Below are 106,703 nucleotides of genomic sequence, written 5' to 3' on the forward strand. Positions count from 1 at the left end.
ACATCAGGGTAACTGGCACTATTTGCAACATTGGCTGGCGGGAGAAAATGGGCAGACTTTCTATTGTTGGAGATGGATTTTTGGAACTTAAGTCACTTCCACAATTGAGGAAAAATGAAATGCTTTTAGACACTTTGCCCTTTCAGACCAATCAACGTAGGCAGTTTGGTTAGAATCACCACTTGCTTTCTCCAAAATTCTGGAGAAGCCTAACAACTTCAATGTGGAAGTTACACAAAAGAATAGATCTTGCCAATTCAACATAACTAGCCATAAACCCAACTTGTGCTAGGATGTATTTTCGGGTCTCCATAAGAGTCAGTTTTTAAGTTGTGCTATGACTGCTCTTTCAAAATTTGATTCCCTAATTGTAAGCAGATCAGAGAAAATTTTGCAGTTGAAAATAGAGATTCAGTGGCATTTCTTAAATATTTGAAGCTTCCAAGACTGTTTCAAAATATTTTTCAGAAATTCAACCTATTCTTAAACCAAGCAACAAATAATGCATCGGACAAAAACTGAAGTCAGACCACCTGTCACTTAAATAGTGCAAGAGTAGAAATGGTCAGATAAGGCAAGGGTGTCCAAAATATTCTTGCCAATTCGCTCTTGAATCAGTCAACTCAGCCTTATTTGGATTAATCTGTTTGTTTGGCCCGTTTGAATTTTGTAGGCCTGAAGGTTTGGAAACAGCTGATTTTATCAGATCTTATTGATAGATAATTAATGGTTCATAGTTCTGATTTAGGACTTATCAGCAACTCAGATGTATGCCACTTTATAGCAACATGGATTTAAAAGTTTATCTGGACCGTAAAACTCATAGTGCACACCTTGTGCAACCTATCAAAACAAAAGCTTGGACACCTCAGACAAAAGTAATGGTATAGGCAACATTCTCAAAATACAACTCTTTCTCCAGTGGCATTTGTGGGAGCTATTAAGTGGTAGGAGAAAAGTAAATCTACTGCACTTGTCAAAGTAGAAAGTAACTTGGTGCACTGGATTTGTGCATGTGGATCAGAGGGGCATTGTAAATTTTATGTATTCTCAAAACATTAATTACATAAAAACTGGTGGAAAAATACATCTATGACACCTATGTATACAAGTCACATGATTTGTCATGTGTACAAGTGTTGCTCTAATGTATTTACAAATGTATACATTTTTAGCTTTAACTGATTAGAGGTACATGCTTACTTTGATAAATTTATCAAGGTACCACAATTTAAAACTGTTGAAAGACTCTGAATAATTTTTTGCCAGGTTGTGTACACTCTTCTTCCACCTCTGATCTTTACATCGAAATACCAGAAATCACAAGATATACACAATTCATGTGATATTTGGAACCAAAAATTACACAAAAAGAATTATACCACATAGTTACCCTGTCCTGTACAGTTATGAAGGATGACTAACATTAACATGTTTCAATTTCTATAAATGCAGAAATTTGAGATGTTGCTGTAGTTTTTCAAATTGCACATACTGAGCAGAAAGAGAAGTTTTTGAAACCTACATCTTTAAGTGACTGTGAAGATCTGGTTAGCACAGCAGTAAAGGCCAGACACTTCCCCACAAAGAAACAAAAAAATCAGAAACCAAAGTACACAGTCACATTTTCCATACCTACCAGTGTCTAGCTCAAAAGCAACTTTGGCAGAAGCCTAGGAAACAGATCACTTGAACAGTAGACCAAAAACAAGTGACAATATTAAAATAAATTCAAATACATAAAGTGGTACATGCATTTCAGAATTTTAAAACGTGGCATACAATAGCCATCATAGTGACAGAGTCAAGTTCTCCCCTCTCATCAAAATTAGTCTCCAAAGAATCACAGTGCAACCAGTTACATTTTCTGATTGATTTTGTATGTTTTTATATGCATTTTTATAAAAGTTGAGAAGATTGCCACAAATTACACACGCTAATGCTAGATGTGCACACTTATTTCATTAGATGAAAAAATTAGGGTAAATATTCTAAACTGATTACTTTAAATGGTATATACAATCTTTCATCCAAGTATTTTACAATTGTTTCGTTCAGTTGGGTTTAAGCCTGGATTATACATTAAGGTACGATATGAATGTTATTTCAGCAAATTAAATCATGTACAGCTGCAACATATTTATAATGGTAGTTATGTGGATTCCACACTGCTACTGTTCATTCTAGCCCTCTGATTACCAGCAGTAATTCATGTTTACTACCCAGACTTTCCTACCACACATTCAAGTCTGAACAGATAGGAAGACCAATAGATTGTTTTCACTGGTTGCATTAGGATGCTACTCTTAATAGCATATATTTAAATATAATAAATGCGTCTGATTTTGAAGTTTTTCCAGTAATTTTCACAGATGTGAATACAACCTTTCAAAATAAACCAGCAACCCACCCACCTTTTGCGAAGTATAATTTAAAATAAATGACACTGTCTTAATAATTCCCAAGAGCAAAATTAAACAAAATCACTTCAGCAAATGAGCACTTAAGTTTTTTTGTAAATTTTCCACAAAAAATTAACATTTTACAACAATATAATGGCATTAAAATATTACAAATCAATTTGTGCTTTACTGAAAGCACACTATAAGCATAAAATAATGAAACAAAACCAGACCCCCCCCCCACCCAGTACCTCCTGAAGTGAGAATAATTTGTTATTTTATCTTTACCTGCATAACAAGATGCAGATGATTTAAGCAGTGCAAGATATTAGTGATTCAGAAGACCATTTTTAAAAAGCTGCACAATCTTCTTCAGTTTTACTTTCATTCAAGCCCAAACCATACCATCTATGCGAGTCATTCTGTAACAATCTCCACTAAATTGTCAATAACTAAGTAACCAACTGCTTTAAACCTAAAACACTCTGCATCCAGGATGATGCACAACCATTTTCGACACACTTTGTTAATTAAATTATTCATTCAATTATGTTGCAACCTTGGTTATACCATCTTGGATGTAATAGTTTTCCTTTCCAGATTTTATTCTCTCCCTACCCAAGTAATTTCAATTGTACACTTCCCAGAAATAAATTTATGCACTCTGATATAGGTATATATAATTAATAATTAACAATAGGAGGAACTGGCTGCCAAAGCACTATGGTAATGGACTAAAAAATAAATTTTCTTCTTTAAGAAGTATGAGAAATCCTCATTGAAATGTAAGGCATCCCAAATTCAAATGTGTAATTTTTGCATATTGTGCAGGAATGCGTTTCTGTAAACAGTAGCTCAAGGTAATCTTGAAAATCAAAATGAGGGGTGTGACAAATTGATTAGATTCCAAGCTCCCCTCCTCCAAAACAGCTGGCTGAAAGCTCAAAACTTGGACTTAGTAGGTTTTCCCACCCCCCAAACTGAAAGTAAAAGAATATTTTCAAGTTTTTTTCTTTCATTGAGGCAGTGTCTAAAAACTGGACAAGGTCCTTGAGCTTAAAATACTGATGCGATTTGTATAAGCAGGGAGACGTGATGCAGAAAGTCTACTTCTCAGGTGTTTCAGGTTCAGTGGTAGTCATGGCAGCAGTATTCGGGCTCCTGTTCTCCTCAGATTTCCCAGATGATGCATCCCATTTGGAAGGATTTGTTGAGACCTGAGGCTTATTGGTGAGTAAGGGCTTAGCAGCATTTACTGGTTTACCAGTAGAGGAGTTTGATAGATGTCTTCTACGACCACTGTCATCAGCTCCAGAAGAACGTCTCTTTCGACCAACCTCGTCACCAAATGGGGGCTAAGAAATAATAAGTATTATGAAAACATTTCAACAAACAAGAGAATCAGAAGCATAATTACAAGTACACTGTAAGGTAGAGCAGAGAACATTTGTGACAACACATAATTATCTTTAAAATGCTGAAGCATGCAAGCAGACTATTTGACTAGATCAGAAAAATATAAAATTAATTAATAGCTTCAAGATAGTAGTGGATATGTATCAACCAGACTCTTGTACAAAATATAGCAAGATAATTATCTGGCTGGAATCAGGCTTAAAAAGATCAGACGAGCATAAGTAGTTTACAGGCTATATTATTTTTGTGTTTCTGTGACAGTTTCAGGGTCAGGTCTGAATAGCAAATATGTAAAACTACTCTAAGCTTTGCTTGACTATGCTGGAGAATTAATTGCAGGGTTTAGCGGCCATCTTCTAGATTGGACAAATGACTTGAATGGTCATCACCTACTCATTGACAGTGCTCAAAGACAACGATGGACCACAGTCAAAAGATCCTGCAGTATTGATAAAAACTATTGATACAAAATTCTGATTCATCTATATTTATACTTATTTCATTGTTATTGTGCCTTGTAAAAAATATGCATGATTTTTCTTATTCACCAACATTTGTTATCTTTGTAAGGAGCATGGATAGAGGAGGAGAAATCCTTCAGACTGGTCTGTAAGGAATCCTACATAGGCAGATGATCGTTCTTCATTACGCTGTGTACAAGAGACCATGTTCTGTATTTAAAATAGTTCAGAACAAGAGCCCAGAAACTGGCCTGCTGGAAGGGGTGGGTCCCATTGTGTCTATTATTTAAGAAGTTGGGGGTCTTTAATAAACTGGTATTTTCTGCATAGTGTAGAATTTCTATGAGATTAGCTAACCAGCATTGATTCTCTCTCTGGAAAGGCAATTTCCAAACAGGCAACAATTCTAAACAATCCTGAGAAACATCAGAGTTACTTAGTTCAGAATGCCTCGTTCACATTCCTAAGTTGGTACGATGGCATTCGTGTCTCCCCTTATTGCCAGAAAATGACCCACAACATGACTTAATCTAAAAAGCTGACCTCAAGCTTGGTGACAAAGGGAGGAGGTAGCCACCCTGACATTTTGGGTACCTGTTCTGTATTCACAGGTCAGAAGGGTTTGAATAAGTGATTGACACTGGGTAAGCTACCAACTCCCAGAAAAAGGACATATTAACAGGTGCTCGGGAACAGGGGGCAGTCCTGGGAGGTGGCAGTGCTCGACAGGCAGCTTCCTCTTCCATCTGAAGACAAAGAAGAGGACAGCTGAGGGAAAAGTTCCCTAACAATTCAGCTAGAGAGCAGAATGCTGTTATCATAAGCTGCTGAGATCAACACACTGTGCCAACCGTCCGTTTGTCCTCTGGGATCAGTAAACTGCTCTCAAACTGTCACGGGTTGTATACTTTTATCTGTCTAATTAATTAATGCATTGCATCTAAACTGTTTCTTCTTAAACTTAATAAACTATCTTAAAATTACTTTTGAATAGCTGACTGCCTATCTTAGGTATCTGTGGTCCCCCAATCCAAAATCCTACAATTATACCAGACTGGCAAAACTGTTTCAACTTCAGGCCACTACATTTTCTGCCATTGGCCCTGAGGCATTGGGAGAGCCAAAAGGGAGATTGAGCCAGCGTAGATGGGAAAGTGGTGGCCAGCAACAGCAAGTGGCATTAACGTGGAACCCAAGGAGAACACTGCTGTATCTGGGCCGGATCCACATTAAGCAAAGTTCTTTTTAAAGACTTACCTATTTGGTGGCGACCCCTTTAAAGTCTGCTGCTTTTGCTACATGTAGACTTTCAGGGCAAACAAATTTGGTAAATTTGTTAAAGGAGGCAACAAATGTTGCACCCTTTATTTCCATATGCAAAGACTTTTCAGTGTGGAGCTTAAACAACTTTTTTATACCAAACCAATATGACGCTAAGTACATTTCTGGTTTGGAATGTTTGCATGCATGCAGCTCGCCGTTTTGAATGCTTTGGCACCATAGGCCAAGGTCTTACATATAGTAGGAATGGAATAGGATCATGACCAAAATGGGCAAACATTCCAACCAAAATAATGTTCCTAGGCAATTCATCTCCTTTCCAATTTGATGGCTACAACTGTTATTTGTGTATACATGCCGACCAAGTGATGAATAAATTAGCCGATTACAATTATAGATGGAGTAAACTTTTTAAACCATTCCCAAGTACCTGAAGAAATGCCCTTCTGTAATGAAGAACAAAATGCTAAATGTACTCACATCAACTCTGAAGTCCTCAAGACGCTTGAACTTGCTAAGGTATTCTTGTAGTTTGGGGTCAATTGGTAAATTCTTGGTTTGAGTGTACTTGAGAAAAGCCCAGAATTTTTCCAAACCATAGAGTTGGCCTGAAATGAAGGCACTCAAAAGTCAGTATTTTAAATCTAAAATAACTCAATTTACTAGTACACGATTGCTGTAATTTCTTTATAAGAGTTTAGAATCTGAAGGCTGAATACTTCTTATGCCATCAATGTATCTTCTATTCCTGTTACCATGCACATATGAAATGATTTCTAAAAGTAATAATTTTTCCCTGTAATATACCTGCAGACTGTTAATCTCATACAGAATACTACCTAATTAGCTGGTGTTTATTGCTTTGGAATGAAGGTTACCCGCTTCGTAGTCTTTTACGGTTTCCTCTTGGAAGTCCTTGAATATGTCATGACGAAATCTTCTCTCTAATCCATAACTGTAAAATCTAAACAGGCACTCCAACCCATATCTGGAAAAAAAAACAATGTGGAAAAATAAAGAGGAAAAAAAAATCAAATATTTTCAACTTAATGCAAACAAAAAATAAAGTTAGAATTTAAACAGTAGTGCTGTGTAACTCAAGTTGCTGCACTCATTCTGGCAGTAACTGTTTAAAGTATGAGACTTGTATGAGCCAAATATGCAACTGTACATAATACAATTAAGTTTAACATGCAATTGACCTAGTGGGAACCTATTAAATAAAAGTTGTGCACAGAGTAATAGAAAATAGGATAGAAGACAAATTACTTGGTACTACCACAATTTCCTGACAATAATGGTGTCACCTCTAAGTCTGAACTGTACGCTGGAAAGCTCCACATTACAATTAGTGTGGATCTGCTACCTGAAACAAATTTTTTTCTGATGGATTCAGTAAGCCAGCCAGTTAGTAACCTCAGCATTCCTTTTGCACAAGAATCAGTTGTAAATGTGTGCAACTTGCTTAGATTTTTCAACCTGAATGGTTTAAAACTTTTCTAGACACCTATTCAGATTTTACCCAGACAATTAATTCTAATTTTAGTATCCTTCTCCTGAAAAACATTGAAGGAAAAAATACAAAATGCTTCTCACTGCTAATTAATTTTCTACATTGAATTCAAAGTCCAATGTAGTTTGAGCCTGATGCATCATTTTCCAGCAAGACAGACAGACTTCAGGGTGTGCCAAAGCACTTTATAGCCAATGAAGTACTTTTGAAATGTAGTCACTCTTGTCATGTTTGAAATGCAGCAATTTGCACAGAGCAAGGTCAAACAAACAGCAGTGTGATAATTTTTTGAAAGAAGGTCAGCATTCACATATAATGCGATCATCCCAAGGGAGGGATATCTAGGTCAGTGGCAGTCAGGTAATATTTTATCAGTTTGCCTTTCACTATTTGCCCAGGGCAGCAGTAAAACATAAGGAACCAGCACAAACATTGCAATTCTTCGCAAAACTGTTGTCTTAAACTATTTGGTCTAGAAGCAGCAAAATCTCTAAAATACACCATACAAAACAGATCAAGTCAGCAAGGAAGGAGCTTTGTTTGAGGAGGTTGAACCTTTCAAGTAGAAGATGGCTTTGCCTATGGTAAGATGGTTAGCAATTCCCTTGGTTAAGATCACATGCAAACAGCAGCATACCAGAAGAGTCCAAAATAAAAGTGACATGCTGATGGGGAAGGTGGTTCAAAGGGCCTGCACCTTCAGATGCTTCAAGAATAGAGCCAAAACTGGCCATCCTAACCTCAAATCAGCATAGCTCGGTCATAGTGCTCTTACACTGGTTCAATTATTTGAGCACGTAATCTAGGGGAAGGGTTGAGAGCAGAAGTGTGTGAAATGGGTCAGACATGATTGAAGGCCCTGTCAACCATGGTGAGGAAAAAGGAAGCCATATCAGAGGAGCTGGTGTGGAAGATTGCATCATCAGAACAGAAGTGATGGAGATGGAGAAACTGGGAGAATGGGATGGAATCCTTACAGAAAGCAAGGTGTGAGGAAGAAGCAGCTGTGGGAATCAGTGTGCTTATAATGAATATTCGTTAATAGCCTGATTGCCAAAAATGGGTACAGAGAAGTCAAGGATGAGAAGAGAGAATTCAGAGATGGACCTTGTGAAGGAAAGAAAAAGGCAGAAATTGGTGATGACGAGTTGAGAGAGCAGGAACTGGCACGTACCCCACAAAAAGGCAGACATAGCTCGGACGTATACAGACACCCATAGCAACACCTTTAATTTGCAGGAAGTGAGGGGACTCAAAACGATTAGCTGTTCAACGTGAGAACAAGTTCAGCCAGGTGGAGGGTGGTGGTAGTGATGGATTAAAACTGATAGGGCCTCTGTTTAAGAAAGGTAGGGAATGGGGGTGTAGAGAGATTGGACATCCACGGTAAAGAAAGAAGTTACGGCTAGGAAATCAGAAACTGTTGAAGTGATGGAGGGCATCAGAAGAGTCACGGATTTGGGTAGCGAGAGGCAGAGATATAACTTTCCCTGATGGGTATGGCTGAACCAAGGTGTTTAAACTCCACTACCCTAGTTATAAAAAGAGATCACAAAATCAATTAGCTAAAATCTGCTTTCCAAAGGAAACAATGTTTGAATTAACGAAGATTAAGCACTCTGTTCACATCAGTGGATGAAATGAAATATAGTTAATAAAAACTTTTGCACATTGTTTTAACAAATTAGGTGAAACTCAAACTTGAGGTACAAAGGAAAATTTAAGATGGTATACAGAGGATATTAAGAAGCGTAGAGGAACTTGAGAATGCACATCCACAAATCCCTGAAGGTTACAGGGCTGGTTGATAAAGATAGTTAGGAAGGCATACAGGACACTTTTCTTTGAAGAGTATTGAGCAGGGAGATAACACCAGAATTGTATAAAACACCAGTTAGACCACAGCATTGAGTTCTGGTCACCCACTGCACTACAAGGACCAGAGAGGATACACAGGAAATGTTGTAAGAACGTTGCAGGAACATAAGAATGTAAGAAATAGGAACAGGAGTAGACCATTCAGCCCCTCGAGCTGTTCCGCCATTCAATAAGATCATAGCTGATCTTGAGTTTCGATTTCCACATTCCCATTTAACCCGGATAACCTTTGATTCCCTTGCCTAACAAGAATTTATCTACCTCTGCCTTAAAAATATTCAATGAATCCGTCTCTACCACCTTCTCAGGCAGAGAGTTCCAAAGTTACACGGCCCTCAGAAAAAAATTCTCCTCATCTCTGTCCTAAAAGGGCGATCCCCAATTTTAAAACAGTGCTCCTTAGTTCTGGACTCACAAGAGGAAGCATCCTTTTGATGTCTACCTTGTCAAGGCCGTTCAGGATCTTGTATACTTCAATCAAGTCACCCCTCACTCTTCTAAACTCCACTGGAAACAAGCCAATCTGTCCAACCTTTCCTCATAAGACAACCCACTCATTCCAGGTATCAATCTAGTAAACCTCCTTTGAACCACCTCCAATGCATTTACATCCTTCCTTAAATAAGGAGACCAAAACTGCACACTATTTAAGGTATGACCAATGCCCTGTATAACTGAAGCATAACATCCATACTTTTATGTTCAATCTCTCTCATAATAAAGGATAGCATTCCATTAGCCTTCTTAATTACTTGCTGTACCTGCATACAAACCACCAAGGTCGTTAGGAAGGCTTTCCTACTAATTGTGTGTTCCTTTTGAGTACACCCAACTCTCTTAAGATCAACATTTAAACGTTTCAAAAACAAAAATAGCTGGAAAAACTCAGCAGGTCTGACAGCATCTGTGGAGAGGAAGACACCTAACGTTTTGAGTCCGTATGACTCTTCATCAGAACTGAAGAGAAATAGAAATGATGTGAAATATAAGCTGTTTAAGGGGGGTGGGACAGGTGGAGCTGGATAGAGGGCCAGTGATATGTGGAGGCAAAGAGAGATTGCCAAAGATGTCATAGACAAAAGGACAAAGAGGTATTGACAGTGATATTAGCCAAAGGCTGTGCTAATGGTGACATTAAGGGTAGAAAGCAGGATGAGCAAGTGACAGATGGCCCTAGTGGGGTGGGGGGGAGGGATGGATCGAAATAGGCTAAAAGGTGGAGATAAAACAATGGATGGAAATAAAATAGAAATAGGTGGGGAAAAGAAAAATATATAAAAAATATATATATAATTGGGGATCGGAAGGGGGTGGGGATGGAAGAGAGAGTTCATGATCTGGAGTTGTTGAACTCAATGTTAAGTCCAGCCTTAAGTCCAGAAGGCTGTAAAGTGCCTAATCGAAAGATGAGGTGCTGTTCCTCCCAGTTTGCGTTGAGCTTCACTGGAACATTGCAGCAGGCCAAGGACGGACATGTGGGCATGAAAGCAGGGTGGTGTGTTGAAATGGCAAGTGACAGGAGGGTCTGGGTCATGCTTGCGGACAGACCGAAGCTATTCTGCATAGCGGTCACCAAGTCTACGTTTGGTCTCTCCAACGTCGAGGAGACTGCATTAGGAGCCGCGAATGCAGTCGCCTAAATTGAGGGAAGTGCAAGTGAAGTGCTGCTTCACTTGAAAGGAGTATTTGGGCCCTTGGACGGCGAGGAGGGGGGAAGTAAAGGGGCAGGTGTTGCATCTTCTGCAGTTGCATGGGAAGGTGCCGTGAGAGGGGGTAGAGCTGCAGGGGGCAATGGAGGAGTGGACCAGGGTGTCCCGGAGGGAACGGTCCCTACGGAATGCCGACGGGGGTGGGGGGGGTGGGGGTGAATGTGTTTGGTGGTGGCATCATGCTGGAGCCGGCGGAAATGGCGGAGGATGATCCTTTGAATGCGGAGGCTGGTGGGGTGATAAGTGAGGACAAGGGGGACTGGGAGGGAGAGGAAGGTGCGAGGGTGGATGCGCGGGAGATGGGCCGGACACAGTTGAGGGCCCTGTCAACCATCGTGGGTGGAAAACCTTGGTTAAGGAAGACATGTCAGAAGAACTGTTTTGGAAAGTGGCATCATCGGAACATTTCATGCCATTTAAAAAGTATTCTACTTTTCTGCTCTTACACCAAAGTGAATAGTCTCATGTTTCCCTCATAATAGTCCATCTGCCACATTGTTGCCCAGTCACTCAAGTGTCTATTCTTTGCAGCCTGTGTTTGTCCTCCTCACAGCTTATTTTCTCACCTGAATCTGTAGCGTCAGCAGACTTGGTTACATTATTCTTGGTCTCCTCATCTAAGTCATTACTATAGATTGCAAATAGCGGAGGCTCCATCTTGGATTCTTGCAGCACTCCAGTAGTTACAGCCTGCCATCTTGAAAATGCCCCGTTTAGCCCTACTATCTGCTTCCTGTCTGTTAACCAGTCCTCCATCCACGTTAATATATTAGCCCAGCTCCATGAGCCCTTATCTTACCTATTAATTTTATCTGCTGCACCTTATTAAATGCCTTTTGGAAATGCAAGGACACTACTTACTCGCTTTTGTCTACTCTATTAGTTACATCCACAAAAAGATTCCAATAAATTTGTCAATCATGATTTTCCTTTCATAAAACCAAGTTGACTTTGTCTTATTATATTATATTGTCTTATTATACTATGATTTTCTAAGTGCATTGTTAAGACTTCCACGCTAATGAATTCCAACATTTTCCCAATGACTGATGTCAGGCTAATAAGCCTGTAGTTCTTGGTTTTCTCTCTCCTTCCTTTCTTAAATGGTGGTGTTACAGTTGCTAACTTCCAATCTTCTGCGACAGTTCCAGAATCCAGGGAATTTTGGAAAATCATAACCAGTGCATTAACTAGCTCTGCAGCTACCTTTTTTAGAACCCTAGGATGTAGGCTACCAGGTCCCAGGGATTTTTCTGTGTTTAGTCCCTTAAGTTTCTCCTAAACTTTTTTGTCCACTAATGTTAATTACCTTAAGTTCCTCACTCTTATTAACCCTTTTCAGGTTCATTTCTTCTACTGTGGAGACAGACAAAATATTAGTTCAAAGTCTCAGTCATTTCCTCATTTCCCATGATAATTTCTCCTGTCTCTGCCTCTAAGGGACCAACATTTACTTTAGCTACCATCATCCTTTCATATACTTGTAAAAGCTCTTACAATTTACTTTTATATTCCTGGCTAGTTAACTCTTATTCTATTCTTTTCCTTTTTTCCTTACATACCAACATTTCAGTTATCCTTTGCTGGTTTCTAAAACACTCCCAAATATAGGCTTACTACTATTCTTTTGCAACATTATAAGCCTCTTCTTTTAATCTAATACTATCCTTAACTTTCCTAGTAAGCTATGGATGGATCTTTCTTGCTTAGTTTTTTGGTTTTCAATTAAAAGTTTTTTTTTGAAAATGTAATTTATTCTTTACATGTTTCTCACTGTTTATTTGCTACCATACCTTTTAGTATATTTACCCAATCAACCATAGCCAGCTCTCTTCTTAAATTTAACATGGAATTCAATTGTGATGAAAGGTTGAGCAGGTTGAGTCTATTCTCATTGGAGTATTTAGGGGAGTCGATGGCATAGTAGTAATGTCACTGGACTAGTAATCCAGAGGCCCGGGCTAATGCTCTGGGGACACAGGTTCAAATCCCACTTAAGCAGCTGGTGGAATTTAAATTCAAATTAAAAGCTAGTCTCAGGTCCATTAATGTGGTCTGGTCTACATGTGACTCTAGATGCATCAAACCACTGCAGTCTAACAGGAATGAAACCAGACAGACCACCAGCTCTTGACCTAGGCACCAAAAACAACTTCGACAAACCCAGCACTGTCGATGCTGCAACATCCTCCTTACTAATCTTTCTTACTATCTGTGGGCTTGTGCCAAATTAGGGAGAGTTGTCCCAGAGACTAATCGAACAAAAGCCTGACCTAGTTATTCTCACCAAATCTTACCTTGCAGACAGTGTCCCAGTCACCACCTTATATGACCTTGTCCTTACCAATCTACCCGTTGCAGAAGCATCTGTCCATGACAGTATTGGTATGGGTGGCCACCGCACAGTCCTTGTGGAGACAAAGTCCTGCATTCACATTGAGGATTTAAAAAAATTCTTTCACGGGATGTGGGTGTGGCTGGCAAGGCCAGCAATTTTACTGCCTATTCCAAATTGCCCTCTAGATGATGATGGTGAGCCGCCTTCTTGAACTGCTGCAGTCCAGGTGGTGTAGGTACACCCATAGCGCTGTTAGGGAGGATGTTCCAAGATTTTGACCCAGCAACAATGAAGGAATACCGATATAGTTCCAAGTCAATAGTGCATGGCTCGGAGGGAAACTTGCAGATGGTGGTATTCTCACGCATCTGCTGCCCCCATTCCTCTGGATATCATCCATCGTGTTGTATGGCACCACCACAGTGCTAAATGGGATAGATTTCAAACATGTCTAGCAACTCAAAACTGGGCATAATGAGGTACTGTGGGCCATAAGTGGCAGCATTGTATTCAATCACATCTGTAACCTCATGGCACAGCATATCCCCCACTCTACCCCTGCCATCAAACCGGGGGATCAACCCTGGTTCAATTAAGTGTGCAGGAGGGCATGCAAGGGGCAGCACCAGACATACCTAAAAATGACACGTCAACCTGGTGAAGCTACAACACAGGACTATTTGCATGCTAAACAGCAGAAGCAGCATGCGATAGACAGAGCTAAGCGATCCCACAACCTACAGATCAGATCCAAGCTCTGCAGTCCTGCCACATTCAGTCATGGATGGTGGAGGACAATTAAACAACAGGAGGCTGCAGCTTCAAATATATCCCCATCCTCAATGATGCCCAGCACATCAAGGCTAAAGCACCTACCCGCAACCACCTTTAGCCAGAAGTGCCAAGTGGATGATCCATCTTGTCCTCCTCCTGAGGTCCCCGGCATCACAATTGCCAGTCTTCAGGCAATTTGATTCACTTCGTGTGATATCAAGAAACGGCTGAAGGCACTGGATACTGCAAAGGCTATGGGCCCCAACAACATTCCTGCAATAATACTGAAGACTTGTGCTATAGAACTAGCCCCGCCCTTGGCCAAGCATTGGCACCTGCATCTTGTCTATTGTTGTAAAAACCCATCTGGTTCACTAATGTCTTTTAGGGAAGGAAACCCGCCATCCTTACCTGGTCTGGCCGACTTGACTCCAGAACCACAGCAACGTGGTTGACTCTTAACTGTCCCGTGAAATGGCCTAGCAAGCTACTCAGTTCTAGGTCAATTAAGGATGGGCAACAAATGCTGGTCTTGCCAGCAATGCCGATGTCGCTTGAAAGAATAAAGGATCCACCCGGAAATGTGAAAAACTGCCCAAGTATGTCCTGTACACAAAAAGCAGGACAAGCCCAACCTGGGCAATTACTACTCTCGATCATCAAAGTGACGGAAAAGGTTATCGACAGTGCTATAAAGCAGCACTTACTCAGCAATAACCTGCTCACTGACACTCAGTTTGGGTTCTGCCAGGGCCACTCAGCTCCTGACCTCATTACAGCCACGGTCCAAACATGGACTGAAGTGCTGAACTCAACAGGTGAGGCAAGAGTGACCGCCTTGACATCAAGGCAACATTTGACCAAGTGTGGCATCAAGGAGCCCCTAGCAAAACTGAAGTCAATGGGAACCAGGGAAAAACTCTCCACTGGTTGGAGTCATGCCTAGCACAAAGGAAGATGGCTGTGGTTGTTAGTAGTCAGTCAATCACCTCAGTCCCAGGACATCACTGCAGGAATTCCTCAGGGTAGTGTCCTAGACCCAACCATCTTCAGCTGCTTCTTCAAAAGACCATCACTTCATCATAAGTCAGAAGTGGGGATGTTCGCTAGTGATTGCACAATATTGAGCACCATTTGCAACTCCTCAGATACTGAAGCAGTCCGTTTCCATCTGCAGCAAGACCAACATTCAGGCTTGAGATAAGTGGCAAGAAACATTCACGCCACATAAGTGCCAGGCAATGACCATCTCCAAAAAAAGAGCATCTAACCACCGCTCCCCGACATTCGATGGCATTACCATCACCCAATGCCTCACCAGCCATATAAATACAATGACTACAAGAGCAGGTCAGAGACTGGGAAGCCTGTCCACCATCTACAAGGCACAAATCAGTAGTGTGATGGAATACCCTCCACCTGCCTGGATGAACACAGCTCCAACAACACTCAAGAAGCTCAACACCATACAGGACAAAGCAGCCCGCTTGACTGGCACTTCATGCACCACCGAGGCTCAGTGGCAGCAGTGTGTACCATATACAAGACACACTGCAGCTACTCACCAAGGCTCCTTTAACAGCACCTTCCAAACCCGTGACCACTACCACCTAGAAGAACAAGGGCAGCAGATACATGGGAACACCACCACCTGCAAGTTCCCCTTCAAGCTACGCACCATCCTGATTTGGGACTATAAGCGCCCTTCCTTCACTGTTGCTGGGTCCAAATCCTGGAACTCCTTTCCTAACAGCACTGTGGGGGTATACCTAGGCCATTTAGACTGCAGCAGTTCAAGAAGGCACCTCACCACTACCTTCTCAAGGGTAATTAGGGATGGGCAATAAATGCTGGTCTAGCCAGCGATGCCCTCATCCCCTGAACAAATAAATAAGTTTAGGAGAATGAGAGGTGAAAACATTGAAACATAGATTCTGAGGAGGGCTTGATGCTGGGAGGATTTTCCTCTTGTGGGGCAATCTAGAATTAGGGGGCAGAGTTTTCAGGGGTCTCTTACTCAAGACAGGGATGGAGGAAGAATTTCTTCCCTCAGAGGGTTGTTTGTCTTTGGAATTCTCTTCTCCAGTGAGGAGTGGAAACTGGATCATTGAATATATTCAAGGCTGAGTTTGACATATTTTTGACTGACAGGGAAGTCAAGGGTTTGTGGGGACAGGTAGGAAAGCAGAGTGTAAGCCACAATCAGATCAGCCATGATCTTACTGAATGGTGGAACAGGTTCGAGGGGCTGAATGGGCTACACCTGTCCTGTTTCTCATGTTATGTTCTTATGCATTGTGATCAATTCCCCAGCCCCCACCAAAGAGGATATTATCTACGAAATTACTAATTAACCTTGCCTCATTGCACAATACCAGATCTAAGCTAACTTTATCCTTAATTGATTCAACCAAACTTTTCTTGAGAACTATCGCAAAAGCATTCTACAAATTCACCTTACAGACCATCTTTACCAATTTGATTGGTCCTGTCTGTAAGAAGATTAAAGTCCCAACAATTATTACAAGCTTCAATTATTTCTAGCTTAATGCTCTGTCCAACGGTATAACTGTTAGGCAGACTATAAAAAAGTGTTCCCACCCGTGTTTACTTTTTTTTTTCTAATCTCCACCCAAATTGATTCTACTTTCTGATCTTTTAAGCCACAATCCTTCATTACAAATGTCACCCTTTACGATCAGGGCTACTCTTCTTCCTTTACCAGTCTACCCATCTTTTCAAAATGTGTATCCTGGAATATTTACTTACCAACCTTGGTCACCTTATAACCATATTGTCATTTCCTTAGATTTCCAAATCTCCCTTCACCTGAACCCCCCTGAACTGTTCAGTTTAAAGCCCTATCCACATCCCTGGTTAGATGATTTGCCAGGGCACTGATCTCAGGCAGGTTTCAGTGGAGCCCATCCAAATGGAAATCCCCTTTTCCCCAGTAATGCTGCCAATACCCCATGAATCAAAATTCCTTCCCACACTACTCTGAGTCACATGTTTAAATTCTCTAATCTGCTTGACCCTATGCCAAATGGTGTGTAACTCAGGTAATCCAGAGATTATTATCTTTGAGGTTCTACTTTTAATTTAGATTCTAGCTTCTCAAACTCTCTTAGCAGATCATTCTTAGTTCCTACATGAACCAGGACAACTGAATCAAACTCCTCCTCACGCCAGGTTCTTCTCCAGCCATGAGGAGATGTCTCTAACCCTGACACCAGGCAGGCAACACAAACTTCAGAACTCCCAATCTCAGCAGCAAAAAACAGTATCTATCCCCCTGACTATACTGTCCTTATATCACTACCTCATTTCTTCTTCTCACTCTCCCCACTTGAATGGCTTTCTGCAGTTTACCATCCATACAGGTAACAAGTATCTTGTATCTGACTGTCAAAGCAAGGGCCAAGGTTCCTCCATCACTAAACCTTGGGCCCCCAAACTTGCCTGACTCTCAGTCATAGCCTCCAGTCATGATCACTGACGAACTCTAAAGTTCGACATAACCGAAGGGATTTGAATGCCTCCTGGAACAAGTGTTCAGGTAGCTCTCCTCCTCCTCAGTGCCCTGCAATGTCTGCAGCTTGTACTCCAGCTCTCTGCCAAAGTTGAGCTGCAGGCCCTTACCACAGATGTGGTCGTCCAGGATCGCAATGCTTTCCACAAACTCCTAGAAGTCACAGCCCTCTACCTTTCCTGACAAATCTGTCTATCCTTACTTATTTGTTAACTAGTTAATCACTAAAGTAATAGTGCATCCGATTTTCACCACTCCATCATATTGCCTTCAGCTACCAATTCCTTCAGCCTTACTTCCTCCCTAAACTCTCCCCACTTTTCCTCCTCAAAATGTCTCTGATCGAGCTTCTGAATACCTGTTCTAATATCATATTACGATGTCAAATTCTGTTTTATGAAGCACCTACGATATGCCTTGGAATGTTTTATTACATTAAACATGTTATATAAACACAAGTTTCTGCTATGTGAGGACCAAAATCTTTCATTTGATCTGCATCAGGGATTGCTCTTTCTTTTTCTATACTTTGTTATTGCATCTTCCACTGTAAATTATTACTGATCATTATACCTGTAATTGTCTTTTGCATCCTCAAGAGACAGCTGTTTAAACTCTTCATACATCTTCCTGTTGAAGTGATCTCTGAGGAAGAAGGACCAGAAACGGAACAGCGTGTTCATTTCCTGGGACTGCCCAATTCCTAACCTCTTCCTCTCTGAAAAGAAAAGATTATGCAATGAAATCTGTGGCATTCCCAATGTCCCTTTAAAGTGAGCTTGAAAGAACCTGCAAAACAGATGCCAGAACCAGAGCAGTGTAATATTTTGGAACGTGATTTTAAGTGGAGAGTAAAATACATTAAAAACTGCACTTAAATTGGCTGAGATATGGTGCGGCTGTGATTTAGGATTATAGCCAGTACACAAAACTGGTTACAGCCATCCACATTTGTATGTTTCCGAGCTGCCTTACCTTCTTTGACGTTGCCTGTATTCCGTAGTTAATTGTATCTGCTGATCATGATATCGATTGTCATTACCACTAATCTGACTCATCAGGGAATATTTTGAACATACAAATGAGGAGTAGGAGTAGGCCATGAGGCTCCTCGAGCCTGCTCTGATATACAATATCATGGCTGATATGACTATAGCTTCAATTCCACATTCCCACCTACCCCTGATAACCTTCCAGCCCACATCAAGAACCTACCTACCTCGGCCTTAATAATATTCGAAGATTGTGCTTCCAAATCTTCTGAGGAAAATTTCCAAAGATTCAAGACCCTCAGAAAGTATTTCTCTTCGTCTGTCTTAAATGGACAACCCCTTATTATTAAGCAATGACTCCTAGTTCAAAACTCTCCCTCAAGAGGAAACATCCTTTCCACATCTACTCTGTCAAGACCCCATAAGATCTTACATGGTTCTTACTCTTCTAAACTCCAGCGGATACAAGCCGAAGCTATCCAACCTTTCCTCGCAAGACAACCTTCCCATTCCAGGTATTAGTCTAATAAACCTTCTCCAAACTGCTTCCATTGCACTTACATCCTTCCTTAAATAAGACGACCAATGCTGTACACAGCACTCCAGGTGTGATCGCACAAATGCCCTGTATAACTGAAGCATAACCTCTCTACTTTTGTATTCAATTCCCCTAGCTATAAATGATAACATTCTATTAGCTTTCCTAATTACTTGCTATACCTGCATACTACCCGTTTGCAATTCATGCTCTAGGTCACCCAGATCCCTCCATATCTCGGAGTTTTGCAATCTCTCACCATTTAGATTTTTAAAAATTCATTCACGGGATGTGGGCTTCGCTGGCTGGGCCAGCATTTATTACCCATCTCTAGCTGCTCTTGAGAAAGTGGTGGTGAGCTGCCTTCTTGAACCGCTGCAGTCGATGTGGTGTAGGCATACCCACAGTGCTGCTAGGAAGGGAGTTCCAGGATTTTGACTCAGCAATAGTGAAGGAACGGTGATATATTTCAAAGTGGTGGCATTCCCATCTATCTGCTGCCCTTGTCTGGTCGTGGGTTTGGAAGGTGCTGTCAAAAGAGCCTTGGTGAATTCCTGCAGTACATCTTCTAGATGGTACACACTGCTGCTGTGCGTCGGTGGTGGAGGGAGTGAATGTTTGTGGATGTGGTTCCAATCAAGCGGGCTGCTTTGTCCTGGACAATGTCAAGCTTCTTGAGTGTTGTGGGAGCTGCACTCATCCAGGCAAGTGGGTAGTATTCCATCACATTCCTGACTTGTGCCTTGTAGATTGTGGACAGGCTTTGGAGAATCAGGAGGTGAGTTACTCGTCACACGATTCCTAGCCTCTGACCTGCTCTTGTAGCCACAGTATTTATATGGCTAGTCCAGTTCAGTTTCTGAATACTCTTCTTTTTTATTCTTCCTGCCAAAGTGGACAATTTCACATTTTCCCACGTTAAACTCCATTTGCCAGACCTTTGCCTACTCACTTAACCTATCTATATCCCTTTGTAGCTTTATGTCCTCTTAACAACTTACTTTCCTATCCATTTTTGTGTCGTCAGCAAATTAAGCAACCATATCTTTGGTCTCTTCATCCGTGCCCTTGATATAAATTGTAAAAAGTTGAGGCCCCAGCACAGATCCCTGTGGCAAACCATTCTCCTCTACGTCTTCCAAACAGAAAATGACCCATTTATATCTACTTTCAGTTTCATGTTAGCTAGCCAATCTTCTATCTATGCCAATACATTACCTCCTACACCATGAGCTTTTATCTTCTGCAATAATGTTTGATGTGATACCTTATCAAATGCCTTCTAGAAATCGAAGTACAGCACGTCCACCAGTTCCCCTTTATCCACAGCACATCTTACTTCTTCAAAGAACTCCAATAAAATTGGTTAAACATGGTTCCCCTCCCACAAAACCATGTTGACTCTGCCTGATTACCTTGAAGTTTTCTAAGTTTTCTGCTATAATATCTGTAATAATACCTTCTAACATTTTCCCCATGACAGATGTTAAGCTATCTGGCCTGGAGTTTCCCGCTTTCTCTCTCCCTCCCTCCCTTTTTAAATAAACATGCACTATTTTCCAATCTAATGGAAACTTCCCTGAATCTCATTAGCCTGCAGCTCCAACAATTTGCTCAGTACCACTACACTGATGATTGTAATTTTCCAGAGTTCCTCCCTCCCTTCCATTTCCTGATTTACAGCTATTTCTGGGATGTTAGTTGTATAGTTTATAGTGAGGACCGATGCAAAATACCTGTTCAATTCATCTGCCATCTCCTTATTTTACATTATTAATTCCCCAGACTCACTTTCTATAGGACCAATGCTCACTTTGTTAACTCTTTTCTTTAAATATCTATAGAAACTCTTAGTGTCTGTTTTTATATTTCTAGTTAGCTTTCACTTGTACTCTAAATTTTCCCTCCTTATTAATCTTTATCATTCTTTGCTGTTTTGAATATTCTGTCCAATCTTCTGACCAAACATTCATCCTTGTGCAATTATATGCTTTTTCTTTAAGTGCGATACTATCTTTAACTTTTTTAACTTTAACTTTAGTTAACCACAGATGACTGGTGCTCTCCCTTGGAGTTTTTCTTTCTCATTGGAATGTATCTATTCTGTGTATTCTGAAATATCCCTTTAAATGTCTGCAACTACATCTCTATTGGCTTATCCCTTAACCCAATTTGCCAGCTCACTTTAGCTAGTTCCTGCTTTCGTGCCCTCATAATTGCCCTTACTCAAGTTTAAAATACTGGTCTTGGGCCCACTCTTCTCTCTCACACAATGTAAAATTCAATCATATTATGATCACTGCTACCTAGGGGCACCTTCACCATGAGGTCGTTAATTAATCCTATCTTGTTGCACAATACCAGGTCTGCTATAGCCTGCTCTGGTTGACTCCAGAACGTGTTGTTCTAAGAAATATCCTGAGAACATTTAATGAACTGCTCATCTAGGCGACCTTTGCCCATCTGATTTTTCCAGTCTAAATGTAGATTAAACTCCCCTGTGATTATTGCCGTACATTTCTGATAAGCTTGCACTATGTCTTCCTTTATACTCCATCCTACCGCATGGGAAAACAAGGCGGTTGACAAAAGTGCAACAATCTTCATTGTCTGGCCCACTGAAAATACTCCATTTGATATTCAGGTGCCACCTCTCTTTGAAGTCCCAGAAAAAAAGATGTCTTTTTCTGTAATCTATAGATTTTGGTTTCACATGATGCAGCTAAGTGCAGTGGATGCCAGTACGCTGAATAAATTTAAGGAGATAGACAGATTTTTAATTCGTAATGGGTTGAAAGGTTATGGGGGAAGGGCGGGAAATTGGAGTTGAGGCCAAAATGAGACCAGCCATGATCGTAATGAATGGCGGGGCAGGCTCGAGGGGCTGAATTGCCTACTCCTGCTCCTAGTTCTTATGTTCGAAGAGGAGCTTTGTGACATTTCCATATAGCATTTCAGAGAAACTCAAGAGCTACAAGGTTTATGTATGGCAGAAATCAAGTATTGTGCAGTTTGTCCATTTCAGTATTCTTCTGCATTCATTTTTTGTTTATAAATAAATTTGATTAGCTTGGGCCTGAAGAGCATACTACATCTATGATATTTCACACGAATAGACATGTGTCTGAGATGAGCAGGCCAAGCATTCTTCTGGTGTATAATCCTTTGAAAAAGTATAACCTAATCCTATACAATGCTCTTTTATTCATGACATGCAAAAACACTGTAGGTCTCAATTCACTCAAGTTCATACAAACTTCCTTTTGCACCGCGTACAAGTCAAATGCAGGAGAACACCAGAACTATAACAATGAGGTTCTATGGAGCTACTAGAAACTTAATATTTAACACAGGACCCTTAAGCAAAGAAAAACAGAGTCTGTTCTGGATTAAAACGCAGGTGCCAAAAGTGTCAGTGGCATTTGTAATTACTTGCTACACTACCCAAAAATACCCTTTTTGTGACAACTTACCAGATTAAAGTATTTTCCTTTCTTCACTTTGCACATTAGAAAAACATTCAAGTACGATAATGTATTTTAAAGCGGCAAAGATATCTTCAAATGAAAAACATTGCACAAACTGTAGTAGAACTGCTACTATTTTTGATGAATGACATCCGTTGTGTGCACTGTGCTCAGATTATCCAACCTCAACTTAAAACCAAATACAGGAAACAGGCTCACCATTTAAACACCTCCGACGATATTTGTGGTAAACTTGTTGGGTGAAGCCATTTTCTCTTAAAAGCTCATGGGAAGGATGCTGGAACTTGGGTAGAGAGTTTGGTGTACAGCCGTAACTTCCAACAAATGTTGTGCCTTCCGAAGGACTGGCATTTGAACTACTAAACAGACAAAATAAAAATGTCAGAGCTAGGAATTTTATTTTATTTTCTTCACTACATTGTCTCCCATCATATTTCTTGTGAATCCAATGTTGAAGCTGGCCTGTAATTTCTGCACTTTTCAGGTAGGAGTTTTGTTAGTCTGTGCTGGTTACCTCAGCAAAATTAGCCAGAAATCATCCAAACCGACATGGAGAAGTGCAGAATTTTATGTGCAAGTACATTCAATACCATCTTGTGCGCCAGATTAAAAAACATTTAATCAGAAGTTGGTCCTGCCCACAAAACTGGCCAACCCCCAGATCAAAATGATCACTATTGAGTTTCCACTAATTGCAACCATTTGTAGGCCTTCAAGCAGGCTTAAAATTAAACTTTAAAAAAATGGCAGACTGCCACCAAGACAGTTTAAAAGTCTTTGAACCGTTTTTATATTTATCAAGAAACCGACTACTGTGCACAAATCTAACTTGTAAATGGTTGTGTATAGTTTTTAAAAAAATCAGTTTCAGTTAATTAAAATTAGGTTAATCATTGGTGGTGGACTATACACTGATTAAAAATTCTGATTTTAGAAACATAGGAATGGGTGGTCATTTAGCCCCTCAAGCCTGTTCTGGTTTTCAATGAGATCATGGCTGATCTGCAACCAACTCCGTGCACCCCATCTTTGCCATATATTCCTTAATAACTTTGGTTAACAAAAACTTATCAATCCACAGATTTGAAATCAACAACTGATCTAGCTTCAACTATTGAATGCAGAAGAGTTTTAAACTTCTACCACTTTGTGTGTGTAGAAGGGCTAACCAGCAGAAATAGTTTCTCTCATCTATCCCATTTGTTTTCTGTAATATTGTGAAAACTTACATCGCTTGCACGGTGTTCCATGCCCAGAACTGCTCACAATACTCCAGGTGTGATCTATCCAAGGCTTTGTAACTGGAGCATAACTTCTAGCCCCTTGTATTCTAGTCCTTTAGATATGAAGGCCAGTAATCCATTAGCCCTTTTGCTTATTTTCAATATCTGTTCAAGATATTTTTATGATCCACATACCTGGCTGCCACTCCGCAGCCCCCACCAAATCTCTTTGTAAATGGTGAGAAGTTAGGAACTGTTCTATCCTTCTTAGCTCCAAAGTGATTGCCTCTCATTTGCCGACATTGAAATCTATTTGCTACGATTTTACCCATCCTTGTAATCTATCAATATCGCTTCATAATTTCATGCTTCTAAAATACATTTCTTAGAATGCCGGCCATTTTTGTGTCATCAGCAAACCCAAATATGTGGTTATCTCACCACCTAAGCTGTTAATAAACAGTGTTTAGTAAGGGTGCTAAACAAAGATCCTTGTGGGACACCCTTGTGAATCATATTTTGTCCATTATCTCTACTTTGTCAATTCTACTCTTCCAATTTTTTAACGAGGTCAATAAGTTGCCTTCAATTGCATGAGCTTCAACAGTAGCTGTCTCTTATGAGGAGCTTTTGATACCTTCTGGAAGTCCATATAACTAACATTCATAGCCACTCCCCCATCCACTATTTAGTTAACTCACCCAAAAAATTCAAAAGCAGGTTAGTCAATTATGAACAAATTCTTGCTCTGGCCCTCTCTGATCAGCTGAAAAATTTCAAGGTGTTCAGTCACCCTATCTTTAGTTATAGACTCTAGTAATTGTCCTGTCAACAGGTTAGGCTAACCGATCTATAATTCACTGATGTCTCTCTATTTAAGAAAGGGAGAGAGGGACACGCATAATTTTCCAGTCTAAAGGAATGGCTCTTGAATCAAGAATTTGTGATTAATCCAATTTCAATTAATTAATAAAAAGCTGCGCCCAGGTTACACCTCAAATATAATCAGGGAACTATTTTACTGTAAATTTTTAATGTTATGTTCTAAACGCAGCCCAATTATGCTGGTTCATGGCAATATGCCAATTAGTCTGAGCAGAAACCTAAAGGGAAAAACATTTCTCACAACTAGCACAATTTGTACTCCAATCATGCCCAAAATGGAAACTTCAGACCGTTATACCATGGGTTGCCCTCTGTCTGTTTGGGCCGGTGGGCATGTCTGATCCTGCTCTATTTCTTCTGCTGCCATGGCTTTCATATTCTCCCTGTATAGGTGTATAATTGCTGCTTTGTGTTGGTGTCAATGGCAGCAAAAATATTTTTACGGTTTAGGATTAACTGCCAGGAGAGCAGTGTAATTTGGGTGTTACAAAATAGGCAAGCAATTAATTTAAATTGAATGCCAACATTTCCAACAAACCCCAGCTTCAAAGAAGGATCCATTAATTACTTTTCTGCGAAGCTTCTGAGAAATGGAGTTGAGAAGTAATATCAATAACCAAGCATATGTCTCAAAAGTGGTCAGAGATTCTTAACTTGGAATATTCCAGACTAACATTTGTTTTTAGCTCTCATGAATATAGTCATATGCAAGTAACTACTGAGCTTTGCTGATACAGAGTAAATCTGGAATACTACTGCTGCATGAAAAAAAATTTGCTTAGTATGTTTTCTACTGCTAAGGAAGTCTTTGTTAGTTTAGAATGGCATTTCTGGCATTTGCAAGTTAGATGCTGATCTTCCACAAACTTCAATAACTATTTCACTGTAGGGCTAGATTTTTCACATAGCTAAAGGCTAGATTCCTACCCAATCACCAACAAATAGTAATACACTTGGGTTAAATAGATCTGTGCACATGTGAATTGCACATTCCTGTAGCATAAATAACTGAATGTTTCCGAATTCAGCATAAATGAATGAAGGAACCCCCTAAGATTTAATACCTTAATAATGATATTTTCTGTGAAGAGGCAAGTGAACATATGCAGTCTATTGATCATGCCATAACAGATGTCAAGGATACAATTATTGTACGTGTGGTTGCATTTTCTATTTTTGTGGAGGACTAAGGAAATTGCTACTTATGCATTTGATATATATCAACAAAGCATTTTTGTAAAATTGATGCAATAATGCAAGTATCATGATATTGGTTTATAATTGCATTGGGTTTCCTATTTTTCTAGATAAAAATAATGTGATCAGATTATTAACAAATGCTATAAACAAAAGCATTCACCTAACAGACGATGTTCTTGGTCTGTGTTCTTTCGAATCCATAACCCAGCCAATATGACACTCAAGTGGTGGATTTGAACTGTGCCTTGTTTTTCTTTTCCTTGGTGTCTGCAATAACAATTACCTTGGAGTTAAAAACTACCAATAACTTAGCTTCTGCCTCAGTAAGTTAACTTTACCCTCAGTGCACACATTCACACCATGCATTTGGGCCAAGTCACTGTGAGGTCAGAAAGGGCCTGAGGTAAAGAGATTATGATGTTAAATAGGGATGTATTGCAAGACTAGTACTGTATAAAATGAATAAAATGGTAATGAAACATATCCTGCTTTAAATTCATTTGAGTTTACAACATAAATTGAGATAACAAAACAGCCTGAAAATGTTAAATGGCTTATTACTGATAATTCAGGTTCTAAAGCTTTCATTCTATTTTATGGAAATCTTCAAATCACTAATTGAACGAGGATTATCTTTTCTGAATTTCCTTGAAAGCTAACTCACTTTCTGAGAGAGAAAATAATGTTTGATAAAATAATGCTATAGGAGGCCATAAATTATGTTATACCTATAATTTGTTGAGAGAAAAAATGAGACAGAAGGAGAGGGAGACACAAGGAAAAAAATGGCAATCACAGCTAAAGGATAACATCCAAATTGAGATATCTTGTAACCAGACTTGTACCATCCTATACACCTGAGTAACGATATAGACGGACGCTACATAAGGAGAACCTACAGAAAAATCCGACCAAAAAACTTTTATATTTATGATTTTTAAAAATCATACGACAAATAAGACTGGACTAATAAAGATAGTGATAATTTTAAAATTTCAAATGAGCATTAAACTGACGCATATCTTGCAAAGCATAGTTCTCATTGGCTGCCTATTCCCAGCTGTGACATGGCATCACTGTGTATGGCCTAAGTGCATTCCGAACTGGGCCAAAATAATGCCATGTAAGATCTTTACTTTTTATCTTTATTTTAAGAGAAATAGCATAAACATTTATTATACCTCAATGTCTATGGGTCGTCCTTCTTTGACAACAGGATAGAACCGTGGTGTTTTATTGGGATCCTGTAGCCTAGGTGTACGTGGAGTCCTTGGGGTTCTGGCAGGACATACTGGAGATTCTGGTACAGTTGTAGGCAAAGAACGGGCTATGTTTGATGGTGGGGCCTCAGCAACACCAAACAGCTTGTTGGCTAACTCTTCAGCATAATCTGTCAGACACAAGCAATTCAAGATTTGTTTTTGTTTTAAATAGTAGCCAAGTTTCTCTACCACCACAGAAGTAATTTACCATTTAAGTACCAGTCTTCGCTAGCATTTGGATTCAGCTCTTCTCAGGTTAATGCCCTTTAATTCTCAGCCAGGTACTCCAAAAATGCAAAAGTAGTAGTTGAACAATATTTTAAAAGCCATGGGCTAAAAAGAGGATGGCAAGCATGCAGGCAAAGGTTGCAAGCATTAACCATATTCTTTTTTGTTTTAAGGTTACTGTACACTCATAATTCTACACCCCTAAGCAGTAAACGATGTCTTAGTCATTTAGATTTTACTTGTGGTAAAATAGAGGGTAGAAAGGTAACAGGAACCCATGTGACAAGCATCAGTTGCTAATAGGATTGATTGAAGCCTGTCTATGCCTTGATTTGCATCGCCAATTTTTGAAGGTGACAGGAAAATTTGAGGAAGCAATTTTTAAAAATCATACAGGATCCATAGCTTTATAAATAGAGTCATGAAGTAGAAAAGTAAGGAAGTTATGCTAAATCATTATTATCATGGGTTAGACCTCACCTGGAGCCTCTAATTATAAACACCTACTTTGAGGATGCCAAAGCTTTGGAGAAAGTACAGAGGATGTTTATTAGAATGACACAGGGACAAAGGACCAATTATAGGGAAAGAGTGGAGAAGTTAAATGGAGATTTATCAAAGAATTATAGAATAATTAGTGGTATTGGCAGAACACAAACCAGCCATTGGTGAACAAGTAATGCTTGATAGTAGTGTTAATGACTCCTTCCATCTTTTTGACGATTGAGAGCAGGCTGAGGGAACAGTAATTCATTGGGTTGGATTTGTCTTGCCTTTTGAGGACAAGACATACCTGCACAATTTGCCACATTTTTGGGTAGCGTTGAAGTTGTTCTAGAGCAGCTAGGTTGGAGGCATGGTGAATCCCAAAGCACAAGTCTTCAGCAGCACAACTGGGATGTTGCCAGTACCCATCTGTAGTAAATGCTGTATGCAATGCATTCAGTCACTTTTTGATATCACTTAAGTGAATTGAATTGGCTGAAGACAGGTTAGGAGATTGGGCAAAGAAGTGGCACATGGAAAACAACGTGGGGAAGTGTGATGTCATGCACTTTGGTAGGAAGAATAGAGGCATATACTATTTTCTAAATGGGGAGAGAATTCAGAAATCTGGAGTGCAAAGGGACTTGGAAGTCCTAGTCCAGGATTCTCTTAAGGTTAACTTGCAGGTTGAGTCAGTAGTTAGGAAAGCAAATACAATGTTGGCATTTATTTCGAGAGGGCTAGAATATAAAAGCAGGGATGTGCTGCTGAGGCTTGGTCAGACCACATTTAGAATATTGTGAGCAATTTTGGGCCCCGTATCTCAGGAAGGATGTTCTGGCCCTGGAGAGGGTCCAGAGGAGGTTCACGAGAACGATCCCGGGAATGAAAGGCTTAACATATGAGGAACGTTTGAGGACTCTGGGGTCTATACTCGATGGAGTTTAGAAGGATATGGGGGGATCTGATTGAAACTTACAGAATACTGAAAGGCCTGGATAGAGTGGACGTGGGGAAGATGTTTCCATTAGTAGGAGAGAGTAGGACCCGAGGGCACAGCCTCAGAGTAAAGGGTAGACCTTTTAGAAAAGAGATGAGGAGAAACTTCTTTAGCCAGAGAGTGGTGAATCTATGGAATTCATTGCCACAGAAGGCTGTGGAGGCCAGGTCACTGAGTGTATTTAAGACCAAGATAGATCGGTTCTTGATTGGTAAGGGGGTCAAAGGTTACGGGGAGATGGCGGGAGAATGGGGTTGAGAAACTTATCAGCCATGAGTGAATGGCGGAGCAGACTCGATGGGCCGAATGGCCTAATTTCTGCTCCTATGTCTTATGTCTAAGACTGGAATCTATGACGGTGGGTCCATGTTCCCTCCAAGCTGCAGGGTCACAAAGGAACCCAAAGCTTCCCGTACACAAGCCAGTCCCTGAGAGTTATTGCACATGTACGGCCACACAAAATAATATAAAGGGTCCATGTACTTAAACAAAATCAACCATGCACTACATTGAAGTCCCCCACCCAGGGTATATTCTTTGCTTTTGCTACCCTCAGTACATCCCCCATGTCGTGTTCAACATGAAGGAGTACTGGTTGAGTGGCTGACAGAGAGCGATAAATGCTAATCAAGAGATTGCCATATAAATGGTTTACCTGAAGCCTTGAGGGGTTCCGAGTATCAAGGACTCCCAGGGCCGCTCCCACCTGACTGTGTTCACACCACTGATATGTCAGTCCTGACATTGGGCAGGGAATACTGGGGATGTTAATGGCAGAGCCAGAGGCATTGGCTGACAGTCATACTTAGAAAATCATACCTATGTCAGCCTGTTGCTTGACCAGTCTGTGGGCAACTGTCCCCACATCAGCACCAGACTCCAAGATGTTGGTGAGGATAGCTTGGCAGGATTGTTGTGTCTAAATTTTGATGCCTAGCTTACTGCCAAGTGACCAAACCAGTGGGCTTTTTATGGATACCAAACTTTTATTCCAAACTCATTTAGTTTTTATTTAAAATAAATTCAAACTTATAAGCTGCCATGGCGGAATTTTAATAGTGTTCTCTGAATCATTAGCTCAGTGGCTTAACAGTAACACTACAGCACCCCTGTGCTGTCTTATTGCTTCATAGATCCATACACAAACATAAATGGGGTTTCTTATTTTCTGCAAGCATGTCAAATAGAAACATTGATAAAATCTGGTACAAATATTTGATCCACTTTGGCTAAAGCCATAAAAACAAAATGGATCAATTTGCATTACAGATATAATACAGTAACTGTGATCTAGTCTATTTCAATTCGCAAATAGAATTTACTTCAGAAGTAAAAGCAAATGTCACCCATCACTTTTTATGCATTAACTTCAGCTAATGAACTTGCTCTTGAAATCACAAAGAGGAAACTGGAATGAGGCATTCTTAAAGATACTCTAATGGAAGGGGTCATCAACAGTGCTATCAAGAGGCACTTGCTTAACAATAACCTGTTCATTGATGCCCAGTTTGGGTTCTGCCAGGGCCACTCAGCTCCTGACCTCATTATAGCCTTGGTTCAAACATGGATAAAGGAGCTGAACTCCCAAGGTTAGGTGAGAGTGACTATCCTTGGCATCAAAGCCACATTTGACCGAGTGTGGCATCAAGGAGCCCTAGCAAAATTGGAGTCAATGGGAATCAGAGGGTCATACCTAGCACAAAGGAAGATGGTTGTGGTTGTTCGAGGTCAGTCATCTCAGCTCCAGGACATCACTACAGGTGTTCCTCAGGGTAATGTCCTCAGCCCAACCATCTTCAGCTGCTTCATCAATGACCTTCCTTCGATCAGAAGTGAGGATTGTTCGCTGAAGATTGTTCAAGTTTCAGCACCATTCATGACTCCTCAGATACTGAAGCAGTCCATGTCCAAATGCAGCAAGACCTGGACAATATCCAGGCTTGGGCTGACAAGTGGCAAGTAACATCCATGCCAGACAATGACCATCTCCAACAAGAGAGAACCCGACCATTGCCTCTTGATGTTCAATGGCATTACCATCACTAAATCCCCACTATCAACATCCTGGGGGTTACCATTAATCAGAAACTGAATTGGACTAGCCATATAAATACTGTGGCTACAAGAGCATGTCAGAGGCTAGGAACCCTGCAGCGAGTAACTCACCTCCTGACTCCCCAAAGTCTGTCCACCATCTACAAGGCACAAGTCAGGAGTGTGATGGAATACTCCCCACTTGCCTGGATGAGTGCAGCCACAACATTCAAGAAGCTTGACACCGTGCAGGACAAAGCAGCCCGCTTGATTGGCATCACATCCACAAACATTCACTCCCTCCACCACTAGCAACAGCATGTACCACCTACACGATGCAGTGCAGGAATTCACCAAGACTCCTTCGAGAGCACCTTCCAAACCTATGACCACTACCATCTAGAAGGACATGGGCAGCAGACAGATGGGAACACCACCACCTGCAAGTTCCCCTCCAAGTCACTCGCCATCCTGACTTGGAAATATATCGCCATTCCTTCACTGTCGCTGGGTCAAAATCCTGGAACCCACTTCCTAACAGCACTGTGGGTGTACTTACACTTCATGGACTGCAGCAGCTCAAGGCGGCAGCTCACTACCACCTTCTCAAGGACAACTAGGGATGGACAATAAATGCTGGCCCAGCCAGAGAAGCCCACATCCCATGAATGAATATATTTTTAAAAAAATCAAGAATTAGGTGTTTGGTGTAGACGATACTGGTCTTACCTTGGTGGGCCTTTGGTGGTGCAGGAGGCACCTCCTGGTTTGGATCAACAGGTGGTTCAGGTGCGAGCGTATCAAAATGCTCTTTACTGATCACATTCAACTTCTTAAAATTCTCAATTTCTTGCTATATTGTTGGTAGAAAAGCAAAAAGAATGTTATTTTGGGATAATTTTCACTTGAACAGGTGGCTTATTTGTTTACATGGAGGTTAAAAGCCCACCAAGACTAAATGGGCCAAATGGCCAGTCTCCAGGTTGTAATTTATGTATTTATGCATACTGATCAGGTTAGTCCATAGCAACCTTGTGACCCACGTTCAAAACTATCATCTGTTTAGTCCAAGAGAACCACAAAACCAACAAGTAAAATACCATTTTTTTTCTTTTTAACAGTTGTGGCACCACCTGCATCTCATCTTCTGAGCCTCCCTCTTGTTTCAACTTAACTGGCTACGGGCTTAAGTCTTATTCTCCCTGGTTTCCATGCTCTGTAGGATTTGGCTTCAATCAAATAGTGAGCTGCAAAGGGGCTGTAATGCTGACTATCTCTGCTCTTCACCTATTGCTCGCATCCAGGCTAACTCCTTCCCACTCTTGGCTTCCTGCTCCAGAAGCTGAAGTGAGGAAGTGTTTGGGGGCAGGAATCGAGTGACTGAAATACTCTAATTCCACCCTGCGATTTAAAACATCAATCACAATTCAAATCTTAGAAAGGGGTGAGAAAGTCATGTTTGATGTTCATAAACAAAAAAAAAATCACAAACAGCTCATTAAAAAAATTAGACTTCCAAACTGTTGCCTTAGGATAGACCTACAACTTCATCTCATCTTCCCAAGGAGCTGATTCAGTATCAGAGGGGGGGTGGGGGGGCGGTGACCATGCTGGAGTTACTCAAATCATTTTATTGCATATATTTAAGTGCAGATCACAACTTTGGGACTGATATAGGAGCTAATCCAGAGCCATCCCATTCAAACAAAGCATGCTACTGACTGGGATGATGCCACATACTCAACTTTTTCGTATGGAAAATATTAATGATTAAATGCACATCCTATTTCAGAAGAACTAAAGGAGTTCATAAAACATGCAATGACACTGCAGCACTAATACTCATTTTCCAATTTTGATTCACATCTCCAGAAAGTAGACGAGAAGAAACTATTTATATAGCACTTCATCACATCTCAAACATTCCAAAATGCTTTACTTGAAATTACTTTTTAGTGGAATAACTATTAATAGGCAAATATGGTAGCCATTGATACAGCAACTAGATGAATAATCACTTAATATGTTTTTGGTGGTATTGACCGAGGGAAAAAAATATTAGTTAAGGCATTTGGACGCTCCCTGCTTCAGACGAGGCCTTGCTTCAACCTCAAAATCTAACAAAGCAGCAATTCCCATACGAAGAGACACCCATTGAACAGACAGCATATTATAACTGCCAAGTTCAAATTGAGAATCCAGTTCAGTATGTTTCTCTAGTCCCTAACACCTATCCCCATCAGCTGCAAGTAAGTGCCATGTGGAGAATGGCAAGATAGAGGCTCAATATTGCTCAAAACTTTGCAGCACTGATACTCATTTTTTCCTAATTCTTATGCCTCATCTTCCCATTCAAATGTCAAGTATTTCTTCTGAATTGGTTTTGGATGAGTAAAAGGCTAACATATTTCAGCATTTTTTTCATACCTTTACATGTTCTAAATATAAGTACTATATAGTATATATAAATATATACATATATTAGGGGGTTTTAGTGGCACATCCCACTGGACAAGTTTCAAACCGTGAGATACATATGTCTTCGCTCCAGGAGTCTGCATTTAATTCCAACAGAATAGACAGTGCATAGTTTTCAAATGTAGGTCAATATACCATACATCACTATGTAAGGTGATAGCTTTTTATTAAATCCATGTTATAGTGTGCACAGCATGTTATCACTAATTAGGACCTAACAGAATATTTGATTTAAGGTGTAATAAAAATGGGGGCACATTAATTTGATGGTCCCTTTAACAGAGACATCTTAACACACAATACGATTACATTTGATAGAGCTACAGACTCAAGCCACTAACCAAACCTAAAAGATTAGCAAAATGTAGCCAGTCTGGAATTCACCTTTATTGTTGAATATTCTGGCCCATTTTCTTCCATCCAAAGATCTTGTTCATAGTAATACAAGCCGTCATTGATGGCCTTTGCCAGCTCTGTTGTGATTTTTGCTCGTGAAACATGATTTCCTGTACGGTCGCCACCTGGGTGTTTGCGCATATGAGGAGGAGTCTGAGTCACAATCAAGATCTTGTTCACATCGCGATCATCAATTTCATAGTCCGAGTCATCATCTGACCAATCGGTGAAGGTATTCTTGCGTCCTTCTATCTGTTCCATTTCTTCATCAAACATGAAATCCAATTCCTCCTGCTCTTCTTGCTCCTGTTTGTGAGCTTGTTGAGGTTTGGGTGACTCATTTTCCTACAAATCAGCAAAATTAGATAATTTAATTTTCATTATTTTATACAAACATATGAACATAAAAATTCAGAGCAGGAGAAGGCCATTCAACCCCTCCAGCCTGTTCCGCCATTCAATAAGATCATAGCTAATCTGATTGCAGCCTCAACTCCACATTCTGCCTACTCCTGGTAACCTTTGACTCCTTTGTTAGAATTACCTACCTTTGCCTTAAAAATATTCAATGACCTGGCCTCCCCGACTCTCTGGGGAAGACAGTGCCTCAGAGAAAAAATTTCTCCTGACCTCCGTATCAAATGGGAGACCCCTTATTTTTAAACTGTGTTCCCTAGTTCTAGTCTCACCCACAAGGGGAAACATCCTTTCAACATCCACCCTGTCAAGTCCCCTCAGGGTCTTATGTTTCAATCAGATTGCCCCTCATTCTTCTGAACTCCAATGGATATAGTCCAATCCCTAACCTTTCCTCTTAAGATAACTTCCCCATCCCAGGTATCAGTAGAGTGAATCTGCTCTCAACTGCTTCTAAAGGATTTATATCCTTTGTTGAACAAGGAGACCAAAACTGTACACAGTACTCCAGATGTGGTCTCATTAATATTGTACAGCTGTAGCAAAACATCCCTACTTTTATATTCCATTCCCTTGCAATAAACAACAACATTCTATCAACATCCTGGAGGGTTACCATTGACCAGAAGCTGCACTGGGCTAACCATATAAATACTGTGGTTACAAGAGCAGGTCAGAGGCTAGGGATCCTGCAGCGACATAACTCACCTCCTGACTCCCCAAAGCCTGCACACTATCTACAAGGCACAAGTCAGGAGTGTGATGGAATACTCTCCACCTGCCTGGATAAGTGCAGCTCCAACAACAACATTCAAGAAGCTTGGCACCATCTAGGACAAAGCAGCCCACTTCTTATTTGTGGATGGAGTGCCACTCAGTTCCTCCACCACCAACGCATAGTGGCAGTAGTGTGTACCATCTACAAGATGCACTGCAGGAACTCACCAAGGCTCCTCAGACAGAACATTCCAAACCCACAGCTACTATCTAGAAGGACAAGAGCAGCAGATGCATGGGAACACCACCAAACCTGCAAGTTCCCCTCCAAGCCATACACCATCCTGACTTGGAAATATATCGCCATTCTTTCACTGCCGCTGGGTCAAAATCCTGGAACTCCTTTCCTAACAGCACTGTGGGTGTACCTTCACCACATGGACTGCAGCGGTTCAAGGCAGCAGCTCACCACCATCTTCTCAAGGACAATTAGGGATGGGCAATAAATGTTGGCCTAGCCAGTGATGCCCACATCCCATGAGTGAATTAAAAAAATCCACTTGTTTTTCTAATTACTGCTGTACCTGTCTACTAACCTTTTGCGATTCATGTACCAGGACACCCAGATCCTTCTGTACAGTAGGGTTCTGCAATCTCCCACCATTTAATTAATATGCTGCTTTTCTATTCTTCCTGCCAAAGTGGACAAGTTACATTTTCCCACCTTATACTCCATCTGACAAATTTTTGCCCACTCACTCAACCTGTCTATATCCCTTTGCAGGTTCCTTATGCCCACTTCACAACTTAATTTCCTACCTATCTTTTTGTGTCATCTGCAAATTTAGCAGCCATACATTTGGTGCCTCAATCCAAATCATCTATATATATTGGAAATAGTTGAGGCCACAGCACTGATCCCTGTGCCACTCCATTTGTCACACTCTTACCAACTGGAAAACTCATTTTATGCCTACTCTCCATTTCCTGTTAGCTAACCAATCTTCGATCCATGAGCTCTTATTTTGCGCAGTAACCTTTGATGTAGCATGTGATGTGGTTATAAGCTATGAAGTTACCTTTTGGTACAGCAACAAGGAGCAGAGTTGGTTTATCTTGATAAGTACTAGTCTTAAATGTTTTTGTCAGGGCTCATTATTTAAATGTTTCAGAAATGAGACTTACCATAAAATTTCTTGTGAATCATCATTACATGTCTTTTGCAGAGGGATACAAGGGTTGAGCGACTTGAGCTAAATGGGGAGAACCTGGGGTTGTTCTCCTCACACCAGAGAAGATTTAAGCCAGCTATAATAGAGGTGACCAAAATCACAAAGGGTTTGTTCCCATTGACAGAAGGATTGTCAACCAGAGGAGCTGTTTGTTAAAGTAATAGCAAAAGAGGCGAAATGGTGAAAATTTTTGATGCAGGGAATTACGACCTGGAATGCACTCTGAAACAGTGGTGCAAGCAGATTTAATAGTAATTTTCAAAAGAAACTTGGACAAATACTTGAAGGTGACAAATGCAGGGCTAGGAGGAAGGAGCTGGGACTAATTGGATAGTTTTTCCAAGAGTCAGCATAGACATGATGGGTTGAAAGGCTCTGTGACAACATGTTTCTATGGTGGACAATCACCATTAAATTACAATATGGCAACTGCAACAGGCTCCCATCAGGTTTCTCCAGGATATATCGTGCTTAGATGACATATTGCAAGCATACAGACTTTTAATGTAGAATAATTACACAAGACATTTCATAGAAAAAGAAGAAAGCTTATGTGGATGTGTAAAGGTTTCGTCACAGAGCTGATTTGAAATGTCTTTCAAAAGCATGGAAAAGTGTCAGTGAGGCTGAAGAGTTTAAGGACCGTATTTCAGAGAGGAGGGAAAAATGGCTGAAAGCTTCACCATGAAAGATGGAGCAAGGAATAGAGTTAAATGAGCAAAAGATGCTGGCAGTGGAGTTTTGGATGATTTAAAATTTATGGAAGATAAGCCTAGCTTGAAGACAACATAGAAAGCAGTGGGATCCATTATCTGACAGAAGCTAGTCTGTATTTTGAGTAATCTGTAATGAAAAGTGGCTCAAGGCCAGGCATAAAAAATCTACTTTATTGCGATTGGTGGGTAAAACGGGCACTTCAAAACTTGCCCTAGACCCTACAATAAAGAGAAATGTCACACAAACTACTGCCATGTGTGTCAATAAGAGGTTAAAATAAGTGTGTTAAAAAGGAAATGGTCACAATTACCTTCCCCACAACCATAGGAATGTGTACCCATTTAGCCTACTCCTGTAATGTTTGGAGTTGTCAAAGTCTATTTAAGACAAAATAAAAAAACTAGGATCCGAGTAAAAGAAAAGACAACTCCTTTGAAAGCTTAAGACAAAACATTATAGAATTACATAACCATTTTCCCTGTATTCTCCTATTATATATTATGGGCTAAAAAGACTTTTAAAATTTTCTTTGATGGGAAGGAGGAGAAAAGGAGGAATTAAGAAATCATTCTAAATTAGGCATTGTCATGACTATAACTGTCCATTTTGCATTGCAAGCTATACATTTTAAGTCATGAGAGCTGCAGAGATTGAAAATAATTAGCAAGACTCCAAGAAGTGTATTAATCTGAAAAATCATTAGCCAACAATTTTGAATGGAAACATTCAAATTCAAGCTTTAGTTTTGAAGAGTGCAAACATGATTTGTTTTAATCCTTGCATAACAGGATTTTCTTTTTTAAAAACTAGTGTAGAGGTTGTACCAAAAAATAATTTACTAAATGCGGCTGTGACTATGACAACTTGGAGAAATAACATTAAGAATCTACAGTCTAAGGCAAGGGACACTTCAATGGCTGCATGCACTTGCCCCTCACAAAGGCTACTTTCTCTTAGATATTAATGCTGAATGCAGATCTTTTAAAGGTTACAAGAACTTGTGGATATACATTAAAACTGGTGAAAAGAAAGTTCAGCGCAGTTGGCAAAACATTTTTATGCAAACAGTAAAGATAAGGTAGCATTAATGATAAGGTGAAGGTAAGATCGTGATGGCAAAAACCTTTGATTAACTTAGACAATCAGATCTTGTGATGGGGAATTCTGGGTTTTATGCTGGATGGACGAGCTAAGATGGGCCAAGTGATCTCTCTCACCTGTTTACAAATTTTTGGGCGAATTCAGCGAATACTGTATATAGCACAAACAGAAATGAAATTTTAGTAATCTTTATACAAATGGAATTTTTAAATATGTGCACTGTGACAGAAAACTATGAAGCACATCCCCAGTCTACAAACTTCAAAAATCTTTATTTGTCCAATGTGTCTCTATTCTTTCCTCTAAAGTTTATTTCCTGCATGTTTCAGTTACCTGGGTGGGAGGGGGTAAGGGAGCAGAGGTGGAAGGAGTCTGCTGATTGTTTTACACATTTTGAACATTTTTATCTCCTAAACAAAAACAGAATTACCTGGAAAAACTCAGCAGGTCTGGCAGCATCGGTGCCTACATCCGTGATTCCTCTGACACCTTACGTCACATCAACAATTTCCAGTTCCCTGGCCCCAACCGCTTCCTCTTCACCATGGATGTCCAATCCCTCTACACCTCCATCCCCCACCAGGATGGTCTGAGGGCCCTTAGCTTCTTCCTTGAACAGAGGCCCCAACAATCCCCATCCACCACTACTCTCCTCCGTCTGGCTGAACTTGTTCTCACACTGAACGATTTCTCCTTTAACTCCTCTCACTTCCTCCAAATAAAAGGTGTGGCTATGGGTACCCGCATGGGCCCCAGCTATGCCTGTCTCTTTATGGGGTATGTGGAACATTTCTTGTTCTAGTCTTAGTCCGGCCCCCTCCCACAACTCTTTCTCCGGTACATCGATGATTACTTCGGTGCTGCTTCATGCTCTCGTCGGGACCTGGAAAAATTTATTAATTTTGCTTCCAATCTCCACCCCTCCATCATTTTCACATGGTCCATCTCTGACACTTCTCTTCCCTTCCTTGACCTCTCTGTCTCAATTTCTGATGATAGACTGTCCACCAATATCCATTACAAGCCTACCGACTCCCACAGCTACCTCGACTACACCCCGCTTCTTGTAAAGACTCCATCCCATTCTCTCAGTTCCTTCGCCTCCGTCGCATCTGTCCTGATGACGCTACCTTCAAAAACAGCTCCTCTGACATGTCCTCCTTCTTCCTTAACCGAGGTTTTCCATCCACGGTCGTTGACAGGGCCCTCAACCGTGTCCGGCCCATATCCCGCGCATCCTCCCTCACGCCTTCTCCTCCTTCCCAGAAACATGACAGGGTCCCCCTTGTCCTCACTTATCACCCCACCAGCCTCCGCATTCAAAGGATCATCCTCCGCCATTTCCGCCAACTCCAGCATGATGCCACCACCAAACATATCTTCCCTTCACCCCCCCTGACGGCATTCCGTAGGGATCGTTCCCTCCGGGACACCCTGGTCCACTCCTCCATCACCCCCTACTCCTCAATCCCCACTTATGGCACCTCCCCATGCCCACGCAGAAGATGCAACACCTGCCCCTTCACTTCCTCTCTCCTCACCGTCCAAGGGCCCAAACACTCCTTTCAAGTGAAGCAGCATTTCACTTGCATTTCCCCTAACTTAGTCTACTGCATTCGTTGCTCCCAATGCGGTCTCCTCTACATTGGAGAGACCAAACGCAAACTGGGCGACCGTTTTGCGGAACACCTGCGGTCTGTCCGCAAGAAAGACCCAAACCTCCCTGTCGCTTGCCATTTTAACACTCCACCCTGTTCTCTTGCCCACATGTCTGTCCTTGGCTTGCTGCATTGTTCCAGTGAAGCCCAACGCAAACTGGAGGAACAGCACCTCATCTTCCGACTAGGCACTTTACAGCCTTCCGGGCTCAATATTGAATTCAACAACTTTAGATCTTAAACTCCCCCTCCCCCCATTCCCACCCCGTTTCTCCCCCCCCCTCCCTTTTTTTTTCAATAATTTATATAGATTCTTCTTTCCCCACCTATTTCCATTATTTTTAAATCTAAAACTAAAACCTTGTTAGTCTGTCCACCCCACCCCCACTAGAGCTGTACTTTGAGTATCCTGTCTTCCATTCTTAATTAGCACTTTTCTTAGACAAATATCACCACCTTCAACACCTCTTTGACCCTTTTGTCTGTGACATCTTTTGATTATCTGCTCCTATCACTGCTTATCTCCACAATCACCACACCCTCAACGACTCTCTTCACCCCCCCCCCACCCCCACCCCACCTTAAACCAGTTTATATTTCTCCCTTCTCCTAACTATGCTTCAGTTCTGCCGAAGGGCCATGAAGGCTCGAAACGTTAACTGATTTCTTCTCAGCCGATGCTGCCAGACCTGCTGAGTTTTTCCAAGTAATTCTGTTTTTGTTTTGGATTTCCAGCATCCGCAGTAGCTTTTAGCTTTTTGTTTTTATTTTTATCTCCTAGTCTATCTGGTGCCTCACTTTTAATAGTCTTCTTGTTTTGCTATTTTTTATTTCTCTACCACAGTAGCAGGTTTTAAATCTTAAGCTGATCGGTGTTTTTATATTTCACATATTGGAAATTAAATTTTGAAAGCAAATCCATGATCTTCAACTTTAACTGGGTTAATGCAAGGACAATATTGGGTATCACTGGACAAGGGTTTCAAGTTCCATTGGAGGGTGGGGCCAATTCTTTCAAAGACCTTGAAGGGGAAAAAAAAGAGGTTAGATTTGAGTCCCAGCATTTTTCTTTGTGCTCCGCCAGGACTACGGCATAAAAGATCAAAACGCTACTCAATTATCTTTTACATTACAATCAGGAGGGGCGGGGAGAGGGAAAGTAAGTAAGGGGAGAGTTCGAAAGAGAGAAAACACAGGAGGACAGGATAAAGAGAGAAGAAGCAAGAGGGCAGGAAAGAGGTGGCGAGAAAATCAGATGAGCAGGAAAGATGAATTATTTTACCAAAAAAGGGAAAGGAGGTTGCATTTTGAAAGGAAAGGAACAGAGAAAGCAAGCACATGTTAGTAAAATAACGACAAAGGAGAGCAAGAGAGAGCGCGAAAAAACACAGAAGATGGAAATGGTGCACACCAATGACACCATAAAGATTGGGACATTCTTACAGCTCATTCAGGGTCCACTATTTGTGACACACTCTTCTGGTTCATTGTTTCAACCAAGATTGGCACCCTTACACTATAACAAATTGTTTTTTTGAAACTCTAAACCTATGCTCCATTTAACTGACAAATTTTATCAAGTTGATTAAGTGATGCGCTATAAACTATAGTTAAACATTACAGAATTGCTAAACTAAAAAAAAGCTCGAGATTAAAAGGAAATTTACTTAAAATTCAAGAGGAAACTATGTGGCTAATAGGCTATCATACTATCATTTAACCGCTGAAGCCCTAGGTTTGTGTGCAATAAACGTGTGTTAGGATGAAAAGTCTCCTCTTTAAAAAAATATTAAGGATTCCTACTTGAAAAGAGTTTGGATAGTTTCCATGTTAACTAACCCAAAATACATATCGCCAGCAACTGTGCACCATTTGACAAAATTGAGTGTGGTAAATACAAAATATTATACTGGGTACATAAGTGTATTCGATACTGACAAAATTGGAAAAGCTATCCCCAAATATTCATTATGGGTTCTACTACTGGACAAATTAGCTTCCATTAAGTGAATTTCTGGTTACACTCTAAACCTTACACATGCAAGAGTCTCCTCAATACACATTGCACCCTTATCGCAGACATTAGTTTGGGCAGCTAACCAAACAAAAACATGCATTTGTTAAGTCTCAAAGGTTGCTTAGTAGAAGAAAGACATGAAGTTAAAGGTATACTGTAGTACAGCTTACTTTGTCTAAGGAATAAGTTTACAATTCAGTATAGACCCTACATCACTCTAGTTTCAATTACAATATATAATTTAATACATGATGATGTCAGAACACTTTCGGCACTAAGGGATCTGGCATTAAATTAACTTGCTTCATAATGAAGTACATATTTCATAGATGAGGATAAATTCATGTATACCTTTGGACTGAGTTGCGATGGACGGTGTCTCTTTTTCACTTCTATCCAAGGATCAGATTCCAGATCAGGCAAACTTGTAGAAAGTCCCTTAGACATTGTCTGGAGGTTATTGGTTTCAACATTTTTCTTTGCGTCAACAGGACTTCCCACCCTAGGAGAGCTAGGAGCAGATTCTGAAAGTCACAAAAGACAAAATACTTTACAATAACATTTCTTGCCACATTGCATAGGATTAATTACTTACAAATACACAATCTACAGGCTACAAGCAGGCCATTTGGCACAAGTCGTCTATGGCAGTGTTATACTCCACATTAGTCTCCTCTAATTGTAATTACCTCTACACACTGTCCATATCTTTCTGTTCCTGCTCCCTCAAGTATGCAATAAGCCTCAACTGTGTCAATGCAACCTACTTCAGCCTTTTCTTGTGGCAAGTTTTACATTCTTACCATTCCATCAAAAAATATCAAATCCTTTTAGGTGTTTTGCTAGATCAATTAGTGGCTGTTCTATATTTATGCCCCCTTGTTCAATACTCACCAACAAGTGGAGACCCTTTCTCTATGTCAAAAACCTATATTGATATAACATCTTTAACATGATAAAATCTCAAAGCGCTTCACAAGAGCATTATCAAACAAAATTTGACATCTGCATAAGGAAATATTAGGGCAGCTGACCAAAAATTTGGTCTAGCTGTTAGATTTTAAGGAATTTCTTGAGAAGAGGAAGAAAGGCAGGGAGGTTTAGGAGGGTATTCCAGAGCTAAGGGCATTGGCAACTTAAGACACACTCAAGAGGTGAGAGCAATTAAAATTGGCCAGCATTGGATGAGCACAGATAGCTGGGGGTAGAAGGGCAAGAGGAAATTAGAGAGCTAGGAAGGAGCAAGCTCATGGAGGGATTTGAAAACAAGGGTGAGAATTTTTAAACTGAGGTGTTGCTTAACTAAGAACCAGTGTAGACTAGGGAGCACAGGAGTGGTGGGTGAAAAGGATTTGGTGAGAGTTAGGACATGACCAGCAGCTTTGGATAACCATAAGTTCATGGAGGGTAAAACATGGGAGACCAGCCAGGCATACACTGCAAGGTTTGGATCTAAAGGCAACTGGAGGCGAGGGTGGAGGAGACAGCAGAAAAATTTAAGATGACGGTTTGGAGCAAAGAAGGGGCTCTTACAGGTTTTTGAACATCAGCCCGATAGAACATAAATTTTAAAGAGATCTCTTATTCTCTTTTCCAGAGAAAAGAGCCCCAGAGCTAAAGCAGCATGTAACCAAAAGAGTGCAACATTAACTGAATGCATCTATAACATCATGGGAAGTTTGGAATTTGGAGAGAGTAGAAATTTGGTGAAGGGGAACTGCTTCTTTTTGCCTTTAACATTGGGGTTTGTGTAAGCTTAAGGCATAGAGTTGCAGAGTTAAACAGCATATGAGAGCCAGCAGCAGCAAGGCCTATTAGAATCAGAGGCACAGACACCAAACAGGGAAAAAAAAACTTGAGAAGTTGCATCATAATCAGCACTGAGTTTGCAACAGTGCAAGTATCTTACAATTAATAATTATTATTGATAAGTGCTTTTAGTGGTTAATGTTTGATTTACTAAACAGTTAAATAGCCTTAAAGCTAACAAAAATCTGTAAATAAATATAGACTAAGATGTGGCAGGACAGGTCGTGTTTCTAGACTGCAGTACGTGGGAGTTGGTGGATCACAGCGAGACTATCCTACTATAACAAATCTGGAGACAATGTCTTTCAGGTTTATATTCATTTAGCTGGAGCGCAGATTAGTTGCAGATACTCTGACATAAGAGGTGGGGTAGGAGCGTCTGGAAAGTTTGCTCCAGACAACGATAACACCCCTGAGAAAGGTACAAGATCAGAACTCCAATGTGCTACTGATAACATGCAGAGTAAAGGTAACCTAGATGAGATGATTCACAAAAACAGATCCTATCAATAGGTACAGTGTACTTGCTACCCACGAGGATAAGGATGAAGACCGCTGAAGGGCAGCCAGAATGCTGACCATGGCACCTTGGAGTTAAGAGGTTGTCCAAAGGGAAGAGCAGATGAAAACCTAATGTGATAGTCATAAGGATTCAATAATTAGGGATACAGACAGCATCTTTTGTAAGTAGGATCAAATGATATGGTATAATGCCTGAGTGTGCGGCAGAGCCAAATTCAAGCACGGCTTTCAAAGGAGAACTGGATCATTTTCAGAAGAGGAAAATGTTGCAAGTATACTAGGAAAAGGCAAAGGAGTGGCATTGTTTTTGCAGAGAGCAGTACAGACACGACAGGCTGAATGGCCTCCTGTGTTGTAACCATTCTACGATTCTATGTCCACTAATTCCTTATTTTAATTTATAACATCATGATGGTCAGTTTTTGAGGGCCCACATTACTCTTAAACAACCTCCCCTTTTCTTCCTGGACAACTTTAAAAGTTGTGCTGATTTTGATACCCTTGCAAGTTTCTTTTCAGGCTTCCTTTCCATAGCTCTGCTTTGACTCTAATCATCTAAAAGTTTGATTTTGGCAAGCAGAACTCTTTCTCCTTAGGAGGATAAGCTAGTTCTGTATAATGTTAAAATTTTGTTTCGAACACCTCCCAGTGTTTTTTTTTGTCATTTATACCGATAACAGATTTGCCCAATTAAGTTGGCCTTGCCTAAATCTAGAATCTTAGTAGCTGTCCGATGTTTCTCTCTTTTAAACACTGAAATGCCAATCATATTATGGTGACTTTCAGATAAATGTCCGGCACTGTTAGGCTGTTGGCTAAATCTAGCTCATTACTCATTATTAAATCTAATATGACCACCCCCCTCATTAATTCTAGGAAATATTGGTCCGGATTTCACATGAAGATGTTGGCCCTGCCCACCGGCCAGAAAGTCAGGGCAAGCCTGGAAGCCATGACTCAAATTGATGAGGTTCAGGTAATTAGTTGCTAAAAGTCATAGCTTCCGCCCCGCTGAGGTGGAAATGTCCTGCCTCCAAAGTTGCCTGCCAATTAGAGGACCGACAGCTCCTCAGTCCTGGGATGCCAGAGGAGCGGTGGTCAGGGCTGAGGCTGCAGCAGGCCCAGAAGAGAGCCAACTATGATTGGGGACTGCCTGGGCCGATCGGGCAGGCCCCAGTGAAGTGTAGGGGGACAGTAGGGAAAGAGGATGGCATGCCAGACACCCTAAAGAAACCAATATTGAATCAAGGACGGGGACTGACCAAAGTTAACTTAAGCAAATTAATAGCAATGAAAAAAATGGCACAAAAGTGTCTCAAATCCCCAGGACCACTTTTTAAAATCACAATGTTTTAAAGGAAAAAAAAGTGGGAGCATTTTAGGTGCCTGAACTATGATTTTCAAAAATAACAGAAAATACCGGAAATACTTAGGTCAGGCAGCACCTGTGGAGACAGAAATAAAATTAATGTTTCAAGTTGATTAACCTTTGTCACAACGCCCAATGACCCCAACATTAACACTGTTTCTCTCTCCATCGGGATTGCCTGACCAGAATGTTTCCTACATTTCTTGTTTTATTTCAAATTCTCAGCACCTACAATTATTCTGCATTTTCATGGTCTTCTAAAATTCTCAATTCAGGAACCATTCCTTTAGATTGGAAAATTATATGACACACTGCTATTTAAAAGACGACGAGAGAAAGATACCAGGTTCCTAACATCTATTTTCAGGGAATTACTAGAGTCATAATTAAGTATGGAGTAACTGAATACCTGGAAAATTTTCAACTGATAAGAGAAGAACCAGCATCATGAATTTTTTTGAAGAGATGGCTAAAGTAACGGACAGAGGAATGTCTATGGGTGTTATTTACAGCAAGTTTTTTTTACATTGCATTGCCTTTACATTGCCTTGTTTCACTTTAACACCTGTCACTAAATGGGGCCTGTATTCTCGTTTAGAGCTGCAAATTTTGTTCTAAAGGCATTTTACACCAGTCTGAAGGAGGGCACGTGACCCGATTGGCACCATTTTGGAATGGCCTTTCATACTCCCTGCTGACCCTCCGGTTCACGACCCCCCCGGCTCCCTGACCCACTAGTGGTAAGGATGATAGGCAGATACTCTAACTGACAGGGTGTGACGAGTGGCATCCCGCAAGAATCCATGTTGGGGCCTCAACTATTCACTGTATTCATTTAACGACTAGGTGACGGAATAGAAAGCTACGTATCCAAGTTTGCACATGACACAAAAATAAGCATCGTTGTAAGTAGTATAGATGGAACCATAAAATTACTAATTGACATTAATAGATTAAGTTAACTGGACAGAATTGTGGCAAATAGATTTCCATATAGCCAAGTGCGAGATCATCCACTTTGGACCTGAAAAGGATAAAAGAGTACTTTCTAAATGGTAAAAAGCTAGAAGCTGTGAAAGTCCAGAGAAACTTATAGGGGCATATACATAGATCATTAAAATGTCATGCAAAGATCCAAAAAAAAATCAAACAAGTGAATCTAATGTCAACCTTTATTTCTAGAGGATTGGAATATCAAGGCTCAGAAGTCCTGCTGCTATTCAAAGCCCTCGTTAGACCATGCTAGTTAGTTCTATCTCAGGAAAGATATATTGGTTTTGAGGAGAGTGCAGCCAGGTTCACTTGAATGATACCTGGACTCCAAGGGTTAAATTACAAGGACAGTACACAAACTAGGTTTGCATTCCTTGTAACTTAGAGATTAAAGGGTGATTTGATTCAAGTTTTCAAAATATTAAAAGGGAACAGATATGGTAGGTATGAGAAAAACAATTTTGCTGGTTAGGGAGTCTCAGACTAGGGAACATAGCAAAAATTAGAGGCAGGACTCTCAGGAGTGAACTTGATGCTGGGTCAATTAAACCACACCCCCCCCACCCAAAACCCCGAGATTGATAGATTTCTGTTAACCAAAAGTATTGAGGGATATGGAAACGCACATACATGGAGTTAGCTCACAAATCAGCCATAAGCCCATTAAATGGTGGAATAGGCTCACGAGTTTAAATTTTAAAGTTTAACTCCTGTTCCCATGTTCCTATCCATTTTTTTTCCATGTTCCTTTCCATATTTTTTTTCCCTATCAGTCAAATCCCCATGTAAATCTTGCCTGCACTTTCTCCAGTGCTTCAATATCCTTTTAGTAAAAATCCCAGAGCACGCAAATATTTAAGAATTGATCAGTTTTAAACTTCCAAAACACAATGGTGCAAGTAGTGAAGTCTGTCTTACATACAACTACAAAGAGATCAAGCGTCTAGTGTCTGAGATAGTCCTGAAGCTGATCAGCAGAAAGTCATAGTTTTTTTTAAAACCGCTGAAATTGGCACCTCCAGTGCTGCAATTACCCCAAAGAATTTGATTCAGTTACTGTACTTCTCTAATTGAACTATTTCATCAGCCTTTTTGATTAGACCATGAAAAAGCATCAAAAAGCCAGCAAGACCAGTCTGACAGAGTTGCACTTTTGTTTCAGACCATCTCCTTCTCCCAGCTGAGGGAGGAAGCACAATGCTGGTACACAGCAGCAAGGGAGGGGAAGAGAGAGTTTAAAAAAAAAATGCATAAACTAGTTGAGAAATTCGCCAAAACTTTTTGAATATAAAAATGAAAATATTAGGAATGTTTGTTAACCACACTCTTGTGACAAACATATAAAGGAAGAATGTCCAATACTGAACTACTATTTTCCTTCTTCAATATTTGCCCTGTCACCATGGCCACTTGCCTCCATATATTCTTTTTCAGCAGTAAGGGAAGGCGACTTCCAAGGCCAATGCCTGTCCTTCCTTAGCCTATAGCAAGCATACGTGCTGTAGGGTAAAGACAGATAAAGTGTCAGTTTACACTAAATTGAGGCATGTTACTTTGCTGGTTCATGTCCAATAGCCTTGCTGTGGACTGCGATATTTGGGGCTGCAAGTTGAGACACTAATGCAAGCACTCAAACCAGAGGTGACAACATAAAGGCACAGCAGCAGTCAACTGCCTGATACTCAAGTTGCGTGCATTACCAATTTGGATATTGGACTAGTATTTGAACTAAAAGATTTACAGTATGCTTACCAGTTTGAGAGCCATACATCTGTCCAGGTACAAATTCTGGACAGTTAATTAAACGGGAGAAGTCAGTTCTTGGAATGTCAGAAACAGGTGGGCCTGGAATAGGCCATTTTTCAGGACTCTCTTTTTTCCTCATTTTCTGGTCCACGATTTGTACCTCCGTACTCCCTTTTAAAGCCTAATTGATTTTGAAAATACAGCAATAGCATTGGTAAAGAGACTAGAAGATTTTTATAACATACCACCTTAGTTAATACATAATAAATGCAAAAGTTCAGAATAATCTATCAGGCAGTAGGTGGAAAAGGCCTGGAATTATTCAAAATACAATTAGATAATATGATGAGTTAAATGTACCAGAAAAACAAGTTTCCAGATGCATGCTCTTATTTCTGATTTTTGTTATTTGTCTGCTCTGAAGCATATTTCAGTGCTATGCTATTTTTCTTCATTTTTTCTGATGCATTGTGCCATACAACTTCTTAACTATAATTAGAGAATTTAAACCCCTCCTCCTCCAAAACATGAATTACAAGAAATCACATTCACATGTCTTGAAGACTCCTTTCTCTGCTTTAAATTCATAAAGTAAATAAATTGGACAAGGTGTTTGTTATTGCAAGAGTCTAATTTTTGACACTGACTTTATCCAATGAGCTTTCAGAATAATCTTTTCAGAAATACATTCTAGAATTTATCCTGCAATTCTGTAAACTCCATCTCTTAACATTTTACATTACTATTACAAATATGGTCTGCTTTCTTCTTTGAAATGAGTTTAACCTCCATATACAAACTAAGATAGCCTAAAAAAGCCTCCCAACAATTTCAATCAGTCAATGTACTTCAGTTGCACAGAAGTCCTGATTGTAAACTATGCCCATGATTCTCTATTTGGAAGTGAAAGAATCTAAAGCTGCAAAATCACTGAAAGCTAATGGGGGAGAAGCTCCAAGTAACTCAAAATCAGAAACAAAGGACAAGGCTGTAGCAAGAGCTTGTTATATGGAAATCAAAACTTATCAAAAAATGAGGAGGGCTATGGTAAGCAATCAAAATCCTTCAACTTGAACTGTCATAATTAGGAGCTCACAATGTTATGAGAAAAAATTAGTAAGGCATGACAGACCCTATATGCTTAGGCCAATGGGCACCATTTGTACTGGTCCTGCAGTTAAATTGAAACAGTGCTGCTCCAGACAGCTATCCTGTAAGCTTCTAAAAAGCCTGCACACGTTTGCCCAAGAAGCATCATATACTTAAGTAGAGGTGTCCTGCTAGGTTTAACTATTTTTTTATTCCATGGGGAGATTGTGGGTTTTCACTAATCCTAAGTAAGTATAGGATTTTGAACGCTGTTAGTCAACCCCCTACACACATAGAAGTCTCATGCTTTGTACAACTTAAATACTGAAATCCCTTACTCCAAACATGCAGAAAACCTAAAATTCAGCATAAAACAGGGTGGGAATCGATTGATGTCAGGGAGTTGAGCATAAGCTACCCTCTGCAGGACAAGAATGAAACAAATATTGGATCTCCTCGTAGATGAAATCCATGAAGTTTGTTTTAAGTTGATTTTGTAAAACAAAGTGCTTATTGCTTTTGTTGTGTTTTGGGGACAGTGTCACCATTTCCTACTGAAAGCCACCACTTTAAACTAATCTTCTCAAGGGTAAAGTATTTAGTGGACACTTTTGAGGCTACCAAGTGAGTCAGCAGGTCAGGAATGCTAAAATAGTCTAATAATCACACCCACCTCAGCCAATCTGGGACCACTGATATCACAAATATAGATTTATTTCCTCTCATTTGTTGTGCTCTGATGCTGTTTAAGCTCTCTTCAGACAGATTTCTCCCATCTTCAAGATCAAACACCAATTTATTCTGAAAGCTCGACCAGGGTATCAGAACATCACATTAAGAGGTAAGGCTAAATCTATATGAAGCACTGGTTAGGCCACTGTTGTTATGTGCAGTCTTGGGTGCAATGTTATAGAAATGAAAATAAAGTCAAACACAAATAAGATTCACCAAGATGAAAAATTATGAGAAAAGGCTTAAGACACACGTGTTCAATACCAAGTCATTTCCAGTTTAATAGAGGCTTTTAAAATTCTAAAGTTTTGATAGGATGAATAGGGAGCAATTATTTCCTCTGGCTTAGATGACAATCTAAAATTTGTCACTGTGTGAAGGGAGTTGAGACAAATTTGTTAAAGCAGAGAACGCAGTTAAAACGTGGAATGCCATCACAGGGAGTAGATGAGGCAGAGTTCATGAGAAACATAGGGCTGTAACCTCTGAGCTCCCCAGCATCAGATTTGGGAGGTACCGTGAAGATGTGCTGGGGAATCCCTCTGAAAAGGTTCCCAGCTAAGGGTTTGCATGGCAATTGCCCAGAAGGGCACACTTCCTCTGGGCAATTGCGCTGTGCTGGGAACCATCAGAAAATGGGGTTTAAATCACAAATGTCCGATGGTTTCGCCAGGGTTATACCAATAGTTACCTAGAAAATGTTAGAAGAATTAAAAGCTCTAACTTCCGAGTAGCTATTGTAAAGACGCCCCCCGCACGACTCCCGACCCCCCAGGGGACTCGCAACCCCCCAGACTAACCACCTCCTCCCCCACAGAATTCCCTGTTCCCTACCTGCCGATCCCCCGGCCATGGGATTCCCCTCACCTAACACACCTCCTGCCCCTGTGGGGCCAACTCTTACACCCCACCCCGCCCCTAATGTCTGATCCCCACTCCATGAAATTACAACCCCCCAGGCCCCCCAAATGTCCCTCCAACATCCTGACTTCCTTCCCCCTCCCCCACCTCCTTGAAGACAGAACCAAAGTGGTTGCTTTTAATTGCCCTAACATTTCCTTGTTCTCTATTATACATTCCCCCGTTTCAGGCTGTAAGGGACCTACATTTGTCTTCACTAATCTTTTTCTTTTTACATACTCGGAGAAGCTTTTACAGTCCGCTTTTATGTTCTTTGCAAGTTTATTCTATTTTCCCCCTCTTTTGGTCCTCCTTTGTTGAATTCTAAACTGCTCCCAATCCTCAGGCTTGCTACTTTTTCTAGCAACTTTATATGACTCCTCGTTGGATTTAATACTATCCTTAATTTCTTGTGTTAGCCACAGTTGGGCTGCTTTTCCTGTTTACATCTCTTGAAGAAAAAGTGAAGAAATATTTGAAGCACAGGAAGACATGTGTATTGAAGAGAACAAGGCAGTTGAACGATGGCCCTAATTAAGAGTTGGTACAGTCAAAGGACAGAATAGCTTCCTTCTGTACTGTAATTTATCATTCTAAGAAAGAAATTCATTTAAATTATTTGTACCTCAGTGAGAATAACTTTATTATACAATGGAACACTATTTGCAAGCTTTTGGACAAAAATCTTCTCTACTAAATTCTTGCATGCATACAGAAAGCTGCAGGTCAATTGCTTAGCAGCACGACACCATTGGGCTTCCCATCTCCCACCACCTCCCTCATCCCCTTTTCAGGGAATCAAGATTGGCCAGGATAGCTTTTGCCAAATCTGAAGGCGGCTTTAGAGTTCTGCATATTGAATAAGGTATGAGTTATAAGTATTGAATGCACATCTCTATCAGTCTTTTCCATGATGCTATGGTATTACAATGGGACAAGAAATTGAGGCAGGCCTTAAGAACTACCTCAGCTGACTGAAGCTGCATGGGTGCTCTTAAGCACCACACTACTATCTAAGCTAATTGGCCCTTCTAAAATGGCAATTACTAAGAAAATCTAGCTTTGTCAAACTTCTGAAAATAAATTTCAAAAACTATCATAAAACTCTAAGGAACTAAACTGACTTTTAAGAAAGGCAACGAGCCAAAATGGCGAACCAAAACAGACATGAGTTAATAGTGCCACTCGAGAGTAAAAAAAGTTTGAAGTGCAATTCAGAACAAACCCTAATGTTCAGCCAAGTAAGGGGAAATTACAGATAGTAAAAGGCTGCAAATGAAATTCAAAGGATAGTCTCCTTGGTGGTACTTCAATTCATGAAGAAAAATAAGATTCATATCTGTACATGGCAGGCAGAAGAACTTGTATATCATTGTGATTTAACATATTGTTTCATAAACAAGGGCGCTGCATGCCATATATGTACAGAATGTCAATTTCTTTAGACATATTCAAGTTTCAAGATTTTAAAAACATATCGTTTTAACAGTGCATATACAAAACATTGTCTTTTAGTTGGGCCACGTCAACGTGTCAAGCATATTGGAAATAGCATGCATTTTCAAGTAGCAGTTCAACACTGTGGGAACTTTAACACTACTATATGCTACAATTTTGCATTTGTGGTGTCATTACATTATAGTTTCAAGATCACTGGATTTGTGGCCATTAGTTGTCACCCTCTCCTCTCTGAGCCTCACAACAAGATTTGATCAATAACTTAAGCTGAGACTCCAGTGCAGTAATTCAGGTAGATGCTACATTATCAGAATACTGTCTTCATAGGAAATATTAAACCATGCCTACCTGTTCAGATGATCATTTAAGATTCCATGACACTATTCAAACAGCAGGAAATTCTCCCAGTGTCCTGGCCAACATTTCCACCCACTTCCTCCCCCATCTCCAACCACCCCATAACAAACACCAAAAAAGATCAACTAGTAAATCAATCTCATTGATGGTTGTGAGGCATTGCTGCCATTTCCCACTATATTTCATTTTTTAAAAATCACATTACTCGTGGGAAACTCAAGATAAATCATTTTTCTCAATACGATTAGAAAGGGAGTTACTGTCATTTAAAAAAAGCTAGCATTAACCTGTTAGTTTACAGCAAAACTTAAATTTATTTAGCACCTTTAACATTGTCAAATGTTCCAAGGCACTTGACAGTTGCATTATCAACCAACTATGTAATTTGGGAATGCACAATAGGCCAAAATTGAAGGAGCAGCATATCTTGGAATGTTGCAGGGCTGGAGGTGGTATAGGGATGGGGAAGAGTGAGGATATGAAGAGATTTGAAAACAAGGACGAGAATTTTAAAATTGAGGTATTGTTAAACAGGAATCAATGTAGGTCAGGGACCTTAGAGGTGATGGGTGTGCAGATCTCAATTGTTAGGATATGCTCAGAGTTTTGGGTGAACTCAAGTTCTCACAAGGAGAGAGGCTGTGAAGTGTAAACTCTAACAATAGCTACTGAGCATCTAAGTAAGGAGGTATGTAACAATGATGTCACACAGAAGAGAATGAGGAGAATCTGAGAGATGAGCAGAGGCTCATGCCCTAGTTCTTCGTTATCATCTACATAGTTGAGTGCGTAAATGAAGGTTATTTTGAAAAAGGATCTTTGCCTCCAGCCAGATCTCCGAGATTGAGACACCCAACATCCTCCAAGACAACCCAAAGACAACGATAGGTTGTGAGCAATGGGGGCTCCAACAAGAGAGACCAGCCAAGAAAACAAATGCAATGACCAAGTTCAGCCCCATATCCTGCATTTCACATTAGGCAAACATTAAGACATTACCTCCAAAATGAGATTTACATCTGTGGTCAGAGCCTGTACCCGGTGGAAACTAGCAATCAGGGAAATGGGTAGAAAACCTTGTTCATCCATCTTTCGCCGTAGAAAAAAATCTCTTTCCAGGTTCTCTGTACTGAAGTAATATTCGCTAAAAAAAAATTACTGATGTTAAAATACTTCCCAGCTGTCTTCATTAGGAAAGCATTGCTACAGGAACACAAGAAATGCTCACATACATTTGCCGTTTTATGTACTCCTTCAGTAAGGTTTCATCCACTGTGTACATCTGTGCTCCACTTCCATCATCATAATAGTACATCATGTTAGTGTTGTACTCTGGTATATATTGGTCAGAGGTGTCATATGAATGCTTGTACCCATATGGGTAATCGTAATTCACTGAGGAAAGAGTAATCTAAATCAGTTGTGTTAATGAAATTTACATTCATACTTTAAAGTTACATCATATAGTGCCCAACATCAACTTCCATAATTGCGCTGAGTACAGTTATTTCACGGGACTGTTTGAATTTGCGTACAACACACATTAATGAAATATAAGGCTGGAAAAGAGTATATTATTCACTTGCTCTAACAAAGCTTATTTCGCCAAACTGCTACTGTAATTTCAATTTCTTGGAGCAGAAGTATTACAGCAGACTTTGATGGAAACCCCAATTTCCTTCAAGAAAGGGGAATTTCCTTCGAGAAACACTGATGAAACATGATGTGATATCGTAAAAGTACCTCCTTCTGGAATTTAAAAATATTTCAGAGAAAAGTGTCAAAAAATCTATTCATCAATGAAGTTTACCTATGCGGATCCTTCTTGACTGGAATAATTAAAACAATGAATGGAAATACAGGATGTGATAAAACACTGGAAAATCCTGTAATCTCATGTGACAAAAAAATGTTACCTTTTCACCCAACACAAACCAGTATTTTTGTCATGAGTCATTCATCATTCCTGTTGCGCATCGTCTGGTAATCTGCTCTTAAGCCAAAAGACAAACCCTTAAACTCTAGAAAATTGACCTTAGGGCTTAATGTTTGTGGAATTCAGCCAGATCAAGCAGCAGATCCGAGACATCAATTATCTGTTCAGTTTTAGGAGGGTGGCTGCACATCCATATAGAAACATGCGAGGTCAGAATTAAGTTCAACTTTGGTATGTTCTATAGAGAGCCAGTTAATTGTTAACTGTTGAGGCCTCTACATGAATGAACCAAGCCAAGGCACCGCTACCAGGTTTCCTTAAATATTATTGTGTATTTGAATTTGTAGATGTTTTTTTAAAAATGGTTATCGTCTGTACAGGGCAATGGATTAGCCAAATATCCTGGGATGATGTGCATCTCCGACACATTCCTTCTTTACCTGCTGATGCCATGTGCTTACCTGGGTGTCCAGTATTTTAAGTTGTAAATGGACTTACTGTCGATGGGATTGGTAAACCAATACTGTTCACTTACCTCGCGAGTTTCCCCTGCCACGTCCTCTTCCGCGACCCCGACCTCTACCTCGGCCTCTGAAACTTCCTCGCACGCCGCTGCCTTCACTTCTAACACTGCCAACTTCATCGGCATCATCTCTTCTGTCTCTATCACGCTTGTCATCTCGGCGCCAACCTTTACAAAAATGAGTCTCTGTGTTATTCAAGTGCAGTTCCTAAGAAAAGTGCTCTGAAATTTTGTCCACTTGTAACCGGGCGCAATGCAGACCCACCAGCAGAGGTGAATACTGCTGAAGCACACAGGGGAGTGCGACGGTGTCTCAGAAACCTCAGAGCCATCAGGGTGGAAATGAAACCTCTCCAGAGTGAGGCTTATGGGTGCAATTGTTTTCTTTTGTTTAATTTTATAGCCCTCCAGGGATCAGAGGAGGTTTCAATGCCCCTCCCATCTGCCACTGGAAAGCTGCCTATTGCTGCTGCTAACCTCCCAGCTCTTCAGAATCTGGGAAAAACCTGACAACTTCACCAATTTGCTCCCAGGTGAGCACTTAGTTGCTGCTTGGGGGTAGATGGTGGCTAGTTTGACTGTGCCTCAGGCAAGATCACTAGGAGACAGGAATGTGTTAAGGAGCTGATCCTACATTTTCACATTTTACTTCCGGTCCCACCAAAGATATCTCCACGGGACTAGGAATGTTCTGTCCATTTTGTCTGTACTTTGTCAGTCTGGTTGCTGAAAATCTGCTCAAACGCAAATTATCAGGTCTAGATACAATCCAGTGAAACTCTTACATGGGTAATTTGCTTTAATCAAAATTGCTATATAAACATTTCCAATAGAAGCGCCAATGTAAAAGAGGTCCACACATTGCTATTCAGTTTTTATGTTGAGTCATGTAGTTTCCACTCTAATGCTGCCAACGATCACCTGATCACCAGCCTGTAACATTTCCCTGCAATACCACATGATGCTGTATAATCTTATTTCTCAATAAATTACTCAGCAAATTCTCTGGGAAAAAAAAGTATTTTGGAAAAATTGTTTTCCTCTCTAAATGTTCTTAATGTCCATGGTAACAATTTGAACAAAAGCACAAAATTTAACTATATTTTTCATAATAGAAAGTGACCATTGAATTTAATGTATTTTAGTATCTTCATACAAGTTTTTAAAGCCTTAATCTCTCCAACAAGGTGCAATGTTATTAAGAAGGACTGTCATTATTAGCTGAATGGAGATTGTACATATGCTCAAACTGCACAATTTCCCAGGACAAATCAATACCAGTTAACTGAACTGCTGGATATTTTTCTTCAGCTTCTAGTGATTCTGCTCAGCTGTTCTTCAGAATTCTTTGAAGAAAAAAGAGAATAAATTCCAGATGCTTTACTGAAGCAAAATTTATAGCGGATTTTTTAAGAAGTGCGTAGAATGAATAAATTAGTTTGTATAGATAACAACAGTAATACTGTTGCACTGTGCTTTAAACTCCAAAAAGGTGCTGTGCATTTTTACTTATCCATATCTGAGCCCATGTTATAAAGACAAGTTGAATATTGAGACGAAGTATTACCTGTGCTTTGCCGACAATTAGAAAATGCACATCTTCTAATTGCTGATATCCAAGAGACAAGGAAAGCAAAGATATGCACTCATGTCCTTCGCAATCAGCTGATTGTCAAGGTTCTATATAAAACAATCCTGGGTATATTTAAGCAAGCATCAAAAACTGCATTGTGCTTAAAAAAAATATTTAGGTCACTTACTTCTTGAATAATCATTTCTTTTGTTGTTTTGTAGCGATCGTGTCGTATCGGACTGAGATCGTGAACTGTTACGTGAGCTAGGCCTTTCTTGACCATCTTGTTTCACGTCTTCTAGGTGTAATGGAACCCATTTATGCTTGTTCGCTAAAATGTTTTTAAAACAAAATAGAAGTAATTGTGTGTGCTTACATTGGAATATCCTTCAATGTGATTTTATAGGAGCCAAACGTTCTAAAACGGGGAAATTATTTAAAAAAGTCTTTTGATCTGAACATCTAAACCAAAATATTTTCTCCCAAACATAACTAATGGTTTTCTACTTGAGCCACGATCTCTGAAAAGGAATTAGACTCAAAAATATGAAAACCATGAACAGAAATAGGTACACGAATAGCAAGAAGTTGAATTATTTGACTTCCCAAGTCACAAAGAAATGCAAAAGGAGTTTAAAAAATGATCCATTGATCATTATTTTATACCAGTGGACTATCAGCGAAGTACCACCACTTTCTACAAATGAATCACTTAAAAAAAAAAAATTATAGCCCACTGACAGCAGGCCATTGTACAGCTCTGAACTGTACAACTACGTTTTTTATAAGATCAGAGACACAAAGAAAAATAGTTTCTGTTAATCTACTGGTCATTTTAGCTTTATCCATGAAGCATAGTTTGTTTTATTTCAAATGACACACAATAGGTTCTAAATTAGATAACAAGCAAGGCAGAGAATACTTATTCTTATAATGGATTTATAGTCATTTGCTGGCAGTACAAAAAAAATTATGCATCTTGGATCAACTGTAAAAGAATTAACTGCACAAAACAGTCCATCCCAGTGTTCGTGGTCCATGTTCCTCCCACCCTATTCGTCTCACCCCATCAGCATATTTGCTTCTTTCTCATGACTGTACATAGTTTCCTAAAACACTGAAGTGCAACTTTGAACAAGGGCACTGAGAGTTGGATGAACGAGGGAATCTTAATCTCTTTCTAAAAATCTAATTTTGTTTGTATTTAATGTTTAACTTCGAACTGAAATTTACTATTTAAAAATTCTAAACTTCATCCAGGCTTAAGCAGCGATATAGAGGAAACTAGCTTAAACTGGTTTTTCTGTACCTGGTGCTGAGCTAACTCTTTAGTTTCAGGGCATATAAATAGGATGACTTTTAATGCGACCTTGAACAGAAGTGCTGGGAGTTGGGTCATAAAGGGAGTTAGGTGAAGAAGTAGGGAAGGAGGTGCTCCTTTCCTTTTTCTAACTTTGTCACGCTGTAGGAATTGGCTCTTACTATACTACAGAGGAAGAAGCTAGCTGTTTGGCAAGTATCTGGCACGTGGTTAAGGTTTATTCTATTCCTAAGGTTTAAAATAGAATACAAACTGGTAAAGTTAATAAAATACATAAAATGGAAAGTAATTAATTGACTAAAATAATTAAGTAGTTCATCAAAACACATCAAGATGGCGGGACAGGTGATGTGTCGTGGTTGCAGCATGTGGGTATTCCTGGATGCCTGTGATCAAAGGCAAACACGTCTGCAGTGTTTGGAGTTGGAGGAGCTTTGGCTCAGAGTCATTGAGCTGAAGGCCGAGCTGCAGACACTGCGCTGCATCAGGGGAGGGTAAGTTACCTGGATACTTTGTACCAGGAGGCAATCACACCCCTTAGGATTGGGTCTTCTGATTTAGTCAGCAGTCAGGGAGAGGAGAGTGTGACTGAGAGTGAGGCAGGTAAGGGGCACAGAGGTTATGAGGGCAGGAAATTAATCCATGGATCAAAAGATTAGTGTGGTAGAAGTGGGTTCAGGTACATGATCCAGTACTTTGCATCAGTCTTCACTACAGGGGATGCAAGTAATATCCCAGAAATAGCTGTAAATGGCGGGGGGGGAGAAATTATCACCAGGGAAGTGGTACTGAGAAAATTGTTGGAGCTGCAGGCTGACAAGTCCCTGGTCCTGATGAGCTTCATCTTAAGGTCTTAGAAGTGGTTGGTGAGATAGTTGATGCGTTGGTTTTAATTTTCTAAAATTCCTTAGATTGGGAGAATGTTCCATTAAATTGGAAAATAGCAAATGTAACTCCTTTATTCAAAAAAAGTGAGGGAGACAGAAAGCGGGAAGCTACAGGTCAGTTAGCTTAACATCTGTCATAGGGAAAATGTTAGAATCTATTATTATAGATGTTATAGCAGGGCTCTTAGAACAATTCAAGGTAATCAAGGAGAGTCAACTTGGTTTTGAGAGAGGGAAATCATATTTAATCTAATTTAATTTATTGGAGTTCTTTGAAGTAGTAACATGTGCTCTGGACAAAGATGAAATTGGTGGATGTATTGTACTTAGATTTCCAGAAGACATTTAATAAGGTGCCACATCTAAGGTTATTGTGGAATATTTTAACAAGTGATGTGCCACAGGAATCAGTGCTGGGGCCTCAACTTTTTGCAATTTATATGAATGACTTGGATGAAGGGACCAAAGTAATGGTTGCTAAATTTGCTGACAACACAAAGATAGGTAGGAAAGTAATTTGCGAAGAGAATATAAGGAGGTTACAAAGGAATATAGGTAGGTTAAGTGAGTAGGCAAACGAACATACAAAGTAGGAGCAGGAGTAGACTATTCAGCCCCATGAGCTGCTCAGCCATTGAACAAGGTCGATCCGATTGTAACCTCAACTCCACATTCCTGCCCAACTTCGATAACCTTTCACCCCTCTGCTTATCAAGAATCCATCTACCTCTGCCTCAAAAACATCCAAAGACTCCGCCTCCACCACCCTTTGAGGAAGAGAATTCCAAAGACCCACGATCTTCTGAGAGAAAATATTTCTCCTCATCTTGGCCTCAATGGGCGACCCCTTATTTTTAAACACTGAAATCGTCCATTTTGTCAGGAAGAATTAAAAAATTAACTAATTGGTGAGAGATTGCAGAGCTTCGAGATAGAGCGTTCTGGGTGTCCTAGTGCATGAAATGCAAAAGGTTATTATGCAGGTACAGCAAATAATTAGGAAAGCTAATCGAATGTTATCATTCATTGCGAGGGAAATTAAATACAAAAGTAGGGAAGTTATGCTTCAGTTATACAGGGCATTAGGCGACTTGATTGAAACATATAAAGATCCTGAGGGGTCTTGACAGGATGGATGTGGAGAGGATGTTTCCTCTTGTGGGAGAATCTAGAACTAAGGGTCACTGTTTAAAAATAAGGGGCTGCCCATTTAAGACAGAGGTGAGGAGAATTTTTTTCTCGGAAGGTCATGAGTCTTTGGAGAACTCTTCCTCAAAAAGCAGCGGAAGCAGAGTCTTTGAATATTTTTAAGGCAGAGCTCGGATTATTGATAAGCAAGGGGGTGAAAGGTTATTGGGGGGGCGGGGTTAGTTGGAAATGTGCAATTGAGGTTACAATCAGATCAGCCATGATCTAATTGAATGGCAGAGCAGGCTCGAGAGGCAGAGTGGCCTTCTCTTGCTCCTAATTTGTATTTTTGTTTTAAATGCACCTATGCCATTTGCCTCAATCTATCCATTCTTACCACTCTGGGTAAAGGAGGGGAATCAGAATAATCTCCATGACGGAACTGTTGACTAAAACAGATTATCAACAAATATAGAATGAGTTATTATCGCATGAAATAATCTAAGCTCAGCATGGTTTAGAAGAGGGCTTTATTTTGAAGTTTATGGTGTGCCAAGTAGTAAATAATGCAAAGTAATATTTGTGTCATCCACTACAGGTTGGATGAATCACCCAGATCCCAATAAAAGCCATTACAATGGGCTGCATAACTTCAATGCAATTTATGTTCACACAGCTTTCAGAATCTTGGAAATTCTGTTTCAGCAGGAGGCTATAGCAGAATGTACCTGGAGAGAAGTGTATGACACCAACTGGAAGGCTAAATGGTGAGAGAGAAAAAAAAATCTCTTTCCAGAAAGCACGAATGTCTATCTGCAATTTGTTACTGATTTTTTTAAACTTGGTGAACTTTGGCTGGAAAGCCATTTTTCCAGAAATATTGATTGCTGCAATGATTAGAACAAAACATTAAAATAAAACTATGAAATAATAATGATTGTGCAATTAACAACAATGAATAAAGATACACGATAGGCACTGATTTGCGTGTGTTTTATTCCTATGCCGAATATCTTATCATGGTTGTATATGGATGTTACTACATACAGACTTCCAGAAGGCACTTGATAAAGTCTCAAAGCCTCTCATAAGAAACTAAAGTTGAAGCTCATGGAAGGGAAGGGAAATTATTAACCTGGTTAGGAAACTGGCTGAACAGAAGGTGACACAGTAGTAACATTTCATCTTTTCATAGAAGAAACAGAAAAATTCCTCACCAGCTGTCAGGCTGAGCATGTCCCGATTCACTATTTACCAATCATCTTGAATTTAAACCTAGATCCCCTCCTTCCCCTGCTCTCCAAAACTTCACCTGTAAATAAGGTGCAAAAGTGATTCCAATGGTATTTAGTCTGGGAAGAAGGGGAGAGCAATTTGAATTTCATTTGTCTGATTTGTCATCTGCAAAAAAATTTGAACGTGTTCTGTTTATTCATAATGGCCAAGTTCATATCCCTGTCTGCTAGAGGTGCCAGCAGCTCCACAGCAAAATTTCTGCAAAAGAAACCATGACCGCCATAACCAGCCTACGACAACTAGTCTTCCTTTATTTGCTTTGACCGTTGCAAATTAGAAAGTAGAAATTTTGAAAAATTTTTGTGAGTGCACAGTACCCTCTCTTAACATTGGTTTTTGTTACTCCCATTGCTAGATGGCTCAGTAGGTAAATGCATCATATAGTGTGATACTAACCATACATAATATGCTAATTCCATGTCTAGCCCCTAGCCTCTGCTTGTCAGATATCACCAGGGAAGTAAAAATTTGTTAACGCTGCCTCAAATTCTCACTTAGGAGTAAAGATGGGGCTACACCTGAATATCCTATTTCTGATTCCTAATAAGTAATCCTTGCAGGAATACAAGCACATGCAAGAGGGAGTGGAGGAATTAAGTGCAAGAACAAGAGGAAACAGAGGGGGATGGTGGGCAGCAGTAAAACCAAGAAAGATTCTTTTAAATACATTTTTGGGTGTGGTGTTGATCCCCATTTTATTGCCTAGGGGGATCAGGGCAAATGTAGTTACCAAGCAAGCTCAGGGCCAGGTCAGCACGTCAGCAAACAGTTACAATCTCGGCAAGGGAAGGAGGGTTGTTTGCTATGTGAAAGTGTGAGTCATCTATCTGATGCTAATTTTCCAGATCTACTCACTATCAATATTTCCTCCAATTTGGGCAACATGTTTTCAATTTATACTTCAGCAATAAAAAATGTAAAATCTTGATCTGAAAAAACCCAAATTGAGCTACTAGATTGATCATAAGAATCTTCCCAAGGAAGACGACGTCTCATTCAGATCTTGTCAACAAGCTTAAAACAACTGGATTGGAGAGCTTTCACTTTGAAAGAAGCTGAAAGCTGTGTCTGTTACTTGAAATTCAGCCTGAGTTTTGCAACATGACCAAAGCAAGTACTAGAAGGAAATTTCTATCCTAAGCTCTTCAATTTGCTCAGTTACAGAGAACTGTAAATGGCTCCTGAGGATAAAATTCAACCTTCTGCATTTGGAGTGAAGACCAGTCACCTCCAAAATAAAAAGTTGAAAAACAAAAGAAAAACGTTGCATCCTTGTTCAAAAAAAAGGGAGTCAAATAAACCTGTTAACTACAGACCAGTCAGGCTAATGTGGCAATGGGGAAATATCTAGAGACAATAAGAGGACAACATTGTCACTTGAAGGTTAATAAATGAGAGCCAACATGGATTTGTTAAAGGCAAATCATGTCAGTCAAACCTGCTCGAGTTCTCCGATTAAGTAAAGAAAAAGGTTAATAAAGAATCTGTATGTGGGTTTTCAAAGGTGTTTAAGTGCTACAATATAAATTTGTCAGTGAAAATCAAGCCCATGGGATTAAAAGGGTGGCGGCAGCGTAGCTACAAAATTGGCTATGAGATAGAAAGCAGGTGGTAGTGATGGATGTGTGTTTCAGATTGGAGAGGAGTATACAGTGGTGTCTCCCGGGGGTCAGTATTTGGACCATCCTTCTTTTCAATACATATTAAAGGACTAGGGCTTGGGTATTAGTGACATAATTTCAAAATTTTTTTGCAGATGACATGAAACTTGGAAATGTAGTAAACAGCAAGGAGGACTGTCGCAAGCTTCAAGAACACACACCTGGCAGATTAAATTTAAGGCTGCGTTTGCTGACAACGCTGTGCATGCGCAATTCAACTGTTTCTCTGCCATGCTTGCTGTTTTGCAGACACATGCAGCCATGAGCACATTGTTATCAGACTGACAGCAGAACAGGACTTCATAGATCTGACACTGCTAGACTGAAATTAATTCAGTGTCAAAGAAAACAAACGTTTTGCACCATTTTAATGCAGAAGTGGATAATTTAAAGCAGCAAACTAATGAACAGAAAATCTTGGAGACACTCAGGCAGCATCTTGCGTTGAATGCCTCTAGAGTTTTCTGTTTCCAAGTTGCAGCATCGGCAATATTTTGCTGGTCTCTTTTGTGAATTATTAATGATGGTTCTTTGACAATCATGCAATATTAGGAGGGGGAGCTGGTCCTGAAGATGTTAAGATGCATACATTTCCTGCCTAAAAAACCCATGTTTTGAATGCAGCAGAGTGACATCTGCCTGGACCAGTGTGCATGTGCAGATGGCAATTTTGCATTGGCAGGAGACACTAAATTTAATGCCATGAAGTGTGGAGTGGTGTATTGTAGAAGGGCGCTAAAACAGAGAGACCTGGAGGTTTAGGTTTGTTGGTGGCAGGTCAAATTAATGAGGCCATTGAAGTATAGAGGACTCTGTGCTTTATAAATAAGAGGCTTAGAGTGCAAATGCAAAGAAATTTGTAAATCAATTGTTAGGCCTCAGGTGGAATAATGTTTCCAAGGCTTTGGAGACTCTGCAGAGAGAATTAACTAGAATGGTATAGGGATGGGGGTCTCCAGTTATGTGCAGAGACTAGAGAAACTGAGGTTGTGGTCCTTAGAATTGAAATGTTAAGGGGAGATTTAATTTAGGTGATGAAAATGTATAAAGGTTTTTATAGAGTTGGACAATTTATCTTGCAGGAAATGTCAGCAACCACAGGGAAGATGAGGAGAGTTTTCTTTTTATTCAGGCCGCTGCATCTGAAATGCATTGCCTGAAAGGGAGGTAGAAGCAGTTTCAAAAATAACTTTTGAATGTATATCCAAGGAATTAGATACACATTAAAAAAATAACTACTTGCAGGGCTATGGGGAAAGAGCAGGAGAGTGGGACTAATTGGAAAATCCCAAGAGCTGGCACAGGTACCTCCTACTCTGCTGTAAGGTTCTGATGTTAAGTCTGTTGAATTATTGAATGACATGACAGGCCTTCTGTATTGCATGATTCCACAAAGACTGACTCTGATTAATCCGTTGAGGTTGAAGGCCCAACTCCCCAGCTGCTGTCTAACCTACCCTTCAGGCAACATGGAGCGTTTGTTAAGTTGAACTTTGTGAGTAGGAGCATGCCCCCGGAAATTGCTATCTATTCAGTGACTTTAAAACGTAATACCACCAAGCAATCTCCGTTTGATGCCGTGTTTGTCAGTGCCAGCACATTTTAACCCAAACTTGACAATGAATTCCAGTAGAACCTTGAAAACCAACAGATGACTAACTGCAGCATAAGAAGTTCTACCTATCAATAGGGTTGCTTGCACAAACATACAAAGTGATGCTTTGATTTCAGGCACTGCAAAGCACATAATACTGTGGATAAAACTTTGAATATTCTAAAAGGATGTGAAAAAAATAATTTTGTCTAAAAAAAAGTACAATCAGAAAGAACAGCAAGCAAGGAGAACAAAACCCCCACAATACAGAAATGATGCATCAAACCAGGAAAGGCAGCCTTTGTCTCTCAACATTAAACACTTGTACTGGGAATATACCCGCAATGATTCTAAAGCTTGCTTCCTCAGCATTCTTAATGTACTGAAGTTCTCAAAAGGTATGCAAGTACTCAAGTTCTCAAAAGGGCTGTGGGTGGCGAGGGAGGGGGGAGGGGGAAGGTGCAGTTGCTCAAGCCCCATTCTAGAGAATTAAGCCTGTAATCTAGGGCAACACTTCAGTGCAATAGCGCGAGGGTGCTAGAGTTGAAAGTACTGTCTTTCGGATGAAATATTAAACCAAGGCTTTGCCTACTCTCTCAAATAGATGTAAACGATCCTATGGCACGATCTGAGAAGGAGTGGGGGTTGCAGGTGGTGCCTTGGAAAACATTTAACCCTTAAATCAACACTGAGAAACAAGATTATCTCACTGCTACTTGTGGGACCTTGCTGTGTGCAAGCTGGCTGCCATGTTCTCCTACATTAAAATAATAACTACATTTCATAGTACTTCACTGGCTGTGAAGCACTTTTGAGGCATCCCGAGGCCACAAATAAAACTACAAAGTGCAAGTTCTATTACTGGCCATCATTGGAGAAAAAAAAATTTAAGTCTATATTTCAGAAAAACCATTTTTTAAGTAGTACTGTAAATACATGACTTGTGGATTTGTTTAAACATCCAACCCCGGTAGCAATATCATAATGGTCTCCATTTTGTTTTCATTTAAAATTTTAGGAAATCAGTTAAATAACAGCACTATGCAAATACATAAGCCATTAAAGTATTATCAAGATTATTAAAAAATGCCTACCAGCAAGAAGAATTTGGTCAATTTGTAGTTACTTGCATCTGAAGAAAACACTTGCCCGGAAATAAGAGCTGCTTATAAGAAACCCAGCCATCAACCATATTGGGGGGGGGAAACATATGAAGAAAATGTATTTATGCCTCAGTTACCATTATGGGCAAGATCATGAGTTTGTAGTGTAAATTGTGACCTTACTGTTTGGCTGGTTTACTTATGGAAATGAACTGAAAGAAACTAAACTGAAAACTGCTATCTGAATGCAGACTGGAATGATGCAGAAACTCTTAATTTATCCATATGCACTGCTAAACTTTTCACAGGGATTAGAGACAAGGTGATTTTGTTAAGGTTCTCCTATCAAGCTAAGTCACACCTTTGATGGTTTAAAAATATAACAATTAACTTTTAAAGCCCCATTTAAGTCTGCTTTCACATTTCTTCTAAGGACCCACAGCAATGTCTGTAAGGTGCAAGTGTGATCACAACACTGTTGGAGCTATTTGACTCCAAGTTGAATATTATATGAAGTAATAAAAAAGCAAAATACTGCCAAAGGTGGAAATCTGAAACAAATGAAATGCTGAAAATACTCAGGCCAGGAATGTAACCTCTCCTGCCTTCCACTCTGTCAGACATTCCCTTTTGTTCTTTCTGCCTTTTCCCTGTCTCTATACTTGCTAAAAACATGTTACATCTTTAACTTTTAAAGTTCTGACGAAAAGTCATAGATTTGAAATGCTAACTTTTTCTCTTTCCATAGATGTTGCCTGTCATGGAATATTTCCAACTTTTTTTCATTTAAATGTATTTGTTTTTCTGCATTATCATGCTTGTGAACCTCAGATTTGGAGAAGGTTAGCTAGGATGCAGGAAAGGATCACAATATAACCCTTAGGAGTTTCTGTACAAAGCATGCTACCTTTCTTCCCCTTTTGTGAAGATCCCTGGGATTCATCTTCAATGGTTGACTTTTCCTCGTCATCATTTTGCTGTGTTTCTCGGTTTTCTTTGCTTTCACTGTTGTCTTTCTTTTCAGTCTTGTCTTTTTTCTTATTTTTATTCAGAGGCTTTTTGTTTGGTTGGTTCATGATGTTATGGTGCTATAAAAATGAAAGAGATTCAAAAACTAATATTCAGAATTGCACATTTCAATACAGTATAACCTTTCAAATCAACTATCCAAAAATCCAGTGATTATCCCATGTATTCTAAGTTAAAACCATCTAAAAGCAGCTATGTAGCAAGGGTATACTGGTAAATTCAATCTTTGGGCCAAATTCAGCCAGAGAAATTCAAACTTGAATAGCACAATATGTAGAATAGAGAGAGAAACTAATTACCAATTCCTCTGGTGTGGGAGTCAAGCATTAGCATTAAAATTATAGCTCGGTCATGGTGGCTTTGCACAAAGGATAATGCGAATCTGGAACTCTCTTCAAAGTTATTGATGTTAGTCAATTGAAAGTTTAAATTCTTATGGCAAAGGGCTCAGGCACAAGATAACAAGGCGGAAGTTAAGTTTTACAAAAAGACAAGAGTTTAAAACAAAGTTCCACTTAATATGCTGGAGTAGATGGGGGAAATAGATCAGTGTTTTCCCCATGGTATATATTTGTGGGTCACAGAAGAAACTCCTTCAGACATTCTGAGCTAGTGATCAACATGTTGAAACTTCTTCTATATAGAAAACAAGCCTTTGCCATCAATGACAGGTGGAAAAATATGATCAGAATGTTGTTATAAACCTTTAGTGGAAAGGAAAAGATAGTGGTCAGTGCACAGAGTAGGTGTATCTTAAAGGACTGCATTCCAAAGCACTCCTGGCTGGTCTCCCACATTCTATGCTCCATAAACTTGAGGTCATCCAAAACTCTGATGCCCCTGTCTTAGCTCGCACCAAGTCCCGTTCCCCTATCCTGCGCTCGCTGATCTACAAGCAATGTCTTGATTTTAAAATTCTCATTCTCATTTTCAAGTCCCTCCCCATCTCTGCAATCTCCTTCGACCCAATGCCTCAGAAATATCTGTGAGCCTCTAATTCTGGCCTCTTATGCACTTCCAATCATAATTGTTCCACCATTTGTGGCTGTGCCTTCAACTGCCTTAGCCAAAACTCTTGAACTCCCACTCTACACCTCCCTGCCTCGCTTTCCTCCTTTAAGACAATTCTTAAAACCTACCTCTTTGACCAAGCTTTTAGTCATCTGACCAAATATCTCCTTGTGTAGTTTGGTGTCATACATTGATTTATAATGCCCGTGGTGCGCCTGAGGGCTCATTACATTAAAGGTGCTACATAAATATTTATTGTTGTTACATGACAAGGTAATTTCCCCTATTGGATAACAAGTGTGCTTTTGGGGAAATAGTTTGAATGCAAACAGAGAAACCTTTTATAATCTCAGATACAGATTGAATTAAAAGATTAATTCTTCACTAGAGAAACCATTTAAAAGGCAGTGTTGCACCTCGTTTCATATTGGGGGAATCATTTCAATATAAAAGCAAGTGCACTGCATAGTAACATACCTCTTTATTAGCGATTTCCCCTGGAGTAGGCCAGTTTGTGATGTCACTAAAGTCACTTGCCTAAAATAGGAAGAAAAAGTATATCATTCAAAAATTCAACAGACTTAACACACAATCTTACAGCACAGAAGATGCCATTGGACCTGTTCTGGCTCTCTGAAAGAGCCATCTGATTAAACCCAGGCCCCTGTTCATTTACCACAAAAAAATCTGCATTCCAAGCATATATCCAATTCTCTTTGACAAGTTACTATTGAACCTACCTTTTCCACCCCCTTTTTCCAGATCATCACTTGCAAAAAATTTTTTCCAGATCATCACTCGTAAAAAAATTCTCATCTCCCCTGTGATTATCGAACCTCCTGGAAAGAGTTTATCTTTAATTTACTCTGTCAAAACCCTTCATGATTTTGAACACTCCTTAAATTTCCCCTCAACATTTTCAGCTCTAAGCAGAACAATCCCATCTTTCCATATAACTGAAATCCCTCAGCCCCTGTATCATTTTGGTAATCTCCTCTGCGCCACCCTAACTATATGCAAATGAGATGAGGCATTTAATGATCGTTTCATGACAAGGTGTAAAATAAATCACAGGTTTAAAAGTTGCTGATATTTATTAACTTCAAGAACTTAGGTAACTTGAAGAGCATGCAGTTGCAACATCAGGCTCCTTTTATAAAAAACTGACATATTATGGGGGTACCTCCTAAAATGTCATTCCAGCAATGGCAGCTGATGGATAAAACTGCAACAGTGTGGATTCTCAACATTAAATCCCTAATTGCATCCATTCATCAATACCTCTGTGACTGTCCTCGCATTCCAAGGTGCTTTACTGGATCATTACAAAGCAAAATTGGACACCAAGTTGCATAGAGAGATATTGGGGCAGCTGGCCAAAAGCTTGGTCGCAGATTCAGTGTCTTCAAGGAGGAAAGCGAAGTAGAGAGGTAGAGGAAAGGAATTCCAGGGCATATGGGCCTAGGCATCTGAACGTGCGGCCACCAAAGGTGGAGCAATTAAAATCAAGGATGCTCAAGAGGCCAGAATTAGAGGTGGTGCAGATATCCTGATGGTAGAAATTACTGACATAGAGAGAGGTAAGGCCATGGAGGGATATGGAAACATAAAATGAGAATTTTAAAATCCAGACATTGCTTAACAGGAGCCAACATAGATTAGTGGGCACAGGGGTGATGGGTGAACTGGACTTGGTGTAAATGACAACATAGGAAGAAGTTAGGAAGACTTCAAGGCAACTCTGGCACATGTATTATAACACACACTAAGTTTTGCTTATCCATCACCCTGTGCTTACTGACCTACACAGGATCCTGATTCACCAACAGCCTGATTTTCAAGTTCTCGTCCTTGATCATATATAGATTTTTTTTTTACATTGTTCCATGGTCTCACCCATCTCTATTTCTGTAACCTCCTACAGCCTTACATACTCCAAGAACTATGTTCCTCCAACTCTGGCCTCTTGTGCAATCCCCGCTCCTTTCACTGCACCATTTGTGTATTCAGTCATCTTGGCTCTAAACTCTGAAATCCCTTTCCTAAACCTCTCCACCTCCCTCTCTCCTCCTAGACAATTATTAAAAGAGATAGATTTTAACAAAGCTTTTGGCAATCTATCCCAATATCTCCTCCTTCAGCTCAGTGTCAAATTTTGGTTGTGCTCGTCTGAAACAGGGAGAAATGTTTTTAAGTTAAAGGCGCAATATAAATATTAGTTGCTTCTGTTGATCGAATAGGTTTTGTGAATATGATAAAATTGCAAACAGGTCACTGCTGAATAGAATCAAGTGTGCATATGCTGCACAAAGTCCCCCATGCTCATCACCCCAGTGTCCCTGTGGTTGCCTTTAAAAATCTCTCATCTAAAAGCCCTCCAAGGCTTCACTACATTAGCTTTGCAATCTTAAACACTATTTCTTAAAATACATCCTCCAATTGTGGTTTATGCCTGCCACCTTTTCCATTCTACCGATGACAAATCCTTCAGCCACTAACCCTTCACATTATGGGGTTCCCATCGAAAATCTCTAAATTACCCCCTCCTTTCAAACGTTTTGTCCAAACTTATTTCTTTAAGCAGTGTCCTTCAACAACTTCTTTCCTATTTCTTGATCAGTGTTCATTAGTTTTTCAAGGCAAGCAGTACATAAATTTATGTGCTAGCAGCAACAAATGCACAAATTGCTTCCGTTTGTTGTTGTAAGCCTTCAAAGTCAAGGATTCTTGGGATGCCAGAAACCTGATGACTCATCGAAAAGTGACTCAGGGCTTGAATAAGATAGCACTGTCACAATTATCCTGCAGCTCACTGTAATCGGCTATTCTTATAGTGAGGACCCAGACAGCAGACAATAGCACACAGAGTTTCCTTTGAAGAGAGGGGTGGGAGAATAACATCAAGCCAAAATCCATGGATACTTTCCACAAATAATAGCTTTAGGTGACTTTTTTCATTTGGTTCTAAAGCTCAGCAGCTTTCGCCCGAAAGCCTCTGATCTATGTGCTATGCAGAGCAGAGGCCTGTAAGAGATGGGAGAGGAGCAAAGTGTGCAATTCAGACCAAGTATTATACATAAACTAGTAAGAGGAAATATTACAAGCTCACAGGGTACAAATTTCATCAAAAGAGCGGTGTTCACAGGTAGTTCAGATTTTTTCTCCTCCCTTTTACCAACCCCTCAATGAGATACCGTTTGGTGGTGGAGGGTGAATATTTGTGGAAAGGGTGCCATTCAAGCGGGTTTTGTCCTGGATGGTGTTGCACTTCTTGAGTGTTGTTGCAGCTGCACCCATCCAGGCAAGTGGAGTATTTCATCACACTCCTGACTTGTGCCTTGTAAATGGGGAAAGGTTTTGGGGAGTTAGGTGGTGCATTACTCTCTGCAGAATTCCTAGTCTCTGACCTGCTCTTGTAGTCACAGTGTTTATATGGTTAGCTCAGTTCAATTTCTGGTCAATGGTAACCCCCACGATGTTAATATTGGGGCAGTGATGGTAATGCCATTGAACATCAAGGAGCGATGGTTGGATTCTCTCTTATTGGAGATGGTCATTGCCTGACACTTGTGGTGCGAATGTTACTTGGCAGCCCATGCCTGGATATTGTCCAGTTCTTGCTGCATTTGGGCATGGACTGCTTCGGTATCTGAGGAGTCACGAATGGTGCTCAACATTGCACAAATGGTGCTCAACATTGCACAATCAGCAGCAAACACCCCACTTCTGACCTTATGATGGAAGGTCGGTCATTGATGATGCAGCTGAAAATGGTTGGGCCGGCCTGGGACACTACCCTGAGGAACTCCTGCAGTGATGTCCTGGGACTGAGATGACTGACCTCCAACAACCACAACCATCTTCCTTTGGTTGGAGTCATACCTAGCACAGTGGAGATTTTTCCACGATTCCCATTGACTCCAGTTTTGCTAGGGCTCCTTGATTCCACACTCAGTCAAGTGCGGCCTTGATGTCAAGGACAGTCATTCTCATCTCACCTCGGGAGTTCAGCTCTTTTGTCCATGTTTGAGCCAAGGCTGCAATGAGGTCAGGAGCTGAGTGGCCCTGGCAGAACCCAAACTGGGCATCAGTGAGCAGGTGATTACTAAGCAAGTGCTGCTTGATAGCACTGTTGATGACCCCTTCCATTGCTTTACTGATGATCAAGAGTAGACTGATGGGGCGGTAATTGGCCAGGTTGGATTTGTCCTTTGTGTGTAGAGGACATGCCTGGGCAATTTTCCACATAGCCGGGTAGATGCCCGTGATGTAGCTGTACTGGAACAGATTGGCTAGGGGGCACAGCAAGTTCTGGACTAGTACTATTGTCAGGGTCCATAGCCTTTGCAGTGTCCAGTGCCTTCAGCCATTTCTTGACATCACGTGGAGTGAATTGAATTGGCTGAAGACTGGCATCTGTGATGCTGGGGACCTCCGGAGGAGGAGGTAGAGATGGATCATCCACTTGGCACTTCTGGCTGAAAATTGTAGCAAATGCTTCAGCCTCATCTTTTGCACTGATGTGCTGAGATCCTCCTTCATTGAGGATGGGGATATTTGTGGAGCCTCCTCCAGTGAGTTGTTTAATTGTCCACCAACATTCACGACTGGATGTGCTTCACAGCTAAATTTGATCCGTTGATTGTGGGATGGCTTAGCTCTGTCTATCACTTGCTGCTTATGCCGTTTGGCACACAAGTAGGCCTGTGTTATAGCTTCACCAGGTTGATGCCTCATTTTTAGGTATTCCTGATGCTGCTCCTGGCATACCTTCCTACACTCTTCATTGAACTAGGGCTGATCCCCTGGCTTGATAGCAATGGTAGAGTGGGGGATATGCTGGGCCATGAGGTTACAGTTTGTGCTCAAGTACAATTCTCCTGCTGCTGATGGCCCACAGCACCTCATGGATGCCCAGTCTCAAATGGCTAAATCTGTTCGAAATCTATCCCATTTAGCACAATGGTAATGGCACACAACACAATGGAGGTCATCCTCAATGTGAAGGCAAGACTTTGTCTCCACAGCAACTGTGCAGTGGTCATTTCTACCGATACTGTTATGGACAGATGCATCTGCAGCAGGCAGAGTGGTGAGGATGAGGTCAAGTATGTTTTCCCCTCTTGTTGGTTCCCTCACCAACTGCCACAGACCTTGTCTAGCAGCTGTGTCATTTAGGACTCGGCCAGCTCAGTCAGTAGTGTTGCTACTGAGCCACCTCTTGGTGATGGACATTGAAACCCCCACCCAGAGCACATTCTGTGCCCTTGCCACCCTCAGTGCTTCCTCCAAATGGTTTTCAACATGGAGGAGCATGGAATCATCAGCTGGAGGAGGTTGGTACAAGGTAATCAGCAGCAGGTTTCCTTGCTCATGTTTCACCTGATGCCATGATACTTCATGGGGCCTGCAGTCGATGTTAAGGAGTCCCAGGGCAACTCTCTCCTGACTGTATATCACTGTGCCATCACTTCTGGATTACCAGCGACAATACCATTCCGCCATCGCCTCCCCTTATGGGAGAAACATGGAACTTTCTTGGTCTGTCTAGATGGACTACTTTACTTTTGCTTCTTTGGTCATTGTTACTTTCAGAGTAATTTAACGATCATTAATGTGGGCATCAAGCTCACAACCTGCTCAGCAACAATCAATGCCAAACACAGTGCTATGTTTATTTCACATAATACTTAGGCAGTAACTTGTTTAATCTTTTTTGAACTGATGTTCTTGTAGAAGATTCAAATGGAAAGGCTGCAGCAGCAAAATCAGTAGAGTTAATAAATCTGGGCTCTGCCTCTTGCAGTATGAATCTTAATAAAGGAAACTACGATAGTATGAGGCGCGAGTTGCTATGAAGGATTGGGAAACGTTACTTGAAGGGATGATGGTGGATAGGCAATGGCAAACATTCAAAGAGCACATGGGTGAACTGCAACAATTGTTTATTCCTGTCTGGTGCAAAAGTAAAACAGGAAAGGTGGCCAAACCATGGCTTACGAGGGAAATTAGAGATAGTATTAGGTCCAAGGAAGAGGCATACAAATTGGCTAAAAAGAAACAAACCTGGGGATTGGGAGTTTAGAATTCAGCAAAGGAGGACCGAGGGATTGATTAAGAAGGGGAAAATAGAGTACCAGAGTAAGCTTGCAAGGAACAAAAAAGCTGACTGTAAAAGTTTCTATAGGTATGTAAAGACAAATGTAGGTCCCTTACAGTCAGAAACAGGGGAATTTATAATGGGGAACAAAGAAATGGCTGACCAATAAATACATACTTTGGTTCTGTCTTCACAAAGGAGGACACAAATAACATACCAGAAATGTTGGGGAACACAGGGTTTAGTAAGAGGGAGGAACTGAAAGAAATCAGTATTAGTAAGGAAATGGTGTTGGGGAAATTGGTGGGATTGCAGGCAGATAAATCCCCAGAGCCTGATAATCTACATCCCAGAGTACTTAAAAGAAGTGGCCCTAGAAATAGTGGATGCATTGGTGGTCATCTTCTGAGATTCTATAGACTCTGGAACAGTTCCTACAGATTGGAGGGTAGCCAATGTAACCCCACTATTTAAAAAGGGAAGTAGAGATAAAACAGGGAATTACAGACCAGTCAGCCTGACATTGGTAGTGGGAAAAATTCTAGAGTCTATTATAAAAGATGTAATAGCTGAGCACTTGGAAAACAGTGGAAGAATTGGACAGAGTCAGCATGGATTTAGGAAAGGGAAATTATGCTTGACAAATCTACTGGAATTTTTTGAGGATGTAACTAGTAGAGTTGATGAGGGGGAGCCAGTAGATGTGGTTGATTTGGACTTTCAGAAGGCTTTCGACAAAGTCCCACATAAGAGATTAGCGTGTAAAATTAAAGTGCATGGGATTGGGGGTAGTGTATTGGGATGGATAGAAAACTGATTGGCAGGCAGGAAACCAAAAGTAGGAATAAACAGGTCTTTTTCCGAATGGCAGGCCTTGACTAGTGGGGTACCGCAGGGATCGGTGCTGGGACCCCAGCTATTCTTAATATATATTAATGATTTAGATGAGGGAACTAAATATATCTTCAAATTTGCAGATGACACAAAGCTGGGTGGGAGGGGAAGTTGTGAGGAGGGTGCAGAGATGCTTCAGTGTGATTTGGACAAGCTGAGTGGGCAAATGCATGGCAGATGCAGTATAATGTGTATAAATGTGAGTTATCCACTTTGGTAGCAAAAAACAGGAAGGCAGGTTATTATCTGAATGGCTATAAATTGAGAGAGGGGAATGTGCAACAAGACCTGGGTGTCCTCGTACACCAGTCGCTGAAGGTAAGCATGCAGGTGCAGCAGGCGGTAAAGGCGGCAAATAGTATGTTGGCCTTCATAGCAAGAGGATTCGAGTACATGAGCAGGGATGTCTTTCTGCAATTATACAGGGCCTTGGTGAGACCACACATGGAATATTGTGTGCAGTTTTGGTCTCCTTATCTGAGGAAGGATGTTCTTGCTATAGAGGGAGTGCAACGAAGGTTTACCAGGCCGATTCCTGGGATAGCGGGACTGACATATGGGGAGAGATTGAGTCGGTTAGGATTATATTCACTGGAGTTCAGAAGAATGAGGGGGGAAATCTCATAGAAACCGATAAAAATCTAACAGAATTAGACAGGGCAGATACAGGATGGATGTTCCCGATGGTGGGGGAGTCCAGAACCAGGAGTCACAGTCTGAGGATAACGGATAGACCATTTAGGACTGAGATGAGGAGAAATTTCTCCAACCAGAGAGTGGTGAACCTGTGGAATTCACTACCACGGAAAGTGAGGCCAAAACATTGTATGTTTTCAAGGAGGAGTTAGCTCTTGGGGCAAAAGGGATCAAAGGATATGGGGAGAAAGCGGGAGCAGGCTATTGAGTTGGGTGATCAACCATGATCATGGTGAATGGCAGAGCAGGCTCAAAGGTCCGAATGGCCTACTCCTGCTCCTATTTTCTACGTTTCCCCACCACCCCACCCCACCTTCTGACAATGGTAAATCTTGCTGGCATATAACTTGATAGGTGCTGCAAGTGGTCCATGGTAGAGGTACCATGGTTGAGTGTTCATTCTTCGCAGGCAAATGAGGTTGTGGAAGTTACCAAAAAAGATGTACACTTTCTATCAGGTATCACTATGGTCAGAAGCAGAAACTCTGGCTTATTTTGTTCCCTCCTAAGGTAACAAAGTAACTCAACAAAAAAAAAACTAATTTTCAACCTTTTGTAATGCTTGTATTTGCAGGATTCAGGTTAACCAACTCTATTGACTTGCCGATGCTTCCTGACCATTTGAATCTGCTACAAGTAAACAATGCAAGAAACAACCAAAAAAAATTCACTGACCCAAATGCTGCTGTGAAGAAAATGTCATTGTATTTAGCACTGATTCACACACACAAGATCCTGCATGACAGTTTAAAAAAAAGCAGGACAGTAGGTGGAAAAGGGTCAGTTGAGAGGTAAAGAAAAATGTGACAGAGGAACTGAAGTGTGGATGAAGTGCAAGAAAAACCCAGCAAACTAGCAGGAGCTGGTGAGGCAATAAAATCAGGGGACAAATATTGCAAACAAGCAGTTAGAAATCATATGGAAAAAATGAGTCAGATTCACATTTCGGGTTTTGCCTTTGTCAGAACTGGTGAAGGATCCATACTCAAAACGTTAACCTGTTCCTTGTAACTCTTTCCAGATAGAGTAACCTGAACAAGAATACCTAAAAAAAGCATACAACTATTTATATTTACAGCACATCTCTAACATAATTAAACATTCCAATGCTCTCCTCAGAGCATTATAAAACAAAGTATGGCAGCTGAGCTACATAAGGACATATTAGGTCAGATGACCAAAAGCTTGGTCAAAGAACTAGTTTTTAAGAAGTGACTTAAAAAGAAGCAAGTGTGGTAGAGAGGTGTAGGGAGGGAATTCCAAAGCTTGAGGTCTAGGCAACTGAAGGCGCAGCTAAAGGTGGAGCAATTAAAACAAGGGGTGTTCAAGTGGCCAGAATTAGAGGACAGCAGATGACATGGAGGTTTGTGGGGCTGGAGGAGATTAGAGGATAAGGAAGGCTGAGGTGAAAGGGATGTGAAAGCATGAAAATTTTAAAATCAAGACATTTATTGATCGGGAGTGAATACTAGTGGCTGAGCACAGGAATGACGTGAATGGGTGCAAGTTAGGCATGGGCAGTGGGGTTTTGGTAGCCTCAAGTTGTTTACGGACAGTAGAATGTGAAGGCACCAGCAGGAGTCAAAGTCATGAATGTAGATCAGCCTAAGACAGAGGTAAAGTCGGGTGATGTTACGAGTGGAAATAGGCAGTCTTAAGTTATGGCACAAATGAGGTCAGAGCTCATCTCAGAGCCAAATATGACACCAAGGTTGCAAACAGGTTGGCTTATCTCAGACTGTTGCCAGAGAGGGGGATAGGGTCAATATCTAGGAAATAGAGAATGGTGTAATACCCTTCAGAAATAAAGAAAATTAGAAAAGTAGAAAGAAATTGGAATTTGGAAAAATAAGTCAAGGCGGAATATACAATTTGACACAAAATTTACATTTCCAGTGTGCATTACCAGTACAAATTTGATTTATCATTTTATCAACTCTGAAATGCATGGTGTCAAAACATTTTCCGGGTGGTGTTGGGAGTGCAGGAGGAAGAAGAACAGAGAGAAAAAGGTAAAGGAGAAAACGTTATTTCAAGGGTGGCAGGGGGGGGGGGGGTTTGGCCTATACAACTAAAAGTACAGCAGATTACACAACTATTTTTTGGCCACACCCAAAGTTTAAGAAACACTTTGCTGGGCAATTCATCAACAAAACTTTCTAATATAACCATCTAGTTTATTGGTTTCTATGTATGGTATAGCTTCATTATATAGCCTCACTAATACCAAACAAGGACAATCCTTTAAAAAGGATATGATGGATTATTTTACATACCTTTCCAGTTTTCTTTGTTTTGGGCTTGCCTGCCTTGATTACTTTGGTTGAACTTTGTTGCTCTGAAAATTAAAGTGCTCAGTTAAGTCTTTTGTACACAACTGAAAATTCAAGAATTCAATCAAAATAAAATACATTACAGCAAGGATGAGATACTGCATGTGGATTTAGCCAACAACAGAAAGCCCACAAAATGCACTCCTTTTAAAGGTGAGACTCCTATAAAGGAAAATGTTTCCTTCTTTGTGCCTTGTAATGATTTCTCTGTACTCTATACACAAAATCAAGTGAGCTGTTGGTTTTCACCCCATCACTCTGAAGCCTGCACAAGAGTAGCCAGGGAACACACTCCCACTGATACTTCCCCTTGATTTCCTAGTCCTGGGAAACAAAAAGATTTGGCATGTCAATGGAGCAAATCCATACCTCGTTAGTTCATGATGCAAGATATTAAGGTTCCATTGAATAAGACATTAACCTTCCATTGAAATTCACCTCATATTTCCATCATAAGGTTCTAAATTCACTTACCCTTGTACAAGAGCATTTTCAAAAATTAGAGAATCAGACATTTCTGTCTTCATGGTTGACAACACAAAAAATTCTGGAAATTATGGGAAACAAAAGGTACAGTGGAAGTGAGGAACTTAAAGTTAATTAGTGGGACAAAGTGTTGACAAATCTCCAGGGATATTGGCCTGCATCTGTTGGTTTTAAAAGAGGTAGCTACAGAGACAGTTAATGCATTGGCTTTGATCTTCCAGAATTCCCTGGTTACTAGAACTGTTTACATGGATTAGATAGTAGCTAATGTAACCCCACTACTCAAGAAAGGAGGGAGATAACGTGGAACTATAGGCCAGTTAGCCTGGCATCAATAGCAGAAAAAATGTGAAAATCTATTATTTAGGGGCATGAAAACTGAACACTTCAAGAATCATAACATGATTTAGGCAGTCAATTATGAATTATGAAAAAGAAATAGTGTTGAAAAATCTGTTAAGAGTTGTTTGAGGTTATAGATAGCAAGGTGGGTATGATCAGGGGAAAAACCAGTGGACATGACTTATTTGGATTTTCAAAAAGCATGAGATAAAAGTACCGCACAACCGCACTAAGTTACGGCTTGTGGGATTGGGGGCGATACATTAACATGAATTGAAGATTGCCAATGGATAGAAAAGAGGGGGAAAACTGGTCATTTTCAGGTTAGCAAGCTGTAACTATTGGGGTACCGTAAAGATCAGTGCTTGGTGCTCAGCTACTTAAAATCTATATCAATGACTTAGAAGAGAAGAGGAGACCAATTGTAATGTGTCCAAGTTTGCTGATGTTACAGTTAGGTGGGAAAGTAAGTTGTGAGGACAATACAATAGCAGATGGAATGTCATGTGGATAAGTGTGAAGTTATCAACTTTGGAAGGAGATAGAGAAACAGCAAATTTTTTTTTTATAAATAGTGAGACTGGAAAATGTTGGTGTGCAAAGGGGCACGTGTGTCCTTATACATGAATCATAAAGGTTAACATGCAGGTACAGCAAGCAATTCAAAAAGCAAAGAGTAAGCTAGCCTTTATTACAAAAGGGTTATAGAGTATCAGTGTGAAGAAATCTCACTGGAATTGTATATAGCCTTGGTGAGAACACACTTGGAATATTGTGTGCAGTTTTGTTTTTTTTTAACTTAAGTATGATATACTAGCTTTGGAGGTAGTGCCATAAAAAAATTCACTAGGCTGATCCCTGGGATAAGAGGACTATTCTATGAGCAGAGATCATTTGGTCCAGGAATATATTTCCTAGAATTTAGAGGAGAGGTGATCTCATTGAAAGATATATATTTTTTTAAAAAGGCATTATAGGGTCGACGCTAGAAGGATGTTTCCCCTCGCTAGGGAATCTGGAACTTGGGATTGCAGTCCCAGAGTAAGGGTCATTGAACATATTCAAGTCCGATTATCAATAGATCGTTGGATATTAAACGGGTTGGAACATAGGGATAGTGCAAGAAGGTGGAATTGAGGTAGAAGATCAGCTGTAATCACATTGAATGGTAGAGCAGGCGCATAAGGGATGAATGGTCAACTCCTGTTCCTATTTCTTTAGGCTATTTTCTTACAATTCTCTAACGATTGAAATGTAACTATTAATACATTCAGACATGCAGAACAAGTCATTGGTCTAGAGATATGACTGCATACCACAAAGCCATGAAGCAAAATAAGTGCAAAGAAATCATTTTCATTTTTAATGAATTAAGCTATACACAAAGTGGTGTTCTACAAGGATTGGTGCCAGGACCACTGCTGCTCACCACTTATATAAACAATTTGGACTTGGAAATTGAAGTATGTCAAAATTTGTGGATGACACCAACTTTGGTTAAGGACTTAGTTAAGTGTTGCGAACTGGCACAAAATACAGAAACAGATTAATAAACTTCCAGGATGGGTACGTAATTGCCAAATGAACTTAAATATAGGCAAGTGTGATATGGTACATTTTGGTAGGAAGGAAAAGGAGACCACCTACTCCTTCGAAAATAAAAGTGTCTCAATGGGGCACAGGAGCAGAGCGATCGGGGGTACAAATGCATAAATCACAACATATCAATGCAGATTAATCAGGCTACAAAACTTACGTGCAGAGGTTTATTTCTAGAGAATAGAATTGAAAAGGAGAGCATTTACATTAAACTTGTACAGTTACAGAGGCACTGGAGAAGGTGCAAAAATGATTTACTAGAACAATACCAGAACTCGGAGGCTATACCTATTAAGGAGGATTTTACTGGCAAAGATTCCATTCTCTGGAAAAAGACGGAGGTGTGACCTGGTAGATATTGAAGATTGGGTTTTTTAAAAAAAAAGGTTTCTCCTGACTTCCCCAGAGTGCAGAACTTGCTACCGCAATTAACAGTTGAGGTGACTAGCAAAGATGCAAGTAAGGGGACACTAGTTAAACACATGCAAAAGTGAATAGAAGGATATGTTCCTAGGGTTAGGTTAGAAAACTGGAAGGAGGCTCATGTGGAACACAACACCGGCATGGATCCAATAAGTAGAATGGCCTGTTTCTGTGCTGTAAATACTATGTAATACCAAGTGTACAATGCTCACAATGCTGGTCCTTCCCAATGTCCATAAAGAGAGATAACTTGATAACAAAACGTACAAACAATGCATTCTTTTAAAATACATTCACGGGATATGGGCATCAGTGGCAAAAACTGGCATTTGCTGCCCATCTCGAAGTGCCCTTGAGAGGTAATGATGAGCCTGCTTGAACCACCATGCCAGCATGTTGTGAAGGAAATGTTAGGGAGGGAGTTCCAGAAATTGACCCATCAACAATGAAGGAATGGCATTGTATTCCCAAGTCAGAATGGTATACCTGATTTGAAGGTGATGGTATTTCCATGCACCTCTAAAGGAGCGGTAGAGCAAGCGTGGGTGGGGATGGATGAAAAAGAGCCAGGGCAGAGACAGAGCACGTGGGATGGTCAGAAGAATAGTTACATCACGAATCCCATTAAAATTAAAAAGATTGCACACACACTAGAGAATTTTCCCCAAAACATTAAAAACATTTAAGACAACTGCATAAGTATATTATCTTTCCCTCTCCTCAGGTACCATGCCCCAAGAGGGCATTAGCAACCATGGACTTCCATGTGTTGGTCCATGGTTATGCTTGGCAAGGTAGGGCAGTTTTCCATTCCTTCTGCAGGCTGTAGCTGATCAGGAGACTCTCACTCTTACCGCATGCCACAGGATCACTGGAAGGATTTGCGGGTTGATAATCTACCTGTTTGGCCACGTTGTGAATGCACCTTCTGTGGCCATCAAGTCCCAGAGTTGGGGACTCACACTCTGAGCTTCTGGCTCAGAGGTAAGGACGTACAACTTTCAAAATAAGACTTAAAAACACAAAAAGATCCTTTACAGGAGGTCAAAGCCAGAACTATTCTTTTTAGTACTTCTACATAGCTTTCCAGATGCTCCAAAACTACAGTTTTAAAACAGCAGCTGACTTGACATCATTGTACTTTAAGCAAGGGAAATGGTACACAAAATGTAAACTGTTTGAAAATGTGATTACATGCAATAACCAAGGTCCAGCAGTCAGGTCTTAAACATTTTTAAATTTCACTTTAACAACAACTGTTTCTGGGAAACCTCATCTGCTAAAGTAGAAGAAAAATTCACATGGACTGCAGTTCTCTGAAATTCTTTGAAGAATTTTACAACCTTCACGACTACTAATCTGGTCATTCAGAAATCTATATTACATCGTTTCAACCTTTTCAGTCTTGTTCAAAAAGAACTGTTGCCACAAAAGTAGCTTTCTATCACACCAACCTTCAAGCAAATGGAGCTGGGGCAGGGACAAGCCAGTTTTTAAAAAACAACAGTGTGTAACTGGTTGGCCAATGTTCCAAGAAACTCTCTAAACATTCTATGTTGATTATTTAGGTAATAAGCATTCTATCATTTATTTTAATAGAATGCACAATTATGGATGATCGAAAGCAAACACACTTCCTTCATATAACGTGATATGCATCTTCAAGCTGCCTGGAACACAAAATATGGACAGCTATCATACAAGCTGAGATAAGTAAAAATGCTCTCTTCCACAAACTGACATTTATACACAGTCAAGACCAAACATGATCAAATGCATGTACATTATGGAGCCCTGCAATTTACCCAGGAATTACATCCCAAACCACTGCATTCAATACATGTAAATGCAATCCCTAACAAGCAAGTTACAACTTTTTTTAAAAAAAAGTACTTTGATTTAAATTAACACACTAAAACGCTTTGTTCCCAAAACTAAATTTGGATTGGCTACTTGGTTTCAGGAGAAATTGCAGGAGAGCGAATCACTAAAACTTTAGGCGAGCTAACCAGAACTATTCTCAAAATTTACTTTCCTGCAGCTCTTTCAGCATGAAGGGCCTTTATTAATATGTAGTGCCTTTCCTCTTTTGAGCATTTGCACATTTTCCCACAGATAGCATTCAGTGAAAATACTTGTGGTTTTGATTCCTTATTCCACAGCAGAGGCCAAAAATGTAGAATTTTACAATTTAAGTTGACAAGTCAATACTCATCTACAATGCATAGACCCATGGGGAAAAATAATTCCTAAGACACTGAAGCAGTGTGTGCCCATATGCAGCGTGATCTGGATAACACATTCAAGCTTGGTCTGTTAAGTGGCAAGTATCATTCTTGCCACACAAGTTCCAGGCAATGCCCATCGCCAACACAGAGAATCTAATCATCGCCCCATGACATTCAATGGCACTACCATCGCAAAGGGTCACCATCAACCAGAAATGGAACTGGATCAGCTATATAAATACTGTGATTACAAGAGCAGCTCAAGGACCTGGATCACTGGCCTATCATCATCTACAAGACACAAGTCAGGAATATGATGGAATACTCTCCAATTGCCTGGATAAGTGCAGCTCCAACAACACTCAGGAAGCTCAACACCATCCAAAACAAAGCAGTTCACTTGATCGGCACCCCACCCACAACCTGAAGTATCCCACCACCAAAGCACGGTGGCAGCAGTGTGTACCATATACAAGATGCACTGTAGCAACTCACCAAGGTTCCTTCGACAGCATCTTCCAAACCCGCGACTTCTGCCACCTAGAAGGAAAGGGGCAGCAGATACATGGGAACACAGCCGGCTACAAGTTCCTTTTTAAGCCACATATCATCCCTGACTTAGAAATATATCGATGTTTCTTCACTGTCGCTGGATCAAAATCCTGGAACTCCCTTCTTAACAGAACTGTGGGAGTACCAACATAAGATAAACTGCAGTGCTGCAGCACTCTGATCTTGACTCATTCTTTCCCAGAACACCCAAGTGTGGAGCTTATCTTTTTCCCTTTGCAACTTTTAAGCATTTAAAACACAATTTTACTGATTTTTCATACCCTTCAATATTCAGGAAGAGGTGAAGGACCTATGTGACACTTAGAAAGGGCAGGAAGATAGGAAAAGGTGGAGGGGTGGCTTTGTTAATTAATGATGGTATTAGCAGATTAGAGAGAGACTACCTTTGTTCAATAAACCAGGATGTGGAAGTGGTTTGGGTTGAGATGAGGAATGATAAAGGCAAGAAGTCACTTGTGGAAGTGGTGTACAGGCCCCCTAATTGTAACTACACTGTAGGGCAGAGTATAAAAGAAGAGATAGTGGGAGCTTGCCAGAAAGGTACAGCAATAACATGGGGGATTTTGATTTAAATATAGACTGGAAAAGTCAGATGGGCAAAAGGTTGCATAAATGTTCATCGAATGTTTTCAGGATAGTTTCTTAGAACAGCACGTTCTGGAACCAACCTGAGAGCAGGCTGTACTAGACCTGGTATTGAGCAACGGGAATTGATAGCCTCCTAGTGAAGGCACCCCTAGGTGGCAACGATCATAATATGATTGAATTTTACATTCATTTTGAGGGGGAAACGAGTGCATACAAGGCTAGTATTTTAAACTTAAATAAGGGCAATTATGAGGGCTTGAACTGGCAAATGAGATTATGGGATAGGTCAATAGAAGTTCAGTGGCAGACATTTAAAGGGATATTTCAGAATATGTACATTCCAATGAGAAAGTAAAATTCCAAGGGGAGGGCCTACCATCCGTGGTTAACTAAAAAAAAGTTAAAGACAGGATAACACTTAAAGAAAAAGCCAAAGACGGGTGGCAGGTCAGAAGATTGAAAAGGATGTAAAGAACAGCAAAGAATGACAAAAAGATTAATAGGGAAGGAAAAATCAGAGTATGAGAGAAAGCTAGCTAGTAATATAAAGACAGATAGTAAGAGTTTCTATTGATATTTAAATATGAGTTAACAAAGTGAATGTTGATGCTATAGGAAGTGCGTCTGGAGAATTAATAATGGAAAATAGGGAGATGGCAGATGAATTAAACAAGTATTTTGCTTCAGCCTTCGCTATAGAAGACACAAGTAACATCCTAGAAATAGCTGTAAATCAGGAAATGGAAGAGAGGGAGGAACTCTGGAAAATTACAATCACCAGGAAAGTGGTATTGAGCAAACCATTGGGGCTGCGGGCTGACAAATCCCTAGGTCCGGATGGACTTCACCCTAAGGTCCTGAAACAAGTGGCTAGTGAGATAGTTGATGCACTGGTTTTAACTTTCCAAAATTCCCTAGATTCGAGGGAGGTTCCATTAGATTGGAAAACAACAAATATAACTCCTTCATTCAAAAAAGCAGGGAGATAGAAAGCAGGAAACTATAGGCCAGTTAGCCTAACAGCTATCATAGGGAAAATGTTAGAAGCTGTTATTAAAGATGTTATAACAGGGCACTTAGAGTCAACATGGTTTTGTAAAAGGGAAATCATGTTAAACCAATTTATTGGAGTTCTCTGAAGGAGTCACATGTGCTTTGGATAAAGGGAAACTGATGGCTGTACCGTACTTAGATTTCCAGAAGGCATTTGATAAAGTGCCACATCAAAGGTTATTGTAGAAAATAAAAGCTCATGGTGTAGGGAGCAATATATTGGCATGGATAGAAGATTGGCTAGCTAACAGGAAGCAGAGAGTTGGCACAAATGGGTCTTTTTCTGGTTGGCAGGATGTGATGAGTGGTGTGCCATAGGGATCAGTGCTGGGCCTCAATTTTTACAATTTATACAAATGACTTGGATGAAGGGACTGAAGGAATGGTGGCTAAATTTGCTGATGACATAAAGATAGGTAGGAAAGTAAATTAAGAGGACATAAGGAGACTACAAAGTGACAGACTGATTAAGCGAGTGGGCAAAGATCTGGCAAATGGAGTATAATGTGGGCAAATATGAAATGGTTCAATTTGGCAGGAAGAATAAAAAGATTATCTAAATGGTGAGAGATTGCAGAGCTCAGATTCAGAGGGATCTGGGTGTCCTAGTGCACGAATCACAAAAGGTTAGCATGCAGGTACAGCAAGTAATTAGGAAAGCTAATAGAATATCATTTTTTGTGAGGGGAATTGATTACAAAAGTAGGGAGGTTAAGCTTCAGTTGTACAGTGCATTGGTGAGGCCATATCTGGAGTATTGTGTACAGTATTGGTCTCCTTATTTAAAGACGGAGATGTGTTAGCAGTTCAGATAAAGTTTCCTATGCTAATATAGGAATGGACGGGTTACCTTATGAGGAAAGGCGGGACAGGTTAGGCTCGTGTCCAATGGAATTTAGAAGAGTAAGAGGCGACTTAATTGAGACCTTTAAGATCCTGAGGTGTCTTGACAGGGTGGATGTGGAGGGGAAGTTTCCTCCTGCGGGAGAATCTAGAACTAGGGGTCACTGTTTAAAAATAAGGTACACTCATTTAAGACAGAGATGAGGAGAAATATTTCTCCGAGGGATTCTCTGCCTCAAAGGTGGTGGAAGCACCTGTCTTTGAATATTTTTAAGACACAGCTAGATAGATTCTTCATTAACAAGGGGGTGAAAGGTTATCAGGGGTGGGCAGGAATGTGGGGTTGAGGTTACATTCAGATCAGCCATGATCTTACTGAATGGTGGAGCAGGCTCGAGGGGCCTAATCCTCCTCAGAATTCATATGTTCTTCCCTTTCAATCTTGATGGTGCCCTTAGAGACATTAGCCTGGTTTCTCAACTAAAACATCCAGTAGAAGAAAAATCAAGGATTTTCACTGCCTCTTTCAAAATAATCCGACTATCTTCTTACACTTATATATCAAATCATAATTAACTATAACTGCTATTTTTGTGTATTATACTTACAATCATCACTTGCAATGTTGGTTTCAAAGCTACAGTTTAACTGACATTCTGTGAAACAAACTGGGCAATTCAAAACACAGAAATCCAACTTCCTACATCAAAAATCATCCCCAGTTCCAATAATGATTCAAAGTAACCTTCCTGCAGTTTATAAGATAAACTATTTTACTGCTCAATGCCATATTCAATTGCACCTTGCATAAATGCTTGTCAAATTTACTAAAAGCGAAAATTCACCTCAATCGCAGATAGTTTGATATTATAATAGGGGTGTGATGTCATATTAGATTCAGCCACAAGCAGGCAAGTAGAGGGGGTTTTGTATAATGGCAGGGCAGCCTGGTAATACGTTACATTGATGCATGAACATACTGCATCATAAAGTCAGTCTTAGCTGCACAATGCAATTTCCCGAACTGCTACTTATGTGTTCAGTTAGGCCACTGGGAGCCAATATCTGAGGGAACTGACATCTTATTATTTACTTTATTTATAGGCACATTCTTTAAGTGCAGCCTTCATACAAAATAAGCAATTTGCCAACACACACCTTTTTTGATCGTGGGGTGAGCAAAACTGGAGAACTACCTCAAAAATAAACTATTTTAAAATTATCTTAGGTAATCGCTCTGTTACGCGACAGTCTCTTTGTTTGGCAAATATACAAAGCTTTTGCCTGCAGAGGGCAGGCTTGTCAATTCAGTAACAAATCAGTAACAAGGGCAGCTGTTCAGCACTGGGCAATAAATTACCAGATACAGTACATAAGATCATAAGAAATGGGAGTAGGCCATTTGGCCCATCGTGCCTGCTCTGCCATTCAATAAGATCATGGCTGATCTTGATTGTGGCCTTAACTTCACTTTCCTGCCTGCCCTCCATAAATCTATAACTCCCTTGTCAATCAAAAATCTGTCTAACTCATCCTTGAATATATTCAATGACCCAGCCTCCATTGTTATCTGTGGAAGAGAATTCCAAAGATTAACAGAGAAAAATTTCATTTCACCCCAGGACTTAAATGGGAGGCCCCTTGTTTTTAAACTGTACTCCCTAGTTCTAAATTACCCCATGACAGGAAAATCCTCACGGCATCTACCCCATCAAGCCCCCTCAAAACCTGATGGAGTATGTCTCAATAAGATCACCTCTTATTCTTCTAAACCCAAACGAGCATAGGTCCAACCTGCGCAACATTTCCTCATAAGACAACACCCTCATCCCAGGAATCAGCCAACTGAACCTTCTCTGAACTATTTCCAATACAAGGATATCCCACCTTAAGTAAGGACACCAAAACCATACAGAATACACAAGGTGCAGTTTCACCAATGCCCTGTACAGTTCTAACTTTTATACTCCACCCGCCCCACCACTTGCAATGAAGGCCAACATGCTTTCTGCCTTCCCAATTAGTTGCTGTACCTGCAAGCTAACTTGGAGATTCATGTACAAGGACACTCAGAACCCTCTCTGAACTGCAACATTCTACAGCCTCTCTCCATTTAAATAATGTTGCTATTCTATTCTTCCTGCCTAAGTGGACAAGCTCACATTTTCCCACATTATACTCCATCTGCCATACATATCAGTCACACTCCATTTCATTGAGCAGGAACCTAATTATTTTTAATTAACTCTTAGGAAGTATGCACCGCCGGCAAGGCTGGCTATTACTATCAATCCTTGGTTGTTCTGGGCCATATCTTTGAACCACTACAGTCTGTGATGCATTCTTTGTAGTGGTTTGACAAGTCAAGTGATTTGCAAGGCCACTTCAAAAGGCAGCTAAGAGTCAATCACATTGGCTTGGGCCTGGCCCAGTGAGACAGCAGAGCCTTTCTTAAAAAGCACATTAGTGAACCAGCTGGGTGTTTATGACAATCTGACAGATTCACACATGTGATCTATAGCATGGAGTATGAGAGAAAAAAAGTAAGAACCGCTGGACGAAAAAAGATGAAGAAAATCCATTTAGTTCACTGTCTCATATTCTGGTAGTCGCATGACAGAATGAAAATAGAGTTGTTGAATAATCATGGCAATCTATCTCGATCAACAACCTACACCAGACCCAGAATAAGGCAAGAAAAAACAGTGGTGGAAAGCTTTGGGAACTATAAGTCCAAAGCTAGCTGCTCTTCCTAAGCATGTTATTTTACCATATGAAATATCCAACATAACAGATGGGGAATGAGACAGATTTTGAAGGAAGCAAGCACCTTGGCAAGGTGATGGGGTTCAAGAAGAGAATTCACTCATAATGAACACTAGATCAGCGAGGGGTAACTGTGCACTAAATAGTTACACCAGTAGGACGAAGGGTTGGTGGATCAAACATAGATGATCTTACACCAAAAGTTCAAACTGCTTTGTACTACTTAATGCTAACAAAACAGTACATTGAAGCCTCGTAAAATAGAATCTCATGCTTGCTTTAAATTATAACACTGCTGTTTCAGCAGTTCAGACATTGGGGACAGCGCTGTAATATAAAAGCGGCAATTGCACAACTGTCCTGACAAACAATAAGCCTCTTCAAAAGACACGTTCGCCATGTTTCTTGAAACAGCAATGTCGACATCTATTTTTCTGGCCAGCAAAAAACTCATCATAACTCGTATAAGTATCTCGTTTGCTGGTCTTTAGGGACACCCCTGGTCATCAGGGAAGCTCTGCAGTCAGGAACAAAGTTCACAATTCCTAGCTTTGAATACACAATTTCAGTTGATTCAATGATTTCTGTATTTTTGCCAGTGCTGCAGAATTCAACCGCAACATGCTGCTGTAATGCAAAGCAGATAATAAAAGAAAAGAAGTCTCTACATGCTGCAAATTTAAAGATACTCTGAACCAGGGCACACACAAAGAACAGCTGAAGTGTGCACATGATGTTCACAGATAATATAACTTTCAGTAAAACACAGGTTTCAAGATCTTGCCAGGTCAGAAATCAACCAACTTATTTCAGATAGTTCCTGAAATACTGTCTAATATTTACTACACGTATAAAAAATATTGTACTTAATAGAATAAATTGTGCCCATGTTTAATGATATTAGGCATCCAGTACAGATTACCTGAACTATTTTGAAGGCAATACATGTACTCAACTGTACTGCCTGCTAAGTTTTCATAGAATAACAGAAAGGAACAGGAGTTCAGGAGTTGGTCATTTAGCCCCAAGCCTGTTCCGCCATTCAATGAGATCATGGCTGATCCATGACCTAACTCCAGATATGTGTCTTTGCCAGATACCCTTTAATACCATTGATTGGTTAACAAAATGTGTGCCTGGGCCAACGCTTTCAAAGAGCTACCCAATTAGTCCTGTCCCTATTCTTCCTGCACAGCACTCCAAAGCTTTTTCAAGTATATATCCAATTCTTTTTTGAAAGTTACTATTAAATCTGCTTCCACCACTACTCTTACAGGCAGTGTATTCTAATACAACTTGCTGTATACAAACAATTCTCATTTCTCCCCAGTTCTTTGCCAATTATTTTAAATTTGTGTCATCTAGTTATAGGACCTTCCTCCCTGTGAAAACAATTTCTCCATAGTTGCTCCATATTAACCCTTCATTATCTTGAACACCTGTTAGATCTGGCCTTAACCTTCTCTGCCCTAAGGAGAACAATTCTAGCTTCTCCAGTCTCCCCACAGATCAAAAGTCTCTCTTCCCCCAGTATCAGCTTCCTTGCTTTTATACGCTACGTCTATATTTATAAAGCCCAGGATCCCGCAGGTTTTATTTTAAAAACCAGTCACAACAACTTGCACTGCCACCTCCAAAGATTTTGTATATCCTAACTCCCAAGTCAGCATCATTATAGCACAGGAGGCCACCATTCAGTCCATGTCTTACAGTCCAAATCTATTATATTAACAGAAATTGCAGATCAGGTAGCATCCCAAAGCCTGTCCACCATCCACAAGGCACAGCTCAGGAATGTGATGGGATGCTCTCCACTTGTCTAGATGAGTGCAGCTCCAACATCACTCAGGAAGCTTGATATCATCCAGGACAAAGCAGCCCACTTGATTGTTTATGGATGGGGTGCCATTCACTCCTTCCACCACCTACACACAGTGGAAGCAATGTGTACCATCTACAAGGTGCACTGCAGAAACTCACCAAGGCTCTTTCAACAGCACCTTCCTGACCCATGACCACTACCATCTAGAAGGATAAGGGCAGCAGATACATGGGAACACCACCACCTGGAAGTTCACCTCCAAGCCACTCACCATCCTGACTTGGAAATATATTGCCGTACCTTCACTGTTGCTGGGTCAAAATCCTGAAACTTCATTCCTAACAGCACAGTGGGTGTACCTACACTGCATAAACTGTAGTGGATCAAGGCAACAGCTTATCACCATCTTCTCAAGGGTAGTTAGGGATGGACAATGAATGCCAGCGATAGGAGTAAGAGGGAAGAGAAGGAATTAGGAAATAGGCACTATTTTTGAGCCAACTGCCTAATATCACAAAGGAAATTCCAATTTCCCTCTATCTTCAGGCTACACATTTAGCACCTTTTATTCCAGCATGCCTGAAATTGATGACTTTCATTGAGGGGTTGACATTTCCTAATTAGGAACCCAGCTCCCTGAAGGTCAAAACTAGTGATATTTTTCATCCCAGCATTATCAAGTACTCTCACTAGACTTGAAATAAGTACAAAATACCATCATTTTCAAATTAAATTTTCTCTTCAGTTTTCCATAGGCAAACTTGGAAGATCTAGAAACATTGATTTAAATAGACCAAAAAAAAAATCACATGAACAAAATTATGTACAGGTTCTAAACATCAAATTTGGAACACCTTTCCATAGTCTTCCCTTTGGCCCTGGAGTTTGTTATGCAAATGTTATGCTAGTAATAAGCAGAAAGATGCAAATAGTAAAAAGTATCCTGTCTTAAAGAACTACTTTGCATGCGTGTGCTACACTTAAATTGAGGTCTTTGTGATCACATTAAGTGTTTCAAGGATAGAAGGAACTATCAACAAAAACTTTTTAAATGGTCGACATTCACAAAACTTGTAAAGTCAGTATCCATACATTAACGACTAGAATAGCAGCGCACGGTCTATAGCTAGTTTCCCATTTTCACGATGCTAAGAAGGTCATAGGTCAAGAGATTTCCCACAGCAGCAAGGGTGTAATTTTTTTTAAACACTTCACAGATAACTCAGGTCTTGATAGCACAGCTGACAAAAAAAAGTGGATAGTTCAAGAACAAAATTGTATACTAATTAAAAATGTAACCACAGTGCATAGAAACATTTCAAATAAATTTAACATGTTAAGGCTTAGCTTCAACTGTTACTTGAGGTCAGAAAATGGAGGTCAAAATAATATTTAATTGACAGTAAAAGACATTAGGTCTAGTTTTCAAGCACAGCATTCATAGGAGAAATGTACCGACACTGATCTCAGATAAAGAGTACTTTATTTTTATTCATTCATGTGGTGTGGGCTAGGCCAGCATTTATTGCCCCAGTCCATGTGGTGTGGGCACACACATAGTGCAGTTCGAGAGAGTGTTCCAGGATTTTGATCAGCATTGAAGGAATGGCAATATATTTCCAAGTCAGGATGGAGTGTGGCTTGGAGGAGAACTTCCAGGTGGTGGTGTTCCTAAGCATCTGCTGCCATTGTCCTTCTAGATGGTAGCGGTTGTGGGTTAGGAAGGTGCTGTTTAAGGGTCTTGGTGAGTTCCTGCTGTGCATCTTGTAGATGGTACACACTGCTGCCACTGTGTGTCAGTGGTGGAGGGAGTGAGTGTTTGTGGATGGGGTGCCAATCAGGTGGGATGCTTTGCCCCAGATGGTGTCAAGTTTCTCGAATTTTGTTGGAGCTGCGCTCATCCAGGCAATGGGAGAGTATTCCATCACACTCCTGACTCGTGCACTATAGATGGTGGACAGGCTTTGGGGAGTCAGGAAGTGAGTTACTCGCTGCAGGATTCCTAGCCTCTGACCTGCTCTTGTACCACAGTCTTTATACGGCTAGTCCACTTTGGTTTCTGTTCAATGGTAACCCCCAGGATGTTGATAGTGGGGAATTCAGTGATAGTAATGCCAATGAATTTCATGGGGCAATGGCTAGGTTCTCTCTTGTTGGAGATCAACAGGCACTTGTGTGGCACGAATGTTACTTGCCACTTACCAGCCCAAGCCTGGACATTGTCCAGGCCTTACTGCATTTGGACATGAACTTCTTCAGGACCCAAGTCATCACGAATGGTGTGGAGCACTGTGCAATCATCAGCGAACATCCCCACTCCTGACCTCATGATAGAAGGAAGGTCATTGATGAAGCAGCTGAAGATGGTTGGGCTGACAACATTACCCTGAGGAACTCCTGCAGTGATGTCCTGGAATTGAGATGATTGACCTCCTAAAATCACAACCAGCTTCCTTTGTACTAGGTATGACTCCAACCAACGGAGAGTCCCCCCCCCCAACCCCGATTCCCATTGACTCCAGTTTTGCTCGGGTGCCTTGGTGCCACACTCGGTCATATGCTGCCTTGATGTCAAAGGCAGTCATTCTCATCTCACCTCTGGAGTTCAGCTCTTTCATACATGTTTGAACAATGACTGTAAAATTAATAGCTAATATCAAAGTAATTTTGTTGTGAAAGAATTCTACATTTCAAAACAGAATGCAGGGATTTCACAATAAAAATCAAACAGTTTGAACTTAAATTGTTGCTTCAATAATGCTTACCTCTCCAACCCATAAAGTAAACAAAACAAGTATACAGAGGACCCAAATTACTAAATTAACTCGTGCACACGATTGGCAATTAGCTATGCGCAAAATTCTATAGTGCTGCAATCAATTTTACATTTAAGGCGATGCAGTGAAGGGAAAACAAACCAGTACCTAGTTTAAAGCAGTTAGCAATAGAGGAGACATTGAAGAAATTGAGGCCATTTACTTCAGAATGGGTTTAGGGGAGGTTTTATTGCGAGTCCTTAAGCGATTAAATCAAAGGAACCCCATTAGCACAATGGAGACTCCCGCAAACTATGAAATGGGTGGAAGCTTAGAAGACTGAAGTGCACAGGGATTTTAGATTTAATGACTTTACACAAAAGGAGGAACACACAGCAGGAAAATGCTGAAGGGAGAACTGGACAGAAACAAGCAGAGTCTTTCTATTGGACAATGTAGAATTGAAAGTATGGAATGAAGGATTAACTGATGCCTAATTCTAGTTCATTCCACCAGTGGACTACAAAATATTGTTTCCATATCAAAATTCTGCAATGCTACAATGGTTCCCAAGGCACCAGAGTGTTTTATAGTAGTGTTTCCACAATTAGGGAGTGATTTTCCATTTCAGCTATATTTTCCAAATGCAGAAAGTAAAATTTATTTATCTCCTTAATTTTGGGAAGCAGTGCAGGGTAAAAATTAGTTACCAAGAGTATCTTCCTAGCCCACTCTATCAGATTGACAAAAAAAGTGAGAGCACATTTAATAAGAGGAAAAGGAATGGCAGTTCAATGTTAAAATACAACGAAGCAAATCTAAGTAGACCCAAGTGATGAACAAAATTCTCTATTGTAAATTCTCCATGATCATGGCAAACTTTGGACCTTACAGCAATTAAACCATGAGTAATTAAAACACTACTGTCCTCAACATTATAAAACTTTCTGCAGTTTTGAGATAGAAAAAAAAATGCACACACAATTGCAATTTCCCCACAAACACCACATCATAAACAAGTAATGGCAGTGAGATTTACTATGACCCAAATCATCTGGGATTGCATACGTACAAAGGTGGAAATTGGACAGGCAATTAGATCAGAATCACAAACCACATCTTGTATGATTTGGGCTGCCCATGAGCCCTGGTAATCTGGTCCATGAAGGTGGTCACACAATTCAGTTCTATTTGCACTGAAGTTTCTTACTAGCTGATTTGTACTATTTGAATTTATGGGCCTGAAGGTTTAGAAATTATTCTTAGTGTTTTTGGATAAAATCTTAAATCAAATCTTAGTATTCACAAATTTAGATACATTGAAATTAATGTTTTATTAAAACTTTATGTGTGGGCCATGAAAAAACTCAAATATTCCTGCCCTGAAAATAATTGCAGTCTTCCTCGGAATGACTTTTTTTTTTAAAGCAATATTTTACCTTTACTAAAGGAAGCTAAATGTGAATGCCAGTATTTTTGTTTCAACTGCACTGATTTTTTGCTAAAATTAACGTGAAGGATTTAAGTAAATTTTTCGGTACAGTACAATACTAGCTTTTTACACCTGTTCATGATATTTTTCAGTATGCATTTCTGCTTTATATTTTTTGAAAGTTTCCAACTTGAGAAGATGTCTAACACATTTAAAAGTGTACTTGCTATTGTGGTGAATCTGTCTTTCAGAATATTTGATCTTGCCCTGTATTTTGTTTAAATTGAGTTATGAACATGCTGGTATGTCACAACTTTTGTTATAAAGCGGGTTAAAAGGAGGGTATAACATAAATAGGAAAGATATTGCCATGTGTGCTTTGGTGACTTAACTTTTAGTTTCTGGGGGTAAATGTTATTCTCCGTTTTACATCTCATTTTTCTGCAAAAGAATACAGGCAAGATGAAGCACAAGAGGTGAGTCTCCTCACAAGGTACAGACTAGGTGGCTAGAATTCATTAATGAAGCCATGGGGCCTCAACAATGATAAGGGAATCTGATCAACTTTTAAAGTTTTTAAGTGGCATTGAAAAATAATTGGTGTTCGCAACACAAATAACTAAACTGAATTTAACGTATTGAAGCTCAGTATAAAATGTGCAGCCTCAATTTCACCAGTAACAAGCCATGTCAAATGTCCTTTTCGTTTGAGCTACTGCCTTTTAACTCTTATTAAATAATGCAAATTCCTCTAAGTGGTAATTATAGATTCTACTTGGTCACATCACACAAAATGGCTTCTGCAAGTACACTCACACTAGAGGACAGCAATAAGTTAGTATTAGGCGGCTGCAACAAATCACACAGCAAAATTATCAAATGATACAGGATCAATTATGGTTATTCTAACAAGGTATAGGGTAAAAATACAAGGTACCTGAATGGATGTCAAAAGGACAATGCCTCATTTAAAGGAATTGGATTGCATAGTATTAAATTCACACAAATTCTTCCAATCCAATGTTGTCTACACTTTCAAATTATAGTGTCATTAAACTACATGCACAAAAATTAAGCACAACCTTCCCTAAAATACTTAGGCCTCAGGTCTCTTAATATCTGGGATGACTAAACAAAACCTGAAGTCTGTTCATACCACACAATATTAGAAACAACAGGGATCACCTGCTTTCAGGGAACAAAAGGTGCAGCTGCAGCTCTTAGAGCTGGCACAGTTCCAAGACACTAGCTAAGAAGCCACACTTTTACCTTTTCAAACACTTATTCCTAGGTGATTTTCCAGGAGCACTTAAGGGAGTAGTTGGTGTCAAATTTTGTTTGACAATGCTCCTGTGAAGTGCCTTGGATCCCCAAATCAATTTCGTAAGAACCAAAATTATAAGGGATACACTATTCCTTCAATATTCTGCACTAGGTTTTAGTGGTACAATAAAATCAATATAGTTGGCTTCGAGTACATATAATAGCAAAGTATCAAAATCCAACTCTCTCTGCAGGAACATAGGAGTCACTTTGGGCTGCCAGAGCAATTCACTGATTGACAGGAATTAAATTGATCCACCAGATCAAGATTCCTCAGATACAAACTTGCCTGGAATCAAGCTAATTAAAGCCCTAATAGGATACAACAGTAGTTAACTTTTTGCCAAGTCAAAATTTCCCGATATATCCAGTCAGCACTGACCATAATATGTTAAAACTTCCACACCAGCTCCACTGCTGGCCAATGTATAAAGGGAATACCCAGTGCAACATGGAGCTGCACAGAAAGGTCCTAGGTTTGATTTCCTTTTGTTGACATTTAGAACATTTGAGGCCCCTGGACTATATAATGGGTGGGAAAAAAAAACACAGCTGGGAATTCTTTCCTCAATGCTGCGATTGTTGGGTAAAAGAAGGATCCAACTTAATGCAATACTCTCTGGAGTCAACTGCCACACGACATCCACTGTTGAAACCTAAAATGAACAAATTCTTGGGCAAAGTACAGAGTTGGCCAGCATGCATGGGCCCACACAAAACCTTTTTTAAAAAAGGTAGAGAAACAAAATTAAACTGTACTTTAATTATATTGTCACTTTTCTCCCAGAAAAGTGCTTTGATTCTAAATACAAAATGTTGTAATGTAGGTCCCATTAATAAGATATTAGAAACAACACCACTTATGTTCTTTATGAACTACATATCAACCAAACTCACAACTGGTATACCATATGTTCATGCCTCCAAATGGTCACAGGTTGAGTTCTTAAAGGTTTGCAACCTTAGTGTCATATTTGATCCCAAAATGAGCTTAATACCACAAATTGCTAAGACTGCCTACTTCCACCTCCATAACAGTCACACGTACCTCAGTTCACCTGCTACTGAAACCTTCATGGCATGCCTTTGTGACCGCCAGACTTGATTGCTCTTTCGTACTGTTGGCCAGTCTCACATTTTAATCCACCAGCACTATAAACTGGAGGTTAACCAAAACTCTACTGCCAGTGTCCCAAGTCACATCAAGTCCCATTCACCCATCAGCCCTATGATCAACCTGGAACCTATGCCTCGATTTTAAAATTCTAATCCTTGTTTTCAAATCACTTCATGGCCTCGCCAGTCCCCCACCCCTCATCCCCACGCCCTCCTAGATCTCCACACTTCTTGAATTTTGGTCTCTCGGTATCTCAGATTTTAATTGCCACACCACTGGTGGCAGTGCCTTCAGCTGCCTAGGCCGTAAGCTCTGGAGCTCCTTCCTTCAACCTCTCAGCTTCTCTAACCCAATTTCCTCCTCTAAGACACTCCTGAAAACCTAGCTCTTTAACCAAGTTTTTGGTCACCTACCCCCATATCTCCTTATGTGGCTTAGCTTCATATTCTATGTATTTTATTATGCCTGTGAAGCACCTTTGGGTGTTTTATTAAGCTAAAGAGGCTATATAAACACAAGGTGTTGTTAAACTCAATTTGGGAAGGGAAATGTTGAGCGGGGTGGGGTGTCAACAAGGGTGTGAAGGCATAGCAAAGGTTAGCCAATTCCCAATAGCAAGGGAAAAAGTAAAAGGTTAGGGCAACTCACCCTGGGATGCTCTTGCACACCTCCTAGCAACTGGTTAGAGCAGCTTTGGCAGAGGCCTGGGAGCAGGTCGCCTGCCCGCCCTCTCGGCAGGGGGGTGGTGCAGGGAGACCTAAAGAGGGGGGAAGAAAAATAAATTTTTAAAATAAAGTGATGGAGAAATTTGATCTCCAGCCCAATCAAATTTCATCCCACGGCAAAACAAGTTCTTAGCTCCAAATTAATCTTTTAACTTTAAGGGTTTAAATTACATTTGGAACACTGTCATCATGAGAAAAGCATCCCCCCCGCCTCCTTTCCACCAATTTTCTCACTTCTCCTTAGAGCATTAATTATCTTCTGGGATATAGTTCTACCAGTGCCAAACATGATCTGGTAGCTTGCCAAGCAGCCATTTTTCTTGCGAAAGCCAAGACAGTGGCAGTCTCATAACAGCTCATATTTATACATCACCTTTAACATAATGAAACATCCCAAGGCACTTCATAGGAGCTATGTACAATAATTTATGATATCTAAGGAAATATTAGGTCAGATGATCCTCGGCTCAGTCAAAGAGGTAGGTTTTAAAAATCTTAAAGAAGGCAAGGGAGGTAGAGAAGTGTAAGGGGGAAAACTCCATGGTGGAGCAATTATAATTGGGATTGCGAAAGAGGTCAGAATTAGAGAGTGCAGATATTTCATGAGGGTTGCGGACTGGAAGAGATTACAGACATAGGGAGGAGCAAAGCCATGGAGGGGTTTGAAAACAAGGATGAGACTTAAAATAAAAAATGTTGGCTCCCAGGCAAGCAACATACGTCAGTGGGCACAGAGGTGATAGGGAAAAATGGACTTGCTGCGAGTTAAGACATGGGCAGCAGAGGTTTGAATGACCTCAAGTTTACAGAGGGTAGAATGCAGAAGACCAGTCAGGAGTGCATTGCAATAGTCGTGCAACAGTTGTAGGTAACAAAGGCATGGATGAGGGTTTTCAGCAGCAAACGAGCAAACGAGGGATGAAGTTGAGTGATGTTACGGAGGTGGAAAAAAGCAGTCTTAGAGATGGCACGAATGAGGTCAAAAGCTCCTCTCAGGATCAAATGTAACACCAAGGTTGCGAACAGACTGGCTTAATCTTAGACTGATGTAAGGGAGTGGGATGGAGTCAGTAGTTAAGGAATGTAGTTTGGGGCAGGGACCAGAAACAGTGGCTCCAGTCTTCTGAATATTTAACTGCAGTCTGAATTTAGCAACAGTAGATGAAGCAAGAGAGTTGGTGTGAGGTAGAGCTAGGTGCCATCAGTGTACATGTGAAAACTAATTTTGTGCCTTCAGACAATGTCACCAAGGGACAGCAAGCAGGTAAGAAATGCGCAGGGGCCAAGGATTGATCCTTGGTGGATACCAGAAGCAATGTTGTGGGATAGCAAGTGATTCTTTGGCTACAATTAATTAGATAAGAATGGAAACACATCAGGCAGTCCCACCCAGCTGGACGACGGTGGAGGGGCATTGAAGCAGGATTGTACGGTCAACCGTGCCAAAGGCTGGAGACAATTAGAGAAGGATGAGGAGGGAAAGTTTACCTTAGTCACACAGGATGTCATTTGTGACTTTTATAAGAGCCATTTCAATACTGCGGCCAGGGCAGACACTTAATTGGACGGAGTCACATATAGAGTTCAGGGAAAGATGGGAATGGATTTGTGAGGCGACAACATAATCAAGGAATTTGGAAAGGCAAGGGAGGTTGGAGATGGGGTGGTAGTGTGCAAGGACAGAGGGGTCAAGGTGTGTTTTTTTGAGGAGGGGGGTTTTGACAGCAGATTTAAATGATGGATAACAACGGAAGAGAGAACTATTTATAATTTCAACTAACATGGGCGCCAGGAGGGGAACTTTAGTGGGATTAGAATAGAGGGAACAGGAGCTGGGTCTCATGGACAAGGTGAGCTCAAAAAGAGGATAGGAGGGAAACTGGAGAAAGATGCAAGTTTAGGGATAACTCAAGGAGGAGCATTAAATGAAGTGTGGCCAGACAGGCTAGTGGAAGGGATGGACAGGGCAGAGGCAACTAATCTAATTTTCTCAGAGTGACAAAGAAATCCATGAGGTCCTTGCACTTGTTAGAGGCGAAGGTGGATGGAATAGGGAAGAGGGGTTTAAGACGACAGCGTGCAGACATAAAAAGAAGCCGGGGTTATCTTTGCATTCCAGGATAATCCTGAAATAGTGAGCAGTTTTAGCCAAGAGTAGGACCCAATAGTGTTTTAAGGTCTGGCAGTGGTAGCTAAACTAGTTATGTGCCCCATAACCTTTCAAGTCTGTGTCCCTTGCACTTAAGTGGAGGTGAGGGCCACGACAGGGGGAATGGCCAGGGTGAGCTCGTGTAATGATTTTATTGGGACTAGATCAAAGACGTTGGTGAAGATGCAGTTGAGTAAATCAGTAGCTGCAGAAATGTTGTCACAAATGAAGGGCCAAAGGTTAGATAGATGGAATCTGAAAGTGCATTAAGTGAATTTGGGGATAGCTTTATCCAGGGCCTGATTCCTTCCTCACTTATTCACTTCAATTGTGCCACTGGTTTGTGATCAGCAATAGGAAAGCTGCTCACAGCCTAAAGATGCGTAGATTGAGATAAGTTCCAACTAAGTTGGGAATTAAATCAATGTGGGACCTTCCTGGTCTGTGTGGTCTTTACCTTATGTTTTAAACAACTAAGCCACTGGAGAATTGAACACAAAAACTTTTAACCAAAGCTACCCCACTAGATGACACGACCACTGATTTCAAATATTTACTAGGCTTGTGCACTTGCCAATTGACATGCCCAAGTAATGCTAAGAAGAAATCTCAAGAAGTAATACAATCTGGATAACATGCTGATCATAAAATAGCATTTTTGAATAGATGCATTTTCAAAGCTGAAAGGCCACATGTGCTAGTTAACATAGTATTAATTTCAAACAGGAAATGGCTGATTTACATCAAAATATAGATACAAAAGGGAAAATCCTGACACTTGCAGCCAACCAGTGATCATAAAGTCTACTGGCTGCAACCCTGAAGTAGAACACACAAACATACGAATGAGGAGTAGGCTACTTGGGTCCATGAGCCTGCTCCGCCATGCAGTAATAACATGGCTGATCTGACTGTAACTTCCACATTCCTGCCTTTAACCCCTTGGTTAATCAAGAATCTATCTAGCTCAGCCTTCAGTCTTCAAAGGCTTTGCTGTCACTGCCTTTTGAGGTAGAGTTCCAAAGGCTCACAGCCCTCAGAAACAATTTCTCCTAAATCGGTCTTAAATGAGCAACCCCCTATTTTTAAACCATGAACCCTATGAACCCATGATTCTCCCACAGGATGAAACATCCTCTCCACATCCACTCTGTCAAGACCCCTCAGGATCTTAAAGGTCTCAATCAAGTTGCCTCTTAGTTGTCGAGACTCCAGGCAATACAAGCTGCTTTTGCAGTTCAGATGGTCCAAAGCCAAGGATTTAGAAACAGATTTTAAAAAAGGTAAACATGCCCAAAACAAGGTTAGAAGAACAAAGATTTCATGCCCAAAAGGATTGGGCTTCTTGCAATGCCTATCAAATTATCTACACTTGCGAAGACTTAGATAAATAATAATGGTCCTTTGGGCAATGAGTCAGGAACCATGTAACAATAACAGCAAATGCCTTCTGAACAGGACAGGGAAGGATAATAGTTTGTTGAGAATAGGGATACCAGAAATATGGCTGTCAATGCCTCCAATGCTAAACCTAACTTGCTTTGTAATGTTACCAGGGGAGTATATAGTAATGCACTGCAAGTATATTATATAAAGTGAAAAAAATGATGCAATCACCACCAGAATTCCTCAGCAATCAATGTTAACAGTAAATTAAATTCAACTACATGACATCGAACATTTTCAGTAACTTCTCACCATTTATTCAACGTGATAAGAATTTGTTAAACAAGATATTCAAACACTAAAAACGAACGGTGTCGAAGGATGCAAGTCATATTCTTCAACAAAGTTACTGCTATTTGCTACAGACATATCTGCCGGTAACAGCTGGAAAGAAGCAAGTCAGGTTTTAAAAGTTAAGCATATGCCTACGACCATGTAAAATATCAGTTTCGGTTATCGGGCACAGCCGGTTCAATATTCCGTTCCAACACTGTTCACTCACCTCCCTCCAACACTATTAAAACCTGATTTCCTCCCATGAAACACGGCCTGCCTATAGTGGAACTACACGTGCTAGACTGAAATTTGATCAGAAATGGGGGATGGGCATCATTCAGAATGCGCTGTAATCATGAATGCGCTTTCATCAGCAGATTCGACTACTTTCAGCTTCCCTACGAAAGTGAAACGATTTAACTTTGGGGGGAGACAGAGAAATCTAACAAATCCACAATTTTCAAAACCATATATTCTATTGGAATATCAAGTTAATAGAAAAACCACCACGTTTCTTTCCAGTAGGATTATGGGTAAAGCCGCTTTGATCTTTATTGTCTGGGTTAATGCAACTTGCTGATACCAACCCAGTACTAGTAAACTCAACAAAACCGTTTACTTTCGAGTGTAAATCATTACAAAGTTGCTCACGGTAGCGAAGAATGAATTGCATTGTGATAAGGATCATGTACATAAATTCTGTCAAACTAAAAATAAATTTGATTAAATCCCCAGGAATCGATTTCAAGTTTCCCGACTGACCTCCTTCCTTGACAGCAACAATATAGAAAACCTCGACAAGGCTGCAGTAAACAGCAGTTCTTTCATTTAAAAATTATGGATAGATTTCACTCCAGACTTCTAGTGTAAACAGACCACACCTCTTACAGATTTGCTTAACCTGATGCCCATTTATGTAAATAAAATGGGTGAATGACACATACCAATATGGCAACACAGCATGAAAACATGGACTGTATACAGATTAAAAGAACGAGTACTCTTAGGCACGTGGGCTATAAACTAATCCAATCAGATATTTCACCAAACCGAAAGACTGTCCACACAATTTTAAAACAGCAAGTCAGATTAAGAAACGGTTAAAAGCTCGTTTTAAAATGGATGCATGCCACCATTTTTTAAAAACGCTATTTTTCCCCCCAAACTATTTACTAAATCACAACTTGGTCAGGTATAAATAGCAAACCACAGGCGATTAGAAAAATAAAGGTTGTCGCCACTCGACTGTCACCTTGTAGCTTTCCTTCAAAAGACCCCCTCAGTCAGATTTTAAATAAAGATCCCGTGCACAAACCTGTCTCCTGGCTGCTGACATTCATGCTGTTGGCAGTGACCATGTTTTTCTTCTTGGTCCAGGGGTTGATTTTAGGAGGGGGCGCCTCCGTGAATTTTTTCTGCGACTTCTCCGTCGGCTCCCTCTGGGTTTGGTCGTTTTCCTTATTCTCGGCGTCGGTCGCCACCTCCAGCGCGCCGCTTCGCTGTTCGGACTGGTCTCGGCCTCCGGGCTGGGGCTCCAGCCTCGCCGATAGGCCGCTGCCCGCCTCCTCGTCCATCCCCGCAGCCGACGACAACGTGGAGCGGTCGCGGGTCACCGGCTCATCTTGAGGGCTGCCTCCGCTGCTGCTGCTGTTGCTGCTACCCGACGGCTGAAGAGATGTGTCGTGATCCGTGGGCTGAAGCATGGGGGACTGAACCTCCGTGGCCATCATGCGCTGCACGGCTGGGCCGCTCTCCAAATTCACCGCTCCTCCCTTGCTCTCTCTCTCTCTCTAATAATTGGCTTTTAAATATTCACGATTTACTGTCAAATCAAAATACAAGATGGGCAATTAAAAAGTGTTCCCTCACTTCATTAAAATCCCTACGGTCACTGGGATCAAAAGCATAAAGGCAGCGAGTGGCTCTCTTCTCCCACCTCTCCCCCCCACCCCCATTCCCGAAAAAGGGCAAAGTTTAGGCGATTTAAAAATGGAGGGGGAGAAAGCGAAAGGAGCAGCTAATAAAAAACGAATAAAACAGTGTCAGTTGGGTGTGCAAATCAAACAGCTGCTCTAATGTTACTTGAAACGGGGGGGGAGGTTTACAAAATGTATTTTAAGGTAACAAATATACGCGTTCTTTCAGTCTAGACGCTATAATGACCACGCGTCCTGTTGCTCACCTCCCCTTGAGGGAGGAGGGGGGAAGAGGGGGTGTGGATGTGAGCGCTTGATCAGCTGCTTAAAGCGCTCTCGCCGGCTCTCGGCCACCACGTGTGAGCGCTTCACACTGACGTGTCCAGACTTCGGGATCTCTTCACCGGCCTAGGGCCGCCTCCTCCTCCCGGGCTTCGGGAAGCTCTCTCCCTCCCTCCCTCCTTCCTTCCTTCCTCTAGCCTCAGGAGCCCTCCGCCAGCCCGGGCCCCTATCCCTCCTCGGGGATTTCTCCGCCGCCTCCTCCTCCCGGGCTTCGGGAACTTCTCCGCCGGCCTAGGGCCCTCTTTCTCCCCCCCACCCCCCCACTCCTGGGCCGCGGGAGCTCGCCGCCAGCCCGGGCCCCCTCTCCCTCGGCCCGGGCTTCGGGAGCTCTTCCCGGGGCCGCCTCCCTTCACACCATTGTTACGACATCCAGCTGTTACTGTGGAAACAGGCCTTGTTTACTGTCTGTACCCCCCTCCTCCTTCCCCTGAGTCCGGTGAAATGTTTAAATTTTTATCTTAGACCAAAAAGCACGTGAGAGAAATTTGAACCCGAGGATTCTATAACGATCAAGACGGGGAACGAGGCCGCCAAGGGTCAATTCAATGCCACACACCAGCCCAACAATATGAAGGGCAATGTCCTAATTCTCCCCTTACCTTGGATCAGCATCTAAAAATACACCCTCTCCCTCTCTCTCTCTCTCTCAAATCGCTTTGGAAAAAAAAAATCCCCAAGAGGGAAAACGTGTTTTCTCTTTTAGCTTCAATGTCTCAGCGGGATTTCTTCAGGCCCCGGGGGGTGTGGAAAAAAGAAAACGAAGGAGCGTCCTGCGGGAGGAAATTCCAGCTCGCGAACTGAAAGCAGAAACCGGGAGGAGTCGAGCCAGCACCAGCACAATATGGTGGACTAGAGAGAGAAAAAAAAGGACGAGTCGCTCCCCCTTCGGAACTCGAGCACTGCAACAAACGTGGTTCCACGCCAGCCTCCTCTACCCACCCCCCCCTCCTCTTTTTCCTTTCCACTCCCCCCCCCCCCCCCCCCCCGGGAGACCGCCCAGCAGGAGCAGCCTTTCTTCTTTAATCCAAGGAGCGCTCCGAATCTTCTCCTTCCTTTCCCTCCACTTACTGCTGCACCCGCCGGCCATCCGCTGCCATTTGCGTAAGTTCACACATGCTTTCCCCGCACCATTGTCGATCGACAGCTCGGTTATGGCGCTGCGCCTGCGCACTGTTGGCTTCGTCTGTGTTTTTTTGGCTCCTCTACCGTCCCCGGGAGATGGGGTGCGTGGGTGGGTGGAGGGGCGGGATTACGCATGTACGTCTCGCTTCCCCCCACCCCCCACGGCGCGTCGCCTTCCTTTTCAAAACACGCTGCCGGAAGTGCGTGTCCATGTTGCAGCATGATCGGTTTCAGAGCAGGGTGCATGCGCAGTTCACTGAACAGCGTCTTCCCAAATTCACATTTCTTACCTTCCTCATCAATAGGAAATTATCACATCTCATCCCCAGTCCTTTCAGAAGAGCCAAACTGCCAGCAAAGACAACTTACTGGGTGAGTTGCACTCAACGCTGTGGGACTGGAGCAGCCCAGAGCGGCTGGAAGTGTATGAGATTTCACTTCTAACGGACAGCATGCCACAATTCATGAGGAAAGGCATCATCACCCTCATCTACAAGCAGAAAGGGGGAAAGGAAGGAAATTAGCAACCACCTTGGAAAGAATTTTGACCAGGTCAAGTGACCCTGCACTGTAGCCAGCCGCAAGATCTCAGAGAGCCTCATCCTACTCAGGGATATGATTGCCTATGTGCAGGATAGGGGGGGGGGGGGGTAGATACCTGCCTCATCAACCTGGAACTGGAGAAGGCCTTTAGCAGAATATTACACACACACACATGATGACTGTGCCCTCCAATATGGGGTTGAGGGAGGTAATTTTTTTTTGGGGGATGCAACTGCTCTACACAGCATCAATAGCAGAGTTTCAATCAATGGGTGGGAATCGGAAATCTTTCCAATCAAATCTGGAGTCAGGCAGGGTTGTCCTCGCTCCCAAGTCCTGTTCGTGTGTTGTATCGAACGTTTCGCTGAGTCCATCAGGAGGGATGCAGACATAAGACGGAGATGTGCAGGTTAAAGCCCCCCCCCCGTACATAGACAATCGCCATCTTCTGCTCGGATCCACTGTTGGTACGCAGACTGATAAGCATCTGAGACCAAGTCGAACTGGCCTCGGGAGCCAAGGTAAATCTTGGCAAGAACAAGGCCAGGTTCTTTGGTTCGTGAGCCAACCAATCTTTTCACCATCAGGTCAGACTACCTGATATGCTGGAGATATGGTTTGGTGGGGTTTGAGCATGTGCTAAAAACTGGATGGAGTGCATAGCTCTAGTGAAACAAAAGCTGAACATGAGTGGCCTGTTGGTCTTGTGCCGATAGCAAGCTCACCATAGAGTATGTCTTTGGGAATTCAGCCATCATCCATGCAGGCTAGCATATTTCCATATTTGGAACTCTGTCCTGCCAGGAGATGCCCAATATCTGTCCTAGGTCAGAGGTGGAAGCTGGTCAGCCACTTTTCCTGGCTTGCATAAGTTGTCAATGCTTCATTACTGTAAAGATGGGTACTGAGAACACAAGCACAGTACATAAGGAGCTTTGATTTCTGTTAGTTTGCTGTTGGTCCACACTTGTCTTCCCAAATTTGACTTAACAGCTGTGACCTTGGCAATCCTGGTGCTAATTTTGGCGTCAAGGGACAGGTTGCTTGTGATTGTTGAACCAAAGTATGTGAAGCTGTTGATGACCTCCGCAGTGAGGCTTGTCAATGTTGATGGAAGGTGAAGTCGCTAAGTCCTGGCTCACAATCTTGTTCTTCCTGACACTGATTGTCAGCCTAATTTCCTTGCAGGCCCAAGAGCACTGATCTACAAGCTGCTTCAGGTGAACTTCAGTATGAGATGTCAGTGGTGTCATCAGCAAATAACATTACTCCTATGAGGCATCATGGGACATTTTACTACAGTAAAGGCACTATAAAAATGCAAGTTATTGTTGTTTTACACAAGTTCTCTCTAATTGCCCTTGTCCAGAAGCAGATGCTTTTTGCCTTCAGCTTAGGTG

General features: G+C 40.8%; 1 protein-coding gene across 5 annotated transcripts; it reads right to left on the reverse strand.

Annotated features, from left to right (window-relative positions):
- Positions 1-1,863: 1,863 nt before the first annotated feature.
- LOC144679143 (la-related protein 1B-like) lies at positions 1,864-104,841 on the reverse strand. 5 transcript variants are annotated; one of them, XM_078539525.1, is made up of 20 exons: positions 104,707-104,841; positions 102,696-103,202; positions 77,377-77,438; positions 67,888-67,947; positions 66,278-66,458; positions 56,568-56,711; positions 54,820-54,975; positions 53,581-53,743; positions 53,348-53,492; positions 47,819-47,993; positions 41,725-41,897; positions 33,503-33,859; positions 31,370-31,493; positions 26,812-27,020; positions 25,791-25,897; positions 22,521-22,678; positions 17,878-18,022; positions 6,439-6,548; positions 6,041-6,168; positions 1,864-3,757 (listed from the first exon to the last, which is right to left on the reverse strand). In XM_078539525.1, exons 2-20 carry the CDS (start codon positions 103,108-103,110, stop codon positions 3,509-3,511), a joined length of 3,261 nt encoding a protein of 1,086 aa, XP_078395651.1. In that variant the 5' UTR covers positions 103,111-103,202; positions 104,707-104,841; the 3' UTR covers positions 1,864-3,508. The 5 variants fall into 5 exon arrangements, 4 of the variants coding, with proteins under 4 accessions (XP_078395651.1, XP_078395633.1, XP_078395642.1 ...); XM_078539507.1 differs by having other exon boundaries at positions 22,521-22,681; XM_078539516.1 differs by having other exon boundaries at positions 22,521-22,681; positions 104,238-104,794.
- Between the last annotated feature and the right edge of the window lie 1,862 nt (positions 104,842-106,703).

The sequence above is a fragment of the Cetorhinus maximus genome, chromosome 1 (genome assembly GCF_964194155.1).
Source record: "Cetorhinus maximus chromosome 1, sCetMax3.hap1.1, whole genome shotgun sequence".
Taxonomy (NCBI): Eukaryota; Metazoa; Chordata; class Chondrichthyes; order Lamniformes; family Cetorhinidae; genus Cetorhinus; species Cetorhinus maximus.

What these genes read in the sequence shown, in the direction of transcription:
- LOC144679143 (XM_078539507.1), bottom strand. Translation starts at nt 103,110, where the DNA reads ATGATGGCCACGGAGGTTCAGTCCCCCATGCTTCAGCCCACGGATCAC. An exon ending in CAGAATATTCAACAATAAAG is followed by an intron (nt 31,494 to 33,502) that starts GTGAATTCCAGA and finishes CCAACAATATAG; the next exon opens with CAAGAAATTGAGAATTTTAA. An exon ending in GATGCAAAAGACAATTACAG is followed by an intron (nt 6,549 to 17,877) that starts GTATAATGATCA and finishes TTTTTTTTCCAG; the next exon opens with ATATGGGTTGGAGTGCCTGT.